This window comes from Malurus melanocephalus, unplaced genomic scaffold (genome assembly GCF_030028575.1).
Source record: "Malurus melanocephalus ecotype Western Australia unplaced genomic scaffold, MMel_1.1 scaffold_299, whole genome shotgun sequence".
NCBI classification, from domain to species: domain Eukaryota; kingdom Metazoa; phylum Chordata; class Aves; order Passeriformes; family Maluridae; genus Malurus; species Malurus melanocephalus.
This window is the reverse complement of record NW_026623531.1, coordinates 537289-681467: the sequence shown is the minus strand read 5'-3', so window position 1 is coordinate 681467 and position 144179 is coordinate 537289. Positions and strand designations below refer to the sequence as shown.

General features: G+C 39.0%; 4 protein-coding genes across 12 annotated transcripts in view; 2 read left to right on the top strand and 2 right to left on the bottom strand.

Annotated features, from left to right (window-relative positions):
• Window positions 1-19603, bottom strand: part of SORBS1 (sorbin and SH3 domain containing 1) — a 158892-nt gene extending 139289 nt beyond the window's left edge. The window contains exon 1 of the mRNA XM_057377070.1: window positions 19517-19603. The gene's annotated coding sequence lies outside the window, so the exon portion shown is untranslated. The remainder of the gene's footprint in view (window positions 1-19516) is intronic.
• A 56092-nt stretch (window positions 19604-75695) lies between these two features.
• On the top strand, window positions 75696-80382 carry EIF3F (eukaryotic translation initiation factor 3 subunit F). The gene is made up of 8 exons (XM_057377035.1): window positions 75696-75998; window positions 76116-76186; window positions 76327-76406; window positions 77471-77608; window positions 78667-78758; window positions 78966-79102; window positions 79240-79353; window positions 80120-80382. Exons 1-8 carry the CDS (start codon window positions 75719-75721, stop codon window positions 80195-80197), a joined length of 990 nt encoding a protein of 329 aa, XP_057233018.1. The 5' UTR covers window positions 75696-75718; the 3' UTR covers window positions 80198-80382.
• Window positions 80383-86290: 5908 nt separating this feature from the next.
• Window positions 86291-101018, top strand: ANXA7 (annexin A7). Its single transcript, XM_057377045.1, has 13 exons — window positions 86291-86368; window positions 87868-87925; window positions 90756-90972; window positions 91296-91394; window positions 92439-92479; window positions 92748-92850; window positions 93132-93226; window positions 93905-94018; window positions 95287-95457; window positions 96961-97131; window positions 97240-97315; window positions 98510-98622; window positions 99119-101018. Exons 2-13 carry the CDS (start codon window positions 87869-87871, stop codon window positions 99239-99241), a joined length of 1380 nt encoding a protein of 459 aa, XP_057233028.1. The 5' UTR covers window positions 86291-86368; window position 87868; the 3' UTR covers window positions 99242-101018.
• PPP3CB (protein phosphatase 3 catalytic subunit beta) lies at window positions 96220-142662 on the bottom strand. 9 transcript variants are annotated; one of them, XR_008966062.1, is made up of 15 exons: window positions 142476-142659; window positions 131730-131930; window positions 129589-129713; window positions 127443-127554; window positions 126441-126586; window positions 121145-121284; window positions 120967-121044; window positions 120773-120867; window positions 119195-119320; window positions 117227-117304; window positions 112698-112782; window positions 111747-111844; window positions 102435-102493; window positions 101731-101802; window positions 96220-96605 (listed from the first exon to the last, which is right to left on the bottom strand). XR_008966062.1 is itself a non-coding variant. In XM_057377043.1 (14 exons), the coding sequence occupies exons 1-13, from the start codon at window positions 142543-142545 to the stop codon at window positions 102483-102485; spliced, it is 1365 nt and encodes a 454-aa protein (XP_057233026.1). In that variant the 5' UTR covers window positions 142546-142659; the 3' UTR covers window positions 96221-96605; window positions 102435-102482. The 9 variants fall into 9 exon arrangements, 7 of the variants coding, with proteins under 7 accessions (XP_057233026.1, XP_057233020.1, XP_057233021.1 ...); XR_008966063.1 differs by lacking the exon at window positions 96220-96605 and adding an exon at window positions 97312-97372; XM_057377043.1 differs by lacking the exon at window positions 101731-101802 and having other exon boundaries at window positions 96221-96605.
• Between the last annotated feature and the right edge of the window lie 1517 nt (window positions 142663-144179).

Sequence of the window (144179 nt, the reverse complement as noted above, 5' to 3'; positions counted from 1 at the left end):
ATACATAATTTCCTTCCCAYCCTTTGGGGATCCTTCCCTTGGGAAGCTGTCCTGAGAGCAAACACCCAGCTGCCACGCCTAGAGTTGCACATTTGTATSCCATATCCTTACAGCAGATTTTTGCACAATGGCCATGATATAGTCCAAAGGATGAAAGCTTAGGGAGTGGTTTTTRAGTCCACCGTAGAACCAGCAGATCTTTACCTTCCTGTCACCATGCTCTAACAAGAGAAATTAATTTTATCTGAAGGCTGAGACGTGAAAGCTGGAATCAATGCCTGCAATGCTTTTAAAATGGCTTGGTTCTATTAAAGGCAATGTTGATTAACATCAACTGGGGATGTAATTTTTTTAACAGAGCCTCTTCTAGACACAGAARGGTGTAATTCTTCAGTAGTTAAACTGAGAATACAGTGATTTCAAGATGTGGTTTTAAAAAAAGCAGTTAAAAACACATAACTCCAGCCGGCACCTGAAAATTCCTGTCTTTTCTCTGAAACAATGCAGAGCAGAATTGCAGAGCAGTGTAGCTCCCTCATTAAATTGGCCAGTGCCCGTAAACACAAATGAAATCATGCCTCACTAAAAAATATTTTCTAGCTACTCACTAAAATAGCTTTGAGAGACCAGGTCCATACATGGAATAAAATTGCTTTCTCTTCAGTCCTAAGCCAAACTCTTCTCTGGAATGACATTTTAAGTAACATAAACAGTTTAAAGGCAAATGTAGAACAGAGCAGTGTAGTTTTATACAATCACAGCAACAAAACTGAGATTTACTCTGTGCTGAAATAAGCTCTTTATATTGTTTCTACTTAAAAAGGAAAAGTACCAAATACAACAATTCCTACAAATTTATCTTTCACAACAAACATTTTCATATTCTATTTGCAATTTCACCAAACAAAAGTAGGCCCAAGTCAAGTGGCAGAATTTTGGCTGTACTCATCTAAAACCACTGTAAGCTTTGCCCTYTCCACCATTCACGCAATTTAAATGGGGGCAGGAGTCCTCCCACTACTTTTCCAATAAACTTTGCAACAATAGCCACATAAAACTCTTGGAATACATTACTTCAATACAAAGAGATGCTTTTCAAAATACCTTCTTGAACCCTTCAATTTATATCGAAATTTACCCTATCAATTACCCTATCAATTACCCTATCAATTACCCTATCAATTTATATAGAAACGCAGAATCTTTATGTAGAGACAAAAATCCCTTCCAAAGACTCTGTCATGCTCAGAGCAGGGTGGGATGAGTCATTAACCCTCACAACTTCCTGGTACACTGTGTACAACATTCTCATTTTATCTGGGAACACAGGGGAGAAACAAGAGAAAAAGCCTCAGCAGCAGCACGCAGCATTATGACAAACTGTAAATAAGATTTTCATCTTTTAGTTCCATCTCACAAGTGGTTCTCARTGTTTGTAAATAAAGCCTAATGTGGATTTACACAGAAACTGAAGGACAAAAATTACCAAGTGGAAAGTGTTACAAAGCCCTTGGCAGGGGCTCTTCCCTGTACCTGACTCCCTTCCCAGGACCCAGCACATCTCTCTCCCCACAGTGTCCTGGTGCAGCATCTCATAGCTGAAGACTCTGAAGCACATCAGAAACATTTGTCAAATTGTGTTTCAATCCATGATACATGTGGATAATTAGCAGTGATAACCATTCCTCCCCCTTTCACACATGAATTAATGAAGGTGTAAAGTGGTGTGTGGACACGCAGGAGTGTGGGGTTAGCAAGGGGTGACAGCCAGGCCAGGCAAGCTGGGGTGATGCYACTTAATAACCTCTCACGTGCATCAGAGTAACTGCTAAGAGAATGAAAAACCTGAGTGAAAAAGAGAAAAACAGGCATATTGCTTAATGTCAAACTAGAAAAGTGTTTAGGCAAACCTGAATGCCTAGGTTTAGCTGGGACAATAGCAAAACCAGCAAGAGASAGTTGCTAAGTGTTACTTCAGAAGAAATTTCAGAATAGCAGCACCACCAATAAAGAATTACGGAGCAGGGAGTTTTGACTCTAAGCCCATGGACGAGGAAATACAACTGTAATAGTTTAAAGGAGAAATTTCACACAGAACATTTGGAGACAGAAACTGCAATCGCRCATCCTGACCAGCCTGGGTCTGACACACATTTTTATCATTTTCATCAGAGAATTTTAACGGATGATTTTTGTGCCTCATAACAACCACGCAGAGCACTATTTGCTTTCAGGACGTGCACTACAGCTTATTAGAGATACAAGAATTGCAACAATGAGCTCTGAACTAAGGGTTTTGTGGCACAAGTCATTCTGGGCAGACTTTGGCTATCTTAGAATATGCAGRATTTGGCTATCTTAAAATATGACCACTTTGAAACCAGGGCTATGGCTAAACATTCACAAAYCAGGGCAGCTGCCTTTCTCCTCTCAAGAATTTTGTTTTAATCAATATTTTGCTTTGTTTCTCRGATAACCTCATATATTAGACATTTTGAATCTTTATTATATTTTGTTTTTTCTTGTTCAGCTCAGAACTTTTAGAAATCCCATTTTGATGCTTTGCTCTGGAAAYTTCTTCTATTGTTTTCCAGAGAAACAACAATCCTGCACTAGGATACCTCAGTATTGTAATGAAAATAATTCTTCATTTTTCCTTTTCCAAGCAKGTTAAGGAGGTTAGAAAGGAGGGAAGAGCTCATATTTAATCATCTGAAGTACTTAATAAATAATTTTAAGTGTCTGAAAAGCATCAATAACTAATTAACTAATTTAAATCTGAGCCTGAGACATCCAATTTTTATCTCAATTTTAAAATACCAGATATATATAACCTTAAAGGATGCTCAGATGAGGGATTCTGGGTTCAGAACTTACCAGTGAAAGAAAAAGAAAACAAAAAGGAATTCTGAGAGCACACACAGATATGCTATTTTGGGGAGAGGAGGGATCAGCTGCAAAGTTATCCACATATGAAAGTCACAGAACTTTTGTAGATGCCTTTGTCTGTCATTAAACAATTTCTTATTGGCACTGGCTTCTCTACTGGTAACCATCATGTTGCTTAGGAGAGGAAATAAAAAGACCRGTGTCTAATATTCCAGACAGAAACCACAATATATTAAAAAATGTTGAATTTAAATTCTAGTACAGACTGATTAGATTGAAAGGCATGTTAGACTGAAATAGTGTCAGGTTCAGTGAACCMAGTATAAAGGTCTTTATGATTACATTGGCATTTTCACCTCAGTTGCAGGCATCAGTGACTATATTGGATTAGGTCACCTGAGAATTTAAATACAATCACACATTTCTAATGAAAAAACAGCCCATGTGAGTAATATAGCTCCATATCACCTCAATTACACATTGCAATTACAATTACAGCAGCACTGCTACTGGGATGTAATTACTGTGACTGAGCTTCTCCATGCAGGTATTTTCATGGGAGCCTCATGCAGCATCACCTGAACTTGCACTAGAAAATCAGCTGACAAGTATCAGAATGTGAGCTCTGTCCAGGCACAAGGATGAGGTTTTTGCTGCTCAGAGTTGACTCAGAAATAGAAAGAACAAAATTCAATTTCTTTTTGTAGAATAGTGAGGKTCTTTGAAGCAGGAGCTAAAAGTAAGTGAAGGCATTTTCCCTCAGAGAAAATGGACAGTCACTGTACTCTACGGAAAATACACTTCAGTGATCATTCCAAACTCATGATGATGATGGCCCTTAAGGCCTAAAAGGGCAACTAAACTAAGCCCACAGTATTCTTCTGCTGTTCCTGTGCTTCTTAAAAAGAAGGATCTCCAATTCTGGGCTAYCTTGTACATAGAAAGACAGTTTTCTAGTTACCAGATTAAGAGAACCCAAAAACATGGTACACACCACAGGGTTTGCTTCGGGGAATGCTGGTATGATGAACTTCACACAGAGAAGGCATTACAGTCCTTTTAGATTAACTTTGTGGGGTTGTTTTCCCCAATTTAGTGTCAGTGTCCACCAGAATCAYAGGTCTGAAAGGTTGCACTGGGGTAATCAAACACAGCTCTAGAGASAGCAGTTTGCTGAAATCTAAATTAAAACTCTACTTCTAATCTTGCCTGAACTTAAGTCTGAATAAAGTAAACCAGTACAGAAAAAATGTGTCACCCCCTCATCCATTTCCTAAGAATGGCAGCAACAATGTGAGGAAGAGCTGAGGCTGTAAAGATTCGCAATTCTCTTCTACTCTTGCATTCTCCTCAATGCCTTCTTRTGGCTGTTCTCTCTGTCATGAAGCAGCACTTGAGAGAGATAKTCCCCATGGTATTTATATGACATTTATAAACCAGCAGCTCATGCAAAGGAGCACCTTACTGCACTAAGGCTGTGTAAAGTTCTTAACTACAGAAACRACATGTGAGTTACATCAATGGTTTCACTGATGACACAGCACCACATCAWTTGCAGTTCCTCAGCAAGGACAGCAGGCATATGCTCTTGCTCTAAAAGCACAAATCCCGTAAAAAGGAAATGACGATTTCCAATACTCTCCAATAGCTACTCCAAAGGCAGCAGAGAACTTAGGATAATTCTCACARTTTAAACAGTTCCCATTTATCCTGCAGAGCATTGAGTACACAGACGTACAAATCAACCAAAAACCTGCCCATCACAAAGCACCAGTAGAATATTTCATAATCCYTAAAAACATCTAATGGAAAATGCTTTCTGGTCTATAAATTAGTTTAAGAAAAAGAAAATCTAATTTTTATACTGCTCTAAACTTCTCAGGGAATCAATTAAATTGGCTAGCTATGCTGAGGCAATTGAGAAACAGCTCCCAGAAGATATTCCATATCTACAAACACAGAATCAACCAGATACAGACTTAAACAGGATAGAAGCAGGAGTCTAGAGTTTGTTTTCTGTCTGGAACTGAAGGACAGAGTGTGTTTATGAGCTACCTTTGTTCCTAGGGAAGGAGAACAATCCTGGTCTGTATTGCCAGACAGATTTCACCCAGCATCATTCTCAGTCCTTCCCTTCACTTCAGCCCTGTGCATCTGTATCACACTCAGTCACACACTCACATAAACACTGACCCTTTACCAAAGTCAGCMTTCATACAGTGAGACACAGTGGCATGATTAGGGCCTGATGAAATGAAAACCAAAATCCTCTGGCAGAAAGAAATGGAATTATTCCCTGAAGCCAGAATAATTACTAATCATCAAYAAAAACAACAAAAAAAGTTTTCTAAATTCCTCCAAGTTCTGTAGAACAGAAGTTATGAAGATATCAGTACAACTGGTGAGGGAAAAACAGTTGCAACTCAGCAACTTCTAGCAAAGAGTGGCTGCCTGGCCAATTTCACACAGAGAGATGTGTTCAACAAATTAGTATTTACTATCATAAATGCTATCTTGCTTATCAATCTAATATATATAACATAGAGTTCCAAGGTAATAGACATAAAAGATTGTGCCCTTATTTTTTTTTTTTTATGCCTAAAGGCCTGAAATTTTTTAAATGAGAGGGAGAGGTATTTGAATTTTTTTTTTTTTGGCCACTTGCTCTTTTCATTTAAAATACCACTTTTCTTATTCTGTGGTCTCCTCAGACATAGACTTAAAGCTCCTTCAGCATCTATCTGAGCAAGCTGTTACATTCTGGCAAAGAGCAACTTTTCTCCCAAATATTTATTCAGGTGTTCAAAAGCTTGGAGATTTTATTTGTTTATTTTAAACTTTTAAGCCATCAAAATAAAAATATTTCTTCCTTGGACAGTTAGTCAGCTTCAATTCTCATAATATTCCTGAAATAATTCTACCAGACCATCAATTATGCATATACTTTGAAAGAAATTATTTTTWAAAAATAGGAAAATAAAAGGAAACAGCACATGCTTTTCGCTATAAGAAAACCAGAGGTACAAAACAGAGGGACCCCTGGGGCCTTTTTTACATAAAACAGGGAAAAACCTCTACACTAAATCACAAGCATATTTTTTATCTTTCAAAGATGASTTAATGATAGTTCACAGTAGTCTCCAGAAGGACATTAAATATTTYATATTTTTAGCATATCTACTAAATATCAGGGGGTTATGGAAATTAACAGCCCTCTGATAGTGGACAGCCATCTAGCAGGCAGCTAGTTGCTCTGCAAGCATATCATAAACACAATTTTTACATTCAAAATTAAATTTTCTTATGAAATATTAAAGTGGCAGAAAGGGCATCACAAGAATTTCTTTGGATTAAAAAACCCCTAAAATCTAAGAAGGATTTTCAAGATAAAGGCAGAAAAACAGTTGCTCTTAAGAGTCCAGCTGAAAGAAGTATGTGTGCTGAATCTCTTCCTTTGGCTATCTGTATGCGTTTTCTTTTTCCTTGTGCTCCTTTGCTTTTGTGCTTCCATCTTTCCTAATTTTGACATCCAAAGCTTAACCAAGGACTAATCACACAGAARCTTTCCATAGTAAATGGAGCTGGATAACTAATGGCTCAGAGTAACTAGAGAAGGGTACAATAAGAAATAAGAAGAAACCTGCACAATTTATTATTCCTTGTTTGTGCCCTCTGATTCTGCCTAGGACAGCACAGAGCACAAAAGTCTCCATGTCCACACTTGGGAGCCCAAAGCACAGCAGGGAGATTGGACACCTTATTTTGATAGTTGCAGCGAGCTTTGTGCACAACCCTTCTTCCAGCATAAGCCCACATCTGTGATACGTGCTAGGCCAGCTGTCACAACAAAAAAAGCTAATTATGCCATATCCACATCCCTGCTGGATTCAGAGTTGGCCTTCACCAAAAAGTAAAAAAAGAGCTAGATACAAACTGATGGACCCGAAACCTCTCTAAGTCACAGGCTGGTCATCCTTAATAATGCTAAATGGAGTAAAYTTACAGAAGTATTTTAAGAGGGCTTGAGCATGTAATTCACACTCAAGCATGTGAATACTGTGGCATACTGAGTGAATCCAGGATCATCCTGCCCGGAATCCAGAAAACAGTGGTCCTTCTTYAGGAACCATTAGGGGCCTAGGGAAGATTCATAGCACTTGTTAAATTTACCTTCACATGCAAGCCAAGTGTTTGAGGTGTAGAATGATTGGAGGGAAATGACAGTCTTATTTTAGTTATTTTATTGCCTGGGCTATACAGTGAATTGAATTTTGTGTGATTAGTGATTGAATAGCTGCTCCTCTCTTACACTGTCTGTCTGGCTCAGAAAGACAGGCAGTGCCATCACTGTTCCGTAAGCATAAAAAACAGTCTTCTACTCTTGACCACACCAGGACACTTTTTGCACATGTTCTCTGTTGCATACAACTAAAAAAGAACTTTTTCTCACCCACACGCAGATCTGGCATCAAATTAAGCTCCAAGTACTCAAGCTCTGCCTTGGGTTCAGGTCTCAGCACCAGGCATCAGCATCGTACCCAGCTGGGTTACAAGGCGGTTCTTCAACTCAGTGTGTGTTAAAGCACATAGCACGCACATAGAATGGCTTAATGGAAACAGAAGACCTCAGTGGGAAATTACAGCTTTTACAGGAACATATGGTCCACAACAACTCAGTGTCTAGAAAAGTGTTTATCTCAACATTTCACGGAGGGGAAAGCAAAACAGAAAGATAATATACACTGCTTCTGAAAATCTTGCGACTAACAGACTTGCACAAAACACTGACCAAACAAAAGAAAATGTAATAAGTTCCAGCATTTAGGTGGAATTTTATGGAAGGGAAGATGATTAAATCAACTCCAGCAATGACTTCTTTTTTCCCACAAAGATAGCATCTCACAGCTCTATTTTACTTTCCACTGACAATGACTCAAAAGTCACTCCTATAAACCACACGTGGTGAAAGTTCTTCTACTCACTACAGGGAGCACAGATGCTTCTGGGGTAGATTACAGCAGATGCTTGGAACTGTGACTCTGTGGCATATCCAAAATCAGTGGATATTGCCAGAGTTCATGTCTCTCTACATTTAAAAATGCCCCATCTCTTGCTCACATTTTTTCTTATGAATTCACCAACTACTCGCCATGGATGGTACCACAATCAGCATGCACCTAGCAGGTACAGCCTTGCACTGAGCCAGCAGCATTGCTTCCTGCAGAATTTATGTTTTCATGTAAATTCACGTGTTAGCTGTGGGCAGAACACCYCTCTCCTGTCACAAAATCATCTTGGACATTAGCACAAATAAATCAGGATTCCTACTGTACAGTAGAAGGTTACTCTGACTGGGCTGGATCCTTCAGCCACATCAGAGATGAGAGARTGGAAGCATCAAAGAACATTGTGTAATTTACCCGTCCCCCTGCACTATATCAGTAACAGAGCTGGAAATAGAAACGTCGCCTCTTAGGCACCACTTCAAGAGGCGTGACAGGTGCCTGACAGAGCCCTGTTCCAAAGCACGTGTCAACTAGAACATGGGCATAACATTGCAGGGAGGCAAGGATGTGTGCTAAGACAGGCTCAGCTGCGCTTGCTGGTGAACACTTTCCCCTGCATCTACCCTCTATTCAGTCACCAGCCTGCAGCAGGTGAATTTTTATCACCGTCCACCTATGCACATATGAGGAGGCACAAGAGGAAGCAACATGACAGTGACTCACTTCTAATAGAGCCTTAATAATGACAAACAGGGATCCCAATGCTCCTTATTCAAGCAAAATGGTCTTAATTTCAGTGGTAGCCTTCCCAAATTCAAAATTAATTGCATTCTCAGACTTGGCTTTAGTTTATTAAGCCATTAGAAACAGAATTAATTAAATCTGAATTAATATAAGGACAGACCATGGCTTGGCAAAACACCATGTAAAGCACTTCTCACAGGATTAAGCTCTGCCTGAGGAGCTGTCAACCAAAGGCTAGTTCAGTATGAAGGAGCCACCCAAGACAAGGAGCTCTGTGACATCTAGCAGCTCAAGCAGCAAGGATTTCTTGTTACTCAGTATTACAAGGCAAACAGAGACTTTGGGGTATCCTTGTACTMAGGACTCACGAATTTCTTCTGTTGCCAGGTGACTGAATTCTTATCTTAGGTGATGTGCCAGAAAAGCAGCATGATATTTTTGAAGGTCGTGAGTCTATATACAATTATTATGGTTGATTTTTWAAAAAATTCAGCAGTAGATTTCACTTCAAAAAGCTTCACCAAAYTGACTCATATRAGTGCATAACCTGGATGGGATCCAATTGCTGAGCACTGAGGTAGTATCCACCAACAGTGATTTTGCTTTAGCTCATGTAGCAGGGAATATACTAGAGCATATGGGTCTTAAAGCCTGTAATCAGCCTGAAATGCCAACACACTTCTCCAATCTTCATCAGAAGGGTGAGAGACCTTGTAGTCTTTGTGCTGCTACTGTACTGCAAAATTCTAGTAGAGGCATAAAATTTATCATAGGCATGAAATAATTCATCATAAAATTTTAGTTTTCCTGTAAAAGAAATGAAACTGTCTATGAAATATCCATCATATATCTTAGCCAAAGTCTTGTAAACTTTTATAACAGAATAAGRACATATCATGAATTAGTTGCAGGATTCCACAGGGCTGAAATATAAGCCTTTTTCAATACCAGACTCTGCAAATTAGATTATATTGTTTTTAAAACAAAAGCAAACAACAAAACACAGTACCTCACCTAAAAAGGCAGGAAGGCAATGTTCGAGTAACAGGAGGAGAAATGTCATATTCAAATTAAAAAAATAAAACATCTATCTCCATTGACAACCAACAAGTAAATTAAAATGTTCATCTCAACACATTAAGATCGGGGAATTTTCTATGTTGGGAGGGAGAGAGAGATGCCYACATTGTCTTTTCTTACTGGACTGTGAGCTGGTAATATCTATGGCACTCTCCAGAGCTCTCTTTGAGGAATCTGCACAAGCCCTAGACCCAGAGGGAACACCAGGTCACTTATGGGAACACTCATGACTGGACCTTCCCCTTMGGCTGGCCTCTGGCAATTGCAAGCATCTTCTCTTCACAGCAGGGAATCTCTGCAGTGGTGGGTAGAAACACAGGGCAAACAATCCCGTGTAAAGAGGAGCTTTTGGCATTGCTATGAAACATGTCAACTGTGGCAGTGATGGGCTATTCCATCCACTGAGCCTCAAGTGTTGCTCCCAAGTAACTACAATGCCATTACAGTATTTCCACAGTCTCCCTCACTCTCTATTAATTCCAGACCAATGTACTGAAATATAAAAATTAAAAGTGAAAAATTATTCAACATCCTATCCTGACAAGTCAGCCCRTAATCTTTGTGGATGAATCTAGCTGATTGAAGGCAATGAGATTGTTTCCATCAAGTTCAATAAGCTTGGATCAGATATTGGGTCCTTTGCACTGGTAAAGGCTAGAACACAGCTAACAGTTACAGCTTGATGAAGCATGAGTCACAAAATACCACAGCTCACACTGTGTCTGAGCTCGAGTGAGTGCAGTATCAGCAGCAGAACATTTGTTCACATCAACACAATGAGCGCATGCCTGGCATGCTGGTTTTCACTGGGCACAAATAACGCACATCTGAGTGCGCTCATAGCTTGTTTGTTCTAGTAAAAAACAATGCAAGACAGCAAGAAAGAACAAAAGTGAAGGCTGTGAGATGGCAAAGGGTTGTTGTTCTCTCTTTAATGAGGCTTCAGGACATAGCAGGTGATTCTCCAGATGCCATCTCCCAATCTTACAAATGCACACATTAGGACTCTGTAAAACCCCCTGCAAAAGGGAGAATTTGAAACAGCCAAGGTGAGATGTTGAGGTGCTTCAACTCCTGCCAGCTGATTTTAAAACAAGAGACTTGGATTATTTTTAATCAAAATTCCACCCAAAGAGAAACAGCCACACAAAACATGTACAATGAGGAAAAAGACTTATTGGCATGAGTGCCATGAGTTAAAGCCARCTGCAGGGAGAAGGAACACCTCTGCCTCCTTCATTTCCTGCACTAAACAGACTGATTTTATGTGGAACGTCTGACTGCTAAGTCAATTCCACTTTCCACCCTTCAGAGCTAGGTAACAGTATTCCCTTCTGTCCCTCCATGGCTGCTAACCTAAGGATCTCCACCTAATTTACTTGATGAATCTTTTCTTTCGGAGTTCTTACTGCTTGGTTTTAGCACCAATACCGATACTACCAAGTGTTCTTACAGAAGACCATAACAATCATGTAAAGATGCACACATCACATTTCTTAGCTAATTAGAAATAAAACATGAACAGCATGATTTAAGTCTAATAATCACTCATTCAATACCAGAAACATAAAGACCAACGACTAGTCATTTGCCCTATTCATATCCATTTGTTATACAATGGGGTGCAGCGACCCAGAAATCGTAATAGGAAATGGTCTTTGAGGGCTTTGTTTCCTTTTCTAAAGTACAAATAATTTTTAAGAAAACAAACACAGCCTTGTGATTAAAATATAGGTATTTTTTAGAACAGTGTTCTACAGGCCATGTAGAAAACTAAAGCAATAACTGATACATATTTTAAGAACACTTTCATTAAAAACATACCCRTTTTTGTACTTACTTAGTAAGTATACCCAGGCTTGAAGAGCTTTCTGTCATGAGTATCAGCCATACATCCAGTAAGACAGCAACCTCTCTGTGAAGTTCCTTTTCTTTCCAAATACTTTCAGGCATTTTTTCACAGGTAATATATCTCATGATTGAACAARCAGAGTATTACTTAGGAAAGTCCTCACAAAAGAAGTGTCGCAAAACAATGTGGACTGCTAGGAAAGAGACATCAGAATGTCTGTGAGGTTTGTTCTGCTAGCTTTGTCTCATGCCTGTCTGAGGCAGGAAAGGACTCACTACCAAATATGCAAACTCCCCAATACTGCCAGATCACAGACCAAAGCTGAACCTCCAAAGGAAAGGAAAAGGTGGAGCCCACCAGGCCCCATCTCATTCCTCATGCAAGTGTCCATGTCAACAGCACGATGCCCCATTACCTTTTCATCCTCCTCTCTGTCCTCCCTRTCCCAGTCTTCTCACTTGCTTAGCCCAAGAGCATTCTGGGTCGATGCTGTTCTCTGATATATTTGCACAAGCCTGWTCTTAGGAGGACTTTGATCTTAGTTGGTGCCAGTGTTCTTTGAATCCAGGCAATAAAATGGAAAAAAAGGTCAAGAATGATAATACACTATGTGCACATATGTGCACTGCCATACATGTAAGTAAACACCACTTTTAGGAGAACCACAACATAACTTGTACAGGTATTTGAAACACCTAGATGTTAGAATAGCAAGCAAAGTGTTTTGTTGCCTTTCTCAAGACATTAAATTCAAATCCAAGTATCTTCAGTGTCTGAGGAAATTGATTTCCGGGTTTGGAGTGTCTGATTCTGTGATTTTTTTTTTTGTACACTTGTACAGTTGGCTGTAAAGACTCACAGCTCACAGATATGCTAAGAGATGGTGCCTTRTAATATAGAAAGGTAGGACACAAACCATGTGTTCTTCATGACTGTGGATCTACCCCAGTCTTACAGCTCCACACTACTTGTACCTTCTAGAAAGCAAACTTTCTGCCACACAGATTTGCTTTTATTGTAAATTTGTATTTCATCTTACATGAGGGGAGAACACATCTGCTGGACATATAAATTCTCAAAAAAGAAAAATTTCTTTGGTTTCTTACCAAACAAAAATGTTTCAGAGAGGTACTATAGAGAAAGAGAGAAGAAACTGAAGCAAAGAATGACGAAACCAGTATTTACACAACCTTCGCACTTTTTAATCTTTYATAGGAGTAATATAAATTCTTAGCATATATTGTGGTAAATTTTTCCTCTGGTATTGTAATCTCTTAGAACAAAAGTATCAATAAATAAGATTAAAAAAATGTGTAAAATATTTAGTGGGTTGTTTTAATAATTAATCAGCCTAAGAGCTTTCAGTCTAGTTGTACTGACAGCACAGCCAGAATTATCAAGACAAGAAACAAAACTAAATATCTAGTCACCTATAAAAATGTGTTATATGAGTACTATTTCTAGCTCTTCAAATGTTACACTGCATCAGGAGAAATTGCAACACTTATGATTTTTTCCAGAAGTTGTAACTCTGGGGCATATATAGCTTTTAACTCCCCCCCAACACATTAGTGTATGTGATGTATTCTCCAGTTCTGATGTATTCTCCAAGACTTGTGCTCAACAAGTTTCTGAAAAGATACCTTCTTGAAACATATTATACTGGCACTGGGCACTGAGCAGAAATTCATTTTTGCAACAAAAGACTTGACTGGTAACTCTAAGTTGATACACTGAATACCACRTGCCATATCTCTCACACTATATGATGGAGGGGACACAAAGGTCTTCTCTATGGCTTCTGGAGACAGAGGCTGTATCCTGATAACTGCCTAGAGCACTGACCACACTTTCCTTCCTAGAAGGAACGTCAGGATGGCGTGACCTTGCTGGTATTGCTAGAGAAAAGCTTAGACACCGCTAGCATTGTGAGGAGACTCTACACAGGTCAGCCTCTAGTCTAGTATTCTACCCTTACAGTAACCATTTCATATGGGCAACATGAGGTGGGAATCATCTGAAAATAGCCCACAGTCTCACAATATCTGCTGCAAGGACCTGTAGCCTTTTCGGGCAGCCTCAACTCAGTTCAGATTCTTCTAGGGACAGCATGATGATAGACTCAGGATGCATTACCCAGCATCTAGGACCTGGGTCATCCTCCAAGGCACAATGTAGACACCAACAGGTCACATAAATCTTSCTGGGGTTTTCTCCCCTGCCAAACACTGGCTCGGTTTCTCCTGTCATGACAATACAAAACTCAGATCRGAGTTAAGCAAAGGACTGCCAACCACACTTCAATATCCAACAAGCATCTGTRGAGCTCAGTGCTGCATGACTGGCTACTCTCTCAGTACAGCTTATATTTTGTGGTTGGCTTGTCCCCAAAACACAAGAATGGCTTTCCATGAGGACTAGAGGTACTTCACAGGCAAATATTTTCAGCCAAATTTTCAGAAAAATAGCCATTTCTAAAACCAACACTTTATTCCATAAAATTCTACAAAATTGGCCAGAAGAAGYAAGTTACAAGTACCACCACTTCAAAGACAAGTCTTATTTGAACAGTTTTTCCCAGTATTTAAAGAGCCCAGTCAGAGCACATCACAACAGAACAGACAGTAGGAAACAGATMCAATTCAATCTCGTACTATCTCTTGCTTAAGTAACACCAATGACAAAAGGATAAATATCTAAAAATTCACMTAGGCTGTTTTTGTCATTATATCATAATCTACCATAAATGCTGTACAAACCTCCAGATGAACGGACGTATTTTTAAGATAACACCAGCTATAACTCCAGATTCTGTTAAACAAGATTCTGTGCTGATGCAGGGCTCTTTGCTTTTTGTTAGCTCTTCAAACTGYGGGCGTGATCCAAGTGAGGGCTCACACTACCTCACATGTCATCACTGCTGTTGATGCTGCTGGGCAAAAATCTAACTGCACAGTCCCTGAATCTGGCCATTCTTTCTTCAGGCCTCACACAACTAACTTGCCCTGCCTGACTSAGAAAAACCCTGCCTGTGATTATARAAAGGCATTTGACTGCAAGGACCATTAGACTTTGCCTTCCTGGCACCACTGGTCTCCTGAAATGGCAACACTGCAGACTCTGGAGTGTGGTCTGCAACTCACAAAGCTCATAATAATAACTCACCAACCACTGCATTTGAATCTTAAATACTAGGATCAATACAGACATAAAAACAAAGGAAAACGATATTCTGATATTCTGGTATCAGCCTCCTTTTCCAAACAGTCACCTTCATTCTARTTATGTTCATTCTGCTCCAAGAAAAATATAACTTCTGCTCCATATGAGAATGAGTGTTGCAGTTTATTCAAAACCAGAAGCGCCTTCTGGTCTTGGGGCTGACTTCATTCATATTGTTATTATACGCAAATAATCGATTCATTGAAAGACCATTGTAACTATAAATCAAATCTGTAGGCAAACTACACTTTCATGCATGCTGCCGTTTCCTATTTTCCCAATTTTAATGGAGGCATTGAAAACCCCCAGCTGTTACAGTACCAAATATACTTCTCTTAGTTCTCAGGATAAGAGGAAGTAGAATTATTTCAGAGGTTTTCATAKCAAAGAATAATTTTAGCAACAGTTTGCTTTCTAAGATAAGGTCACTCACTTCAAAGTTTTTACTGTTTATGAAGAGGGCAACCATCAAWAAACTGTTACAAGATTGCCTATGGATATAAAAGATAATTTTTTTTAGAAATTGCTTTACCTATCCACATCTCATTTCCTTCAACTGGAAAGTGATAGAAGAGTTGCCTGCCTATGCTGGCATCTGTAGATAAGAAACAGATTGAGTGCTACAACGTAATTCTGTGGCTAGAGAGACTTCACAGAGGATACGAAACAAACTTGTCCCAAAATCAATCCAGATCATCTCCTTTTACTGCGAATAGGGAAGAAACCCAAACACCCAGGCTTACACTGCACACATTAGACAGATGTCAACATGTAAAGGAAGTAAGAGAGAACACAATAGTGACTGAYATGCAGGCATTCACACACCCAAATTCCAATACGAATTGTCTGATCTGAGAAGCACATCACAAACCAGTTTTGCTACCTCATTATTCTCATCTAATACTATTTGTTGTCCTAAACACATTCCAATGAACAGCATCCATGACACAGGAATCCAAAATTACTTAATCTTGCTTTGTTATACCTTAGTGAAATAATGAAAAAGTACATACAGAAGTGCTATTCCTTCCAGTATTTAAACAGCATTTCTCTCTGGGATGGCACATAGCATCAGTTTTAGTAGCCCTAGCGTGAATGAAGCATGACTGTATCTGGTTGGCAGAGTTACAACAAAGTGGCTGACCACCACTGTTCAAGCAGTTTGGCATGGATAAATTTTCATGCAAAAAGAACTCTGAAGTCCTGACAAACCCGAACTCTGGCATCAGTATGACACCTTTGAAAGACACCTACAGTAGCACATTTGCCTTCACTGTCATGCTTGGGTAAGCACTCTCTTGGCTGAGTGTGAAGACATGACATCATCACTTCCCAAACCYTCTCCTCTAAGTGATCCAAATACCAAGTCCAAAACTTGCTTTTATTGTGACATGCAGAATGGTCACAGTACAGTCTGTGAAGGAACAGAGGCTGAAATCATACTAAAGGCAAAGATTAGGTTCATAAAGCCTTATTTARATACACAAAGTGTCAATCATCAAAGGAAAAGAAAAAGTGAAGGAAAGCACCTGGATATCCAGCACTGTTGAGAACCCAAGCTTTTGTTATGCTCCTACTTCAGAGAGCCTAAGCAGCAAGTAAAAGCCCTAGCTTATTCTTTTATACAATATTCTTATTTATACAATAAGAGCAAAGACTAAAACAACCTACCCATGATTGAGAACTTCAAAGGCCTGAAGTAAAAACAATTTTCAAAGAACACTGAACTTTATCCATGCTGCCAGTGAATTTCCCAATGCTGAATAAATCCAAATCAAATATCTCACAAAAAAAAAAAAGAAAAAAGAAAAAAAAAGCAAGCTTCTCAGCTAAAAATGTCTGCTCTTAAAGGCACAGCAGTTTCGATAATCCTATAGGTAGCTTCTGCTCTGATATAAATTACACTAAGCAATGAAAGTGCTGACCCTGTCTTAACTTGCACTACAAACAACACACACTGTACAACCTAATTCCTTAATGCTCATTCACATATATAGCACCACAGAAGATAAYAGGATTATGGAAGAGATTGAAGACTTCAGGATCAGACCAAGAGAACGTCTGGCTCATAGCAAAGGACTCAGCAGAGAGAAAAAACACTGTGATTCTTTGTCCATCTTAGGAGATACATATTACTGTTTTTGCTTAAAGCAAACAAAACCAGCAAAGTGTTTTGGTCTCCCCATCTGCACTGTGCTGTCATAAGATCAAAGCAGCATTTAGCAAAGTCAAGGTACAGAAAACTGAAAAATAATACCAAAATAACATAGAGGAACAGAGAATTAACCAGAGTAGCCCTCTGCTGCAGAATACCACTGAGACAAAGTGTTCATCAATTAATTAGCACATTGTATACAGTAACACATCAGTATAAATTCTGTGAACATCTGCTGCCATATCTTAATAGTGACCTGGGTGTGTGCACACATATGCTGCACCCACATACACAGAGCACATTCTTCAAAATACAACATACAATTTTCACAAAGGTTTAACATTCCTGTTTTTTTYCCCAGATTCAACCTTTGCAAAAACAGTAAACTTGTAATTCAACATTTGCAGAGTGCTTCAAAGTTTCTCTTGAGTTTTCCTTTCCCCCTACTCCAAATATTTTCCCTCCCCTGCAAAGAAGAAAACACAAGAAGAGACCTGTTTATCACATGACCTTCCTTTGGAGGAATCCTTACATTTGTACTCTTCGAATCAGTTATGTATCAAAGAAAAAGGAAGCTGCAAATAATATTCACATGGAGCACATAATTCTTACCTTCTGACATTTAGATTAGCCTCCTGGGCATGTGAAATTTATTAGGCATTGTTTCTTTCTTCTTCTAGATAGCTTAGGTGTGAGCTTGTGTGTATGTATGTTTCTGTGTCTGTTTACAAAATATCTGATGTATTCCCAAAAAAGGCATACTTGCTGTGCTTTAAGTCTATAAATATCACTACTTATATATTTTTATATCAYTATGAATCTATATTGGCTTTACAGAACAGGATTATCTTTAGAAATAACAACTCCCAATTAAAGATAATAAGCATGCCTACTGAACAAGAAAAAAAGGAGTGCAAAAGAAATGGAATTCATTAGAGACACCCACGTGATACATACATGTTTTTTGTATATCTATGCATGCAGCAGAACCAATGTGGTCCAGCCTTTAGAAGTAAAGAGATATCAATCTGCTACTAACCTTCAGCAAGCTAAACCACCCCTTGCCTTGCCAGATGTCCTAGGCAGAGAAGCGTTTGGGACAGACAGAGTTTCTTTTTATGACAAGGTAGCAATACATGCAAGAGAGAACAATCTTCAAGGAACATAATCTATAAAAATGAAACACTAGCATAAACAAGTACTTCCAGCAGCACTAGTAACAGCAATATGATGCAGAATAAAAAACAAACCACTACAACTAAGGAAACACTGATCCTTGGGCAGAAGAGTGAATAGATTCTACTTAGAATAAATCCCACTATCACCCATCTGGGTTCCACTCTGGTGCCCTTGATTTGAGGGCTCTTTTATTGAACCCCTACATAAAAGAGTAACAGCCACAGCACTGACACGAGCACAGGCCACTTACTGGTTAAAAATCAAACAAGGGTAACAGCAGGAGCCCAGGCAGTTTTGCTGAAATGAGATATGCACAGCAGGGCAGGCATGCCTTTTCTTCATTACCCTAATAGCCTAATAAATAAATAAGGAATAGTTGTGTCCATGGTAATCACACTGGTGATTTTTTTCCCTTTCCTTTCCAAGACACCTCAGGAGTGAGGTAGYCATACCCCAGCTGCAGAATCTGATCTGTAAATAAAAAACTGAGAGCTAAATGAAGCCCTTTCTATGATAGGATTTAACTAAAACTACTGCGTAGTCTCAGACATTTAAACCACCTACCATTCATCAGGCACCGGTGATACCTGAAGCTGCTGCCAATTACTTTTCACTCCTGAATTCCTTATGAACTGATTGCAAAAGGTATTTATACCTCTGCAGAGAAGCACACAAAATACAAATCTTCAGAAAGAGGAGAGTGAGACTAACCAGTAGCCTCCTTTCCTCTTAAAGACACAATGGTTTCATACCCTGCCATTCCCAGCTTCTGTTTTATCCAAACTACAGCAAGTGCTGGCTTCCTAAAGTACAGTATTCTCAGAATGTCGCACGCAGGGCAGCATCCATGCGCCGCTGACTTAGTAATTGCATTATCTGCAGCCGCTGATGAATGAACAACCGTAATGCATACATCCTGGCTTTAGCTCTCTCGGGACAAGCAGACACAGACTCCCCACCAGATTGACTCAGTTTGCTGAGTCCGAAGGTATACAGAAAATGCCCGTGCGCATTCCCTCTCATTTTAAAAGCAACGTTGTAATCTGCTCCCCCTTCCCCCTGACAGAAATACAGCACTTCTATTTACAAGCACCAGAAGCTCATACTTCTCTGCATCTGCAATCTATTCTACTTGCAAATAACAGGCTTGAATAAAGGCTTGCAAAAATTGTGGTGTAACACCGACACCGTCTCTGGATAATAGGAAAAACAAGAGAGGCGCTAATATCCCACACCATAATGGCCCTTTAAAGAACGACTAGTCCTTACGTGTAAAAATAATCTCAAGAATAAAATGGAGCCAAGGCGATTTCCATTGCAGACGCAGGGCAGTGACCAGCTGCCATAGCTGCGAAAGCCCCGCAAAGTTACCCGCGCAGAGGAGCTTACCTCGGAGCGCCGCGGCAGCCGCCGTGCCCGCCCAGACGGGACGCCGCAGCCGCGCTCGCTCGAGTCGAGCCGAGCCGAGCCGAGCCGAGCCGAGCCTAGCAGAGCCGCCGCGGCTCCGCGGCTCCCCAGCAGGCGGCGGCCGCGATGGGCGCCGCCCCCCGCCCGCCCGGCGGCAGCGGCGCGGGAACACCCGCTTGGCGCCGGCACGGAGCGAGCCCCGGCCAGGGACAAGGAGCAAAGAGGGCCTGCGCTTCCCAGTCGGGAAAGCGAACCCAAGCCTATGCGGAGAAAGGCGGGAGCAGCGCGTCGGACGCCGGGCTGGCAGCTCGGGAAGGGGGTGCGGCGGCCCCTGGCCGACCTGTTGCGTGTGTCGGTCTCTGGGAGCTCCCGGGGTGGTGAAATTAGCTGAGGACTGAGCACTGGGAAAGCCGTGCACCGCTGCGGGAAAAAAAAGATCAAATAGAGGAGAGGAGAAATCACTGTCTCGTTCAYCCTGCTTTTCACTGGATTAATATTACTATTAATATTACTGCTTTGGTTTCATTAATGCTTAGGGCCCAACTCTCAGATCAGCTTTGGTATTCCATAAAAGTGAAGCAAAGGCAGCCCAAACTCAAGAACATACCGACAAAACACATGAAGGTACTAATCCACAGATGGCCTGACTGTGCTGCCTCTGTGTTAAGAGGAAACACCATGGACAAAGAGGGAATTTCATCCTTCTCAGGCTACCATGGTACATCATGTGCATTTTTTTAATATTCAGAGGTGATCATTGTGTTTTCATTCTTTTTGCCCTTCACAGTTCTTGTTGTCTTTAATATACTGACAAGCATAATAATTTAGTTTGTCTTTAATTCAATACTATGCCTGAATCAAAAATATCACCATATAATTCAAACCAATTGCCAAAAGAAATTAATTAAATCTCAATCTGTAAATTTGAGTAAAGATCAAAACATGTTTTGTCTTCAATTGCTAGAAGGCACAAAGGAAGTTTAAACCCAAACTTTGCTCCCTCTAAAAGCACACTAAGCTCTCAAGGGCAGCTGGAGAAACCTCCTTCATTTCAGAGAGATGAATAAATACAAAAGGCAGGCTAGCTGCCTTCCAGATGGGGACAGGAAGTTTGCAGTGATGATCCTGAGCAGCCCTCTGCTTCTTGAAATTCCCAGGAGAGAGGAACGTGACCATCATCTCAGAGCAGAATGGACAGCCGGGAAATCTCAAATCTGAAATCCAGCTAGCACAGAAAATAGATGTCTGTTTCTCTCTCACTCAATGGAGAGAAGGGTGATAAAATTTGTGGCATCCTGCCAAAGCCATTGAACCCATGTAGTCACAAAACCTCATGTTACCCAGGCTGAATAGCATCAAGAAAGGGGGAAAAAAAAGAAATTTTATTCACTGGTATTCCTATCCCCCAAAAAAAAAAAAAAAAACCAACCAAAAACCCACAAACCCCCATCATAAGAATAGCCATCAGGAGAAAACAAGGCCTGGGATTCACCTAATAGCTGAAATGCTAATTTTTAATTTAGAGACTTACTGAAGTGCCAAATGTGTGCAAGTGTATATGTACATCTCCATGCAAAAGAGGCAGAACCCAGGAGCAATGTAGGTAGACAGACAATTAAACACTATAACCTTCTTCTCTCCTGGTCTGTTCAGGGTCTGCAAGCACTGCTTGCCTGTCTCTGCTCCTGAAACAGTGCTTCTAAAAACCAGTTCAAGTACCTTTGAGTAGATTGGGGATTTGCTTGTTCATCTCTGAACCCAGGAATGTCAATCTGCCAATCTAGAAGAGCTATTCTGTTCCAGGTTTTTATGTGGGGAAGGCACATAAGTGCTTAGCAGGACAGGTTCATCCATCAGGCCARTCCATCAGCAGCACAAAGTAAACCTGGTTTTGCCCTTCTACTGCATTAGTGCTTCTCAGTGCAAGAAGTTGTGGACCAAATCTTTTATCTGCACTGTTGATTTACCACTCCCACTATCCTTAGAAAGATCATAGAGTTACTTGTGGGCACTGTGGAACAGTAAAAATGAGYTGACAAGATCACAGGGAATGCACAAATGTAGGCCTTTTCTGCTTGTAAGAGAACAATCTGGTCTGTTGCAATATAAACTTAGCACTGGCATGGCCACCACACTAGTCCCATCCACAGCAGCAGGCAATTGCAAGTTCAAACCATGGAGGAATTATGATTTTTAGTGAAAGCACAATTGCATACTGGAAAGCTGTTGAGCTTCTCTGAAAATTCACCTATATAAAAGCAGATACCTTTCAAAATACACTCAAACCCCAAGCCTGCYCCGTGTAGCTGAAGGAGATGAAAACCCTTCAAACCTTACTTGGGCTATCTGTGAGAAACCAGCATTTCCTCTGTAACAGGAGAGGGCTTTGTACCTCACTGCTGTCAGCAGGTGACTTTACAGCTGCCCATCTGCTATGCATTTTATAAATATCAAACATTTGTCTCCTGAAATGCCCCATCTTCCTGCTCCTCTCAAAAGCAGGAAGTTTGCCTTCCTGCTTGTGTCCCAGCTGTATTTAAAATAGGCTTGTAATGGACTGTTATCTTACTCGCAGCCAAACTAATAACAGCAGTCAGTCTAAGATGACATGTGAACACGAGAGCTTAAAGTGTGTAGCAGGGCCAGTGGTTTCATCAGGAAGTGAACTCAGCCCTWCTTGAAAAGAACTATGTTACCAGAGGGAGCAAATCTTTCATCACAGTTACTGCTTTGAATCTAATGCTGAGACATCTCAGGCTGAATGAATGAACTAATGAGTGAATATTCCCCACTTCTACTGCATCCTCAGCAAACTGCCCCAGAGAGCCAGGACTGAACTCTGTTTTTCTCTTGAACAGCGTCTCTTAAGGACAAGTACAAGGAGGAAACTAACAGTGCTGATACTTCAGGTAGAGCCCCATAAGAGCAACTAACAGCCTGCACAGGAACATCAATTGACAGGCATCCCTCTCTTTAAAGGGTTTGTCCTGTGTGCGCATACAAAGACTGCATCACACTTACAGCCCTGAGACATTACCCAGGTGCATTGGAATTTTAATGCTAATCTAAGTACCCTCACTGAAAACAAGATAAATGTAATGGCTGGTATGAGAAAACAGAGATAAATGGATTATGGGGCAACAGAGACAAAAAGCACTCAAACATACATCAGAATCCTTCTTAGTAGGAAGACTTTAGCTATACTGCAAATTTGCTCCCCACYCCCATCCCCTCCCATGGAAACTTTGAGCTTGAGTTTAAAAGAGAAATGACCCTGCATTAGATAGGGAGTATTTGAGTCTACATGCTGGACCCAGAAGCTGTGACAACTCTCTTGAAATTTTTCTGTGCTCCCAYAAACCATGTAACTTTTTAGATTCTTAATGACAAATGTTCATAGCTAATTAGTACATGGGCACAAATACTCCTAACTTACTGAAGTTTGTGGGACTTCTGTGACCATCTTCCCTGATGATGAGCATTTATCACCATTGACCATGAAATTCCAAAACTGTGCCTATAGAACATGTTAAATGAGGCACATATTTAGTGCTGGAATGACATTGTCCTGCCTGAGGTGACACAGAAACTGGATGGGAGCTCCTTAACAGCCTGCTGGCAGCAATGTGAGATGAAAAAAATCCCTGCTTGACCCAAACCAGATAAACTTTACAGAGCACTAAAGCACTCATTTGTAAAACAGAGATGTCTTTAAAATAGAATCTGTGACATCACTGATCCCAAATCCTGCCATAGCCATAGCCTGAACAGAAGTGCACTTCAAGCTTGAACTATTCTACTTCATAAGACAGCAGCTTAAACAAGCAAATCAAGTGTGTCTCAGGTCAGYCCCCCAGTGTCTCTGACTCCATGCAGGTATACTGACTCCAGGCCTYTCCTCTGGGCTTCCCACCATTCTTCATCACACTATTTAAACCAGACAYAAAGTCATGCTGATTCTGTGAAGGCATCCAGACAGAGCAACTGCAACATTTTCCAAAGGCAAAATCATAGAGTGTAGTGAAAGGGAAATTGTATTGACCTTTTGCTTTGCTAACAAGGGATTTGCAAGCACACAGGCTATGTTTGTTCAACCAGAGTTGAAAAGAAAACCAGAATCATATGAAACATCCCTCTAATCCATGAACCSAGTGAACAGGATGGCCCTAGCTATTGTGTCAGGACATACAGCTTGGGGTCCTTAATCCTTCAAATTATTGGCATGGTGCACTTGTTCTGTGACAGCTCTTTCAGATCTTTTCCCATCTCTATTGTTTTGTTTTCTGCTTGAGTAAATAGGAGGGCAAAAGTGAGACACATTTGTTTCTGCTGTCATCTTTCAGAATGAATGGCCTGGACCTTCACCTCCCTGCTTTTTCCGTCAACTTGTATTTTGACTACTGCATGTGGGCTATCATCAAGGAAAGAGTCCTCTCCCGTTTAGTCTTGTATGAAAAATGCAGAGTGGAAATGACGGCACAAAGTACAAAGCTGTCAAGGATGAGGGCCAAAAATGCAGAAAAATAATTAAAATCCAGAACCCACCTAATTCACATCACAGACCACCATTCATATCCATGGTGGGCAAATGCTAAGTGAACAAATTGCCTCCCATTGACAACAGGAGAACACTGAGTCAAGGAATGGCAATCTAACCATGGTCACCCCACAAATCAGTGGCATATTAGAGATCTCAGATCTTCTTAGTTCTAATTTTGTCACCTATCCACTAGGCAGCATGGCCTTGTTTTTCATTTTCATCAGAATGAATACAAATTATTTAACCAGGATTATGGTGATTTATACCAAGCTGGCACAGACAAACAAGGGAAGCAGAGAAACTACAGTGTGRAAAAATTCAGCTATGAGGGGATCTTGAACAGGTCAGAGATTTTATGTCATGGTTTTCAACCTTAGTTGTGGTAAATGCTGCACACTCCCAGCTGATGTAAGAGGGGTCAGAACAGTATTGTCTTCTGGAAATCCTTTTAAAAAAAGATATTAACTCAGTGAGCAGTCTTCATTTGTTCTCAAAAGACTCTGAGTTACTTTTAAACTAGACAGCCCTAAACTTTACAATTTAAATTAAATAATTGTAAAAATCTGTGCTTATTGTTGGTATCGATAGTAGGAAGGGATTTCATATGATTCTGTTTGTGCTTGCACAAGAGCCTCACTGGAGAGATAGGACAAAGATAACCTTGGCATCTGCTGTTACCTTCCAAATCCCAGAAGGAATAAGGACTCTGAATGCTGGTTTAACACTTCTCTTGCTGGAAATTATGTAAAGGGAACAAGCAGATTCTGCAAACGAAGACAGGTTTTTTTTTTTCTGAGCAGAGATAAAGTTTGACTTTTCCTTCTCTGCCTTCTACCACAGCTTATTCCTTCTCTCTGTCTGGTAGACAGAGTAGTATGGAGGAGGATGAAATCATTCAGAGACCAGGCTTTGGTTCCACCTACTGCATGTAGTCTTGCACAAAACACTTGTCCACTCTATTGCATTGCCTGTATTTCCAGCCCTTTCAATTCAAGAAGCAGCTGCCACACATACCCGTGTCCAGATATGTTTTCTGTCCCTAACGTAGAAAGTCAAGGAAGTTTTGATTTGTCTAAGCCTATTGCAGACCATATGTGCAAGAAGCCCACGCTTCCTCGAAGGGAATGTCTTGCTGGGCAGTTGTGACAGGGTGTGTGGGCCTATGTTTCTGCCTGGCCTAAYGAATCATTAAATGATTTCAGTAACCGATTCTCCTTTGGCACACTATGCAGGTTAATTCACATATGTTAATATATATGTGCACATATACACCGGTTCACACAGAAAACATACATTTTTGTTAGTTTAAGTTAATATTATTGTTAGTTTAAACACAGCTCATCATTTCAACAGGCATTACTGTGTTCCCTAATACGATACAGATAATGCATAGAATAAGATTTTCCATAAAAATAGTAATGATTTATGAACCTGAAATTCCATAAATGCATTATAATGCTACTTCAACTTTTTGTTGAGATTAATGGTACTTACATCAGACTAGAATGCTTATGAGCAAATAAGAACATTAAAAGGGTATGAGCACGGTCCAAGCACAGGTTTTGGTTTGAGCAACTCTCAACATATGTTTACTTTCACTGATGAGTTCTCATCTCTAACCAGAATTCTTATGGACATACCATCCTAAAAAGGGATCAAATCTGACATAGGGAACAAGAAGCTTCAGCATTAGCGAGACTTTTTCCTTCTATCTTTACAGGTAGAAAAATACCTTTATCTAGCTGGAAAGGGAACATAAGCCAGCGAAATGCATGAAGTGTGCCAGGTCTCAAAAGTAAATAGCAAGGAAAATGCTAAGCAATTGCTAAGAGTATGCAATGTGCATGGCTAGCTGTAAAAATATATTCCTGAGATTGGCTGCCATTTTCAAGGTTTTATATTATTTCTACATTAAAAGAGCAGAAATAATGTGTGGCTCAGGGCATTTTCTTCCATTCCATTCATAAAAGAATTGAGTGGGCTCTTTTGCCCATCCTTCCCCAACCATCCCAGAAAACGAGAGTGAAGAAAGGAACAAACAATTTGAAAACTGTAGGAGAAGGTGATCTGTGTTGTTGGGGACAGATTTTAGAAAGTAAAATTGCTCAAAGAATATAGGGTTAGAGACAGATTTAACMGTTTACACAGACAAATGGGAGACCAAAAGTACAGGTAATGATAGATTTCTTTTTTCCCTTCATGTAGAACTACCTAAAGCCGACTGCTTTGGATGAAATAACAATACACCTTCCTTAGCCTAGTTTTTAATTTATAACGCAAATTGAACTGAGCAGGGCTGGAAAAGTTCTGAAATTTCTTCTTTGCATTGCTTTCTGCCTGTTTTTACCCAAAAGATAAAGAGACAACCCAGAGATCTTCTAAATCTAAAATTATTTGGAAATAGGGAACAAGAAGTTTAGGTGATAAAGGGAACATAAAGCAAGAGAAGCTTGTGATACTTTAGACCAAGACCTGTCATGAAATCTCTGACCTGTGGATTCTTACTCAGCACCACTGCCAGTGAAGTTTATTTCTCAGTATTTTCACTTTTAAGACTGAAGCCTTGAAAGCAATTTGGGAGAGGAGCAAAGCACTTATTCTCTGCTGGGATTTAATTTGCTTTCTGTCTTTATTTCTGTCAACTAAAGGGGAATCTTTATCTACCCACAGCAAGCCTAAAACATTTTCAGTGTGAATGATCTGAGCACAGCAACATTAAACAGAAACAAACAGAAACAGAATCAGAAACAAAACAAAGATTGATTTAAAAACAGTTCCTTCATCTCTCCTGCATCAAGGAGATTTAAGCTTGTACAGAATGTTAGATCTAAGCTCAGACCAATCTTGCATAAAGAATCATAGTAAATAGGGGTAAACTTAACACCCAGATTTTCAAATAATAAGAGTCATCATCATCATAATCTTCATTTTCATTAAAGGCTCAGAAGGTATTTTGGAACTATTAGTGGACCAATATTCCCAGTTCAGCCATTGCACAGAATGGCAAAAAACAGACCAAGTTTTTTTTCAAATTTCTTTTTTTTCAAAGGATTAAGTAATATCATCTCCAATCCCTGTCTCAGCCTTAAAAATTAAACTAAAATAATCTGGAAGGCTTCACTCAATAACCCAACTCAAAATATCATCCAGGTGACCTGTTTAAAGCTGCAGAATCTTTCTTTATTTACAAGCTGCCAAAATCTCCATTTCCAATCAGTGCAGTCTCTTATCCTAATGGGTGGGCATTTAACACAAAACTTGTATAATGGCAGGGACAGAGTAGAGTAGTAGGTCCCAGGTATTTGTCCTTTGACCAATCTACTTTGCACTGGGAAWATTAGCTCCTGCTGAGTCCCACCCTGTCAGGGGTAGCCTGCTTTCAGTACCCAGATTGGTTCTAGGCCTCAGTATTCTTCATGGCAAATTCAAGTGTAATGTCTTGCTGATTCATCCCCCATCTCTTTCAAATACCCAATTTACCAATGTAATCCACACTCTGAAAATTAGGATTTTCTAGTCATCTAAGAAGCCACTATCTCACAGTGGTAAATTAAGTGCTGTGCACAAACTTTAGACATARACTTGCTTCCCAACAATCTACCAAGTAGCTTAAGTAAAAATACCAGTATTAAGTCCTAGGACAGAGCACAAATCTTGCTGCCCCTTTGACAGGATGTTTAATTTTAATAAAGGAGCAAAAAGGAAAACTGAGGGTAGTACTGTTTAAAAGTCATCACAACTAGTCAACCAAAACCCTTGACTCCTTGCATTTATATTTTGCTACATAGTCTATGTCTGCCTCGGTCTGAGGCTTAAAACTGATGAGGGAGAAGTAGGCTGTATTTACAGAATCCCTAACATTCTGAAATGTTAGATAATATCAAGTMATTTTCTACTATTTGTTTGAAATAAACACACAAATTACAGAGAAGTACTGAAAGATGCATCTTGAGTCACCTGGCTTTTGCTGTCACTTGTCTACTGAATAAACCACTGCACTCTGGGAATGTCAGTGCTTTATGTTGAAAACACATAATATCAACAAGTCATATCTTTATGACACACAGGCATATAGAAATACTGCTGCTTAATTCAAGATGCCCTTAATGAGCAAGCTAGGTGTCAAGTTTCCTCTGCAGCTTTCAACATGGTTTCAGATAGAAAGCAAAGCTCAATAATTTTTGAGACTCTGAAAATTAAATGAGTTTCACAGTCTAACACCAAGCTGTGACTCTGGGACAGAAGTCCTGCTGCTATGACTCCCACCTGAGGTCCTGTGCACCAAACATTCCCATCTCAGCACACTGGCTGCAAGACGTAATCATTTCTCTTAACACAAATTAAGAAATCTGTCCTTTCATACCCATGAATTACCCTGAAAAGTCCCTTCATTATCTCCAAGCCATGAAAACAGTCAGTTTTACTCTGTAATCGCAGCATTTCTATTAATTGTTAAACTAGTGCTTTCCTCTGGGATTGCACAGTATTTTAGGAAACCCATCTGTACAAAAGCTTTTGACTGAGAATGTTTATCAACAGAACCATATCTATAAAAAATAAATCAATAAACATTTAAACAGGTAATATGGCGCAGCTGAAGTAGGGAGATAAGAGCTTCCACCTAAGGATTATGAATGTGAAACCCCATTGTGTTAAATAGTGACTTAGGTTGTGACTACTGGGTATTTAAATACTGTCTGTATGCTTAGAGTGGTAAGAAACCATTTCTAAGAAACAAGCACCTTTCTTGTTTAGCTAGTACCTTGCTTGACTGACCCTGACAGGGTGGACAAAGGAAAAGAGACTGAGTATCATTTTTCACATAGATTTCAGAGTGATGAGATGACATCAACAGTAGGGACCTACTAGGCAAAACCTGGGAGTACTGATTTAGATGGGAGTACTGGACTGCAATGATGAATCTCCTGTGCCAAATCAGTCTGATTGCTATTATTACCCAGAAGCCTGGGGACAGATCTTTCTCCTCTGCATATTAACTAAGGGAATATATGCAAATGTAGCAAGCCTTGAAACTATCAGTCATACAGCTTGACTTAATAAATAAATGTGGATATTGAATCAAGACCATTCCAGCTTTATTGGCTGTAGCAACCATTTTAACACGCTGCATACAAGAAGTGCACTCTGTATTTTTCTTCCAACAAGAACTTCACTGTGATTGATTTAACAACACATTGCACTAGTAATTTTGACAGTCAGACACAATCACACTCCAAGGTATGTACATATAATCCTGCCAGGTTTCTTGTTTGAAAACCTATGTATGTATGTATGTATGTACATATGTATATTCTTGTTCCCATGCCACACAATGCATTATGTGAAAATTGCTGCACTTTGTAGCATCATCTTCTGGTGATGCTTGAAGCTGGACAGATTGAAAAAATTGCTCTGCTTTCCTCTAAGCATTTGATTTGCCTAAATGTTAGCTGTTATAATAAATAGTTTGTAACAAATGTTGTATTGGAAAATTTAATCCATTCCTCTGTTATTTCATTACAGCTTGAACCTGTAAAAGGAGCTTGGTGGCTATGGAAAATTAATTGCATATAGTAGAGCAAGACTATTAATAGCTGCCCAATGCAWCAAAATAATAGACACACATCCTTTCAAGAGTTGGGTACATCAGAATAGTCAATCTATGCTTCTGTGTCCCATACAAATACATGAATCCCTCTGCACCCCATGCAAATACAGTCTCTGGCAGGACAACACTCCAATAAAGACTACTGCAGTAGAATCAGAAGAGAAATTCTACATGGTTTGCAGAAAATGTCATATGTCAATTTGAATGCACTTTTCATACACACAAATTACTAGACTAGATGGTAATGGCCCAGAGAAAGATGTTTCAAAAGAGCTACTGTCARTGACAGAAATCATGCTACATTGGGTTGGTGATCTGATGGCTACTGTCGAGACCAACCTTCAGCCTCAAGGTACAACTCCTGCCATTGTTGCCAGCATTTCTGGTGGAGCAATATTTATTAACATGTTGAAATCTGATTCTAGCAACACATTTAATGACTTGGCTCTGAAAAGTTTTGTCATACCTTACAGCCAGGCCTGTAAGCTAAGCTGTTTGTSCTGACAGAAATCTCAAGTCTCAGATGAGAAGCAGGAACAGAAAGGGAACCAAAAGATTTTCCAAATGTCTAGCACCAAGCCAGCAACAGCTCTGGGGCAATACACCACAGGATTTACGTGCTGAACAAGGCCCTGATGATTTTATGCAYGTGATACTGGCAGTTGAGTTTCCTTCACTCTCAGAACTTGAAYGGATTGAGAGGACACTGAGAGGAATCTCTCCAAAAGTAAGCATTTGACAACACTGAATTGCATCCCCTGGGGCCCTAATAGGACATACAAAATGTGCTGAAATGAGGGAAGATTCTATTGTTTTTTTTATTCATTTTATGGTGTCCACTTATTTAAATTTCTTTTTCAATCATTTATAAATGTTTATAWAGTCGTGTATATTCCTAGAACACAGCAATATGTAATAAGTACACATACACCAATCTGAGTTACTACTATTAGTAGTAGCCAGCTTGCCATTTTTTAGCAAAAAATACATTGATGACATGCTCCACAACACATCATGTTAAGTCTAGATTTTTTGCACAAACTTATTCCAGTGCAATTCATTGCCTTAGATTTCAGGAACCCTTACACAGGAACATAAGCGTATTAAAAAAAAAAAAATAACAAGAATGTGTTAACAGGATAAATAGTACTGAGACAACATCAGGACTCAGACTTTAGGCAAACCACCACCAGCATCATGTAAAGGTCAAGCAGAAATTTCAGATTTTAGTGTCTTTACTAGCTGACATCCTAAAACTGTTGCAAATTTCAGGCTTCATTATGAAATCAAGAATATTTCATAAGTTATGGGGTTTTTTCTTTATTGCACTTAGGCAGAGCAATCATATCAGAGCCTGTAAAGATCCAGTGTCACTTCAAATCTTGCTAAGCCCTTAGCCTCACTGACGTGCATCAACAGTAGCCTCTACTCCCTAATTGTATTAATTAATGCTGCGTGAAAAAGTATTTAATTTATAGCTACATCAGCATGCTTCTCTGTGTTTTGTTGTTGTTGTTGCTCCATCTTTGYTGCAGCAGCCATACACATTACATACCCTAAGGAACTAAGTAGCTTGGATGCTTGAACCAGCTGAACAGCTCAAAGCAACTACAAGTCCTGGAACATGCAAATAGATTTATATTATCTATATGAAGTGTATTTCATTTAATGAACAATAGACCAAATCTCTGTCTTGTGAACTCCAATTAAACTCATGATCTTAACCTCAAGCTGCATGCATATTAAAATAAATTCCTAGGGATGTATTATCAACAGAAATCTGACCTGATCTCCCTTTAAAATAATCTCCATGTAATCAGTTTCTKTGCAAAAACAGAAGTCAGTGTTTGCCCCTCTCTCTCTCTGGCTGTAAAAAGCTGGTCCATAYTAAGTTAATGTGTGCCTTCTCTTCTCAGTCTTTGGAGGTTGTRTCTGTGTGTGGTCTGTTCTCTCTGTAAAATATGACCAGCAACTCAYGTGTGTCTTCCACATTTGTTCTGGGCCATGAGTGGCCCAGAGTATCTCTGCAAAGTGAGGCACATATGGCAATGATTAATGGGGGTTGAGAAGTAAATGGACTGCCCAAGTTGTGAGGGGGACTTTGAAAGGGGCACAGAACGGAGGAGAACAAAGCATCCCTTGAGTCTGATAATGCATTCATAACCAACTGTAAGAGCAAATAAGAGATAGTGCCTACACCTAGAAGCAAGAGAAAACAAATTAGGCAGACACATTATGAACTAGGATTTATAACACTAAAAATTAAGAATATCATATCCGGAAAGATCATCATAAAAGCGCCAACTTACTGACAGCTCTCAAACAGGCAGCAGGGCTACTGGGCTATTAGAGATAGCTTCAAACAGCAGCTGATAAATCCAAGGGGAGAGCAAAAAAAATAGTATCCCTTATATTAACTTGTAGAGTTCTGTGTTGTTACTCGGCAGATTGAACCTTTCATCTATAAATAACTACAAATTGTATGTGAAATACATGTACAAGAACACAGAGCTGCACACAGAAATATCCACAGTGATATGAATGTCACAGCTGACCACATAAATAGGATTCAGGCTTACTTTTGTGTTGATACTAGAGGAACTGGCCCTTTCTGCAGGCTTAGACTAGAAGGATCCGAAGTTACACATGATGCCAGCAGCCTTGCGAGAAAAATATTGGACAAAAGAATATATTGGCCTAGGCCAAAAGGCTGGGKATCAGGAGTCTTCAAGTTGTCTTGACCACCGTTTTTTTCTTCCTACCCCTTTTCCATTTCTTGGCAGATGTTATTTTTATCTGTGCATATGAATGGGGGAAAAGATGAAATTTGACACCTGCTGGGTTTACTTGCCATGCTGCTAATAATGCAGTGCAGCCCTGCCCTATGGCACTACCATCCCACACAACCACCTCAAGTCTAAAGAAAAAAAAAMCATGGCAACTGTAAAGCAGCAATCAATCCTAAGGCCTCCACTCCAGGGACCACTGAGTGCTGCTGGCCGGTCTCTGGGCTCCCTCAAAACAGAAGGAAATACTCCTGAAATACCTCTCCTTTCTATGGATATCAGACTATGATCTATGCCTGACTGGACCAAGAAAAAAACTGGTAATTTCCTGCTGATTCCACAATTTCCTGCTGATTTCACAATTTTCATGGGAGCACATGGCACCATTCAAGCACTCRTGCAATGCATGATGGGTCTCAGGAGAGATGGAATCATAAACCTCTCTCAAGCAGGCTATTCTTAAGAAATRAAACTTCAACAAACCTGAAACAAGCAAGCTTTCACACAATTTGGCTTTCTACATTTTTTTTTTCTGCTGAAAAATCTCTATACAGCTATGTCTATGAGTTATATTTATTACAGGTAAGGTTCTTGATATATCACAGCCTACACCACTTCACCATCTCTGCTGCTGGCTGTGATATGAAGGATGGGGCTATCCAGTTCCAGGATTTGAGGCATTCAATTTGAGTTTGAGTGTATTTCRTCCATCCTGTGCAGCTTTCCTAATGCTTAGCTGAGAAGGAAACTATCATTCATCTGACCATGTGCATTGGTCAATTCAGATAGGGAAGAATATAAAAGCCAAAGGAAATGGTCGGGGTAATAGCTGTTTTCTAGGTTTGTTTTTCTTTTTTTCTATTAACATTTTTCAATTAGCAATATGTTTTTACATCTTTGGCTCCTTTGGTTAAATCAGAGTATGATGCCACAGAAACAATGTCTTAATGCATAGGACAATAAAGAGAAGAGCAATATATTCTACATGCTTGTATATATATATATATATATATATATATATATATATATTCTGAGGTCACTGCTAGGCTGATAAAACACTCATATGCTGCTTTCTGGTTCTGTGACATGAGCAGAGAACCTTTACTGAATTATGATATTCCATTAATTCATTCCAGGTCCAGCTGTTAGGCAGAACAGCTACAGTCTCRTTTTGATGTTCTGAGCTTTTCACATGTAATAAATCACAGTGGCAGCACAGGGATTTATGTGAACAATTCCTCATACATTTATACAAATTCATACACCTATCAAAGGCTGTCTTGTTTTGCAGCTCACTTCAGACACCACCTGCAAAAGCCTGCTACGTTTCAGAATCTGACATGTTTATTGAGTCAATTTATGCAAKGAGAGATTCAGTAGGACCAAAGACTCACAGGACCTTTTGGAGAAATGCTTGACATGGAGATTCGTTACTTCCTTGTTCATCCTTTAGAGTCCCAAACACATTCTGTACATTCATGTATTGAAATCAAAGTTAGAAGAAGCTATGCATCTTAACTGTCCCCACATTTTAGGGCACTCACCATGTCCCAATTACACCAGCTTGGCAGTTTCAAGCAAGCAGAAGGACCAAATACATATTTAGCAAAGCTGATACCCAGAAGAAAGAGATACCTCCTGGCCCAGAGTTATGCTGAACAAAAGGGATAGGTCAGGTTTTTTAGAGTCAGGGCACTGGACACACAAATCCCAAAAATTGGCTAAGTGACTTCATGGTGTTTTTTTTTTTTTTTTTTTTTTTTTTTTAAATACTAGCTGCAGTTATTCAAAGAACACACCAGTTAATATATTTGGATATCATCACTCTGGTTAATAAAAATAGGAGCCTAAATCAGGCTCCTGAACCCATACTGAGGCATTGAAGTAAGCGTCCTGATTTGCAAAAGTGCTGAACACCAGCCACTCCCACTGACTCGATGAATGTGCTCAGCACCTTGCTAGCAAATCAAGCTTMAATTAGAGCACTGACATGAAGCTATTAATCAGCCAAGTCTCAAACCAAAACCAGTTCATTAGGGAAAGCAAGGAATATAGAAAAATTAACACTACAGGGGAGAGTGAAGAGATTGCTCTGCAAAGTCAACTTTAGATTGTTGCAAGAGATTTTTCTTCAGAAGTTTGACATTTTTAATGTATGTAACATAAAACAGTTCCACAAACAGAAGCTCTTTGCTTGAGCCTGTTTCAACAACAGTAATACTACTTTCATACAATGCACAATTCATCCCCAGAGATTTGCACTAAATCAAGTTGACAAGAAAGTCAAGACAGAAACCATGCAGAAGAGCTTTGAAAAATAAATCAAAAAGGCTATGCTGATTCTGCAGCACAGCTCTGTGGGTAGATAAGCCAGCTTTCTCCAAAGTCATCTCAGATTGTTGCTAGGCATGTGAAAATGTAGAGAGGCAGGATAGGAGCAATGTAGAGATTACATGTTACCCATGGACATGGAAAAGAAATTACCTTCACCTACATGAATTCTGTTGTAACTATTTCAGCACTATTACTTCAGTGCAGACAGGATTGGGCCCCTATTGTTGAATATAGCATGTTCCTCTAAAATGTTTTAACTACCACTAAATTAATTTTATGCTTACTTGATACAGGTTTTCCCAAACAATGTCTCTTCTGAGATTTTGCATCATTTTCTTTGCACAGATTTATATGCTTTCCACTTACATATTTTCCTATCTTGCCTTAATATGGTTTTATAAGAAGTAAACATTTGATCTCTTTCCAGAGACACAGGGCAGCCAAAAAGCTTTCCTCATGTGTCCCTTGAGAAGTCTCTGGGGCAGAGGAGTCCCACATGGGGCAGATCTTGCAGAAAATTCTCTGAGATATGACGCCTCAGTCTCTGCCACCAGTGCTGAGGATTTAGCCATATGAAAGAGGGTATGTCCCAAACAAGTCAAAGCTCTGGTGCACCCTGAGAGGTGTGAAAGACACAAAAATTCAGAAAAAYTTCAAAGTTATTCTGAGTTAAATGGCAGCATGCTAAGGCCTGAAGTTTATGAGATGTTTACGTCACCAAAACCCTTCCAGTCTTTGGCTGAATCAGTGATTCTGGCCTGCATATTTTGGTAGACATATCCTCCTCCGTAATAATTTGATATAATCTTGTTTTGACAAATATACACTTCAAACATATTATTAATTCCTGACATATTTTTCACAAAGCTCTACATCTATTTTGTACCTTACATCCATTGTTGTAGGCAGTTCCCACCCCAGAGTCCTTGCACTCCATGTTCCCAAGACAAGAAATTGAATGACTAAGGGAAAAATGTATGAAAGAAGGTGGTGTGAATAACAATGAAGATGGGTGTGCACACATAAATCAGCAGTCACCATGGTCACAGATGGCCTCCAGCTTCAAGACTGCCAGGTGACAGTGATTTGTAGGCAGTGCAGCAAACACAGGCCTTGAAGGGGGTTTTAGAAGACAGTCAGGGGGTAGCTGAAGTTTGGCAGAACAGAAGGTATCTAAATGGAAAAATGCAGACCAATACAGAGATAAATGTTAGTGGAATAAAGCAAAGGCATAGAAAGCCAGGTATTGCATTAAATAGCCAATGAAGTCTTAGCTGTGAAACAGAAAGTGCTCCTTTTAATTTATTATAAATGCCAAAGCTGGATTTTTTGMAAGGAAACATGATTTTTGGTTTGATTGTAATCGTCCAGCTTACATTACAAACTTATATTAACAAGCTTGTTGGGTCTTTTTCTACTTGGAAAAAATAGTGAACATCCATGTTCTGAAAGATTAATTTTTTTCAGTGGAAATCTGGTGAAAGTCAATTATTATATTGTGTAGAAACAAGGTGCATACAAAATCAATCTGATATTACAGACACGACTTTGTATCATTGCTTAAACTGCTCAYCTGTACCATATTTTGGTAGTTCTTATTGAATCATAACTTGTCATGTTACAGTAAAATSTTTGAGGGCAAATTTTATTAGCAAAGGTAATAGTTCTTCCTAAATGAACTGATTCAGTTGAGAAAAAACAAACAAGCATCTGGTACTGCCARTTTCCAAAGCCTTTGACAGAAACAGTCCATCATTCCCAGTAGATTTATCTTCTCTGACCCTCTGACACAAACATCTGAATATGCCATTTAACTTATTAGTAACATAACTGTAGAGGATAACACACTCTTGAGCAAGATGTGGACATGTTCAGACAAGGAACAAACTGAGGAGCCTAAATTTGGTGTTCCAAATAAGCATAATTCTAGAACAAATTTGCAAGTCTGGATCCCACCCTGTTTAGGTCCTGACAGAGCCCATGGATTTCACTGGCATCTGGGAGTGATCAAAAGGAGGGAGCACTTGCAAAGACCATTCAATTACTGGAGATCATGAAAACCATTATTCAATTTCTCTGTCTATCAGCAGAGAAAGAGGAGGGCAAAAAAAMCCCAAACCCAAAACTATTCATTAATATCCTTAAATTTCTAGGAAAGCAAAGAAAAATTTCACACCTTCCTAGTGACATGTTTTGAGGGCAAATATTCAAACAGAACATTACAGTTTTAGGAGCCACTCACTGTCTCATTGACTTCTRTCAATATTAATTATGCTAATATACAGAACCAACTCTTCATTTGCAAGACAAACATTCTGGACATATATCTGACTTGGGAAGGTGGTTGTTTAGAGCCTGAGTGGAGTGCTACTATTCAAAGAGAAACTTCAAACAAGCTCCCTGTACTTGAAACGTATACAATGTACAGCATTACTAAAAAAAAAAAAACCCAACAAACTTAATCTAAGAGGAGAAAGTGCCTAACCATTAGTTTCTTGCTTAGAAGGACTCTTCCATTAACAGGTATCTGGGGTTTTTACTTAATGATCAAGCCTAACTTCCACACTTTTAATGTGGGAGATGGGCTACAGATCATTGTATTGGTCTGTTGCAAGTGAGAGGAGGCGGGAGCTCCCCAGGAGAGTACCAAGTCACAGGCTGCTCTCCCATATCCGGGGGACAGAGCAGGAAGGTAGGGGAACACGAGAGGCCTCTGTTSCACTTGGTGTGTCCAAATTGATGCTGAGCACCGCACAAATGCTGTGCAAGGTTCATAGACAAGCTGGAACAAGACCAAAACTTCTAATGAAATCCACCTCCCTCAGCTATTTTGAGTTCATGTCAGAAAGAAGTTTGGACACGGCTAATGCTTTTTCCAATTGTAGACTATAAAATAATCCAGGAATCATTTGAGAGCAGGTTCCTTTTGTTGGGATCAAAAAGCAGCGAATGTCACAGTTCATAATGTCTACAAAATCCTGACCCAAATCTCACCTTACAAAAAAGCTTACAAAATTTAAATGTCACTTTCTTGGTCTATCCCTGATAGACACAAGGAAACTAAAGCCATCTAAACCACGTGAAGAGTCTTGGCAAACCAGTTCTGTTACTTAATGGAAAGGTCAGGACATAGTTACAGAAAGTGTGTTTATCCAAAGCTACTAGGCCATGAAAAGATGGGGCTGTCACTAGCAGAAGTACATTTAGTGGGAGGTGATATGCAGCATGGTGACAGTATCATTTAATATACTATTACTATTAATATTTTTAWATTATTATTTAATGTTTTCAGCAACATATAAGACTACACTAATAATTTTATTTCTGCTCTCTCCAACCTGTTAATGCTCATCAGCAAATTGGAAAATTATGATTAATTCTGAAAGTATTGCTGCTCTATTTCCTAAAAAGAATAGTTTTTACCAAATTCCCTGCACATCTTATATACCAGTGTTAATAGCTATCAGAAATATAAATAGAATGATCCACTAATAAAATAGTTGTGTTTTAAGATCTCTGATCATGAACCTCAAGAAATGCATGTTCTGGTTTGTCTGAGCTGTGGGCCAGCAAATGCAGGCAGAATGCAAACTGTAACCAAATGTGATTATAGCTTAGTTTTGCAAAAGGCATTACACATAATGGCCTCTTTCTCAAAAACTGCTTATCAGGATAATTCACTGGCTGTGTTTTTCAAAAACCAGTGTTGGTGACTAAGGTATTTTACAACACTTGCAGCTTTCCAMGAAATATTGAAATGAGAGATGTTTATATAAAGCTGACACTCTGAATGCATTAATCAAGTATCTCCGTGACATAAATGTCAGATAAATTAAATCTGGTGAGGTAGAAACATGTCCTGTAGCATTTTGACATTACATCAGGAATGCAGTAGCATGGTTTTTCAGAACAGAGTTGCACTATGTAAGGAAAAGAAGCAAGACTAGAGAGGATAGCAGCAAATAGAGTGAAAATTGTTTTAAGTGATTGCTGACTGCAGGTGCCAAATTTGAATTTTCTTGTCTCTGTACTTCCCTCACAAGTGCTGAGTGTCTGCAGTGTGCAGCATTTTTTAAAACAGTTTTTAAGTTACATGGATTTCAATTTAAATATATCACGGATGAGGATTCATTCAAATATTAGCTTTCTTTTTTCCAACTCTAACATCAGTGGAGCCATTTTCAGCAATTTCTTTCAATTCTTTCATTTTTCTGAACAAAGAATCACTTAGGAGGAGCTCAACAATATTCTAGTTTCCCTGATTATGTAACTAAGTAGTCATAAAGCAAACCAAAGATGAGTTCAGCACAGCTACATGGAATGGGGAAATGAAGCTGATCTGTCACTGCCTTCTGGGCGACAATAGAAAAGGCCCTTCTCTGACTCAGCTCCTGCTTCTGCATAGTGCTGATTCAATTTTTTTCCTCATTTGTAAAAATYGGGTGGACACTTTTTCTTCCCTCCACCCCTCCATGGCTAAAGCTTCATCTCACACAGTATTCTGTTGACAGATTCTTCTATTTCAAGCTGCTAAAACATACTTCAGGAATTAATTTCTCTTAGCATCAAGAGCCGTGGCTGGTGGTGTCAGAGTGCAGTATTTCCTTGTCACAGCCTTCAGGTCACTTTATATAAAGCTGTAGCAGAGAATATTGAAGTTTCCCCAGAGGTGCCATTTGATCACAAAGCAGAGTGCATGTCACAGAGAACCATCTTTGTATTTACAGTAAATGCTGAGAAAAATCTAGAAAAAGCGGTGCTAACCTATTTTCATCTACTTATGTTTAAAATTAATGTTAAATTTATATACCAAAGGCGAAGCCATCCAGTAGCATATTACCACATCCCCTTATCTCCCAGATGCACACCTTGTTTTCACTCAGATAATTGCTACACAAAGACTGTAAGTCTGACAAATATAATAGGAGTGGGAAAGGGGGCTGTTATGCAATGTTTTTATAATCCAAATACAACCTAAAGACGGAACTGTACATGTGAAAGAGTAATTGTTTTTAGCTGTCATATTTTGCACATTGCTTCTCACAATAAGTACAAACTTCCTTTACAGATAATTGCAACAAAGAGCATATGAAGGACAAATCTATTCGCTTTGTGCTGACCCACACTTAGCACAGCATCTAACAAAAAATGCACTCTCCACTGCTGGTTGTGTGCAAACTTACATTTGTTACAAGCTTATATGTGAATTTCCCAACCTGAATGAGAGCAGTAGGACTTGAATGAACTTTCACAATCTCTGTCAGAAGCAGCAGTGGAAGGAGACTTGTCTCCCAAGTCAGTGCATCACTGGCGTGATGTTGATGTTGCAGTACCAGTTTTGGAGGGGAGGCTGCACAGTGGAGATTCAAGTGCATGGTGGATGGTACTGGCCTGGCAAACTCAAGGATTTCTCTTAGTGAATGCTTTTTGCAGCTGCTCAAGGGTCTGCTAGGTGCCTCAGCCTCCAGTGCTCCAGCCAAGACAGGTGCCAGAGATCTCCTCTCCAACAGAAATGTCACAGCCTAGTGCCTTCCAGACAAAAACAAGCAAATCCTAGGGACTTTAAATCAGCTCTATCCCATTGAGAGCTGTACTATTTATAGATCCTCTAGCAATCAGTCCACACATAAGCAACTTCAGCATTAATTAAAGTCATAGCATAGATGCCATGAATTTTTCCACCACAATTTATATCATTTTGCCAATTAATACATACAATTTCAGCTTAAAATCATCTGAATGTTTCAAAGCAGTAAATCACTGCAGCATGAGAGTGACAGCATTGATGAAGAGATGTCAGCMAAATATCTTTTATGGGAATTCCAGAGACCAAATCTCTTCCTATTGCAGCATGTCCCAGGAGGCTGCAGAGAATGGCTTTCCCCAGCAAAGATGACCCTGGGTCTGCTCAACAATGATAAGGGTTCAAACTGCTGGCAATTTGTCCTGTGTTGCYTTTAGCAACACTGAGATGAAAATAATGTTAGATACCCTGGTGATAACAACTGCTGGCGTCCTAGCTGGGCTATTTTAAAAGAGAAACAGGGCTTTCTCTTTTGCTAGCACAGACACAGCTCAAAATAAAGGTTGCAAAAGTAATACCTGCCTGCCTTTAAAATGGGCTTGTCTGTACTGTTGGTGTGTGCTCCTGCAGCAGCATTGGCCAAATGTTGCCTCATTCTGCTTCAGCTGCCTGGCTCTGGGAATGGGRCAGTGTTTTTGCAGCAATGCCATCTGCTCCTTTATAGTCATGAAGGATCTTGAGGACAAGGTAGCAGGAGAGGTGATTCATTGCATTCCTCCCACCACTATGTACTGTTTGTCACTGACTTGCCTTGTAGTTACTTAGGCAAGTCACTCTGCTCATTTCTCTTCCACAGTTTACAGGAAGCAGAATGGGATGAAAATTACTGTCCTAAAGACCTTCAAGCTGGACCTGGCCTGGCACAGCATCTCTCAAATGAAGCCACCAGAAACATTGTGCAAGGCCAGTAGTTTCAAGTAACTGCTAGGACTCCAGCCACTTTCTATAGCCACATGTGCTGTCACTGGCACAGATTGATCTATATTAAAAAGTGTTTCATAACAATAGTTTACAGGAATCAAATACCAGAAAATGTCTGAGCATCATATTACAGTTTACTGCCACAGYAATTTTGTGGCTTGCGCTGAGGTTTTACTACTGCTTTCCAAGCAAACTATCCGGAAACACAAAAGAATTTTCTATGCTTAAGTAAATGCTGTTCAAGGAACAAGACAACCTCCAGCAGGAAAAGGAAACTCCTGCAGTATTGGCTGGGAGACATGCCTCTCTATTTTATTAAAAGGAACAGAAAACTGATGATCGTTTCTATCTACATGGTGTGAACTCAAACACTCATTAAAGTGTTCATTGTTCAAACCACACAGTAAAATCACAACACTTAGCACAATACATTTCATTCGCTCTGACCAGTCTTCTTCCTATTTTTATTACAATCATTGTTAACCTAGTATCAAGCCACTGCTAAACATTTCTAAGCCCAAAGATCTGYACCCAAAGAGCAAGGATGTAGGAGTACTGCTAGAAGCTTCTAGTCAAATTGACCTCTTGMAGAAACAGCAACTACTTCTGCATCTAATTTTTGCACTAGTCTTTCTAATTCTTTCTGAAACAGACTGAGTCAATATTAACTGTTTTTAATAAGAGATCATTCAGATTGATGGAAGGAGAGACTAAGGTGAAATACCGAAGTAGTGCACATGGATATCTACTTGTGTCACTGTTAGGAATGAGACAGTCACACAGGATCTAGAGAAGGCAGAGGCAGTACTTTGGGTTATGGAATGAGATTGTTTACATATAGATAAACAACTTCAGCAAGAGGCTACAGATTCATACAGTACTCAGGAGGATAAATCCTGRCTGGAGGATAGTAGAGCATTACTGTCAGAGATGGTACTATTTACAAGACAAAGAAGTCTCACAGTTAAGGGTTAACTTGAGAGAGCTGCAAGCCACATGGATAGTGCTTAACAGAACACACAAGGGTATGTACTGAAATCCATGAGAAGGGAACATCAGAAAAGGTATCCTAACACCTCTTCTCAGAAGTCATCTGTTCTATATCTACCGTTATCTTTGAAAGACTGAATTCTGTAGCTGTTACAGCTGCCCTGAGTGTGACACTGCACTAAGCAGGCTCAAAACCTAGTGAATCCACCCAGCAGGGGATTTCTCCTGTGAGAGGGAATCCTTTTGTAGCACAAGACAATTGTAGCTGTTCCTTCCTCAGCTCCTGCTATAGGAAATGCAGCTGGGAAACTTAGCAAGGCCTGAACAGCAACAGTTCCTCTATTCCCAGCTTCTGGAATAACAGATTGGCCCCTCTTTTGCATAACTTTTAGAACAAGGTATGAACTGACAAATTTTGCTTTGACAAGTTTAGCAGTTTGCCATGAAAGTATGAGAAATTTGTGTGTTCTCTGCACCCCTAACCTTGTCTCCAACTCTGTTTCCATCTGCATTCAGCACTTAATAGATTTGAGAAAACAAGTCTTGCAGGAAGCTGGTGTTTCCAATTAATTCAGAACCTTGCTAATCTGCTCACTGTTACAAGGGCTGGCACAGAACTCTTTTCTCAACTACCACTTGAGATGCATGTGCCAAGATCTCCTACAGAAGGGAAGCAAACATGATTTAAATTCATGATTTTCTTCTAAAATTGGAAAATCCACTTCAAACCCTGTAGATAAGTATTTGTAGCATCCTGTACAAAGAGGAACCATGTTACCTTTAGGCTGGATTACACTTCACAAAAAGGCTTGTCCTACTACTATTAATTAATCAAAGTGATAGGGAATTTTAGCAATGTTTYTAAAGATGCATTTAAGCAATACACTACAGTCTTCTGTACTCTTTGTCTCATGCCCATCACTTAAATATGARCATTCAACTCCTCCCCTTAACCAAGTCTGGTTGGGAGGCTTTGCTCAGTTTGAGTTTTCTTAGTAGTCTTGACTTGGATGCCACTGCCTTGGAAGTACTGGAGTAGTCAGACACCAATTCAAGCAGGACACTTGAGAAGAAAGGCCTCATGTCTCATTAAAGTCAAAAGATCTAAGCACAYGGGCTGCTGCAGCTTTGCTTATCAGCATTCAGTCAAGCAACTATACAAGTAATGCATTTAGGCACATCAGAGTYCCTTCTGCAGCAGTCTAGTCATGCACCTGGAACACTTAACTGGAAGTCTAGCAAAATTATCCTTCTCAGACAGCTAAATTAGATTATTTGTAACTCCAAGACTCTGCAAATTMRGATTGCTGGTTTCCATCCATCTATYTTAGACAAGCCTCTMAAGTAATAATTTTSCCTCTGCTTYCTTGTCTTACATTGCCTGCAATGCAGAAAAAGCCCTGTGCAGGACTCTTTCAAGACCACAAGCAAAACAGGACAAGATACATAAGACAAAAAAAAATTAGGAATTTGACTTTCTAAACAGTGTTTTCACTTGTATTAGCCATTCTTGACTTAATCAGCCTTTCCATASTGGCTGTGGCAGTTGTGTTCCAGCAGATTTAAGATAACGCATGGGGAAAAGAGAACAAATTCACTTGTAAAGGAACTCCACTTGTGTGTGAGGTTATTCTAGGTGTGAATTTGCCTAAGTAGTCTATCTCCAAGCAATTTTCAAACTCCTGTACTAACTAACATTTTGCCAAAAGCACAAAACTCACTGCCAAATCTTACCTTGTAGTTCAGCACAGTGCTGGAYCTTGAAGACCCATTTTGGGAGAAGGGCTGAGCTTGGAGGTGATAAACAGGATAGGAGAGTTCAATGTTATGTGGCCACTCCTCAGAGTTCCTTCCAAAAATAAACCACTACACCCTTTAAAACAAAACCTTGATCATGCAAGACATTRAAGTCCTCAACTCAAGCACTCTTTGTACACAGCAGGAGGAGATGTTATCGGGAGTAGCCCTGTCAACAGAAAAAACTGCTAAAGCAAAATCCTTTTGTGACTGGTCCATTGTTTCTGAACATCCAGCAAGAAGCAAAGGGTGTCCCTCACTGGAATGGAACAAACCTGTGTAACASCAAGAAGCTTTGCAAATATCATTAGCAGCTATTCAAAACAGCAAGACRGTGGAAAAACAATGTGAGGGCTTACATATGCTTTATCACTTCTTTCCCTCTCCCTACGAACAACTGTCCCAAACAATAAAAGGGTGGGAGGTTGCTGCCTAGTGAATGGACAGGATATTGTAAGGCTGGACCTCCTGAAGCTAGGCTCATTAAGTGCAAGCTGTAAATGTGCAGCGGAAACCTGCCGTCAGACTGAAGTTCGGGAGCAAGGACAGGGGACATTTACACCAGGGAGCAAGGACATCCTGGGACATTTATCACACCTTGCACAGATAATCTGAGTTTGGAGCAGCACTGCCTCTCTATGCATCTGAGCACAGATAGACTTTGGCCTATGCAGGYGCATTAATACAGTGTCAAAAGCCATCTGTGCCATTTGGAGATTATTGTTTCCTCACTGAGGTACCAGAGACACCCAAGTGTCATATTTGGTGACAGGTCTTTGGCTCATCATCCACAGAACAACCCTTATTCAAAGTACATGAAAAAGTCACACAGAGGACAAACAACAATTATGTTGTTATAGCTGATACAGCCAGAACAACATATAAAACAGAAGAAGTAGCTGGTAGGAAAATGTAAGAAGATCCGAGATAGAGCAGTCCCACCCGAAGATGTGCTGCCAATATTTTAAAATAACAGCTCCCAGAAGCATTTCCCTGTCATGTGATGGATCCCACACAGGAGGAGTGGCTGTGCTGCAGAGAGAAGCGATGGGTGGGTCAAGGAATCTGTTTGCTCTTCTCTTGTTTTCCCCATTTAAACAATGTTTTCATAAACACAGCCAAGGAGGGAGGTGGCTCCACTTGGCAGACAGGCTCCTCCTGGGTAAATTTGCTGAAAGTGATTATTCTCTGTTCCTGAGAACTGTACTGAGCATACTCAATAGCTGTGCACAGAGCACAGCAGGTACAACCCAAAGCAGTGCTAAAGGATTTATGCAGGGAATTAGATTGATCCTTCCCCCAGTATTCTTCTTTCAGCATTCCAAAAGTAACTGCTCTTCCAGTATAAGAAGATGCATTTYAAAAGTTACTTAGTTCTATTCCCAAACTTGTTCCCATGAACCTCAAACAGGATTGAATGAGTAACAACCAGAAAATGTAATTTGGCATAAAACAGCACTTTCTTTTTCAACAAGGGCTGGTTCCTAAAATTCCAGTGACCTTCCTCCCAACACACAGTTGTCCCAAACTTTACAGACTGACACAGATGTACTGAGCAAGATAAATATGCTCTAGATCCTTTCCCTGTAAACACCTTACTTTAGGCATTCATTTGTTTCCTGAACACTTTTTGGCTTCTCAGAAACAGAGATGTAAAAAGTGCTGCAGTGCAGCAAGGCTCACTCCTKTTCCCACTAGGAGATGCAGTGTAGGAGGAACTTGCTCTTAATCACCCATTTCAGTCCTCTTCCCCCACACGCATATAGATGATGCTTAATTATAACTGACACGTATTTCTGCTACAGGGACTGCTTTATTTATTTCAGTCACCTAAAGCTAAAAAAGCCCAATCTTATTTTAGTCCTGGACCAGGTTCTCAAAAATCAGAGCCAGCCAGGTCATTTTATGCTCAATAAGAGAAAGACAATGGTATCTACCTTATATACTTTTATTTTTTCATAATCAATAACCAGGTGTTGAATTGTCATCTGGGGAAAAGTCCTACAAAGGCTGAGAGATTGAGGCATTACAACGCTGCTTACTTCAAGGCCACTCATGATTTACGCACTATATGATTAGCCAGAAGCTGCCTCTAGGGTCAAGCTTGCAGATACTAGTTTGCAATAGACAAAAATAGTAAGTGACCTAATCAAGTATTTTGCTACTTAATACATAGCTTAATTCACATACTATAATATTCAGGAAGTAACATAAGGTCCATGTCCTGTAAGAGATTTCTTGTAATATGAGACAATCATATTTGTGTAGGTTTAGAATAATTAATGAGAAGAAACTGGCATTAGAAAAATAAATTAATAAGAACCAGAAACATGTAGGAATGTTGGCAAAGAAATACAGAGGCCCATCAGCAAATCAAAGCAGCACTGTGATCTACGCTGAAAATAGTTCCTCAAGTAAATTTAGCATCTTTGATACATTAATAAAGACATGTGCACAGCATGTAGAGAGAATGGTACACAGTACTAAACATGCTGAAAATAAGTGTAATGGAAACAGTCTGTGTTACCATCAGGTATTTAAARGAGCCAGGTTCTTCACCCTAGGGTGAAACAAAGGTAATCTTGTGTCAGAGAAGACCAAAGRCAAATTTGTGCTTGGATTTATGCTCCATGCAGGACAAAATTCAGGGTAGTCAAAACATAGTGACAATGAAGCCCTTACTTTCAGTAGCCTAAGTGTAATCTCCTGTTTCAACAGCTAAACTTGTCAAAAAGGTCTGMATGAGGGTTAGAGTCAGAATCCACTGTTTGAGAAGGCTAAAAGTCAGCTCAACATCCTTATCAGATGGCTGGATCCTACTGGAGGCAGGAAAAAGAAACCTATAACATACTGCTTTCTATCCATAATGCATGTCTAAATYAAATTACAGTGCAGTCTGAGGTTGGCACCGAGTTTACCTTGCTAGACAGCCTCCCCCCCAAGCAAGAGCTCACATCAGACTATRACATTCCTCATTTTAGGACTCTGATCCCTCTGATCTGTGTTTTGGTTACAAATCACTATTGACAGCTGGCAGCCAAGATTCCCAGAGTGCATGTAAGTCACACAAAACCACTAAACACTCCCACAAAGGATGTGTTAAATTAGACTGCTTCAAACTGCAGGACATCTATACCTGCAGGTGGTCACATGCGAGGTAGCTGGGACAAACAACACGGCTGAATGAGAARACTAATGCAGTTTTCTTTGGCTAGCATCAACTCAGGTAAACAAAATATTACCAGAGGCAAGTCACAACATTGCTTTGGTATACTGTAATCCAATATTTAATCTTTCAAGGATTCACCTTCCTCCACTCCCTTAATGCTGATAGTATCACTGTTTTCCAGGGGTCAGTGTTCCGTGACTGGAACACAAGAACACGCACTTCCTGTAAGAAGAAGACAGTAACTTTGGAAAACTTTAGCATGAAAACCAGTCTTGGTATAAGGATGTCAAACTACCTGAAGCCCACTGCATTCTAGGCACATTTTGCAATTATTCATTTATCCACAGCATTAACAGTTCACCTATCATTTCTAGCTTAAATTTGCCAACTTTCTTTTACCACAACTAACTCTCTGTGCTTTAATCTCAACCACCTATGTTCCTTTTCCTTTGTGAGATATTTYCCTATGCTAACTTTAGCTAGAACCATGAACCCCAAGCATATTTCATTATGCAAATTGCATCAGATTTCAGATCCTTACTGAGAAAGACATGTTCAGTTCATTATATTTATAACAGCAATTGCTAGGAAGCCCAACAGATAGCTGAAAAGAAATTGTGGGGTTTTGTTATCAGGGGAAAATTCAGCTGCATGAACAAGATAGAAGCCAAGTTCTGGCTTATTTCAGAGAATCCACCTTCGTAATTCCCCCTGAAGGATATGGAATGGCTACAAACAGGACAAATTCATTTCTGTTAAGAGCATTAGATTAGAAAACTTTATTGACTACATAAYCCCATGCACAGTGTAGTGTTATAGTTGGGGGGTGTGGCTAATATGGTGACCTTGTCTAGTATCATTTACCCTTAAAACTTTCTACTTAAAGAATCACCAGTTATATCTTCATCATACCAGTAAGAGGCTTTTGAATCACCAGTTATATCTTCATCATACCRGTAAGAGGCTTTCATTTGATCTGCATTTTTCTTAAAGTAATCAGCTTGGGCAACTTTGAAGCTTTACCCGAAGTGCAGCCTAACGCAGTTACACATAACTTGCCAGGTCTTAAAAACTCAGTGAAAGCTAAATGTTTAAGTCAATTTTCTTACTGAGAGATAGTTTTTGAGTACATGGCGATTAACACAGTTTRTTAGACAAAAGGAACCTGTTTTTCTAAGCTGCTTTATATTTAGGATTTTACTCTTGGACCATTTTTCAATTTCAGTTTCAAATGCACAGAAACACATATAATAGGCAACGAAATTGTAGTTTTAAACATTACACAAAATAAGAAAAGTTTTCATCTATTGCACTGTGTGATTTCTAGGAGACTGCAGTGGAACATTCACATTCATAGTGCTGATGCAACATCTCTCATAAATAAAAGGTAAAATTAAAAATGGACATCATTTTTACCTTACTACAGAYCATGATGTAGTGACTGTTGGTGTTTAGCCAGTCTGAGGGGCATATTGTAGGTACTCAGGTCAATCTCAGTGTTCTCAACATCTCAGTATTACCTCACATTAGACATTAAGATAGGAATAAACATGTAAATGTAGTCACATATTTTTAAAATATGCATTTTAAGTGTTCCCTGAATCTTGTAGGCCTTAAGCAAGTATTCCCTGTGGAGAATATTCTGATAGTTATTTTGTGCATTGATGTTGCTAGGCAACATACATATCATCCTACACAGTTGGCCATACTTGTCCAAGATCATGCAAAGAAGGATGACATTGCAAAACCATAAGCAGAGCTGGATGAATACATTTTGAAGACGTTGGAGCAATGCAACAACATGACTGTGAAAGTGTTTTRTCACTACCAGTTTGTGTGTGTTAGGTAGAACTATAGGAAGCCTATGGACTTTTTAGTCTCCCACATCAATTCTTCTGGTAAACTTACACCTACTTGTGCAAGGAAGACTGCTTTTTTCACAGGATGTCTCTTGTGAAGTAATTTTTGCCTCTGCAGTTGAGCACACAACTGTTTTTAGGCTTCCTATTCATAGCTGCAAAATGTTGCTAACAAATGACATTTAGGGAATCTCAATGAAGCAGGTAAGAAAGATTTTTTTCTTAGAACTTTTACATCGCTCTTGGACACACATTATTTAAGTTTAAGACAGACATCTGTGCTCCTTAATATTCAGCTTTAGAGAAAATAATGTCAATTCGTAAATTTGAGAAGCAACATCCTAAGGCAAAGTAGCARCAAGTCTGTAATCTAAGGAGATTTATGTGAAAAGCATGCACAGGACCGGAAGAGTTTATAATAAATTGTATTAAGTATAGAGGATGCAGTGATCACAGCAGATGCACACTCCTTCATGTCTGCAACACTTGTCTCAACCTGATGTTGCACACCTGTTTTTAGCTATAGCATTGGAAACAAATTTTTACTGAAGTCTCAGAATTATGCCTTATATTCATTATTCCATAAATGATCCTGCTGAATTCAAAGGAACCATTCCTGAAAGCAAAGTCAACCATGTTGGGAACATTAATTAAGTAAAACTCTATCTGCAAAAGTTGTTTTGATCCAGATTTTCAGCTGTGTTCTTCTACAAAGTCATGAYTCTAACAAATTTTGCAAAACAATTACATAATTGCTCATGAAAACAGAAATATTCAACCAATATTTACTCTTTTTTTGGTAGAAAAATATTTGATCAAACTTTAAATTCAGAATTAGGCTCCTTAGTCATTGTTTGAAGTCCTAAAAGCGTGAGTAAATTGACAGTTTTATGCCAGTTATCTCAGGGCTGTTTCACACCAATCACCCACCATTCCTGTTCATTCCCTTATCCTACATGGTATCAATTTGTGGCTCACTGCATGACTCAAATCACAGTCACTACACAAAATCATGCATGAGTACTGGTGTGAGCACTTCTTGCAAAGATTTTAGYCTTCTCTTTCTAGGAATGTTCTTGTAAGCAAAAGTTTGCATGGATAAATACTAACAGAAAATGGCAGAATTCAAGGGGGATTTGATTGGCAGGTGTTTGCCAGCCTTTATTCTTGAAGAAGAAAAGATTGTAGCATTTTCCTGTTTCTGCCATGCATATGTTGATGTCCTACTCCAACATACGTATTATCAGGTGCGCAAGTGCAAGCTGGAAGTCAGCTGGGCTGTGTCAAACCCTAAACTGGCAATCAGTGCAGCTCTTTTGTCTCAGCTGAGGGATAACTAACACCAAACTGAGGATCTGGCCCTTTACATGCTGTCCAAAGAGGAAGGCTGGAGAAAGGGACTTCCATAGAATCAGGTTTTGTCTATCTTTAGTTTTTCATTGGCCTATTGCAAAATTTTATGACATGTCACTCCAATTATATTTGGGTTTGCAGTTATRTAATTCCCCAGACCCTCCTCTAGCCCAAATTCCACTACTGCTAAAGATTCAACTATAAACAGACTTTATGAACTCTAGAAGCAATTCTCTAGCTTTCTAGAATTACATTCCCTTGGATTGCATGGTAAATAGCTGGGCTGTCCATTGAACATCTTAAAAAACAAACAAAACCCAATTGCAGACAAATAAAGGGTTTTGAATCTTCTGCTGTTGATACAGCAGCACTATGATAAAACAACAGTAACTAGTCCAGACTTGCTAACTCCAGCAGCAGAAGTGCTCACTGTTATTGCTATCCAGATTATCAGAACCATGAAAATAGTACAATGCCATGTCCTACTCCTGCAAACTGCATGACTTCGGCAAGGCTCCATAAAGAATCAAAAACTCAACAGCATCAACTATTAATATAGCACAGCCCATTTTTTTGGTTCATGTTCTAGATGGAACTATGTCCTCAAAAAAGATTGACATCTCTGTCCACTATATCCATTAACTACAGCTTCAATGACTTTTTAAATTATTCTTATTTTACTCTTTTGTAAAGACGATGCTATAACTGCATTCATTTTAGGAGTCTTTAGGATTTCCCTTWAAATGCACAAATAAGTTTTCAAATTTTCTGACTTAGTCAACTAACATTATTAATCCACAGACTTTAGAGAAATAGGAAACAAGACACATTGGAAAAAGATTAAAAATCCACATGATGTTCAGAAGGGCTGCAAAACTAAGTTCTAGATTGAAGAGAAGTGGCAACTACTTCATGCCAAATTCATCACTAGATTACATAGATGTGATTTCCAAATTTATGCCAAGCTGCAACCRCTTCTTATGAGAACATGACCTTTTCATTCCTGTTACTCCTACCTCCCCCTGCCTCCAATCCCATATTTATTTTGGCATACAGCCCAAGACTGTGTGCACCAGTTATGTTTTTATAATACTCCAGTCTCAGTTTCCACTAAGAGGTAAGAATAGCCAAAATGCACATTGCAGGGCTCTTATAAAAAGTTAGCATCTAAACAACATTCCTACAAGACRAACAGGTTGAAAATGGCAGCAAGATGCTAGATCTTACAGCTGTAAGTCTCACAGCTGTGCAGAAAAAAGGCTGAAAACATAGCAATAAAATGGAATTTGGTTGAAGAATCAGGGTGCACAAGACAGTACTCTTTCAAATATGATTCTGCATTAATTAATAGCAATGAGTACATGTATCACATTTTGCTCAATCAGAAAGCACTGAGAACTTGTAAATAAATGTTAAACAGCAGACAAAAGTTAGAGTTCAGTTCAATTAGCAGTTACTRCACAGAGACTTCAATAATCCATGGATGCCTCCTCCAGATATCTAGGTACTCAAAGACCTTAAGTGTAAGCAAACCAATAGGTCAACAATGTAGGCTTTTCTATTATCTAATAGGGGCTTTAAAAGCTAGCTGCAGTAGACAGGCCTATCTGTCTTGCCATCATTTAAAGACTTTTGTGGTCTCTTGTCACACCAAGCCCCAGCTTTCTCCAGGACAAAAGTGCTGAATATAAACTTGAACAAGGTTATAGCTAAGGACGTCTGTTGCTTGATTTTTAACCTACTTAAAAGGCTGTATCAAAACACTTGTCTTTTATCCCTTCACTTTCAGTTGAATGAGRACTTGACATTTTCTCTTGCAATAAGTAATTTCAAAGATCGTTATTTCAAGTTATTTTAGCACAAGAAGTATTGGACTAACAGCTCTAAGGACAAAAGACCAGGCAACAGAGAGCATATAACAGACTGGTAGAGCAGCTTTTCATTCACCTAACCATGATCCAACTGGTGGTTATAAATGTGGATGATATAAATCCTGTCTGCCACTTCACCAACATGTTTCTCTGCAGACTATAATAGTAGTCTCTCTCAAAAGCCACAGATGTCTGATTTGCAGGTGCACTGAGCTAAGCAAACCCAGGGCTGAGAGCAATGAGAGGACAGCAAGATTTCAAATACRGTCCTAGAAATGGGAGGCCCACCTGCTGTTAACTATCCTTTGAATAAGCTGAGTATCATTGCATAGAGGGTCATTCTAGATCCAGTCTAGGAGCTGGGTGGTGGAAGCTGGTGAATGCAGCCATATATAGCTTTTAAAGAGCAAACAGTATATATAGGAGTATAACTGCTAGGTATATGCACATTCTTGGAATTGGTGTGTGACCACCAAAGTCACCTGGATGCAAACACTAAATATATAATTGCAGCCCATTATTCTCTACATAATACCTGCAACACAGGAGATGGAGTGATCACCTACACAGAGTGATCCCTACAATCAAGAACAACCATAGCAACTGCACARTTAACCATAAAGAACCCATTTCCAGTGTCCATGGGAGTTAGGAGGCCAAAAAAAGAAACCACGCACATAGCTATTGTTACAGCTGATATTACATACAAAGGCTTAGAGGTACCAAAATGTCATGAGCTGCATTCTTCAGCAAGTTTCAGTTCCAGTTTCAGAAGTTTCTATGGCAACTGAATTGTTAATCCACATGGTTTTTATTCCAATTCATGCTACAGATCACATTTGGCTAATGCCATAAGCTCTCAATTTATGGCTAATCGCTTCTGCATTTGGGGATATAAAGTCCCATTTGCTGGGTTGCAGTGATTACGTTGGTTTTGTATTTTTTATGCACTGCTTCTTTTAATCACAAACATGAAAACCCAAATATTTTAAACAGAACTCTAATAATGCATTGATGTACTATTTAAAAGAAGCAAACAGGCTCAATGTTTGTGATACTGAGTGCCTAGAATGTCTCTTGTGYTACTTTCCCCACACATTTCTTCTTGCATAGGCATTAGTGGGCAGGACTTGCCTGCACCTCACAAAACCCTCTGAGGCTCCAGCTCACAGCCACCAATGCCATGGGTTATAGAAGTGTGGGACAACCAATGCCATGGGTTATAGAAGTGTGGGACAGAGAACAGAACAGTAAAGGATGCACAGACCTCACTGAGGCATGGCTCCATACCATGGTCAGTCACTAGAAGTTTCTAGTACAAAAATGTTTCTTGTATCAGCTGAAAGATTCAAGACATATCAGTGTGTCTGATATTTACACTCTATTTACATACTCATGGAGGAGCCTTTTTAGAAGTTTGTACATAGTATGTGGTTTTTTTTGTCTGTGTCACAAGTACAAGACATGATATTGCCCTGGCCTGTAATTTCAACAGAAAAGTCTCAATTATATCCATGATTTATTACCCACACACAATTTCTACTATTTTAGGTGTAATCTTCAGACAAGATAAGAGGAATACTTGAACCTAGCACAATTCTGTTAAGATCAAACATAAGCTTTTTCAGGTGGAAATCCACGCCAAGGAGAGAGTGGATTCAATAATTGCATTTCGTAGCTTGCCGAATGCAAGCAACTGAACATCTAATTAATTAATTTAGTGTATAAATAAGAAATATCCCTTAAAATCCAGGCCTTTTCATGCAGGCAAACTAAATGCTATCGGGATGCATTGTGAAGTCTGTTCAAAACAGTAGTTCAGTCTCTGGGAYAGTTCTATTTTCATGGAGTGGAAATCACATTAACAAATCCAAGCTTCAGTACTTCTGTTCCTTCCTAGCYTGCCATAGCACTTTTAGCTCAATGATTCTCCAATTTCAATTATAATATCCTTCCAAAAGCAACATTTCTGTGCTCAGACTTTTTYATGAAATATCAGTCCTTTAAATACCAAAACCTAGTCACACTGCAGAAATGGAGAAAATGTTCGGGAGAACTGGAGAGGAAAAAAAAAAGAAAGAAGATTCCACAAATTGCTTTCCAGCAGAGCTATAGAATTTGCAAATCAATTTTGTGCCAGCCCCTAATCTGTGCTTTTGTATTGTGATATTATTCCACAGTTGCCAGCAGACACAGCAAGACAATGCTTTAGCACCCAATCAATTGCATTAGAAAAATAATGGTGTTTGTAATTGAAAATGGACAGTAGATTACTGAATCTTGGTATAATTTTGGATGTTTCACAGCAAATATTTTCAGTTTACATTCCACCTCCTTTCCCCTTCAGTTTTCTTCTTGACATACAATTACCCATTGTGTACAAGCATTTGATCTTTGAATGAAAAAGAAAACTGGTAATTTAGTGCTCTGTAGACTCTCTCCTCAATCTGTGAAAAGTACTTGAAGCTCTAGTAACTGTAAACATCACCAAATAGAAGGTATTCTCTGTTACAGGGCAACCAGRCAACTTTGTGCTCACCAGCAGATGAAATACATGCTGCATAACAAGTTAGGAAGCATCATTTCTGGGAACTGGAGATTTTAAATACCAGTAATTAAATATAGTAAGTGTTCCTGGTATTCCCAAATACTCTCCCTTTTCTAAAAAAGGGAAAGGCAGAGGATTTACAAAAAAAACCCACAAGTGGTGTGATTTTTTTCTAAAAGAATTCAGTTTCTAAAAGAATTCAATAAACTTCTGGGAAGTGTTAAATAGAAAAAAGACAAACTTGTATGACCCTGGTAGTTTACAAGTAGAATCATCACTCTACCAGAGTTTCCTTGAATTGTAATACCTGCATGTCATGTTCTGTACAACCAATSTTATGCAAGGTGTAACATAACCACTTCCCCCCTCCTCAAACTACAAAGAACACGGCATGCTTCCAAATTTCAGCATATGCTAAGCAAGCACAGATAACTGTATGGCAATGCAATTCAGCATTCAGTGCCTAGCTTCTGTGTTTCCTTCTCTTTTCTTTCCATTGCTCTCTTGGGATGAGGTCAATGAGGGAAACTATAAMGGTAAAGGAGATAAAAAGAAAAAGAAAGAACAAAACACCACTTAAGCTACTTCAGCAGTACATCTTGGCAACTCAAGATCTTTCCTAAGATTGTGCCATTATCAGCCACCGCAGATAACCACCTTCTTCACACWGGGCCTGCAGGACAGTGCAGATAAGTACTGCTGTCAAATGGCTTCCAGCTCCTTTTATGCAGCACATGCAGGTCACTGAAACTGCCTTCCAAGTACTTCCTTAGAAAAATCTGGAGAACACTTAGTGAATATGCTACTCTGGGTTTGCTGTGATGYTTCCTGAAGTCTTCTGTTGAAGTCTTTCTTCATTTCCATAAAGGCAGCTCCATCCAACAGCACACATACTACTTCCTCAAAAAACCCATCACCTGATACGTAACTGAGGTCATAGTGTCTGCTGCCGTACTTTTTGATACGACTGTAAAAATGCATGGAGGGGAAGCACTTTCAGATCTTTAGCTACTGCCCTTTGACTTCAGTTATAACRACTGTTGTGCAGTCCCAGGAATGCCCATCAGAGCAGCCTGGCCTGAGCCAGCATTCCTGGCACACTAGCCAAAACCACAATATTTACAGATTATGCTCTCAACTGCCTGGAGGAACATATCATCTTCTGGCAGAATTCAAATGAATTAACGGTTTAGAAAACTCAGCATGGTACAGAAGGAATCAAGAACTAGAAAGTTAACAGTATAGGCTATCAGGTTTCCAGGAAGCAGCATAAAACATTCTGGTTTGGTGCCCTCTAACACACTGTGCTACTAGAACAAACTGCTTAGTGACATAGAGCAGCAAATAATAGACATGGGGCAACATGAGGAACCCAAGTCAGTTGTGAGAGTTTTCCACACTGTCCATTGCAAATTGTGAATGTCAGAGTGACACTGACACAAASACAAGCTCACAGATGATGGAACTACTGAGGCTTTGCTTCTAATGGCCAGGTCACTCATATAATTCATGACACCAGCAAAAATTTGMTAACACTGTGCTACTACAAAAATACTTGCTGTAAATGGTAGAACAGTCCTGCAACTGCAAACTTGATTATTTCTATTTGCTCATTAAGTGCCTTTGGACGAAATTCTGCTAAGTAACAACGTTTGTTTGAGGGTAATTGCTACACTAATCATTTCTCTAAGAATAAGCAGTCTTCAGAGTCAATCCAGCAAATAGGGATCATAGGAGCCAAGCTAGACATTTTCCACTTATATTTCGTAGGACTTCACAGCATGGATTATTTTATTTGACAAGCAGGTGAGTATCATTGCCATTATTTCACAATAACTACCAGCCACCAAAAGAATGGATTGGGGTTTTTTTATCAGGCATAGTCTCCAGTCCTGAATCAAAGTTCCCATTAAACAGTGGCTAATGGATACCACATTTACAAGAACATTAGGCTGTGAACTATGCATTTAGACTGGCATTTATGTCATGCTGTCCACCACAGCTGTGGGGCAAAAAAAGTCAGGTTCAAGGACTAAACATGYACAGAGAACAATCAGAAAAAGACTGAACTTGGCTAACAGGGGAAAGTTCCCTTATATGTTGTCCTCTCACTTCCTCCATTCACAACAAAAGTTTTCTTGCTTTCTGAAAGTTAACACATACAACTCTATCAGCTAAAAGATTGTGCATGCTTTTAAAAGGTGAATAAACACTGAAAACCATATTTTTCCTGCTTCTATGTTTTCTCATGAAAGTGCATAGGTCTTCCACATCATAGGAAGCATTAAACTACTGCTTCTCTGGGTAATGTTACATTTTCTGCAAATGAAACATGCAAAAGCTTAGAGAAACACAGGTTCAAAKGTTGGAAAACACTTCTAAGATCATCTAGTCCAACCAGCACCAATATGTTCAGTACTAAACCACATCCCCAGCCACCAGACCCACACGTGTTTTGAACAGTTCCTGGTGATTCCACCACTTCCCAGGACAGCATGTTCCAATGCTTGACCACCTTTTAAGTGAAGAAATTTTTCCTAATATTTAATCTAAACCTACAGTGGGGCAACTTGAGGCCATTTTCTCTTGCCACATGGGAGAAGAGACTGACTCTCACTTCACTACAGCCTCCTTTCATGCAGTTGTAGAGAACAAACAGGCTCTCCTCTGAGCCTCCTCTTCTCCAGGCTAAACAACCCCAGCTCYCTCAGCTGCTCCTTATAAGGCTTGTGCTCTAGATCCTTCACCAGCACAGCACAATCTTCTTCAGAAACAGAGAGATTGCCACCATGTGGATCTCCAGCCCCACTGGTTGTCAGTTAATTCAACAAAGTTAATTCCTGGTCCTACTGTAAGCCAGGGTACCAAAATGTCATTTTCTAAGTCTCAAACACGCAAGATGTTTGCTAAAGCCACTGCATTTCATGTTTTAGCAGTGTAATCAGCTATATTTAGTGTTTGCAGATTCATACYTAGAGAGGTTTTAGGCAAATAATGATTAAAATAAAATGTGAATGYCTGTGGGAGGAAAATGGGATGGTAACTGGGGAGGAAAGAAAAAGATAATTTATTAAATTAGCAATAATTTTCAGAACTCAAAAAAATAAAATATATAAAATAGCATTCTGTCCAGATCATGTCCCATCAGTATTTGTGTGGGAAGAATAAGGAGTTGCATCTCAAGACAATTTAAAGTTGGATGCTTTAAATCCTAACCCTTGGTAGGAATGGATTCACAGTTCAGAGAGCTTTCAATTCAGAACTTACTGGTTTGTGCCTCTTTTAGAAAATATTCTGCACTGCCAAAAGAGAAAGCACTGTTCAAATGCCATGAACTGCATGACAATATTACACAGTATGATCTCTTGCTTGCCCGTCACAAACCATCTTCTCTGTCTTCCCGTGACCTGTATTTAGTGAACAAATATTCAAGTACTTTTGACAAATTTGGGATTCATTACTTAAACTGATCTTTACTGGTACTTAMCGTAAGTGAAGATTAAATGAGGAGTGAAGGGAAGGACTAGATTTTGAGCTATAGCCTTATGTGTTCTGCAGTGCACTTACTTAGTAGCTTTCCATTCTGTGGCTGTTGCCTCGGTTCTCTGAAGATTTTTGTGTTCACCAATACACATCTAACTGTGCAGCTCCTGGCACTTTGCCCAACCAGCTTTGCAATGTCTACTGGTATTTATACTGGAGATACTCCACATCTCACCACAATGTCTATGGCCTCCTTCAGACAGGTATCAGGATGGACAACACTTACCCAATTCCCTCTCCAGGCAGTTGCTTTAGCACACAGACAATTGAGTGGAAATTAATCTCTAGGGACACATAAGGGGTTAGTTACTACAGAATCACTCATGCATATTCTCATTGCATAACGTTCTATTAACATATATTGTTATTTTCCAAAAATTATACTGAACTGMTTCTTAGAAGAACTCCTGCCAATATATTCTGAACCAGCAGACACAGGGAACCTACATGCCAAATTCGCCCTTTTATCATATGTTAAACTTATAAAAGAGGATCCAATATTCAAAAGTCATCTCCAGCTCTYTTGAAAAGCAATTTTATCCAAAAGACACAAAACAAAGCTTCCCAAAGGTTCTCTGTAAAAATGCTGTGTTTTTTCAGCTGGAGATGGTTTAGAGCTACTTTATCAGTTATCTTTTAGATAAATATATAATGCTAGATATATACAATGTCAAAACAGAAGTGTATATTCCATGTAATAGTTATCTKTTGGAAACCTGTTAACTCATGCCATTGAAAATTGTGTTTTCAGAGTATTACATTTGACCTACATATTTAAACCAAAAATTGTTTATATTATTTTGCTGTACTTTTCCCTTCTCCAGTCTAACAGTACTTGRTAGCAGAACAACCTGCAGACAAATTCAGCAGTTCATGTACATGGTTAACTAGTAATGAGCACCAGAACCATAATTTGAAGGAATTGAGAGATGATTCAGCCTAAGTTAAAGCTTTCAAAACTTTCAAACTTTTTCTCGAAAACATAAGATTGAAGGACATAAACAGCTGGTTTACAAACCTGCAGAATTTTCTGAGGAGCAGCAAGAATTCTAATRGAGGATTTAGCAAATAGATACACTAACACCAACTTCATGTTTCTAAACTATGTCAAGGATTCTCATATACCTCCATCTTGTAGCTTTGTACATTTCCTTCTTCACAGATTTATCTTCTTGCTGTTTAAAAATTCCCAACAGCAGTGAAAACTGGATCTTGCTCTTCATCCAGAATCCAACACAAGCAATCTTGCTTGCAAGTCATTCCATCTCTTTTCTTAGTTCTCTTGCTTTTTCCTCAGCATCTGGGTCTCCACTGAAACCAARAAGAAAGCTTTCTCACCGATATATTCAGACCTTTCACAGCCAAATCCCCAGAATTTTGGTGTCTTTACGCCAGTACCACCACAGCTACCTCAGTTATTCATTATACTGGATACACTCCAAATCCCAGCTTATTCCTATCCCCCAGCTCTCAAGGAAACCATTTTGTTCCTTCTCCATATTAAGAAGAGAAATGGCCTTCTAGGAATCAAAATTAAAATAYACCTCTTCAAATCAATGGCACTGTATATGTGAAGTCAACAGACTGCAACATCCTACCTTTCTATTGTACAGCTKTATCCTCTGCTGTAAAAGCCCTCGTATTTTGATTTTTCTTAGTATCAATTACCATCTCAACAAAACTGAGGCCATCTCAAACATCTGATGMAGCTTTAAAGATATGTCTAATATTGCTAACAGTGCTTGCTATACCCCATAAAATGTGGATGGCACAGCTCACTTACCCTGATACTGTATTCATCTAGCCAGGTGGAGCTACAACAACTTTTCATGGAAACACTCTTGTAATATTACATAGAAGAACACTTGTACACTTTAGACTAAACTAGCGCTCAAGGAATATACTGAAGAGCTGACACCAATGCTTTAGAAGATTCAGATGAATGAACCCAAGCCTTCAAAAATCCTTATATTGGAACATGATACTTCAGAAGTAAGGTTTAGGAGACCTAATCATGACTAGTTTTCATAGAACACTCAAGTCTTAGTTCAACCAAAAGCAGTTGAATCTTGACTGGACCAGAAACACCTGGCAGTGCACCAAGGATTTCACTACCCTAAAACATASTGTCCTATTCACAATACAACAGCTAACCTTATGCAGGTATCTCCCACTTAGAGACATAAACTGCATGAATACAGTCAGAAAAAAATACTTATAGGCACTTTAATTATTAGCTTCTCTTTAACTGGAAAACAAATYGGTTTCTGTCATACTAGACATTTTAAGTACACACTGCCTCACTTAGAGTTGCAATAGCAAAGCAACCCTTATATTTGTTTATGTATCTGTGTCCTCACCTTCCTCACTCCTAACCCACAGACCAAAAATTGAGAATAGAGTAAGATCACAGATTCCCAGTGCATGCATCCCAAGCCAGGGGCATTGCTGTTTTTAATTCTTCTCTGATTCCCAAGGCACCTTTCTGTGCTAAATTTCAACCTAGTCTCAGGACTGAGAAACCCAAGTACCTCCTCAGGAAAAACATCCTGCTACAGTTCTGCATACACAATTCTTCTCTTTTGCCAGTTGCTAGAAAACTACAAGCAGGTAGGACCTCACTGGTAGATCCGATCAAAAAAAAATTAAAAAGATATCAAGTTTTCTCAAGCCCTATCTACTCTAATTTCTAGTCTGGTCTGATTAATTCAGTAATTTAGTGCACTATCCAGAACTACAGGCAGTAAAGGTCCTTAGGCTTCTTTTCCAAGAAAACCTAGAACCTAGGGAACTCAAGGCAAAGCACAGATCTTCTGGGCTTCCAGTACTTCTCCTTACAAAGCGAAGCTCTGGGCTGGAAATCTCAAAGCTCCCCAATTCTGATCAGCTGTTCTGGCTTGCTCAACCCTTCACTGTGTAATAAGCAAACACATGATTTCATACAGCAATTGCTATTTCAAAGGGGTTATGTAAAACCTTCTGATTTGCAGATTACTRCAAACACTGGTTTTGTTCTGAATTGGGACAGACTTGAGTTAGGATTTCCTATAGAAGCCAGAAATACTTCAAGTTAATAATGCTCAGGAATAAACACTGCTTGTAATTTAGTTTTTTAGAGCATCAGTAAGTGTTTGGGGCATTGCAAATAGCTACTTAAGGGTAATACATAAACGCCATACAACTACACTGAAGAGGTTGACCTCAGCAAGTAGTTTTGTTAAATTAAAATGTTTCACAATGCCAGAGAAGCAGAGAAAAACTGTGATAAGTGATACAGGTATTACTTAAAAGATGGTGTCCTGGGCTTACAGATCACCAACTCTGATAAGAAAATGAACAAYACAATTTGAGGTCAAACCGGACTGGAAAAGAAATTCCTTCGCTACAGAGAACAACATGCCTGCTCCTTGAGCCACCAAACTTTTCCTGGCATTTTCTAACCAGTGATCAGTGTGTCTTGCTTGCTGTGATTTTGTCTATGCCTATAGAGCAACAACKGGTTTCAGATTAGTTTCAGATGCTTAGTCCCTCTGTGAAGACACAGTTCCTTTATGTTTACATTAAAGCAAGCAGCTCTAGCTTCAGCTAGATGAAACCTCAACAACTTAGACCCCTCACTATTAAATGCAGAGTCTTAAACAAACTTGTAGGAGTTCTTCAGGTGTTGGAGGGTTACTCTCACTTTCACAGAGACTGAACYACTTTTAATACATAGCCCATGAACTGCTGCATCCCACAGCACGTTGCTATGGTTTCATTAACTTGAAGCTGAAGCCAATGCCCCAGTTCTTTACAGCAACCCACTGAGGCTTCTTTAAATATAGGATGAAGAAAGCCTCCTCTTCCACCAGACCTCACAGGGTCTAGAGCAGTGAGCAAATTAAAGCTCAAATGCCTCCCAAAGCCAGCTCAAGCCAAGCCATACAAACCAAGCAGTTGGCAGGGATCTTGTTCAAAATGCGGCCAAACTGAAACCTATGAAATACTGGGAAAGAGATTTTTGTGGCAGTGCTCTTTCCCAGGATGCATTCTTGGTAACACAGTGCGGGCACACATTTAGTAAAATGTCAGACTTATAGAGAGAATCAGATGTTCTTTGTCAAGTTTTTCAAAGGCTTCTCCTGGCTCCTAGCTTCCCAATAGCTTTGTCTGCTATCACCAYGCTCACACCACCTCATTAGAGTAATATCAGGATAGTAATTTACCTTCTTGGTAAATTGTGACAAGGATTGTGACAAGCCCAGGTCAGTGCTTTTGGAACTCCCAAGAGAAGATATCGAAAAAATGGTGAACAAACACCTTTCAAAGGATATCTCCTGTTCATTGTGAGTGCTCTGTGGCCACTAACATTAACTTAGTTTAATATCACACCACAGCATGCTTCTGAGAAAGCATATACTGGACATCTTTAAGTGCAAAATACTCTTCTTTTTCAGGAATCTTTCTCCACAATTATTCTCTACTGGGATCTTGGATTTCAGATGACAACAGTTATGGAATGAGATTTCCTGTTCCTTGGATTCAGCCACACTGAGTTTAAGCAAAGGAGATCAATTGTATTGTGTTATTTCCATGGGAACCAGCTTTATTGGAGCAGTTAAGGCAGAACATTGCTGAGGGAAGAAACCCAGTGTCAGAGCCACTCCAAGTAAATAAAGCCACATACACAAACACCTGCTTCTTTGAATTTAGCAATATATAAACAGGGTTGGTATCCTTGCCACTTGCTCTTCTCTTTACCTCAAGCTCTAGAAAATGTAAWTTTCACAAGATACCCTGGTATCAATTACACTGGATAGAAGGCCTACCCAAGCATGCATCACAGTCAATGAGATAAGAATCTGTCCCAACCTCTACTGCAGCACAACCAGCATTTATTTAGCTTTTCTCTTGAGCACTTGTACTTGGTATTTCTTGACTTGAACAAAGCTATCCAGACTGATCAAGTGTTTTCAGAAAAGCACCAAATAGCTGCTTATATCCTAGTGATATCTGTGATTACACTCTGACTGAGAAACCCATTCCCTCAGTTCTAGTTATGGATCAGGCATCTTTGTGCCCCAGGAAAGCTGGGTTTAGTTTCTTTGTCCTCACCTTCTCTCACTGTCAGGATCTGGAGAATGACCAAGTGTTAAGCTGCAGTTTCACAGAAAGTGTCATAGAACAGTATCATCAGGCTGTACTGATCCAAACTACTGGCCAGCACAGTCCTGCTCTGCCCTTGCCTCAGAATTCCATACCCATTCTTTGCACTCACAGAATTGATACCAAGGAAGTTATTAACCTTCTCACCAGATCTGAGAGCAAAGATGGCATTATATGAGAACAGAAAAAGGCCAGAACCAGCAAATGGAAAGGCAAGGAGAAATRTGTGGCCAATTACATCAACTTCCGACACCATAGGAGGACAGATTTTGTAATTCTCAAATYTTATGAGCATCTGAAACATTTTTTCAAACGCAAGTATTAGATACAGTATGGAAAGTGTGAATGGAAGGCCAGAGCAAAGGCTCTGAAAGAGTTCTCACTATTCAAGCTAAATAGAGTCTATTGGAGAAGGACAAAATTAGGCTTCTCTGCTATTATRAAGCTCTGTTGTTGACTACAGCAGCCCTCACAGCAAGAAATGGATTAACGCCCAGAAGCTGAAGTGAGGTGGCAGACAGATGAGACAGGTCCTCTAGTTGGCAGAGCACTAGAACAGAAGGGGTGCAGCTTGGCCACACAGCAAGTCAGAAGCAGAACTAGATAGCTGTCCTTCCCTTTTCCTATATACTCTTTAACAATTTTAGCCATCCAGAATAGTTCTTTCTAGGCTAAGCATCTGTTAGAGCTTATTTTGGCTCGGCTTCAGGTCACAGTCTTGTTTTTGGGAAGGTATTCTGCCAAATGAAATAGCAACCTTTTGGCTCCAGTGCTTGTGAGCAGATATTTAAAATATTGTTTTTGTCAAGGACAACTACTTTTGATGGACTGCAAAAGAGCCAAATTCAACTTGATACATTATTACAATGCCTGGAAGTTCTGGTTTGTATTTGATTAAAGAKCATGGAAACCAAAGATTTCATTTTAATGGAGCAATCTTCGAGCCTTTGCAGAGGTTCTACGCCAAGTCCAGAACTTGCAGTGACACAAACTGGACKTAACATTTAAAACAATTAAGCACCACGTTCTCTTTGCATAGTATGTGTCCTATAATTTGACTTCAGCTGACAAAACAGATGTGTTTAGCAACAAGTAAGACACATAAAAATCAGTACTGCTATGAACTCACAGTCAGAATGATGTTTAAGGAAAAGCTTGATATTGCAGAGGAAATAGAGTTCTAGTTGCCATGCTGAACAAAGATGATAAAGACTGAACAYTACCTTACACAAATCATATTAAATACCGGACTGTGCTCCAAGTCACCTCACAGCCAGTCGTATCTACTCGAGTACCTCAGCTGCAACAGAATAAATACTCTTTCCCATGATACTGACATACAACACAACAGCAAAGAGAGCTGCCATGAGAAAGCAGACTGAAGAAAAGCATACAAAAACTTTCAAGGAAAATGAATAAAAAGAGAACCAAGAAGTGTTCCAGCTTAAAATAGATTTCTGCAGAACTGGCTAGCATGCACTGTCATCACCTTTGGAGAGTTCTGTTACAGGACCCACAGTCACCCAAGGGTAAGAAGCCCACCAAGATGAARTTTTGCTAACTTGCTGCAGCCAAACATCAGCAGCTCTACAGTTCTTAACCAACAACTCATACATTTCTGTGAGTCTTTATATACCTGTAAAAAAGTACAAGGCTCCCACAGAAATGAGAAGTATGTTCCACACATTACTTTTTTTCCCCATAGTCCTCAGATTCACTGCAGACGGTGGCATGACTGATCATCTGACTACCATCTGTCCAACATCTGCTTTTTAGGGAAACAACCCTGCAAATATAATTAGCTGGCTCTAGGCTACCATTACTCATAATGAATACCTTGTTCGTATATCGAAGCTATCACTAATGCTATTCCTAATGSTATTCCCATAAAAAGATTCAGCATACTGACTCAGAGCCTGAGATCTCTGATGGGGGTGTGTTTGTTCCCATGTACTTGYACTTCGGGGACACTACATGCCTGCATTACAAACTTGGCCATTCAGCAACAACTGTGGTACCTGAGCAGGTTAGCTTGGGATGGGAAACAATATCTGAATGAGCACAAGAATCAAGTAAATCCACTGTGAAGGGTGTATTAGCTCAGGGAGGCTGCTGCACTAACATAGCCTWAGAGATTCTATTACCTAAACCATTTTGAGTGTGTCTGCATTGCAATGTATTTGCCAAAGTATTGATTCTAACATATATAATACAACTATYGGTATGTTTGTGTTTCAATTGTTATTTTTTTTTCTTGAAAGGGATGCTATATTGYCATCAGCTTTCAACAGTCAAATAYCCTAACAATCTCCAAAACTGTGAAAGTAAACCACAGTAGCTTGTCTTAAAAGCCAAAAAAAGGCCAGAAAAAAAAAGAGAAACAAAAGCCAAACCCAGCAATTATTGCAAGATTTTCAACAAAATTATGTGTTTGGCATCATACTTCTGATGRCAACACAGAAGCATGGCACCTTACACAAGAGAAAGAGTTCAGGGCTCAGAACAGCCATGAACAAAGCTGCAAGTACTTCAGTCATTTTAATGCCCAGAGTTTGCTACAAACTTTTGTYCCCTAAAGGCATAGGTAAGCTGAGCCAAACCACTGACAATTCCTGATTTCTATCTGAACTGTAAACCTTTGGAAGTTTTATATCCTTTTGTGCCTCTATAGCTCTAGCTGAACAGAAATAATATTAGAGTCTGCCAGAAATCYAGATCCCAGACTCAAGAAAGCTACTGAAGCTTTAAGGTGCCATGACCCAAATTCTGCTTGCAAAGTAAGTTTCATGCAAACTCCCTCTAGACTTATAAATATAGCTCTGTTTCCAATAACATGATTCTATTTAATGCCTTCTACATTTAAACCCATAATCCTTTAATAACTTTGGGAATATCTGAAGATATTAAAAAGAAAAACACAAACCAACCAGAAAGCAGTTGGGCATCCCTGAAGTTGATTGTTTATATGAGTAAGCTATAGGACAATAAAAGGCTAGACTGACCACAGYAATAACTCCCAATGCTGATTTGAAGAAATTAAAAGCAGGCCAGGAAGCTTAATTCTAAATGTGTTTTCAATTGATCTTTGTCCCTGACTGTGTTTAATGGTTAGCTGTTTGAGAAACCCTCTGGGSTTCTGCTAGTTGATTTCAAACTGGGAAACAGCAAGCAGTACCACTTGAGAGAGATGCTTTTCTTTTCAAGAGAGTGAATTTAAACACTGCTGAAAGGTCGCATACTAGCAGTCTCAGAAATGTATTAGCAAAGAAATATGGAGAAGCATTTTTCACTCAATTTCTCTACTGTGCTCATACATTTCCCAGAACAGCGTATCTGAAATTCTCACAAACTAAAATACTTGGCCTCATAATTACCTTACAAAGCAAAGTAGCATCATTATCCTTGTCTTACTCCAATGCAGAAAGACTCTAGGCTGTATTCAGATGACCAGTATTCCATCTGTGCCCTTGAGTTTAGTGTTTCCTACAGGTCATTAGCCAACATGAGACTCAGTGCAGGAACTGAGGTAAAATTTGCCTTTGTCCACTGTACACAATGTACATCAAACCCCTACCATTCTGAGCACATCCAACACTCTAGACATTCATTTTGCTGGAGTGAGGCTGTGCTGCTCCCAAAACGAGACTTTAGCTTCTGTTCTTCTGTTCCTAATTACTTACTCAATTCTTAAAATCAGAAGTATTTTTTAAAAAGAAATAAAATTTTTAAAGGGCAGAGACAAACAAAGCCATTCCTTTAAAACCAGATCCTTGACAGAGATGAAACTTTATTTTAGCTGTAAAGACAAGAGATATTTGAAGCCACAAGGGCAGTTATGGTCAGCATAAAATAAAATGCCTTAATGAACTAGAACACAGTGATTAGTGTAGCAGCAAGAACAGAAAAGCAACCTGCCATCCCTTTCATTCCCAAATACATGGGGTTCAGCTACCCCACTGCTGGTCAGCACTATCACAAGCTGATGCCATCCTGTTTTCACAGGTCAGAGCTGCCTTCAGATGGTTTGCATTAGGTAGGTAAATYAGATGCCTATGTTAGACATCCAGGCTCTGTCGACTCTGTACAAACAATACTCAGAGTGGCTTAAGAGAGCAACCATGAGCACCTAAATCAGACCTCAGCAAGATGAATGAATTGCCTTCTGGGGGTACTTCTCTTGTCAGTGACCAGGGAGAGAACATAGAGAGTCTGCGCTCCAAACACAGGCCATTACCCAAGAGAAAAGATAGACTGGAAATACTATCTGTCATTCTGTCCCTGGGCCAGACATTATTGGAGAAGTATCACCCAGTCCTTTTTTGGCTACCTAATTTTTACAACAAATAAGGTACAAGCAAACTGAATAGGAAGGCTGCAACACCTACACATTCTGATCTTTTAAATCCATTGGGAGACTTCTTACCAGGAAGTCGAAGCAATTTCTTTTCCTGCTTCTCCTACCAGTCAAAAATTTTTCAGAAATGAGTAAAGGCTTTTCTTYTCATATTTGCCAATCTGTGACAAGACATAAAAATGCAAAAGGTTGTGATTTCCACTGTCTTTAAGGTAAAATGTATATTCTGAACCTGACCATTTTGTTAATGAGCTCTAGAGAACATTCTAAGTTGTATACAGGCAAAGTGTAACATACTGTCACATGCAAAAATAAGGCTATATATATATATATGTAGTGAAAAAAATGCCTCACAGCACAAGAATCTGTGAGAAAAGTTTTACAGTATTTTCAGAAAAAAAAGGCAGAATTCACTGTGGACTTCAGAGGGCAGAAAATGAAAAAGAAAGATTTCTAGGCAGAGCTAGAGATAAGGGAAGATGACAGGGCATAGTGAGGGATATCTCCCATAAATTTGCCATTGACAGAAGTCAGCCTTGCTGGCAGYTACAGAAACAAATGACTGGGATGATATTTCAGTGATGGATCAGCTTGTTTTTTATTCCAATGTAAAAAAAAAGATATGCAAAGTGATGTCATTCAGAATAGCAAATGGCAAATCCCAAATACTTTAGAAAAGTAGAACRAAAAATCCACAGAAAATCTAAAAACAACTGTGGAAGTTCTGAACTTTTCATGTCAGATTGCACTGCAAAAGCTGTGAAGTTGTAGCTGCAAATAGAAATTTGACTTTTCAAAATGGGCCTGGAAATCAAACCTGAACAATCTAACTAACAATGTTTGTATACTCCCCTCTCTGCCACAATAACTTGAGTTGAGCAGTGATGCAAAGGCCTGTGATTCAGCTGGAGTACTGGGCAGCTGGAATCAACCCTTTATTTGCACAGACCAATCCAACCAGCCCAATGCAGTTCACTCAGCCAATGCTGTATCACGCTTTCTGATGTGGAAAGACAAATTGGCAACCACAATATAGAAGATGAGTTCATATGTGCTCATGGTATCTAGACAGACTGGTTAGGACAGCATTTAGCAAAGACCATCCCTTGCAAGGTTTGAAAGATGAAATCAAATTTTGCTACTACACCTGAGATCTCGGCAGCATGAACTCATCTCAGTTGAAGAATTATTTATTATTGGGAAACAGTATGGAGACAGTTACTATTCTCTTCCTGCTTAGGTTAGTTGAAGACTTCCTCCCTTTCCAAAGTGCAGTCTCTGACTCAGGAAATGCCCTCTTCAGCTTCTTCTCAAAGCTGTTTCCTCAAAGGGTAAGGTTTTTCCTGCCTTTCCTCAGTAAACTGTCTGTGCATATCCTACATACAAACCTATCCTCTACAGTATCACTAGTCATCTTTTGCAGAAGTAGAAAACGGAGATCTAAATGTTGAACAACTTCCCCAAAGTCAATGGCACAGACAGGAGGATAATACTATTCTAGTTATTATCAAACACTTCACATTGTAAGAGCKAAAGCACTACCCAAAACATGTCTCTGTCATTTTTTCAGTTATATGGATGCCTTGTCTTAACATCACCCAAATGCCAGTAAGAGAAATACAKTGGGCCCTCAGGTCTCCCAGGCTCSTACACAGAAACTATGCCCTAGATTTTATTACCACTGTTCCTTTTTAGCTCCCATTTCTATATGTGAATCAGTAYCTTCTTACCTTCTCTCTCATTGGTTCCCTTATTTATCCAACACATCATGATGCAKCTGCCTCAAACTGGAAAAAACACACAGAGCTGTAAAGGGACAGAAAACTGTCAGATTCTGGTGATAYAAAAATCATATAATTCTTGGAGTACACAAAACAACAACATTTTTGCCATTCCATATCTTGGCAGATCTCCCTGCACCATCAAATGAAACATGTATTTTCCAGTCTAATTACTTCATTTCTGCATGCAGATTTTGTCTCAAGACACGAAAGCAAATGTTTGTGCTGAATGACACAGCAAACATTGCCAGTCTCACAGGTCTTGTTCAACACTTTTGAGGACATATGTAATTTTGGTCTGTGCTGAAATGTACAGAAAATGGTGACTTTGACCCATGCTGTAAAGGACACCAAGGAAAGGACATGCTTACTGATAAGGGAAGTACAGCTGTAGTAAAGTGATTGTATCAGAACAAGGGACTGGAAAAAGAGATTATCTTCCCAACAAATAGCACAYTGACACATTAGCCGTTAAAAGAGTTAAAATTTGTTAATAATTGAAATCTGTCTGCACAAGAACTTTCACACTTATCTGCTATCACTGGCATTACACTTACTTTTATTTGGATGTCAGGTATTCAAGGACACAGCTCTTCTGTGTTACAAATGCTTTTAAGTCCAACACAGTAGCAGCAAGTTACCAGACAAAGGGACACTGTGTTTAAGGCTGCCTGCCAGAGATTATTTATTCAAGTTGATTACATGGAAAGGACAGTAGTGCTGCCATACATCTACCCCATATTCCCTAGGGAAGAAAAAAAAAGCCAAGGGTCATATCTAGGTTTTCTTCAGTTCTCAATGCCTGGGGCAGAAAAAACTCAATATAAAGGCACAAGGTTTGACACACCTTGCAGGGTAGTGCACCTAACTGCTTTGCTAGATCAGTGCAAGCACATTCTATCTTAGTGTTAAGTACAAATAGTATATAAAATGCCYCTCATTTGAAAGCGGACTGTCCATGATTTSAGTCAAAAGCAGAAAAGAATTATTWTTGTAGATCATCAAGAAGCAGGAATGTCTTGAGAGAYTGGAGAGTTCACACTCATCAAAGACCCAAAACACCTTTCATTTCCACATATTTCAGTAAAATTTGGGGCTGTRCATCACATCTTAAGGTTACACAGCCTTAACATCAATAAGTAAATCTCTCTGTGACATTTTCWTGGGAAATTAAGGTAGGACTCTATTAATTATGAGGAATTATGGTAGAATTACAGTAAAATTAACAAATGCCACCTCACTGATTCAACCTTAATGTTACTAACTGAAGAAATAAACTGCTCAGTGAAATACACGTAATAAACACTGGTGGGAAAAGCCCTGTGCACTAATTCCCGCTTATGTTACCTACTTCAAAGCCGGCAGAGTGAAGCTACCAGTKAATTAGCACTAAGTGGTGACAAGGCTGCGATGTGTGTTGGCGGCTCTSAGACGCTGCGCTGTCGGAGGCGACCGAGCCCGCAGCCCCAGCGACGGCCCCGAGCTCCAGCGCTGGCCCCGCTGGGCCCGGCGGGGGACGCGCGCCCTCTGGCGGCAGCGCCGTGCATCCCCCGGGAATGGGGAGCCGGGAATGGGGGGACGGCGGTCACAGCCGCCCCGAGGAAGGACCTTTCCTCTGGCTGGCACGGGGGGCAGCACCCTCGGGAAGACATATCGGGATCTTCACCAGAAAATACACTGATGCATTTATCTAGAATATTAGGAGTACCTTTTTCAGTCAGGTAACCCACTTAGGAAAACAAGATACGAGGGAAAACAGGTACATGAGTGTACATACTAGGGGAGAGGCATGGTATGAGACARCAGAAGACACTTTAAAAATATCATAGAATCATAGATTCATTTACATTGGAAAAGACCTCTATGAGGATCAAGTTCAACTGCTAACCTGTGACTACCAGCTCCACCACTAAGCCATTTTCCCAACTTCTCTGGGCAGTGTGTTCCAATGCTTGACAACCCTTGCATAYGAAATATTTTCCTAATATTCATCCAAGCTAAGCCTTTCCTGATKCAATTTGAGGTAATTTCCTCTTTTGGAATAAAAGCAATTAGCCATGGATCCCAACTATATGCAGTGATTTACAAAATTACAACAAAAAAGGCACACCACCAAACCCACCTTCTCTATAGGAAGAGCCTCTTCCAGGTTACTATTGATACATTCCCACTGAAGCCTAAAACGTTGTGGTGCCTTTTGAAAAAAAAAAAAAAAAAGCCTTTTACTGTGGTTTTTAAATGTAGTTCACCGATTTTTTTTGATAGATTTCTCACTGGTCATTGGAAGCAATGGAACTCTACATACACAAAATTAATAAAAGCAGATAAATAAACATGTTTGGGGACATATTTCAACAATTTAAAGTTTTCAGCACTTCTGAGCCAAACATAAGTACCATTTGGGGTTTGCCAGGGGCTTAGGATACTTTTTTTATTTCYGCAGCCATCCCTTATTCAGTACGTTTCCATTTTTCCTTCCTCAATGAGTCTAAAACTCTGACCATGAAAGAATCTGTTGCCCTAAGTATGCCAGTCTGTGGGCATTGTTCTCTGTTAGTTTTCACTGCAAGTTTTATTGTGTGCTTTAACTTGGATCTCTGTATTTCCATATATTGACTAAAAAGTACCAGGCAGCTCCCAATGTGCTATTTTTGATCACCTAATGATAACTTCCRTAACTTCTGCAATGGTATATTCTTTTATCAACATGGTATGCAAGTAACACTACGCCTCTATTTTTAGGTGGTATTTGGATTTTCACTCAAAGTATTACCTCAGTAGTCCTACGTCTCAGTGTTTATTTTTTAATAGGAAAAAAAAATCAAAACAACCCCAAAGAAACAAACCAACCAGCCCCTCACAAACCAAACCCTGGAATCATTGCCCATAGTTGCATCATATAAAAGTCCTGCGTAGAAGGAAGAATGAATGGATCCTTTAATGGTTTAAYCCCAGGCAGCAGCCAAACACAGCACAGCTGCTCGCTCACAGCTCCACCAGCAGGATCAGGGAGACAATCAGTAGGGTAAAAGCTGGAAAACTCATGGGTTGAGATACAGTTTAACAGGGAAAGCAAAAGCCACACACACAAGCAAAACAAAACAAGGAATGAATTCACTGCTTCCCTTGGACAGGCAGGTGTTCARCCATCTCCAGGAGAGCAGGACCTTGYCATGTAACCATTACTTGCGAAGATAAAAAACATCACTCCAAATATCTCCCACTCCTTCCTTCGTCCCATTTTATATATTAACCATGAGGCCATATGCTCTGGAATATCCCTGTGGTCAGTTTGGGTCACCTGTCTTCACTGTGTCTTCTTCCAGCTTAGAAGACAGAATGTACMAAGGGAAACTTTTCTTATAATAATGGAATAAAAGTATCAGATTTAATCCCATGAAACTAACCAGATAAAACTACATCCTGATAATGATGAAAGAAATAAGCTRTAGATATTTTATTTTACCTGTAATGCAATGTATGAAATATTTTCCCCTAGARCAAGAGATGATGTTACTTCCAGTAATACAAGCAAGAAAAGAAGATGGCTACTGATAAAGAAATTAAACATCAGTGAAAATGAAGCTGACATGACAGCAAATGCAATAATAATGACTCAATCACAATAAAGGACTATAAAGAGAAATCATACAAGWACTTGGAGATAACTATATTCACCACTGAAATCAGATGCAGGGAAACCAAGCAACGGAAGCTAAAATCAGAAGGCCCTAAGTTACCGTACTAATCCATGTACACATGTGAATACATTTTTTTTTCTCTAGGCAGACAGATTCCACTGTAGTGGGGTAGTATCTGAACATCTTAATCATATCACTAGATGGATGTCAAGCTTTCATCAATAGGCACCATTGATAATCCTCCTCTAAAAGTAACTGACACTTTGTAAAACAATATTAATTATAAAGTTCTTCATTTTTCAGCAGTCATTTGGCAAGGAAAAAAAACTTATATCTTGGACACATCTGCTCCAAGCACAATCACATGATTGATTTTCTTATCATTAGATTTACAAAGTCTTCGTATTAMTTTGGCTTTGTGTGAGCCAAACACTGATCTTTAACTTTTGATATAATAGGCTATCCGTCTTCACTCACTACATAYACTCTTCAGCACCCTGTGCAACAACTTATCATCAACATATTACAAGAAGGTTATCACACTTGCCAGTTTTGAAGCACAACCATGACTCTGTATCAAGCTGCCCAATTTTTAAGGTGGCAACATAAAAGCATAATGGCCTCTTGCAGAGCCTTGCTTGCTCCATATGACTCTGCAGCTATGTCAAATTAAGCACCAAGCCCAGTTTGATGCAAACAGGAATGAGATCAAACAGCTGCTCTCTAACAAGAACACCTCACTCCTCAATAACACATCAAAGCTCTGGGAAGAGAAATGTTTTAAAGCTTTATGCAATTTGACCCAAGCACACCTACAAGAAATAAAGGCTGCACTGAGAAAGTCTAAGACTAAGAGATCTAGCACACAGACCTGGAAGTGCTTTTATGAAGAGATAAAATCTGTTAATGCTCCCATGCATTAGCTCTCCTTTGTAGCTTCACCAGGTGTTCCCCATTTATGTTAGAGAAGCAGACTGCTTGCAGATGGGCAGAATGTGTGATCTTTTTATTGAGGTGCTCCTTTTATACTCAAGAGCCTATCTTCAATGACATAGTTGARCCCATTAACTAATTACGTTCAGGCCTCAACTAATGAAGCAGAGAAAACTCCAAAAGCCATCATGGTAAAGTAGCTAACAAAGAGAAAACAAAGCTCTGAAAGTATCCAGTCCTTTTAGCAACTGTTGAAAGCACACCCGTTTTATTTCACAGAAGATCCTCATGTGGAAGGGACCCTCAAGTCCAGCTCCCGGTCCTGCACAGGACATCCCCAAGATTCACACCATGTGCCTGTGCGCATCGTCCAAACACCTTTTGTACTGTCTGGCTGGGTGCTGACTTCCCTGGGGAATCTGTTTCAGTGCCTGACCATCCTCTGGGTGAAGAACGTTTTTCGAATGTCCAACCTAAATCTCCCATGACACATATTCTGCTCATTCCCYGGGGTCCCGTCACTGCCACCATAGACATCAGTGTCGGCCCCTCCGCCCCCCCTCACGAGGAGGCGACAGACTGCGATGAGCTTTCACTGCCTCAGAGATACCTGCCCCACCCGCACAGCTTCGTTGCTCGAGAGTGAACACAAATAACAGGCAAATGTCACCCAGTAAGCGAATTTACTCGGTAGTCACTAAACCTTGGAGATAGAGGTGACCTGCATTTGCTCTCTATGTAATACTTTGACAACCACTTACTCTTCCATTGAGGCAATAAAGACTTGGCGAACAGGACTAACAGCACTTGCCGGTTTCACAGGGCCAGAACCCTAAGGGCTGTATAGCCCCACATACAGCACTGCTGGAGCACCTTCCCCGGGAGCCGCGCCCGCCCTGTTGTGTTTGCCGCTCCACCGACGCCCGGACGTGAGGCAGCACCGACTGCCCGCGTCCGCACGAGCCGCGCCCTCAGCCTCGRGACACTGCCGTGCCCAGCCCGCCCACACGAGGGCGCTCAGCCCCGCCCCGCCAGGTGAGCGTCCGCCCAAGCAGAGCCTCGCAGGGGCTCTCCCCAGGCAGGGGTGAGCGGAATCTCCGCAGCCAATAAATGGCCTCTGTGCCTGACAGACGGGCGGGGAGGGCGGTGCTGGCCAACAGAAGAGCGGACAGCAGGGAGGCGGGGAATGCGAGAGCCCAATTGAGAAGCTTTTCGGCYCCGGGAGGGTGGGAACAAGAGTAGGGTTCAGTCACTGACGGTGCGCGGTTCCTCCAATCAGAGCGTCTCCCCGCATCGCGCRCCTCGGACTGGCTAACAAGTGGCGTTAGCACGCCTGTTTCACCAATAGGGAGGCAGCACTGCATGACAGACGTTCGGTTCAGCCAATCACTGTCGGTACGGGGGACCCTGCCTCTCTCTCTTGCAAAATGGCGGCCACCGCTCCCGCTGCGGCCCCTCCAGCGGCCGCCCCGCCGCAGAGCCCGACGGCGGCTCCCGCCACCCCGGCGGGGAGCGTTCCCCCTGCGGCCGCGCCGACTCCGCCCGCTGCGCCGGCTCCGCCGCCGGCCACGCCGCTGTCAGCAGCGCTCTCGGGCCCCTTCCCCGGCGGCCGCGTGGTGCGGCTGCACCCCGTCGTGCTCGCCTCCATCGTGGATAGCTTCGAGCGACGCAACGAGGGCGCGGCGCGGGTCATCGGGACGCTGCTGGGTAAGAGCCACCGTCCTGCCCGGTCCGCCGCAGCCTCCGGGCGAGCGCCCGCCGGCCCTCCCCCGCGGCGCCCCCCTAACCCGCTGCTCTCCCTTCCTCCCGCTCTCCCTCCCGCAGGGACCGTGGACAAGCACTCGGTGGAGGTCACCAACTGCTTCTCCGTCCCGCACAACGAGTCCGAGGATGAGGTACGGAGGCGGCCCGGGCGGAGCGGGGATTCTCGAGGCGGAGCGCGACCCCCGCGCTCCCCTGCTGGCGACCTGTGCCCGTGTTGCCCTCGGGCTAAGCACCCTGTAACCAGCTGTCTCGGCACTGTCCCGTTTCTCAGGTGGCTGTGGATATGGAATTTGCCAAAAACATGTATGAGTTGCACAAGAAGGTGTCTCCTAGCGAGATCATCTTGGGCTGGTAAGTTTTTCTACAAGAATATGCAAGTAATTGTGTTGATTCCTTAAACGACTTAAAATATGTAATTTGCTTTGTTGGAGATGGAGAAGCAGAAGTGCCAATGCCTGCGGATCATGCAACTCTTGTTACACAGCCAGCGGTAAAGCCCTTGTAGTTCATAAAAGGAACAGACGGTATTGGAGACTTACAGGATTTGGTTTTGTTTATGTTTAGCATAAGGTATCACAGAGGTATCACAAAGGAGTGATGCGTTAGAGAATGTGTGCACAGCTTTGTTAGAGGAACTTACCCCCTGWAATACAACCTGTATCATGGAAGTTAACCAGTTAGAAATAAGGGAAAAAACAAGAGTKGTTTCAAGTACCAAAGGCGTCAGGAGGAATCGCTGATACTAGCTCGAGTAGTTAGTTCTCTGCTGGAAGAACCTGTGTGTGGAATGCCACRCAAGATCAGTACAGTGTTACGGGAACAGAGTTTGTGTCTGAGTGGCACAGTGTATTTTTCATGCCTCTCTGATCCTACATGCCTCCTCTGATCCTTTGTTTTCTTCCTCTGGAGCAAACGTCCTTAAACAGCCTTCAATGGCACAGCAAAGCGCAGTTCCAATGCAGGTGTTCTCCTGTGGATATGAGATGCTAATTGCAGGGCAGCTCAAGGAGCTAGATGAACGAGTTAGACCTCCTGCAGAGAGATGAGTGATTTGTGGAAGACARAGCTGGTCCGAATTTGGTATGCTTGGACTTACATAAATGGAAGAAGCTGGTCTAGAACACAGCGACAGATAGCTGAATATTGGGTRTCTGATGTCAGTTGTATTGACCTTTTACAGCTGGTACTTCAACATTAGCCATGTGCATGTATTGGGCATAGGTGTGCGCAGCCTGTGATTCCTACAATTTTAGGGACAGGTGGTCAAGTTAAAACACTTGTATTWAGTAATGCTGCTACAGCTCAGTGTTTGAAAATCAGTGTTTTAGGACACAAACCTGTTCAATACCAACAACACAAAACACCGGGCACTTGAATGTTGGAAGAATGGCTCTTCAATTTGTGTTCTTTTGAAGGTATGCAACAGGTCATGACATCACGGAACACTCGGTCCTGATCCATGAGTATTACAGCCGGGAAGCACACAATCCAATCCACCTGACTGTGGACACAAGTCTCCAGAACTCACGCATGAGCATTAAAGCCTATGTCAGGTACTCTGGGAGGTGGTATTTATGGGAAGGGGGTGATCAGAACTACTGAGAGATGCCCCATTAGGGCAACAAGAAACGTGGTGGGGTGCAGTGTCCTTTTTTGGACAATATTGTGCAGTAGTTAAACATAGCGGTGAGGCAGGGATCATGACTTACTTCTTATTAGAATGTCTTGACCAGKATATATAGGCTGAAAGACTTCATTAACTGGAACCTCATTGAGGTGGGAAATTGTGACTTAATTAMCAATTTTCAGAACATCTTTGGGACATTTCACAGGACTCACACAGCTAGCAGTAATGTTACTAACTTCTATCACACTGACTGAATGCTAGCCTGTAGCCATAGGGCTTTATTGCTCAGCAGTGCATTTATATAAGTTGGAGGATTAGTGTGGTAAAAACAATTCAAATAGCATATTCTTGATGAGTCTGTCTTTTCCTTAAGCCCTTCATTCTTGTCAATTAACAATAGAGATTAAATATTGATAAATTAAACTTACACCTCACTGAGTTCTTTCCAGTATTGGCTGAAGAGCYCTTCTCTCTAAGGAAAAATATCCCTTTCTTTGTAGAGAAAGTACTGCTTGACTGTGCATCTTTAAAATGGGAGCTGTTCCATGACATCTTACTTAAAGTGTAAATGGTTTTCTAATAATTTGAATAATAAGTATAATGAAGGTGTTATGAGTGCTTTGTACTTGAATTTTGTTATATTGGTTGTTCCTTCAGTCGTTCCTCAAAGCAGGAGGTATTTCAAGATAGAAGAGAACTTTAGCTAAGATGGTAGTACTTAGCTCTTCATGCATTCATGCTGACGAATGTCAAACCAGCTAGGAATATTCTTGGATGAAAAAGAGCTATTAATAGCATGCCAGGACTGATTTCCTGTCCTCAGTTATCYTTGGTCTTGAAATTGCTGATTTTGGTGAGAATGAGTAACCTACTCATGTTCACGCTTTAGTGCTAACAGAGATTATTGAGATGGAAATCTATTTCTTCCTCCCTTATATATGTCCATGCTGAAAACTTTTTGTTGTTCTCTTTTTTTTTTTCTAGTGCCCCAATGGGAGTCCCTGGTAAAACTATGGGCGTGATGTTTACACCCCTAACAGTGAAATATGTTTATTATGATACAGAGCGGATAGGAGGTGAATGCTTTCTTCCTGTTTTGGTTATAACCATTGTTGTGACACTGTTCAAATGCTTTTTTTACCCTGGTAAAATTGGCATTCTGGGAATTTTACTGGTAATCGACTGTCTTGCTGAAGTTGTCCTAAAAAAACTTCAACAAGTTAAGGATTTAAACTGGTTTCTGTGGCAGTCAGTTTTTTCACTGATCCTCCTTTTGCTTTCAGTGGATCTGATCATGAAGACCTGYTTTAGCCCGAATCGAGTGATTGGCTTGTCCAGTGACTTGCAGCAAGTGGGCTCAGCCTCAGCCAGGATCCAGGACACCCTGACCATGGTGCTGCAGTACGCTGAGGATGTGCTGGTAAGGCCAGCTTTTTGTCAGCCAGAAAATAAGTTTGATGTAAACTTGAGCATCTTGGTTTTTTGTTTATTGTTTCTCTTTCTGGGCCATTAACTTTGAGTCTCACTTATGCTGAAGTGTGTGTTTCTTATGCTTAGTCTGGCAAAGTGGCTGCTGACAACACTGTTGGGCGCTTCCTGATGGATCTTATTAACCAGGTGCCAAAGATTTCACCAGAGGACTTTGAGACCATGTTGAACAGCAATATCAATGTAAGTTCATAAGTAAATTCTTTCTGTGCCTTGCAAGCAAATTTGAGAATTTGTGATTTGTCTTTTCATAAAAAAGACATTTCATTTGTTATTAATTAATAACAAATACAGCCTTTTATTGTCAGTAATTTGGTGCTTTAAGCACTAAAGCTTAAAAAGCTTAAAGGTTTTTAAGCTTTAAAGAAACCATAATCTTGCAAGCAACTGCAGATAAAGTAATTAGTTTTTAAGTACTTAGGAATTTTGCAAGTGATCTGAAAAAAAGATTCTTCTTTCATATTGATTGAACAAGATCAATTACCAAACCTAAATAATTTTTATTTCAGTAGTAACTGGTAACTTGCCCGATTCCTTTGCCTGAGCTAAGTTCAGTCTTTTGCGTAACACTTAGGACATGAGGTTTAGCATGGTTTTAGCATGTTTTCTCATTTTTGTAACAGATTGTTAGAAAACCTAAGTTTCTGAATGTGTTGYTCATCCACAATCTGTAAGACCAGAACTAATTTTTAATTTTACCTATACCCTTTGACTTGCCTGGTTAACATCAGTGAACTCAGAGTTAAAATTTCACAAGCAGTGTTTTCATATTCCAGGAAGACCAAAAGCTTCCTGCAAGGGAAGCATTTCTCAGGGTAGGACTTTCAGGACTAATAATATTTCTTGTAGCTAATTGCAATATGCTTTACAGATGTTAAAAATTCAGCTCTATAATACGCTATGATTCCTTAATATTTCTGATCACTTTTTTTTCCCCTCTCCCTTTCAGGACTTACTGATGGTAACCTACTTGGCAAATCTCACCCAGTCACAGATTGCTCTCAACGAAAAGCTTCTGAGCTTATAAAGGAACTTTTGCTACCGTACACTTAAAGAACCCTGAAGAATGAGCAGATACACTTTTCTGTCATGTTAGAAATTTCCTCGGACTGTAATTTAATTACCTACATGACTTGGTTTACATCGTTATTTCCATTGCTCTCAAAAAACCCTAAAATGTTTTAGAAAATAAATGGGAACAGCTGCASTTCAGCTGTGTTGAGCCTGACATTTTAAAATGGAATATGAGAATCTTTTGTCTCCTGGGTTTATCTACTTGTATGACAAAATACAGCTTTATTGTAAGAATGTATTTGGAATAAAAGTTCCATTGCAGTGGCAACAATGGCTTCTGTCCAGAAAAAAAAAMCAACTTTCTCATTTACTGTGTAATGAATCCACTTTTGAAAGAGGGTGGRGGGTAACATGGCATCAGGAAAAAGAGTGGATGCAAGGAATTCCAGTTCTGCAGACTTCTTTGTAGTTTTTCTTTCCAACTGTTAAAGCACACTGAAAGTGTGGGGTTTTGTGTTGCATATAATAACATTTTACTGTAAAGGACTGGAGAATGGTCTCTGGTTTATTAGAGGTGCTGTGTATATTCCTTCAGCAGGGTACTGATGATAGACTGTAAGACAGTAAATTCAGTTTATGGTATAATTTCTATGCATCTAATTATTTTCTGTTTGTTTTGGAAGGAAGTCAGGGTCAATAGCATTAGCCCCTTATACAGGGGGAGTTCAGAGAATTAAAGCCAGCAACTGAGTTCAAGGTAAAAGTGTGTGAAAAGTATTTGTGGCTAACAAGTGTAGTTACTGGAGCTTCCATCTTTGCCAAAGAAGGAAAGGACAGCAAAATGACAATTTGTGAAACTTGAGGTTAAAAGTTGGGTGTTGTTAAATAGGAATTTTCCATTTTATAAGCCTGTACTGCTGCTAAAATGTGAAGAAAAACCCCATTTTCTCCCCAAGACATGTTGCAAGTTAACTGAGTTTTAGCTGAAAGCAAGCCAGTACAAATACCAGCTGCAACTCTGCAGTCTCTGCCAATAGCATTACCTTTAGAAGGCTGTCTACAGTTCAGCTGTCTTGAGGGGGTGCTCTGCTTTAAGAGTTACAGCATCCCACTTCTACATCAAAATTGTTCACATCTTACTAATGGCTGTATCTGGTTTGGTGAATGAATTTCAAATTGGAGTATGCAAAGAAGAGCGTTCCCCAAAATAATTTTTCCACTGCTTTGCGAGATGAATCAAAGAATAAGACTCAGGTTACAAGTCTATAGATCCTGTATTGGTTCCAATCTATAGAGCTACCCCAGTGACTCGATGCCAAATTCTAAGTTCTAATTGCAAGGTCAATGTACATGAAAAATGAAGGTGCAGCAAAGATTCTCATTGAAAATGTTACTTGGGAGCATTAAATAAGTATTAGGACTCATGTTTTTTATTAGTCCGAATATAAATGTTTTGCTTTCTCTTCTTTAAATTTAGTATTTTTAACTTTAGCCATTTAATGCTTCAGAATTTTCAGGTCAARACGTTCTTTTGAAATAAGTTGACATGGATGGAGGAAAAGAGGAAGCAGCAAAACTGGATAAGTCTCTCAATTACTGCAAAGAAGTTGCAGGGAGGGAAGCACAGTATTCTTTACCTGATCTCTGCAGGAAACTCTTTACCATCCCATAAGGAAAAGTGAGAAAACATTAAATGCAAGCTATTCAACTTACAGTGTTAAAAATCTATGCTGTTTTATAAGCTGGTGTGCACAAAACGGAAAGTTCCAAGAAAAACAATTTGTGATCATTGTGGAATAAGTACCTGAAAACTAATGAAGATATGTGATAAAGGACTGAGGTTATGCCTTCCTAAGTAGAAAGATTCACTGCAAAGCAGAAGTGTSTGAAGAAAGCAAAGTCTATGAGTTAAGGCCTATGCAAAACAGGACAGTGCCAAATGCTTGGAAATGGAGTAGGAAGGATTACCTTTTAAAAACTGTCTGATCCCATCCATTCTGTCCTTGTGAATGGACACATGGTGATCCTTACTTTGACTGGAGTTTTGAATGCCTGATTTCAAATTTCAGTGGCCACTGTTATGAAGGACAACACTGTAAACACACATGTTGTAAACATACATTTTGTTTAATTGTAAAACCTGAGCTGGGCTATTACACAGAAGGCATTCATTCTCTAGAGTTGTGAAATGTTGACAGGAATTACAAAGGTATTCTATTAGAATTGTTCCACTCTACASGAATCTCTCCAAAAACTTGAAGTTCTATAAAAAATCTGGTGAGAAGCTTGGGAGTCAAGAAATATCACCAAGGATTTCAAGCTTTAACTCTGTATTGATTTGTAAACCRCATGAATTTATTAGTGGACTTCCTTTTTCGTTTTTTAGTTTCTTTAGAATGTGTTGCTCCAGATAATTGAAAGTTGGTCTTACATAGTCCAGATAGACAGTTCTCTGGTATTCTGTGTATTATATTTAATCATATTAGCAACCTCACTAATACAATAAAAAACTTCTATCCTCTGTGACATGTTCAGCATTTTCTTTTCCTAGATGACTTCTCTGAATAAGTGTGAATTCCAGGACACTACTGTATTACATGTTTATTTGTGGCAGTGTGCATGTTTTCCTGGTAAATATTAGGCTTTAAAATACCTTGTTTAAACAATTCTTTTACCAGCTCTGAGCACTCAAGTATTTCATGGCTCAAATTATGTAAATTATTAAGAATGTTAAAATGTCTAACGTATTAATATTTTTTTTTCCTGGCTTAGTTGAGCTCATCTTGGGTTTTTACCTCAGCATGAAGTGTTCAAGAACCTTTTCCTCAATATACTTAACATTCAGAACAAAGTTCAAATTGTTCCACTCTACAGGAATCTGTCCAAACACTTGAAGTTCMATAAAAAATCTGGTGAGAAGATTGGAAATTGTTCTCCTTTGGTATAACTTGGAGGAATGTATAAAATCCACCCATCTTGTTGCCTTGGGCATTTCTCAGACACATAATTCAGGCAGCTTCAACAAAGGAACAAGGTTTTAGCAAGGCACCTCTGGGCTGTASAGAGGCAATGAAACTATTGGTTTTGCAATGAGAATGGTGACTTTGGACAACCTGCAGTTTAATTAGCATGCAGACATCATTCCTCACTCTGACATCTTCACAGCACAGTAAGACTGCTTGTTCACAACTCTGGAAAGTACATGTAAAACATGCAAGCACATGAAAGTATGCTCTGTTTCTTATCAAAATCATGCAGGATGAACTACGTTATTTATCATTTATATTTATGAAATGGTTTCATAAAAATTCAGGAGGAAGTGGTAATAGTCCACTATTTTTTAACTGATGAGTCTCAGCAGAAAAAAAGCTATAACAAACCTTACTCTCTTACTGCAATTTGAAACTTAAATCCTTGCTGCCAGAATCACAATTTCATTTTGTGATTAATTTCAAAGTACTGGGATTAAGATCACTAAATTTAATTTTAGTTGAGTCACTTCAGTTTCTTGGCAGAATATTTAAGTCTGCTGCAAGGAGGAGGTAGTATATGGGTGTGTAATTTTGTGAACCTGTGGACATATGGCACCTTTACCTGAAACGCATGGGTTTGATGGTGAAAAATGAGACACACTACTCTTCTAGAKCAGTTAAGCAGAACAAGCTGCTGTTCTGTGCTTTGAGGAAGGGCAAAGCTTCAATTTCCACACAACGGAACTAGAGACAGGTTGGCAAATCAGTTGTAAGGGTTGAGTGAAACCCTGATGTTCAGAGCTCAGCGGGTGGAACACTGCCATGACTCACTGTGCAGCAACTCCCTTGAGCAGCTCACCAAACACAGGGCTCTTCCTCAAGTGAGCTGAACTTGCTTTGCTCCCTGCACACGGGGAAGGTTAACTCAACAACTTACTAGGACTGTGTATTTTAATGACTGCAGTCACAAGGCGGTCTAACAGGAGAAGTATTTTTAGTTCATAATGTAGACTCGGACCACTGCAGTATCCTGTGAGTTTGTTATACTTTGACCTATGGTTCAAAGCTGGCCAGATCTTTTTCACAACAAACTTAGCTTTTTTAGGAAAGCTTTTGTTTTTACTTTTAACTATATTTTACTTTTTACTTTTTAACTTTATTTTACTTTTTACTTTTAACTATATTGGCTGGAGTAGAACATCAAAAGTAATGCTTTATATCACTTAAGTGGGAAATAATGTTCCGACCGGGATACATTATTACAGAGAAGCAACAATGCTTTAGCCACCTATGCCACTACCAATAAATTCCTCTGGATAAAAGGTTTGGTTTAAGCTCTTTTGACAGCACACAGCACAACTACGTAGTTGAGCCAAGTCACTGCAGACCAGAATTCTGTCCAGTATCATGTCTTAGGAGCAGATGCAAAATATTACAAAAGAGAAGAACAAGAGTTTGTCTCTCCACTAAACTTGAATTTTCTAGCAGCGCAGCTGCCTTGACTCTGCACGGGGTTTTAGAAGCTTTCCTAAATGTATGGGCTCTAGCTACAGGAAGAAGCCAARGGATTTCTTTAAATATAGAGAGTGAAATTAGATGACCACAATGGCTCCATTTGATGCTTCAAAAAGTCATTCCAAACATTCTCATTGATACACAAACATTCAATGCATTTAGCAGCCTCCTCAGATACATGTAATTTTGTTTGAAATATTCTCTTCTTCCTTTTACTTGTTTTTAAAATAAATTGCTCTTTTCCTGAATAGCTCAAATTAAAACAGTTCACTAAATGAAAAAGATAAAGAATTGCGTATTTTATAAAGGTACTTGGTTCCCATGGAAACAAGGGTTTAAATATATACCTGTCCTGAAAGAAATGTGCTTAGCAGGTGAAATAAAGTAGACATACRCTTGGAGTGCCAGCTGAAGAATGATGTGAGGGTTAAATTCTTAAAGCCACTCCCAATGTGTTCTGGGCAAACAAGAGARAACAAGCCCAATTTTCCTGGATAGGCAATGCATGACATTCTTTACGTGGCTTTAGGTGCTCTTCATTTAAAGTAAGCAAGCATGGTAAATTATTACCCACCTATTTTCTGCTGTCTGCACTTCATGCTTTTTTACAAAAAAAAAAATAGAACAGTGGCTGTTATTTCTATSTAGAGCTGAAGTGCTGCACCAGGTTACAAGGAAGAAAACCAATACTGTTTGCATTGAAATCATCTCTGAACTGCTAACACGTTTGTCATTAAAAACAGGGGATATTCTGAATGACCTCAAGTAACTGGTACACAATATCGTAAGTGAATCCTTCATAAATTGTATCTTGGTTGTCAGAATGTCTTATGAACAATTAACCATCAGGAAAAGAAAGGACTATGCGTGTGCAATGTCTATTCAAAGTAAAATATGAATAAACATTACAACAAACAGAAAAAAAAACACTTAGCGCACTCTGCATAATTACATACAAATAACTATAATTAAGACTTCTTTCTAGAAGAATATATGTAGTAGTCACGACAATCTTTACCTTTATGTCCTATTGTAACCGAGATCCTGATCTCCAGTAACAACATCAAAAGGAGCAACTCCTCCAGCTCCAGGCACGTATGTCTTTKATATAATTTGCCTGTTATATGCAGTTCTGGTGGCCTGGGTGACTTGAGGGACTTCCTAACAGCTACTGAACAATGATCTTGTTCTAAAGACTCACGTGTTACTGGATTACAGACTCGATTTAGAACTACACGGATTAGCGCTGAACTCCGTTGTCGTGGTGCTATAGGGAAACGGCAGTATGGCATTTTCTCTCCCTTTTCTAGCGGGTGGCAAAGGACTCCCGTGGGATGGCATCGCCTGGCGCTTCCTGTGTGAACGCTCCCYCTAATAGCTCCACTGGAGAATGGCTCTGCGATTGTGGCACTTGAGCCTGCGAACTTACCTCTTGTCCGTCCCGAGGGACAGCTGGACATCTCACAGCTTTCCTTCAGCGTGACGGGACGMACCTGCACAGACAGCAAAAGGTTCTGTGTTGGCACGGCCATCAGCGCCGGCATCGGGTGCGGTGCCCTGCCCGCGGGGAGMGCGGCCCGTGGGCCGGGCCGGGGCGGGCTCGGTGCCGGGGGCGGGGCGGGCATCGCCGGCCGCACAGGCTCCATTTTGCGGTGTGGCTGCGGAGAGAGGCCGGAGGCTCCGCAAGTTCCCCTCAGGTGAGGCGGCTGGCGGGGGGAGTGAGGGAGGAGCCGGCGGGCCGCCACTGGCGTGCCCCTCACCCCAGCCCCCGGCCTGGCCTGGCCTGGGGGCTCGGGCTTAGCCCGGCTCTGCTCGTATATCACCCGGGGGGCTCGGGCCCAGCCCCAGGGCACGGCCGGAGTGGATGGAGCCCCGGGCAGCGCTCCCGGAGCAGCGGCCGCCCCGGCTCGGGGCTCGGCAGGTGTCCGCCCGAGGGAGGCACCGCCCGCCCCACAGAGCCGCACCCCCGGCGGGGCCGCYCTGCTGCTGCGAAGCGGGGACGAAGTCAGGTGTACTCGGGAGAAGTAGATACCGGGACACCGGGATACTTGCCTCCTCCCGCAGCTCCACCTCACCGGAGGATTCGCCGGGCCGGCCCGGGGCTGGCGGCTGAGGGAGCGGGAGGAGCCCGGGGCGATGCGTGACTGTCCCGAGSAGAGCGGGCGGCGGCGGGCGGGGCCCTTAAAGGCGGGGGCGGGTGCGGTGCTCGCGGGGAATGCGGGGCGGGCCCGGCTCGGCTCGGCTCGGGCGGTGCCTCCTCGGCTCCCGGCGGGGCTGCAGCGGARCAGCAGGGACACTTCTCTGTGTTTAGTGGCCGAGCTGCCACCCAATGCACCGAGCGCGGCGCGCCCGCTGATGCTTCACCGCTGGCCGCTGACTCACACCCGGCCCCCAGCTTGACCCGCCCCGTGCGCCCGGAGACAGCGGGGGAAAGCTACAGTCTGACGGGAAAATCTGTTGTTGTTTTGGTTATAAAAGTAGTTRTGTCGGAGATGCTGCAACTCGAGGATGTTTGTGCCAAATTTAAAGCCCATTTTTTCCTCTGCCATTTAATGTTTCATAAGCTGGCTAATGGTCTCGAATCTCCTTGCCCATCTGGCTGTCAACATGCGGGGTGAGGTGATCTCTACCCCTGCTCCCCAAGTCCCTCTGTTAAAAATAAGACTAAAATAAAGTTAGTGTCAGGAAACACAGATTTGTTCCACAAATGAAGTAATGCTGAGGGATTACATCTGTTCCTATAAAARTTACCGTTTTACACGGAATACACAGGGTACTGCTCTTCTGCCAGGAACTACCCCTGTGAGCAGGGTGCTTGGTGCAGTGGAGGACTGACGCCTACACTGTTTCCATCCTGGCAAACAGTTAGATCCCTCCTGCTGAYACCTCGAAGTGTATTCTGTATTTCAGAGCTTTCTAGAGCTTTGTGCCTCTTACCAWGCCTAAATGTGTGTCTGACCCTAAATGAGAGTGATAGTTAATTATGAGGTTGAAGATGCTCCTCTTCGATTTCTGATTGCTATGGTCAGATGTATGAGAGGAAAAAAGTTAGGGTTAATAGCTGTTCAGTACTCGCAAGCAATTCTAAACCTCCTAAACATATTATTCATGTCATTTAACAGATAATTAGCAAATACCTACTAAACTCATATGTGCTGCTTCACAGTGAAAATATACTTTTCCTTTTCTTCCCCAGAATGTCATACCCAGGTTATCCCCCTTCTGATGGTTACCCTGCTTTCCCAGGTTAYCCTGTAAGTATGGCTCCTGAATGTGTTGCATKCCTAATGCATTTATATTCTGTGAATACACCTTGTTACTCTGCTCTGTGTATCTGTAAATGGTAGCTGTTAATTAATGTACCATGTTCTGCAGTGATTATGGTCTTTGTTTCCATCTTTATATCTCTGAAAATTCCAAGAAGGAAGCTTAGTTTTTAAATGCCTGTTGTTTCAGAAAGGTCTTTGATCTTGTTTTATCTTTTTCTTGGGAGTTCATTTTTTTCAAATATAGCTGTCTCAGCAATTTTTATATTTTTTAAAGTTTCTTCTCTAAATATGAGGCACTTTATATAAAGTGGGGTTAGAGATCTGTACCAGTCTGTACCAAATACTCACGTAGCTGTAACCCAGGATTTACAGAGATGCTGAGCAAGCTTCAGTGGTCACAGCTGTCAGGAAGAGCTTGAAACACTGCCCAAGTAGCCCAGCTTTCATATGACACCAAGTAAATATTTTTCTGAGGAYAGAGGACACTGAATCTTGACTTGGACCCCCTGTCCTATCCACAGGACTGTTCCACCTTCAGCTCACAACTGAATGGACTAAAAATTTATAAGAAACTTAATGGAAGGCTGAAATGTATCAGGTATGGCTGATACTGCGGTCCTTTTGATATGCCTGCAATATTTTTCAAAGCTACATTCACCTCTGTGCTTTTATGGAACTGATCATGGCACTCATGGCACTTTCATGGCACTGATCATACTGCAATTATGGGAATTTTATCTGTGTTTTATGTAGTATAGAACTAAAGCACAGAACTCAGCCTGAATGCCATTAAGATACTGAAGAGCTATAAATAGATATAAATACATGCAATAAATTCTCTGATGATTTTGCTTTACAATCTACCCTTATTTCCTCTGAAAYGTTAAAGTCAGCCAAACTGAAGACAAACATGTTAGAAACAAGACTATTAACKCCACGATTTCTTTTCTCCCCTCAAGGTTCTACTGAACCCTCATGATTTTAGCTGTAGTTTATTTTTAACTACATCTGAAAATATCTTTTTTTTTTCTTAGCTAGCATCTAAAAAGTAGCAAGCTTCAATTAATTAATTTAAAAGATGTTTTAGACTTGTTATCAATGATTTCCTAGTCTCGATGATACCCAATATGGTGTGGTAACCAATGGTAACCAATTWAAAAAATGTTTGTGAAATATTTCTTTTTCTGCAGTACTGGTAGTTATCTGAGCAGACCCTTTGAGTATCCTAATTTTGGACTTGTGACTCTAAATTCCAATAAAATCTTTTTGTTGAATCTGGCAGAGAAATGTTAGACTGTGCCTCTGGGGCAAAGAGTATTATATAGCCTCGGCACAGAAATTTGGGAGTAGAAAGTTTGGGGCAGCCAAACCCAAGGGGAACATTTGAGCCAGGCTTTCCTCCTTTGGACTTTATTTCTGTTTTCTGGGGTCAAGAAGGAAAGTGTGCTCTATGTAATGTGTGACCCTGTTTCTAAAGCTAATCAGGAAAGATGATTCCCAGCAAGTGAGTAATGGGTCCATAGATTGTGCTTCATTATGAAGCTGATTTTACATACCTGATTTCTAAGATCATGTATAATGACTTTTAYCTTAGAGGGCTTTCCCTTAGTGATCCAGATCATTCAAGTAATTATTTCCAATATATGTTAATGCTAATAGAAACCTTTGTGGTATGGCTGGTAAATCATACATGTAGCAAAACAAATATATATGTGTTAGACTTGTTCTTTTTATTTAAAACCAGTAATAGGTGTTTGGTCTGACTCAGTGATCCAGATTTAGTCACTGAATGTCCATGCTTTATCACCTGGATTCCAAGGAAATGGGGGGRAAAAACCCCAACAAGTTCTTACGCAGTAACATTTGAAAATACTGGTCGTGCAAGAGAGGCAGAAGTTTCAAAGCTACTATGCTCTTTAAAGTCTTGTAACAGGGGAGAGCTCTTAATGATTCATAGAGAGAAAGCTGAGCTGAGCACACCTCTTCCTTGTGTGGAATAGAAAGAGCAGCTTTCCAGTAAAGGACCAGGTGTCCCATTGCTGACACATTGAGTGTGGCTCAGCTTTGTGAGTCCTCAGGGAGGAAGGCTAATGACACACCAAGCTTTAGCAAGAGCATTGGCGATCAAGGGAAATGGTTATTCCTCTGTGCTTATTGCTCACAAGACCACCTCAGGAATACTGTGTCTGGTTGTGGCCTCCCAGTACAACAGAGCCATGGACAAAGAGGAGCATATCTGGGGAATTCTGTCTGCTTACCTGAAAAACAGGCTAAGCACAGATCTGTTCAGTCTTCTGCTGGGTGAGAAGGAGCAGCAGAGACATTGGAGCCAACTCTTGTCAGAGGTACACAGTACAGTGAAAGGGCAGCTGGCAAATACAGGCTGCAATTGCAATTTGGTTTGGGGAAAACATTTTTCACTATGAGAATAATCAAACATTGGAACAAGGACACAGAGAGCCTGTGAATTTGCCATTCCCTATGTATACTGAAAGCTAGACTATCAGGCCTTGTATGAGCTCATCCAACTCCAAAGCTGGACCTGCGTTGGAGGTGGATGGGATCACAGCCCATCCAGAGGTGACTTGCATCCTGCAGYACTCTCAGATCCTGTGTCAACGTAGGAGATGCCTCAGAAAACCCATTCAGGAGGACCCCATCCAGGCTTCAGGAATTCCACTGCTGCTGCTTCAAGCACTACATTTAATTATATAATTCTTGTTGTTATTATGCCTGTGGACATTTTGGCAGCTTGAGAGTTTTTACTCTAATGTCCTGTTAACAGGCACACAGATATCCCATTTTTGTGTTTCAGCCGACAGGACAAGAGTCTGTCTATCCACCAGCTGGTCAGTACTCCTATCCTGCCGTTCCTGGAGGATTCCCTCCATCAGGAGGAGGAACCTATCCTGCAGCACCACCGAATGCTGGGTTTCCAGGGGCAGCAGGATATCCTGCCCTGGGGGGCTACCCTGCTTCAGGGGGCTTCCCTGGAGCTCCCCAGGCTGGAGGAATGCCTCCTTATCCTGGAGGTAAGATCCTTTGTTAGAGTACCAGTCAGGAGGGATTACCAATGTAACCACTCCCTGTGCTCCTTAGAAATAGYGAAGAAAAGCAGCTTTGTTCAGTGATCAGTTAAGGCAGCAGCACGCAGGCAGCCAGCCAGGTTGCCATCCAGCAGTAAATACCTGCATGCTGATGGCAGGGCCTTGGTGGTTCTGGATCACTGCACAGAYATGGAGAAATTGGCCTCTCACATAGCTCTGCTCAATAACCTGGTGCATGGTGTGTCCAGAACTCAAGTACAAAATACTAAGCGTGCTGAAGTCTGGGTTTTTTTCCCTGGCTCCTCCAGGCCCTGGCTTTGCTGCGTCTCCCACTGGCCCTGGTTTTGGTGGCTATCCACAATCTCCTGCCCAAAGCTATACTGGAGGTGGACCTGCACAAATTCCAGGTATGTCGTATGTAAGAAACTTCAAGCATTCAGGCTTAAACTAAGAGACCCCAGGATAAGTAGTACCAAGTTAGACTCTTACCTTCATTACTTGTAGCTGTTGAGGTTTGTATGYTGTGCACCTCCTGCCGCCTTTCTTGACCAGGCCACTGAAGGGCTCATGAGAACCAGCTCCGTAGGTGCTACATCCAAAAGGGATAGCTATCCCTGGTTAATAATCATGATGTAGTGGTTTAGGTGCCTATCCTCTTTTACACCTCAAGTATCTGATGAGAGCTGTGAAATCCAGAGTCCATGTTTGATGAGTAACTAGCAGTTCTGTTAATCTCAATTGCATTTTTCAGATTTGTGTGTTCACAGTGATCTCAGGCATACTGGAGAAAGAGGAAAGGAGAATGCACACATTTGCTTAAAAGCAGTGCAGTGTTTGTAATGCTTTGAGAGGTCACTTACTATAGAGATGATTTTTGTCCTGGAATGTATCCATTGTATTTTAAAGAAATTCAAAGTAGCAAAACCTTTCTGTTTTATGATTGCTTTGTTGGCTCAGTATGATAAATATAAAATTCCAGTACAAAAAAAAATTGTTTCAGCTTTTGTATTCACAGAGCTTTTGCTCACAAAATGGGATTCCTTTAATCCTTTTTGCAGCAATGAGTTCTGAATATTTATAGTTTACAGGCATTTTAAAGTATATATAGCGGCTTTTAAAGAGAGCATGGACACACATTCTTCATTCATGTAGGCTATCTTGACTTCTGTCAAAAATAGCAGAATTTAAGGAGAGATCCTTCCAGTCTCCACAGCACCAGTAAATTTAGTATTTTTAGAATTGCCTTGCTAGAGTAGGTACCAAAATGCATCTGTGTTTCTTCCCATTATTCCCAAGGGAARGAATTCAGGTCCTGATCATGGTAGGTATCGTTACTTAGGAAAGATGCTGTATGCAGTGTTGGTTCTGGCTTTATATTCAGATTAGATGGCATTTCCATAGTGAGAGAAGACTCAATTAACTTCTTTTACCTTGTTCTTTATTTTCACTAGGATTTCCTGGAGGACAAGTACCATCCCCAATGCCTGGTCYGGTATGTGCTGGTTTATTTTCTATAATTAATCTTACGTGGCTTCTGTAGTKTTAATGTTTTTACAGCTGATTTCCAGTGGTTTGCACTGTGTTCTGCATTACGAGTTTCCATCTATCCTCAGAGCAAYGTTGCCCTGATTCTGTGTTAAGGGGAAGAAGTGGAGAACTAACGGAAAACTCCTTCTGAAGTTTGAACTCTGAAGAGTTGTGATTTTAATTTGAATTTATATTGTGCAGGATGTTTAATTACATGTGACTCTTATTTTCAGCCTGCTGCAGTGGTTGAGTATACCCAGGGTACAATTCAAGCTGCTCCAAATTTCGATGCTGCAAGGGATGCAGAAATTCTCCGTAAAGCTATGAAGGGTTTTGGTAAGTAAGCAATAGATGCTTTAGTTCCTTTTGATCTAACTTCTTAATGCCATTTTGTTTTCTTCAGTTTTTATTTAACTRTACTTCTCCCCCAAGCTTTCAAAAGTTACACTTTCAAAATGGCTTAGACTATTTAGCTGGTGGAGTTACATAGAAAATTTGTTAAGACTTCAATTGATGCCACTTTTTATGTAACTATGCCCAGATGCAACTGTACAAAATGCACAGTCTCCAAGAGACTGTTTTGCATTATAACAYGACATTGCCCTTCTATTTTCAAGGAACTGATGAGCAGGCCATCATAAATGTTGTTGCTAACCGCTCCAATGATCAAAGGCAAAAAATCAAGGCAGCTTTCAAGACTATGTATGGCAAGGTATGTTCACTAGTTCTTTGAATTATGGCTGCTGCTTTGACTGCCTGGTTGCATTTTAGTCCTGGGGAGTGATCTGGGCATTTTTAAAAAGGCACTTCTTTTGGTTATATTCCTTGTGTATTGGGAGRCATCTGGTATTTGACAGTGTTGTCCTGATACCATATATCTGGAGCCTGTCCCTATCCTTAACCACACAAGAAGCTTCTCTGCTTCTCTAAAGCTTGATAGAAAATAAACAAGCTTAAGCTGTCCTTGTATTAATGTCTGAAACAACTGAGTTCTTTATACACATAAACCAGCACCAAAATCTTCTTTTGCCCAAGAAACAAACTGAGAAACTGACTGAGGATTGGATAATAAACAAAAGTCCAGGTTAATTTAATTTCTTTCCTCTATCATTTTTGCAACTTAAAATTAAATTTGGTAATGGCATTGAAATTTGGTTGTGGCATTTTTCAGGACCTAACTACGTCTTAGTGAGGAGATAATGGGGAAGAGCTGAGCTGTCAGAGTTTTAGACAGAGGGAAGTTCCTTGTAAGAAATAAAGCTTTACAGGAAAAACAGCACAAAAGTAGAAATAAGTCATAAAAGTAAATTCTAGTTTGATCTTTCATCGGTATATAATCTGTATATGCTTAACACTCTGCAAAGTCYATTTTGTGTTTATGATTGAACAGGATTTAATTAAAGATCTGAAGTCTGAGTTAAGCGGTAACGTGGAAGAACTGATTCTAGCACTCTTCATGCCTAGTACCTACTATGATGCCTGGAGTTTACGTCATGCAATGAAGGTACAGTATTCTGTGAAGAGTTTAAAACTATGTTAAAATGCTCACCTAAGAATACCTGGTCCCAGCATTGTTGAAAAATCCTAGGATTTTTCAACAAGCTAGTGTCAAACAAGTCCTGGGATTGCAGGACTTAAAATTCTTTTCTGCTGCATCCCTCAGTTCCRGATGACTTCTCCAGGATAAGCCAATTCAGAGCAGATGTCCATTCAGTATAGGATGAAATACTGCAGGACAGAACCTTGTTCTCTATCACTTGGGCATAATTTTTGCTAGAACCTAGAAAGGGCCAGGSTGCTGTTAAAACCATAACCATTGTTTAAAGTAAAGGTACGTACCTCTCCTTACTAGGAACAAAACCTTGTTAATGAAAGGTATTTTTGTATTATCCCTTTCTCCCCCCCCCCCCCCCCCAAAGGACAATGAAAAAATAATTTCTGATGGTCAGATGATGGATATTCAAGAATAAAGACAGCATTTAGAGATTAGGTGAGCTAGTTGGTTTAAACTTTTAACTCAGGTAAACTGGTACATCCAGTTTCCTGGAATGCCCTACTTGTTTGAGCTGCAGCAGCTAGCAGGTGGCTGGTAGTGGAAATGAGTAACTCAACCCATGTATGAATGCACACCTTCTAGAGAATGTGGAGCTCAAATGAAGACCTGTCTTTAATGGGGAATAGCTACTCGATCATTTTCAAAAATTCATAATGTAAGATTACACAGAAGTCTCACATCCCCTCTCCTGTCTAATCCTTGCTTGAACTGAGATGGCCATGGCAGTAAGATCCCCCTGCACACAGAGATCTCAATTACCTTTTATTCGGGGGGGAGGGGAGCATCTATGAAAAGTTCCATGTTGAAGAAGYGGCCACATTTGGATAGGGAACACATCCGTGTACTAACCAAAATGGAATTTACATGTGTACTTTTGATTTTAATAATTATGATAATGCTCTACCTTCCTTCAGTAAGTTTCCAGATTAAGGCTGCCAAAGAATTTCCTTCCTAAGCCATTTTCCAGCGAGCTTCGGCCAATGTCACTGTGTATAGTTTTGGGGTGTTTTTCTGAATGGTGAAGAATGGCATGTTTAAGGGATCTTCATTGCATTTTAAGTATACAGTCGATTTGGTTCTTTCACACTGCAAGATGTTATTCTTACAAACTAGACTGTATTAAGTTTTGAAATACCAGATGACTGCCTTACTTCACAGTTGAAGAAAACTGTATAGGTAGTGTACTGTAGTAATGCTTTTGTTTTCTCTGCCTACAGGGAGCAGGCACTCAGGAGAGTGTGTTGATTGAGATCCTTTGCACAAGGACAAACCAGGAAATTCGTGAAATAGTGAACTGCTATCAATCAGAATTTGGAAGGGACATTGAACAAGACATCAGATCAGACACTTCAGGACACTTTGAACGATTACTTATATCTATGTGCCAAGTGAGCTTTAATTTTTTTTTATTTTTACTAAGATAACAGTGTACAGTCTGATGTGTGTAGTCACCATGGCTCCATAAATAGCCTGTGTATGCTTAGCAACAGGCACGTTCTTAAGAAATTATCACTGGGTCATTAATTTATTCCCTAAGATATGACACTTCAGTCCCTCCTCAGGAGATTCTTCTTATCTACAAATCCACGATGGATTGTTTGACCTAATTTAGCAACCTCGATTAATACCAGAACTTATGTAGAAATACAATGCAGATGCAACCAAGTGGTTCTCTAAAGCAGTCCTCTACACTGCTGTTAGAGCAAGACGCTTTTTATTTTTTCCATATGTTAACAGTAATCTGGGTAAAGCTAATTGGGTAACCTCTGTGGTATGTACACTGCCTGTAAGAATCCCTACCAACAAGATAAGACATGCCACAGGACAAAACTTACCTCCCAAGTTACTCCATAGCCTGCCTTCCCTTCGCATCACCAGAATTAGGGAGGTGCTGCTGTTGAACTCGGGTGACCGCTGGAGCTTGTTTATCCCATATCATTTACTAGGGCTTATTTTGTGTTGAAGGATGGTAACTTGCGGTTACTCGTATTTAGGAAGAAATATGTAACTAATGCAGCTTCCCACAGTTCTCTGATAAATTTGCCTATTTCTGTTAGAATTTCTATGAAACTTCTCTATCTTACTGACTTCCACCTTTGTGAGAGTTCATCTATGCTCTATATTTGGCTGATAGTCAAAATCCACAAGAAAGCAAACCTGGAGAAGCTCATGCTGCTAATTTTTATTTTGGTAAATCCAGTAGTTTACAGTAACTGACAACCACATCATTTAAATAGTATATTAACCACTATAGATACAACAGTATTTGAGAKCATGTATTCAGCCTACTCAGCCAGYATGTTTAGCWGTATCCATCCATGCACTGGGCAGCAAAAAACCAAAACAATCACCAAAGCACATAAAATGTCATATAAGCCCTAATGACACAAATGTAGTAAGTGCTTTCTGGAGACATTCTTACTTAAAATAAGCAACTTCTAAATAAAATAGGAGGGAGACCTGAGATACTTCAGGTGTGCATATTCAGTAAGATAATTCATTAGTTCGTTTGGGAAGAGTCTTTGCAAGTTGAAGCCTAGAAACAAACAAATCAAGAGAAAGCTTACATTACTAAGTAAAACAGAGAATTAAGTACAGTACTTAATTAGAACTATGGGATGGTTTTTAGGGATGAATTTATCTGTGTCAGTRTATSTGCAGTTTAAAGCATGTCCTACAGATACAGTTCTGAGCCACTTTTGTATTTGTTTCCAGTAAGGAATATTAAACCAAAGAAGAAGTTTTAAGAAAATCTACTGTATTTCAAACTGCTATTTTTCTTTCTGCTTCAAGCTTTGAAGATACATGCTTGGGGAGCTATGTACACTGCAAGCAATTAAAGTATAGCCACCACTGAAATTTCATTTGAAATCTGTTGTCTTTGCATTAAGGGTAATCGTGATGAGAATCAAACTGTGGATTATCAAAAAGCTCAAGAAGATGCTCAGCGTCTTTACCAAGCAGGTGAAGGAAAACTTGGGACTGACGAATCTTGCTTTAATATGGTTCTGGCAAGCAGAAGTTTTCCCCAACTGAAAGCAACAGTGGAGGCATACTCCAGGGTAGGACTTCTTCACTGATTTCAAATAAGCTTGGTCAATGTATTTTAAATTAAGGTTCCAGATGTAACTGCATTTCATCATTCACRTATTAATCTCATTTATTTGTAGATTGCTAATCGTGATTTATTAAGCAGCATTGACCGAGAATTTTCTGGAAACGTGGAACGTGGTTTGAAGACAATTGGTAAGTTATATATTCTCCTCTTCCCCCTTTTTCTTTAGGAATTAAACCTAAAAGTAACTGAAGAAGAATCCAATTCAGCACTAGCCATATGGCAGATGATCACACAGTCAGAGACTCTGCTAGCACAGAAGTAACTTCAGTTATGCAAAYGATTCATCTTCCATTTGAATGAAGAAAATAAGCATCCACCATGAAGAAGTGAGTTTCAATAAAGAAAGGCCACGTAGAAACTACTTGTCACTTGTCTGGGAAGGCAGGAAAGTGCATGGAACTAAGGGTTACTGGTTAGTGCTTGTAGCTGTATAATTCAGTTTTGCAAAAGGAGGTGCCAGTTTCACAGAGCTGTGATTGGGTGTGCAGCTTCTCAGCAGAGATAACTGTGCCACCCACAGATAACCTCAGAGCCAACATGAACCTACTGAAGGCACAGTTTGCTTCCCACCCCCTTCCGCACTACCAGCTACCCAAAAAATCTCAGCTATGGCTAAGGACAAGCTTAGCAAAATAGAAGACCTATTCTGAATTCACTTTTTCCTACTGACTTGTTATAGTAAAGCAGTTCAACACAGTTCAGCCCAAYTAACTGACAGTGAAAATCAGTAATATTTAGCAGTTAATCTGGAGACAGGACTCATATCAGTGCTTACCCAAATGACAGCAATTCTGTAGCCATAATGGATAGGCAAAAACTTCCCTTTGACAGTTTAGTGTGGAAAATTTAGATCTSAGAATCAGGGAGGTAGAAGAATAATGGCTGGTGTCTGAGTGTGACTGTAACTACTGTAACTACCATTCTGTAACTACKACAGTGAGAACCTTCTACATCTGCACTTTCCTTAGTGAGATTCTAGCAATGGAACATGAGTAAAATACCTTGTGTCCAGTATCAGCTATACAAGGAGAAAAACTGTTTTTTAATTACCTGTTTGAGAATTAAGATTTCAGAGAGCTTTGAAAAGCACTTCCAGAGGAGTTAACTGCCAATAACCGTAAGTTTTTGTGTGAAAGAATAACTCATTTGGTCAACTTGAAAATAAGCTTAGCTCTATAAACAGGTCCCCTTATGCACAGTAACTGGATTTTCACTGAGACCAACCTCTAGCTGTCTACAGCAAAAATCCCGAGTTGATCCTGCCAGGTATCACTGTGTAGGATAAAATACTGGAACTAATCCTAACACTATCTTTATTGCAGTGCAATGTGCTTTAAATCGCCCAGCCTTTTTTGCAGAAAGACTCTATTATTCTATGAAAGGAGCAGGCACAGATGATTCTACTCTCATCAGAATTGTAGTCACTCGCAGTGAGGTAAGAAATCCTCTCCTGTGTACAAGTCACATGCAGCAGAAAGCCATCTACCCAAATCAGCTTGTCACTTAGTCCTCCTTTCACAGCTGTAAAATCATGTACTGCATGATGCTTTTATGGGGCTCACATTTAGAAATCCAGCTTTCATGCAGTAATTTAATTAACTCTGGCTAGATAGTAATAACTGCTTGTTTYCCTTTTTAACTGTTGTTGCCTGTCTACGCAGCAAGTGAGCACCCCCAGGTGACAAGTTCACCTGTTCAGAGTTAGGAGAGCACAATCCTAACAAAGCATGGAACAATGGCTGGCCTCAGCTTTGGGARCTGCTCCTCTGTCCTTGGAGGGACCAGCTGGCTTGTCCACTGTAYAGGGTTAATCATTGCACATCTCACCCTTGGCATGTATTCTCTAGTTTGCAAGGGAGATGTGGGGTGACTGTCTAGGATTGAAATCAAACACTATGCTTAATTTTCTGCCTTCTTTTGTCTTTGCACAGATTGACCTTGTGCAAATTAAACAGATGTTCACACAGATGTATCAGAAGACTTTGGCTACAATGATAGCAAGTGATACAAGCGGTGATTACCGGAGGTTGCTGTTGGCAATTGTTGGGCAATAGAAGAGGATTATCTGGTTTTTTTTAGTTTGGTTTTTTTTTTTGAAACAAACTGAAGGACATAAAACATGCTTTAAGTAGATACTAACTATCCCTGTAAAAGAATAATTTTAAAGGTTGCATAATCAAAAAGGTTGCCTTCTTGATGATTCAGTAAGCTTTTTGCACTTAAAATGCCTTAATTTACAGCACATAATATTCTTTATTGTATAATAAAAGATATATCTTGTCTATTAGACCCTAGGCCTTATACTTTTTGACCCAGACAAAACCACTTCCCCTCTACTGGATTCCTGCAGGAGTCTCTGCAGGAGTCAACTGTTTCAGCCAAATGAATCTCCAGGATTCAGCAAGTTTCCTGAAATGCCTAAACTGCTGAGCTTACTGTGGAAGACAAAAAAAAGCCTGAGGCTGTAATGTAAAGCATTTTACACCCTCTCCTCCTAACGTCTTTCCTTCATAATGTTGAAAAACATGCAAGTGCTCCCTTTAAGTCACAATACACTGACAGTTAGGGGCCTTGGCAGAATCTGACTGTACACCCCCTACTAAATTCCTTAAATTAGTGGTTAGTTACCATTATGCTTTAGGCAGCAATGGAAAGGAGAAATCATCCTGGATCTGATTTTGAAGTCTCTCCTCATGGAGTGGGTTATACAGCAACTGACTGAGCAGTGAAAAGCCTTTATTTAGTGCTAACCTGTAAATCCAAAGCAGTTGTGACCTACACAGTATAAATAACTGAATGTTTTAAAAGGATTTAAAGAGAACAACTTTTGACAGCACGTTTGKTTTTTTTTGGAAAGCTGCAGTGAATCTGTCCCCAGATGTAAATTTAAGAGAAGCTTCAAGTCGAGCAGTACTAAGCAGTGTGTTCCTTCRGCAATGCTTTAACAAATAACAACTGTATAATAGGATACCCTCACACAAACAGCAAAAACCTATTTCTTTTATCTCTCAGACATAAATTGCTACAACTGGTAGAGCTGGTTCCAATATGACAAATCTTTCATGCTCCACAGCATGTACATAGCGGTTTTGGCACAGGAACAACAGATTATCAAGTGTATCATACCAGAAAAAGCTAATGTATTTTACTTATATCAGTGGTCTGCAACCTAAATCTGATTTTAGACTAGTAAACTTTTTCTGATGCTAAACTGAGAAATACAGTTCAGCTGGGTCAGATTAAAATTATTTCAAATACAAAATAGATGGAGGTTGATTTGGGGAGACTAAAAGACATTCTACTCTGCTCTACTTTGGTCATCCTTGGTGCAAGTGTCCACTGATACATGTGTGTATATAGGTRTCTATCTGGCAATAGCTTTCCAAGCTTAACCAAGATTCTTAAAAGCTTTTGTTCACGTCTTTCTTCTTGAACTAATTTCCTTACAAGTGAAGCACCTTAATAATAATTAAAGCCTATTAGTGCATATATATCTTTCTCTATGACTGAAAAAATCCCTATCACTTCACCTGTCATTCAAAGCAGAATGTTTATTAAATCTGGCTCATACATACTATCACAAGAAAATGAACAGATGAAAAGGGTCTTGTGTTCTGCTAACAKTCACCTGTTCTATGCCAAAAGTATTTTCATTACATGCTAGTAAAGAATTGTTAAATGGGTAGCAAGAACTGAAAGATTGACAATGAAATTGTAGCAAAAAATAGGCAAGACTGAACAGATACTGTCTATCCTGCCTGTCCTGCCTCTGAAAACGCCTCATTTTTTAATGTAACTTACGTAATAGTGCTTTCAGAATAAACATTAGAAAAAAAAMCAAGCTGTTATGAGTCTTCCCTCCAAAAACATTCAGGCTCACACCAGAAGAGACCTCCCTCTTTCCAAGAGAAAAACAGCATCAATCCCAACAACTTTGCTTTTTTTGCAAGGGGTCCAGTCTTCACAATTCATGAGCTATGACTACAGCAACTTTTCCATTTCACAACTGAATTTAATAAGCTTTGAAAGGAAAGCTGTTGTTTGACACTGTAACTTTGGGAGATGAAAGCATTTGTTTGCCATTAAACTGAATACAGAYAGGTTGCGAACTCAGCTGCTCTTCCCTATTTGGCTCAGCAAATAGCAGCACATTTCCTGACTGCACAAGGCCCTAGTGGAGAAAAAGCCCCCAAAACCTGACCCAGCACAGTCTGTACTTGTGCTTAGTCCCACCAAAACACAGTTACACTCCTTGGGGCAGTCCYCAGCCCACCTCTGGACACTCACTGCCGGTGCCCTCCAGGTGAGCACAGCACAGATGAGGGTCCCACCCATCAGCTCAGGGAAGCAGTGATGTSTGGGTCATGCCTCTTGCAGCTTTTGCTGCCTGTCTCCTTTGGCTGTCAAAACTATTTCCAAGCCTTCTCCCCTCCCTACCCAAGAACAGACTAYGGACACACAGATGATTTCTTTTTTTCTTCCCCTCCTTAAAATGCTGAAAGCACAATACACATGTGCAAAATGAGTAATGCAAACTACTTACAGTTTTCTGGGAGTAAGGATATAATTTCTTCTCCCAAACAATATAAGAATTAGAGACAGCTCCAGACTCCACCTTTCAGAAACACAGTAGTAAAAAATGAGTGCCTACTTTATAAAYAGGAACATCCCCAGACACAACCCTGTTATCTGACTACTTGCCTAAAGGGTGACAGGAGAAACACAGCATGAGAAATCAGGCCAACAACTACCCAGTGAATTTTCCTTTACTGCAGATCTGCCTTTGTATCTGATAAGAAGTACTACAGACAGATACTGCATGGGAGTCCTTAAAGTAGTAAAATGGATACTGCAAGGGAATCCTCACAGAAGTGAGTATCATCRCTGCTGGGTACTTACTGCCATACAAGTGTCAGAACCAGTTCTCTCCAACTGCAATGAGGTCTTTCCACACCAAGACTGTATCTGTATTTTCTTCATATACACAATTCTAGCTACTCAGAATCCTCATCACAACCAAGATTTGAGTATCAAATCAGGACAAATACTGTCTTTACAGTACAAATACAGCTTGAGGTTGAGACATTTTCCACTAGCACAAGGAGAAAGGTACCATCATCATGTTCACCACATAAAATTTCAGTCGTACTTTGTAAGAGGTTTTTGTTCTGCTCTATTACAACACCATATGCAGACTGTACAGTTCAAAGCTATGGGAGTGCTTAATACAAAAGCCAAAAAACTTACCATTTTTAACTTGATCTTCTGCACTCAAACTCTGAGAAGAATTTCCAATTAGAATGCATCTGCAATAAAGTAAAATCAAATATTAAAACTCGCTTACCAACGGTGTGTCACTTATCTTAATTCTTGTCCTGTTCAGCAACTTGTCCTTAGTTTAAAAAGAATATGCCAAAAGACTATCTCATGTGTCTGTACTGACTGTCAAAACAAACAATTCTCCCCCTTTGCCCAAAGAGCTGTCCCAACACAATTCAGTAGTCAAATGTTTAGTTTGAACCAACATATGAAATACAGCTATGCTTAAGAGTGTTTCTAGAGTCCACTAACCCTGTTCTGACAAGCTTGTACAAACAAAAAGTGGATATCTGGTTTACCAGACACAAAATATCTCTGAGAAAGAACTCAAAAGCAAAAAAAAAAAGCAGCAGGAATAAAATTTAAATTAAATAGTGTTTACATTCAACTAGTTCTCTGCAAGCTAAATCTGACCTTTTATGCTATTTTTTTAATAGCTTAAATATTGAAGACTTTTTCTAAACAATTTTCAAGGTCAAATTAGACCTAAGTATGCCAAATAAAACCAATACACAGTGATAGGAGCCGCAGCCCATGCACAAAATTTATTGTGTGCTACTGTTTATAAAATACTTGAATAGTTCAGAACATGCATAAAATTTCCAACTTAGGGGTATGTACAGATTGTACTTTATGGCAAACAAAGAAAAAAAAAGGGAGATGAACTCTAGTGACATAAGTTTCAAGTTGTGTTCCAGGGGATGAGAGGACATGTAGCAAATGTCAAAATATATAACAAAGTACACTGGCAATCAGTACAGTCCATTATTTGTGAACAAATTAGCACAGGGCTTCAATTTTTATTTTAACCAAGCAGTCCTGTAGATACCAAAATACATGCAGTCTCAAGTTTACACTTTCACTAATGCCTTAGCAGTTGAACAGAGCAATTGCTTACGCGCTGCTTTGCTTAAACAAAAGTATGTCCGATACAGGTTCAGTTTCCTTTACAGATTTCAAAATAATAGAAAGCTTGCAGCTATTCAGCTCAGTGATTATTAGCTATTTATGCAACCGTAATACTCACAAGAAACTAAAAGTACCTATAACATCTAGGTAACCTATAGATGTACATCATAGGTCTATATATTAAATATTTGCAAAATGAAAACATGCATACACAAAATACAATGCCAAGCTTTACAGACTTGATATGAATCAAAATTTACTTAAACCATGTACAAAGTTCAATTAAAAGTACCTTAAAATTAACACTTCCATATTTTTCTTACTTTTAAAATTAGTATATATAATTTTTTTTTAATTCAAGGTGGGGAAAAGTCTTGAAAAAGCTGGGCAAAAAAGTTTCTAAATTAAATATTTTTTTTAAATCTGTGTTCAAGTAATAAACATTCCTACATAGAAATCTTCTGATAAGCTGTAACTAAAAAATACAGTGAATACAATATAGAATTAGCAACATCTAAGGAGTAAACCTGAGGTCAGCATTTTACAGAATGACCAACTGAGTTTTTTTTGGCATTTTTTCTGTTATTTAAAATACAGTTTTTGCAGCCTCAGATATTTTAAGACCATTCTAACATATCATTTTAAAGACATTATCATGAAACYGATGTCCATTAATAAATAGTTAGCTCTTAGGGTTGTATTTGAAAGTCTGATTTAAAAAACCAAACAAACAAACTACCTCTACTGAAAGAAAAATCCCATTTGTAAACTTAAAAGTGTTGACAACRATAAGCATAAGATGCTAGTCTAGGTGTGCTTTACTGAGAACAGCCCRATTCTTCCCCCAGATCTCTTCTGAAGTTCCAGCAGCCAGTGATGGATGTTTGTGTAAAAGGGTGAGGCACASGCTCCCAGGAGGTTGGGTCACTGTGTAAGAGAGGGGCTGTTGTCTCAAAAGCATGACGGGTGTGTCTTCAGTGGGATCAAGTCAGATGGTATTCCACCTCATATTAAGTAGTCACTTCAAGTGATCCCCCCATTTCATTTGTTGTCACATCAAAAAGCAGTAATCTAGGAATTCTCAGGCAGGACATGARTGAGTAAACCAGAAGCTGATGTGGTCACTGTGCATTGTTGTTGCCAGTTCCATTGTTTCCATTGGCATTTGTTGTGTTTATAGTATTAATACCATCTTGCTGAAGAGCATCTTTTCTTGGTGGCATTCTCTCATTGATCCTATCCAAACCTTTTGCTTCTTCAAAACTGCAGATTTTATGTTGCGGAGAGAATCCTCGTATTGCTTAACAAAATGCAAATTTGATATGTCAGTAATGGAAAAATAAGTTGAAAGCATATACTTTTTCTAACAAATGATGTTTAAAAAAGGGTAAAAAAACAGCCAAAGAAACTTATGGACCTGCAACTGTATTGCTAAAAGGCTTCTCTAACCTGCTTTCCTRAAATGTTCATGGCAATCATGATTTCCATTCATTACAAAAAGAACAAAGTATGGCAAATATTCTGATGGAATCAAGGGGCTTAAGCCCACTTGATTGCTTCTGCGTGTCCCTGGTGGGGCCAGCTATCACCACTGTGCTTTTGCTGCCCAGCTCATCGGGCTAATCTTAACATCCCCCTTCTCTTCAGGGCAATGTTAGTAAGATCTAAGCAGCACAGCAAGTGCAGTGGAGGCAAAGCAGCAAAGGGTTACAAAAGTAGTAGCAGATTTACATCCTGCACACGCACCRATGGCCTGATCCTGCAGTTTTCATGCAGGTAAAACTGCAGGATGTGGTTCACACTGTGCTAATCATGTGGATGATGGAAATGGACACAACCACAACCACCGAGTTAGCACTGTGATTCAACAATGGTACCATTTAAATACAAATGTATTTAAAGTAAGTATAGAAAATAGGTATTATTTTGCTACAGATTATTTTGATGAATGAGGTCTGTAGTTGAATTTACACCTGAAAATGGCCGACCAGATAATAAGACTGAAGTCTTTGGGATGAAGCAATTCTTTGGAGATTTAAGTACAGCTTTCCAGTCTCAATAACAGGACCTCTTGCAGGTGTGTGTGAGAACAGAATATGGCAATTTTTTATATTAYTGGAGATCTGACTTCCTTAATTAAAAAAACAAAGAATAGTCATTAAATGGTGCTTTGCAATTAAAGCTGAAAAACCCCAAAAGCAGCTCTCTCAACTGCTATGCTCTTTGTCATTCACTTCACTGAATTCTGATTAAGAAGAAACTAGTCTCTGAAAATAAACAATCTGAAGTTGAATACCCTGAACGAAGTAATTTGATGGCATTTTGCTTAATACCACTAACAGGGGATGCATATAATGTATATACAACTTACTTAGCACAGAAGCACTCATAATCTATTGAATTTAATATGTTTCATAATACTGGAAATAAATTTGAACAATAAATTATGTTCAAAATCTATAGGAAAAACAATTATACTTGCACTACCAGATATCACACAAAATTAGAAAAAAATGTTCAAAGCCATTAAATAGATCTTATGAGAAAAGGCATGCATAAACAATACTCCTTCCACATTTAACATCCCCTCCCCACAATCAAACAAAACCTTCAGTTGAATGCAGAAAAAAAATATTAAAGATTTCTATTTTTAAGGACTTCAAGACAACATCACATGTCACAACATGCTAATATACAAAAACCTACAGTAAATTTTATTWAAAAAAAAAAAAAAGAGACCAAAAAACCCCAAGAATTTCCCTAAAATATTAAAGATAATTGTCATCCTAAAGCCAGAAATGAATGTTATATGTAAAATGGATGAATCAATGCAGTTGATTCATCTCTGCTTGTGCAAGTTGAAAATAAAACACACCCACACAGAGTACTTTTGAATTCCCTCCCAGACACCACAGATCTCTGCCAAGGGCAAAGACTCTGATCATACCTTTTTCAGCCTCAATTGCCTCTACAGTGGCTGTACAGAAGTGAGCAGATGCATGCAAAATGAATGAGAAAGATGAAGAGTGTAATATCGCATAGCAGAAAAGGCAATGATCAATTTAATATATTATGCTACGCCAGATTAGATTACAGTTAGTTAAAATGACAATTAAGTTTTTTGGGGATTGTTTTTAAGTCTMAGTGAAACTTCTCCCAAATTTTAACTATTACAATTTATCAATTAAAACTCTATCAAAGTAAGACTAATTAACTCATATAAATAACTATACATTTATSTAAGTTTTGGTTGTGGTTTTTTGTTTTGGCTTTTTTTGAGACAGCAACCRAAAACTTCAATGGATGTTGAAGTTGTGGTATGGTTTAAAAAATTACTAAAAATCTTTTTGAGACTATTTTTCAAGATTAAAATGCATTAGCAATCTTCATTAAATTACCAGAAGGACACTGTAAAAATAACACTAGCAGCATTCTAACAATAAAATTATTTTTCTCTTTAGCTTTCCGAAGTTTAACTAGTACTYCAATTTCTCATAGTATTTTAAGTTAAAATAGGCATCTCTGAGAACTGAATAATTAAATTTAAGCCATAAAAGACAAATCTAGCAAGTCATATTTATAAAGTCTTGTAAATTGTTTAGTTGAATCAACAACAAAGTCTACAGCAGGAAGAGGTCTGGATTTAATAGTCTTAGTGGGTGAATTCATGTGAATATGAAAAAAATCCTAGCTCACTAGCTGTTCTTCTAACTAAATTATGATATCCACTGTCATTTCTTATGTGGAAGATCTTTCCTTATAGTTTTAGCTCTAGAAAGCTTTAACATAAGGTTGTTATTATTATTACAACCTGAACTGCAGCTAAGTCAATCATGATAACAACTTTTTACCTCCCCTACTACTTGCCATGCCTCTAATATCAAARTTTCAGAAATATTAGCAAAAAGTAGCTTACATAAGGGTAAACCTACTTGTATAGTGCTTCATACATACTGTTAACAACAAATACCATACCAGAGTATTCAAGCAAGTGCTGGGGAAAATAGCTCTATAAAAAATTTGGCATTAGGTCAGAATAAAATTCTTTAAAAGARATTTACTACTTCTCATTTCCTATCCAACAAAACCAATCACCTACTCTATGCCTACACTGTTATGTATGAATTGCCTACACTATGCTTTAAGCTCACTGTTGCATAAGATTGTAATTTTCACTGAGATCGTCTAGCTGGATACTTGCATTAAGCACTACTAAAATATGAAATACTTAAGGGAAATGCAGCATTTTGAACTTCATACACTGCACTTTCCATGGAACAAAAAATTTAAAAAATTGAAAACATTTCTGCACTTAAATCTACAGAGACAAGGGCAATTCCAGAATTAAATTAAGAAGCCACTTGAATAGATTTTTTTTTAAGTTTAAAACTTTCTCTATTTCTAAAAATAAATTTAAGAGTTGTTTTAGAAAGTCACTAAATACATACTTTCATACTATAATCAATTTGCCATACAAATACAAAACTATGTAAAAAAACCACCTCTTTCCACCATTTCCTGTTACCTGTGAAGTCTTTGTTTTCAATCTTTTCCTGAAAAGATCACGAATACTGATTTATCTCTGCAAATTATGTAGCTTGGTCATAAATACAAATTTCAAAATTCACTCCTCGTTCACTCTACTTGTAGTGCTACTATTCCAAAAAGGCCTTGGAATACACATAATAGTTTAAAAAAAGGTAATTTTCAACTTGACATAAAAGAACAAACTGACTGGAAAATACAAGCACTTGAAAAACCTGTACCAACTCAATCTAGAAAATCATTTTGTTGGACTCTCTTTGGCAGGTACATCTAATTTAAAACTTTATTCTTTGTAGACTTTGATAAACCTCAAATAAATACTAGATCATATTAACAGTTAATTCTGAAGTCTTTGCTCTGAAAATTCTCAATTGAAAGCAGATGTTAAGCTACAGGTTTCAACTCCCCTTGTTTTAATTAATGGATGGATGTGATGGAAAATCCTTGCCAATTTTCAACATARCCCAAAAAAACTATCTTAACTACTTTCTGACCAATAGGAGGGGCATAAATAAAAGGTAAGTATTTGGGTGGTTCAACTGATGTCCATGGAAGTACTTAAAATTCTTAATTTAGACTTGTGTTCAGTATGTTGCTGAATAAAGCTTTATGTGTTTGCTGAAATGTTGGCTCAGTTTGGAAGCTAATTTTATGTAATTCAGTTCACAGAATAAGTCGTTAGGAAATGTTACTTTAAATAACTTAATATGGTCTTAAATATTTTAGCTACTATAATGCAAGCAACAAAAATAATAAACCAAATTTATATTTAAAAAAATTTAGAAATATATGAAGGCCACGAATCCAAAAAATCTATTTTTATCCTAACACATTAAATCTATCCAAAAGTAACCTATGATTAGTTTYTAAAAAATATATCCATATATTAATTAAAAAAATTTCATTAATTACTTCTCCCATAGGATGTAGGTTTGCATTTCTTTTCCCAGAATTATCTTTTTGAGCTGACTTGTCTTTGTTTAAAGCCTTTGCTACAGTCTGCATTTGCCATTCCTCCTTGGGCTGCCCTATGCTGCAGTGAGGATCTGTCCAGGCATTGCCRGGAGGGATGGCAAAGCCCAGGCACTGCTCCTCCAAGGAGGAGGAGGAGAAAAGCCAGCAGCTCACAAAACACAGCAGCTGGGCTGAACAAAGTCCTGCCAGAGCAGGAGCATTTGCTAAGACCCAGTATGAAATACGTTACTGACATTRAGAGCTATAGTAGGTATATATGCAAAAATTGCATATATGTGTATATACCTAGATATATGTAAYGCATATATCTATTTCCCCTGGTAAAACAATTTTAGCCCAGCTCTCTAGAGAAATGTAGATCTACACTCCAGTTTCTTGTAACTTTAAAAGCTGCTCGCAGGTTTAATAGCAACCAACGTAACTAACTTTCCTCATTGTGCAAGTGAAAAATGAGCATTTGTAAGASTGAAACCAGGAAAACCCAAGCAATATTGGCAAATTCTGTATATTTTTAAGCAAACAAAAGAACAATAAAAAATTAATATTATGTTCTTTTATTTTTGCAAGCCTAGACTAGTTTGAATTATTGATAGTATGCTGATCAACAAAGTACAGAAAACTCCCAAGAGTAATTAAATATTTGTAGTTAGAAATCCTGCTGTATTACCAGCCACCGTATTTTTGTCAAGAATCAATTAGCAATTCTCCGATATTACAATGGTTTAGAAAATGGTCAGTTAGCTAAGTTTGGTTTCATTTTTGGTTTAATTCTTTCTACCTTTGCCTTTGCATTATAATTTGAAAACTGCTCTTTTAAGACTGAAACAGTAATATGCTTATCAGAAAAAGAAGTTACTTCAGTTGAAGAACTGAGTTGGCCATGATTTATATTGAACAATCCACGTGACTACAACAAATAAGGTATATTAATGGTGCAACGAGGAATATTGCCATCGAAATTTCTACTAGAGGAAAAACCCACACCCATAAAAATCCAAAACACATTTTGCATACTTCCCAAATGCCCCACATTTTCAGTAATGGTGGAAAGTCATATGCTTTATGTAAAAAAATTTTCTAGTCAGTTTGATCCTCTCTGGTATTTGTAATGTAACATGAATAAAAATTGGTTAAATAAGTGAGAGGAATGCACTCATTTTTTCAGCATAATAAAGTTTCTTACTAAACAGTGAAAATTAAAGCTAGAACATATGCTTTTGGAATAGYTGAATGGATTAGGAAACATACACCATTTCTTGTTATAGACATTCACAAAACAATCACATACATACACTGGACATATAAACTTACTTGTAGACATTATATGTCCACTGGAAAATGATTTTAAATGTGACATTTGTGTTTCAAAGCTATTGAAACAGCTTTGAGAGTTTAAYAGAAAATGTAGCAAAAGGTTTTTAAAAAACTACATAGAAAATACAAGGAATTCAAATAAACAGTCAAAATCATGAAATAAGCAGCTTCTCTTGGAAAACAGATTGTGTAAAAGTGGTATTCATATATCACAATCTTTCAATAGTTATAAAATTCAGTGGTCCCACACAAAAACTTTATACTTTCTAGTAAAGCCTGAAGGTGGCCAATAAAAAGTCCTTGCATTATGTTAAGAGTGCTGCTGATATGAAGTCCAGTTTCAGATTGGTAAATTTTAGATAGTCACCACTGTGAACAGAAACATGGACTTCATTCTTTTAATAAATTTGGTACAAGCTCATARCATTCTCCCTAATCCTAGTTAATCATTTATGGGCCTTGTGAAAAATATGTTCCAATGACTCAACAAACTAAAAAAAAGAATAAAAACATTTTACAAAATATTCAATGAGCCAGATTACAGGTATATTTTGTATAGAGTTCTTTTTATTTTCATGCAAAAAAAAAATATATGCACACTTAGTAACACCCTTTTATTTTGATTTATTTACAGGTTTTAAATTCAATCCCTTTATTCTCAACTGATTTTATAACAAATGATTGAATATTTTTCAAGTACATTATTGTTCAAAATGCACAGACAATGTGCAGCAGCAAATGCAGCAAACCTCAAAAACAAGGTGCTACAACATTGCTTCTACATCAAGAGACAGACAAGTGTCTGGGATAGTGGTTTAATTTTAACACTTATACAGACATACATCTATACCTAGAGAGAGACAGACAGATCTAAGAAAGCAGCTACATCTGCAGAGGAAGGAAACAGCATGTTACAAGGACAATTCAGGGAGGTCAATTATACATAGAACATTTGACAAACAACATAGAGAACAAACTTTGGCATTAATTACCAGGGTACAAAACATAGCACATTCCAATCTGTCAATGGAGTGTAATATGGAACTATGCAGTCTGTAGCTGTTTGTTAATATTAATATCAACAAGTATTTGACACCATCAATGAAAATACTTACACAGCTATAATAAAACCATTTAAATGGAGAACAGACAAGTAAYGATGCAAAATTACACTGCCATTTTTGTATCTGTAATGATCAAATGCCTCAATACAAGATCTGTATGGTCACCCCACCTGAAAAATTGTGAACTAAGGAAGCTCRGAGTCTGAAAAACATAGCCTGACAGTGCTGAACTAATTGGCTTTTAGTTTTATACCCTGGTTAAGTATCCATTTCACATTGCCTGATTAACACATAACACTATGCTTGTATCAGCCGCTAAGACAAGAACTGAAAAGCATAAGAAATTCCCTGCATGCATTATGTGTGGTGTTAGCAAAAGAGTGAGATGTGCCCCAGTCCATCTGAGGCACAGCAAGTTGCATAACATCATTACCACTTTGCAGGGTCTGTCGTCCTCCAGCCAACACTCCACTAGGTAACATTCCCGTGGGAGTCAAACCCTTGAGTGTCAGCACACTTTCACTCTCCTCCCTGGTGGGAAAAAGAACAGTAACAAAAACTTAAATATCTGTGCTTGAAAACCTGAAGTAAAATAATGGCCGGGGAAAGGGAGAGCCTAGTTTTGCTGTGCTTTAGGCATGTCAACACTGAAGCTAAATTCAAATTCAAACAATTTAAAAGGGAAAATAATTCTATTCCATATCAGTCTTTCCTTTGCCTAGGAGTTATAAATGTTGGCTACTTCTGAATCAAATTCTGAACAGTTATTCATGGGCAGGCTCATTAGCTTTGAAATGAGCACTGAATGCCTCATGAGGTACTGAACATATCTTAGTACAATAAAAAAAAAAACAATTTTGTTTTAAATATCTCAACTTTGGGAAATATCTTAAAAAATTATTCGTATTTGAGAAATTTTGATCTGTGGAAAAATGATACGTTTTGGCTAAATATGATGATGAAATCTCTAGATTTAAAGAGGATGGGATATTTTTTGAATAGCTGAAAAAAAGCAAAGAAAAACTGGAAACAAAACCTCTCTACTCCTCTAAGTTCTGGTATGTCAGAAGTTTTAGGAGCCAGTCCTGACCTCTTCCACCTTCCACCTTTAATTTCAGTCTTTCCAACACTCTTAGTTAACAGCTGGACAAAGAACATGTAAACTAGAGATCACATTCTCTGATTTCTTGAAACATGTCTCAAAAATAATTTCAAAACTATTGTTTAACCAAGAATTCCAACAWCAACAGGGCGCACCAACAGCCAAACAAGATTCTGATGCACAATGACCTCCCTGAAAAATGCTTGGCATTCGTTATCCTGAAAGAGAGATGTTTATTGTACATATATAACAGGTTTAGCAATGCTGAAATCATGCAAGTACCTGAGAACAGAGAAGACTCTTGCCATCTTGCCAATTGCCCGAATTTTGTTTCTGATAATTTCTTTCCGTGCGGCCGCTGTACCTACTTTCAATAGAATAAGAAACAATCTCAAGCTCTTGAGTATTTAGAAGGTCATAATTTTAAAGTGCATCAAATCTAACACAACTGTTTAAGTTCAGTACTCTTCACAGGAGGTCAGTACCTAAACACTTAAGGGCACAATGTTATCAAATTAGAGCTTCACAATGCCCTCAAAAYCATCATCACCTCTTTGTCCACAGAACACACACGAGAAAGTTTMAATTGTTCACAGTGATTTCACAGAGCTAGTAAACATCTCAACTACCACCACWACAGTGTAGTAACTATCACAACTCATTTGCCTAAATTTTACACTTTAAATCCTTTGTACTGAYATATGTGTATATCAAGATGTGGGCAAGCAGCCCAATATAGAAGCCAAAGARATACTAAAGCAACAAAAAGTTAAGATTTTCTAATTGTTACACGGCTGTTCGCAAGAAAACAGTGGTTTCCTGATTTTTATGTCAGCCACCCAAAMCCGCCCAGAAAACAAAAAAAGAAAAAAATTGCAGTGGTACTTTTCTTACCACTTAAGTCTGYGTTCCACATGATCTTAAGTTTGCATCATTTGCAGAAATCACAAATACCAAAGATCTGGAGTAAATATTGCATAATCCACATGGTAGAGTGATATCACTTGTGACCGACCATAGTGAAGACAAAACTCTGAAAGGACGCTTGTGACTGGGAAGGAGACCCACCTTTGTCTGCCTTGACATGAAAACAGAMATACCTTTCTCCAACACTAAGTGCTGTTGGTTTGCTTCAATATATAAAAAMCATCCTTCCCTTCATATTACTTTCCCTTTGCCAACTCCTCAATCCCATTAAAACAGCAGAAACAAATGAGGAGGTATTAAAACCAAAATGCTTACTTCTCCTCAGCCTTTGGGAAGGAGAGCATTAATCACAACAAGGTAAGAGTAACTCAGTCATACTGGGAATTGAACCACAGGGGACTAAGAGTAAAGAAGCTCAGACATCTCTATCAGGTATTCCAGAACTTCCATGTACCAATGTTGTTCAGTCTTGGGAGAAAGGTACACGATAAGAAGTTGTCAGCTAAATTGCAAGAATGTAGAAGAGAGGACCACAGAAGTGAGCAGAGGAATGCCACATGTCCACCAATTCGCCTACTTGCATTCAAAAAGGGAGCTGTGGAAGAAGCAGTTTTCCATCCCTGCTCACTAGCATGGGGTTTCCGCCTGAGGGTACAGACACTCAGGCACAACAGCCCCACTTCTCAGACCGCAGCTGCAAGAACATAAGGCCTTCTGTGACMTAAGAACAGGGAGACTTCCCACCCTGAACACCAAACCAAAGAAAATACAGAAGATAAAGCATATAAGGGCAAACAACAACAAAACCACGAAAGACGGAAAAGKTGTCATGACAAAGATAAAGGGGCAAGAGACAACCTTTGTATGAACACAATGAAAGAATCTTAGGGTATGACAAGTACCTGCCAGTCATTGAAACAAAATGAAAAAGCCAGGAACTGCTGAGTAAAGTTTTTCTTAGACAAAGTTACAATTTTAATAGACATCAAACTAAAAAAGTGACAAAAAAGGCGACTCAAGAAAAACTTGGAAGAGTATGAAACATTCAGTTTTTACTGAAAATAATTATCTTGAAATTTTAACTTTTGAAGTTCAACAAGTTTTTACGTTCTCTCTTTGAACACTATTTAGTAGCTGCTTGAAAATCCAGAATGAGAAGGGGACTTTTTCAGCATTTTTGAAAAGGTCAAAGCTAAGGGGGCCATCAAATATTTTTCTATACATTCCTCAGTTTTCCTTCTGCCTACACCTACCTGTAGACCTCACTGATGCCAAGCTGTAACATGCCAGCTGGAAAGATTTCGGGAAGTGCCAGGTGCCTGTGCCTTAAAAGTAAGAAAGGTTGCTTTGGGGCAGTTTTGGTGTTTGGTTGGTTGGCTGGGGAGGGGGTGTTTGTTTGCTGGGTTTTTGGTTTTGTTTTTTTTTCCTAAGATGATCTCTCATTACCCTGGTCCTCCAGAGGCAGCACAGCCAAGGCAAACGGCCAAATGCATTACTCCAGACTGCAGCACTGCACTAATGTGGCCATTGAATCCTGGTTACTTAGAGAAGACAGTAAGATGCCATCTGCTTGCAGAAGATAGTCTTGATTACACCCTGAATTTTGGAGATATGACAAAGAACTTTCCCATTCCCAATGCCTGCACAAGAAACAAATTCTGAAATGCAGACATCGTGATGTCCCAAACAAACCTTTTGGAAATATTTCCATAATCTAATGCATTCCCAAGTATTAGAAATATTCTCTGGAACCAACAAATTTATACAGAGAGCAAAATGATTACTAGGCATGTGGTAGCCAGAAGAATTTCTCTGTTAACAACTATGTACCCTGGGACTTCTGAAGAACAGGTGACAGACCATGAATTTAAGTTAGTGAGTAGGCTTCTTTTTACAATTTGTATCCAGATATCTTCAAAATAGCACAGAGAATCAAAAAGTACTTTTTTTGACATCTCAGTTAAGAAGACTAAATGTACTACACAAACCAGGTTTTGGAACATTGTATAAACACATTCCATGCACAACCTTAAAAAAAACAGCTCATGAGGAAAGTATTAAAGAGCAAGACAGACAACTGAAAGCTCCCTACACATGCAGGACCAAAGATAAAATCTTAGAAGTAGGTAAAAGAATGAAATTCTACAAAAAAAGGAATGAAGAAAGGAGGAAAAAAATTCATGCACAGAAAGACAGATGTCTTGAAATATGACTTCTGACAACAAAATACACACGTCTTCATAAAATTCCCATTTAAATGGGTAATAATCATAAAATACTACATAATATCTCTCAATAAAAAGTTATTTTCTCATTAATACTTTATACTGCCAGGTTCTGTGAAGTCATATTTCAAAACATTCCTACTCTGTCTGGTCTGTACCTTTTTTATTGCCATATATGAGTCGCTCTTCAGATGGAGAGTCCAGAAAAAAAGGAAGTGAACGATGAAGAAAAGGGTGAGTGAGACAAAAAAAAAGATATTTAACTTGGCAGTGGTAATAAAGAAAGAATGGAGAAGAAATGTGAAAAAAATAAATGGAAAATTGCAACACTTAAAAAYGCATTCATCAAACAAGAAGTGGGATTGTTGAGTATATTTTAAAATTTGATGATAAACAAGTAAAAGCTTGAAAGTCAACAGTTAAAAATAAAATTCAACCACATAGAAAGATAAAGCATAGACAGTACTTAGGTGGCATAAGAGATGAATCAAGCAAAGAAATTGTTAAAGGAGACAGAAGAATAAAATAATTCAAATTAGGAAACTACAGACATGGCATATGCAATCAACTGATGACTGCAACTAATCTGGCAAACATAAATCCTAACGCCTCAGAATACCACCTAAATCTGCCTGATGAAATTGCTTTATGTTCARTTTAGTCGGATCACTTGAATAAAAACCAGGAATTGATAGTTTGAAAGATCACTTTTGAGACTTCTTCCATGTTTTCACATTTCTGACAACCATCTAAACGGCAGCAAAGTTGAAGTGGCTGAGAATCAGTGCACTCCAAAGTAAAACACACAGCTGCTTAGCACAACACTATTCCACTATGGAATTTGAAGACAGTAGTTATCAAATGTTAAGAAAGGGGTCATGTCTGTAATGTCTTTATAAATTATCCTTTTGTGTTCTGCAAAGGCTGCAGAAAGTTTCCTTCCTTCTCCCCCATCAACAACAATTCACCAGATCAGTTCTGTTATTGGGTAAAATTAGGCAAGTCTGAAAAGAGTTTAGGTGTGACATTGAGCAYTTCTGTAAAAAGCCCAACACAACAAAATATGATATGCTAAGACTCCATGTTAATGCTGCTTCCTAATCCTCATGCTACAAACATCTCTTCACAATCTACTGTATCATAGTTTAAGAGACAGAAAGATGTTAGAATTCATTACATGAATACACAATACAACATACATATGCAAGCTGTCCTTTACATTCAAACAGACTAAACTTGCATTTCAGATTTTATGGTACTTTGCCATAAAAATTACTGTATCTGACTTTCCCCTACATCAACTCATATTAAAGAGCAATCACTAAGAAATCTAATATCTTGTAATACATTTATTCTAAATATTAGCAAAGGAAGTCAGTATGTTTCAAATTTTAAGTGCCAAGACATTTGGAGAATTTCTCACTAAAAAGTTGTTTTAAACAGAAATCACATACAAAAGTTTGCAGTTACCATTACTGTTTCTTCATTACTAACACAAATACAATTCCCTTCTCTGCCCTGCCAAAAGCATTGTTTTCCACAGAAATATCTGAATGCAATTTCCTTCAAATGCCAGGCAATATTACGCCAGTCTAAGTTAACTATTGTTCACGAGTTATTACCATTAAGAAGACTTATGTATCTTAAAGTAATCCCTACCGTCAAATTGATCTTCTCCCTCTGTCATCAGCTCATCATCAGAGCAAATGCTCAAAACATTCACCAACATTTCTGTTACTGTATAGAAAAAAATAAACCTTAATTCATTCTGTGTAGAATTTGAAGTATTTCCATGCACACAAGACACAGCTAGTCACCAGCAACTCTAGGAAATGAACTCACACCATAGCCATTGCTCAGTAACATGGTTTCAAAGTGTTTTTCTTGATCTGTGGCATCACAGAATTTAAAAAGCTCAGAAAAATAAGCAGCTAAAAATTAAACAATCAATCAGTTATTTTAGATAAAAAGACTTTTCTTGTAAAGAGTTGTTTTACATTAAGTATTTGAACGAGTTTTTATGCAAACTTTACTTAAATATGAAAAATTTTGATTTCTTATAATCAGGCTTAAACTGAAAAGCTATTCTGACACCTACAGGCAAGTAGCAGAAGCACTCAAGCAGAAAAATATTAGAATATAAATATGGGAGTTTGTCTTTTCAAACTCTCCTTAMATATATCAACACAGTAGATACAAGCTTTCTGAGACAAGTTTGTGTATTTTTTTTCTCCATGAATATGCTTATTCTACCACTCAATCTTTCCTATATGTATCAGACTCATTTTTAAAATRTTCAAACTTTGCTCTACACAGAGTATTCAGAAACCTATAAAAAARCCAGTTGGTTAAAAACCCTGTAAATTATTGCCATTTATTCATGACTAATTCATACAACCCCTGTGTTATCTGCTATGGTTGTATTCTTCATTCTTGGGGAAGTTACCCTCTACTCTAAAAAAAACCAAACAACCAAATTATTATGATTTTGATCTGATCAGTGCAGACCAGACAATACTGACATTGAATCCTTCAGCAGAGTGGAAACRTGCATTTCTACAATGGCAAGTCTATCTACAAGGGCCATGACTCCAGCACAGGGCAGGGCACTATCAAATAAGCTACTGGATGTCATTACCAGCAAGACAACAAAAGCAAAATACAAGAATCAACCCTTTACTGTTGAAAATATTATCTACTGCATCATCAGGTAAGACATATATAAACAAAACCTCCTTTCAAAGGTCAGATCCTTTCATTTAAATATAAAAAAATTGTTGAGGGGTTAACCACAATAAGAAGTATCCAACTATTTGCATTTAACTACTTACTAAAGACAACATAAGCAAATCTAAAATCCTAGGGGTTTATGTCTGTAAATATAAACGGCAAGAAATTTACATTTAATTTAMATTTATTTAAATTTATTTTATTTGAATTWAATTTAAACTACATTGAAAAGAAATTTTCAAATAAATTTAAAAAGGTCTCCAGATCTCCCTTTATGAAAAGAGCAGTCTCTGTCATGGAAGGATTTTAAACAGACCCAAATAGCCTCTAACCTCGTTGCTTGTCAACTGAGGACTACTTGGGGCCCCAGTGTCCTAGATTCAGAGTTATCATCTCTAGAGGGAAAAGAAAAAAAAAAGAAAAAAAGGCAAAAGGAAAAAAAAAGGAGAATCTGTGCTAAATTCTCTTTTTGTAACTGAAAAATTGYAACTGAAAAAGTTATCTTTAATGAAGGTCAATCTGTTTTATCTGTATAGCAAAGTTAACATTTTACATGAACATCGCAATATAAATTTATACCTATAACTATACAGGATTAATAATGTGTATAACTTAGCATTTTGTAGAATATGAACAATTTAAATATTAACTTCAAATGGCAGCTCAAAGATACAATTTAACAATGCAGGTGTACACCCTCAATGGGAATTATAATTTCTGTTGACATCTTAGCTATATTAGTTCTTACTACCTTGACTTAAACAAGTGAAGAAAACAACACAAAAATAATGCAATTCACCTCTCACTGGTAAATATAATTAAAAAAATAAGAATCTTCCCAAACATCAGTCTGGGAGAAATAAGAAAGATATTAGTTGATGCATAATGTATACTAACCTTTTTCTCCAACAAATGGCAAAGACCATGTGAAAACATCCATAAAATTTGGTAGCCAGTAAGGATGAGGAGAACAGTTGAACTGACGAATATTCATCACATTGTTTTCATATTTTAATACAGCAGCTAAAATGAAATTCAGACATTTTGAAAAGAATGTTTTAAACCTATGAGTATCATAAACGTGAAGTCACAGGCTTGGTTTAGGTTCTATTTATACTATAGACTAAATAATCCCAGAGGTATTCCATTCTCTTTCTTTCACAGTATTTACAGACAAGACAACTAATTGTGAACTTTGGATTTTTACTGTGTATGTTACACTTTAAGGTTTTGTTACATGCCAATATAAATTGTACTGTACTATTTTAGGTCTACAACGAACAAAGATTTCAAAAATKCCTGAAAAGGAATAATTTCAAAAAATCCTGTAAAGAAATAACAAAACTTTGACTCAGAACTGCAATATATTCAGTGTATGCAAATGAAGGTTTTGTTCTCCGTATGTGTCTTCCCATGCTATAAGCCTGAAATAAAACCATGGATGCCTTGAAGATGAGGGAAAAGAGGAAGCATAAAGAAAAAAGAAAGAAAAACAGAAGCATTCTAAAGTTAAACAAGCAGTTGACTACATTTTTCCACACTTGCATTAGACTGGGAATAGCTCATGTGAAAAAGGGTTCTATGAACACAGTATCCATAGAGATAGTGAAAAAATGTAAAAAGCCAGTTGAAGATATTTTTAATTCCCCTTTACTTTGCAATCAGAGCAAGTAGCAACAGCTCATCTTTTCCTGTATACATTTATTCACCCTACAGAAGTGGTATGGGCTGGGGGTGGTTCTTTGAAAGTGGGTGGAAGAAAATGCACATTTAATAGAAGAAAGGTGTTGATTTCAAAGGAACATTTGGAGATCATTCATTCAYCATTGACTTGAAATGCCTTACTTTAATATCATACTTGAATTTCAGCAGGATTTGTTTTTCATTTCTGTTGTTGRAGTTTATTCTCATCTAGGAATAATACTAATTCACAGCTAAGCTCTTCTCTGTAATTCTGACTTATAAATCTTTATCCAGACTATTAAATTTGCTCCTCCTGCTCAACTCTGTCTTAGCAGAGGATGGATAAAAATGGATTCCTTGTTTTGTATCTCCTTAAAAATATTTCCAATGGTGATCTTGATTTCCCATATATGGCCATTGTGGGAATTATCATCACAATTAAGACTCTCAGATGCCACAACAGACAATGCAAGCCACCTTCCTTGCCCACTAAAGACAACCAGAGGAGTGAAAGATCATAGCACAGGGAAACCTTGCCTGACTGRCTATCACCAGCTGATATGTTCCTAAGTACTAAACAGCAACAACTTTCCCAAAGGAAACCTCTGCCCACACTTAYGCTTCAAGGTACWCCTCTTACAGGAGATTGYCATTTATATATCTTCTTTATAACTTTCATTAATGGATTTTTTTTTTWRKTTYYTKRMYKGKMAAAARSYKRWKGKWWTMRRWTYYYYTAATTAGACAATTTCATTTTATTATTACATACAAGTACTAATAACAAGTTCTTACCTTTATTATTGTAGACATCCAGGTAATTAGGTGCTGAAAAAATTGTTATTAATGATGGGAACCCTGTAGTTTGACTTTTCCTGTACATTCTATAACTGCAAAACCAAACAAATTATATTACAACTTACAGCAAATAAGCAATTGATTTTTATTTTACACTGTGAATACTTTATTGAAAGACACAAAGTACTTACCCTGCATCTTGTGCTTCATGGGCTCTAATGATTGACAACAAATTATTATTTTGCAAAAATTCACAAACTGCTGGATAGCTGTGAAATGAAAACAATTATGAGTAAAAGATATTCTCTTTAAAAATGCAGGAAGGATCAATACTAAAACATCCAACTAGATCATAGCATATACTCTCACCTATAAAAGTATGAGCATCCTCTGACTGTATTATGACTGAAATGCTCTGGTGAACTTTCATTTCCAAAATCTTCTGAAGGATCTGACCACAGTAAGTCACACATTGGTCCAAATGCTGGAGGCTCTTTGAATCTATCTAACTGTTTAGAAAGAAAAAGCAACAGCACAAAGACTCTTTAAATATTAAATYAGTACATTTTACACACTTCTTAACCTACATATCCATCAATACTAAGCTTTTTTAGGAAAAAACCCAACCATATTAAAGAGAAGTAGTTTCTGCATAGTTTTTCCTCTCCTCCTCATGAAATAAGGCAGAGGCATGCCCAAAGAACCAAACCTGTTAAGAGCAATAAGATTTATTAGCTGTAAAATGATGGGAGATAACTTCCAGACTGATGGATATGTGCAGTACAGGGTCAAGATACAGACAAGGAACAAAATGGTCCTTTTTCATGCACATGCCACATCTACCAATCTGAAGACATTACTTTGAATTAGCGAAGAGAAACAGTACTGAAAACAGGAATTATAAAAGAAAAGCATGAGTGATTAGCACCAACTAAAAGAGACTAAATATACAGAAAACCCCTAAAAATCCAAACAAACAAAAGAAAAACCGCCCTGAAACACCCATCTCCGTAACAGATCATTTCATAATGCAATGAAGATGTGACTGGCACAGCTGTCTTAGATGTAAGGGACCATAAGCACTTTGGGAGATGTCTGTTGTCTGCTTCTTTACTGATTTTCACTGGAAACACCTGTTTTACCAGCCTGCAGCTCTCCTAGTAACCACAGTCAAAAGGGGCAGAAGTAAGGAGGACAGCGCATTTGTTAACGTAAAAGAAAAATACCCTGCTTAAGTAAGTTACAGGAAATCAATCTCAGAGGTCCCACAAATGGAAGCAAATATCCCAGATTCAATGTAAAGTTTATTTGGTCTTTATGTAGCTGGAGTTTGTTCACAAGATGATTTTATCCAAGAAATGTAGGAACAGTTCTTTGATGGACAGTGCACTTCCATACTTCTCACTTCACTTCCCATACCAAAGAAGATGACTTTGATGGTACTAGAGAACACTTAACTCTTCATGACAGGCTCGAAGGGAGGTTTGGTGAGCACCTGGTGAATTTGATTCTAACGGTCCATAGGAATCCATTCAAATATGGAACCAGCAGTAGTGCCAAGCTCTCTCATGCCCTGGAAAATCAGAGCTCCCGAGGCTGCCACCTGTAACATAAGTGGAGAGGTCCAGATCTTTACAAATTCCTGCCAGATAATGGTAAGGCAGGTATTAACGGAAGTTGTTGTTGGAATTTATTCAATATTAAAAATCCTGTGGTTTAGCATTTCCCACACTGGATGATAAACCTGGTATGGAGTATTTCTTCCAGATTGAAGAAGTCAGTCCATCAACTTCTGCAAGTACCTGAATTTCTGTAGATTAAACCATCAAGTTTCTAAACCTCCAGCAATAAATTTGGGTCCAGGAGCTAACAGAGGCATTCACACAAGGAAGTTTCAACTGTTTGCTGATTGATGTTTCCTGAAATATAGAAGGCTGAAAGTCTAGAAAACATTTTTAAGAATTTTTCTTTAGTCTTCCAGGATTTTCCTTATGACTATGGCCAAATGGATAGAGACATTATAAATAAAGTTTTGGCTGCCTGCAATTAACCCACCTTTCTCCTAAACTGATTTCTTATAGCATTGAAACAATAATGCAGCCATTTCCTGAAGTAAGCTGCTTGCAAAAAATAAATATACTTACATACACACCAAATCAGTTTCTCCTTCACTAGAAAGTCTAACTGGCATGGTTCTCAAGACATCTCAAAATGTAAGGAAATGTCACTGCAAGCTACTCAACCCAGACTGCATATATCAAATCAGAATAATCAGCTTAAGGCCTTCGCTATACTGGCACAGCAAGAAAGTTAAAGGACATGAGTCAATTCAAAACACTTGTTACTGATTAACTATTCCTGAATGTGCTTTGACTACAGCAAAACAGAATCTCAAWACAAACTGGCTTAACATTTTTCTAAATATAATTAAGGTAACCAARAAAGACAATTTTGTTCAAGAATAAGAATCACTACACCTGGTGTTGGAACTAGTAATAGTATACTGGTAGCATATTTTTTAATATACTAAATATAAATAAATATTTATAAATTATAATATTTCCTAAATATTTAAATCTGAATTATTTTCTAGGTACTCTGCAATCAGGACAACTAAACTGAAGTGCATTATACCTTCACATGAATGTTCCAATTCAGAAGTACCAAAACCTGAGCAGCAGATTAAGGTACAGCAAATTAAAACCATTTTATTTTTGAGGCAAAAGACCTTCACAGAAGTTTCACACAAGACACCAGTTTTAATTAATCTGCCCTAATTTTCCTGAGAATTATCACCTAATAAAGCCTAAAGAACAACGTGAAGGCYATTGAAGAGTGGCAGTGATCTTACATATTACTGAACAAAAGGAAATTTCAGCAGGCCACAGAAAGAAAGCACGGCATTACAAAGACAGATTCCCATTAGTGCCACCACRTATTTCAAGGCAATTTGCTGACCAAGTCTTAGTATCACCAGAGCTAAACAAAAAAATGACCATCTGTTGTAAATGAGGAAGAAAATTATATGTCTCTCTTTTTTAGTCACCATAATCTTACCTTCTTTGTCAAACGCTAGTCTTAAGAATCACAATTCCTGACATTTTGTTTCAGAAGAAGTCTTGGTATTGTAAACTAAATCAACTAAACAGCATCTCTAAGTTGATGGACATGTGTCTGAAAGAGACACTCTTTACCAAGACAATCAGAACATTTGTGGAACTGATGTTCAGAGAATGAAAATCAGAGCACGGCAAGTTGCACAAGCTTCCATTTTGCTAGAACTAAGAAGCACCTACAAAAACCTTTCTGGTTATGATTCTCTGTTGTGGCTAGAATGATAGCTGTCCTCTTCTGGAAGTAAATTTATGACAGGAAAAATAATAATTTAAATTCTGTAGTTTAATTACCTTCCTGCATGTTAATACTGATGAAAGACTTCATGCAGAATGAAGTTGCACCCTGCACAGAATTTTTCTTTTTTTCTTAGGTGACTCCTGAACTATTTATAGAGCTGTGATTTCCCTTTTATGCCAGATGATGACAAGCTTTCAGCAAAGACCTCTCCTTAATAAGAACAGCAAACAAATCAGAAGGCTTGGAATATTATATAATTGTATTGATTGTTTAGAGAGGTAACTTCACCCACCACACTTGTACTCCAATTATATGATTTTTTCCTAGATATAAGATGAGCATTTCACCCATTTAATTTAAATACATTTAAAACATCAGTGCATGCCAAGCTCTAATGCAACTATTGAAGCTACTGCAAATCCGTGAACAGTGCCTTTTTCAAGTTATCAGACGATTCTTTAAAAGCAAAAAAGGAGCAAGGAGCAGTTCTAATAACATGGTCTTACATTTATAAATGTGTTTTTCATCAGAACAAAATGCAATGCAGATTTTTATATATGCATATAAACATTTCACCCTAATGTAGCCTTGAACTTYACACAAGCACATCTGCAAGTACAGGCCAAGACAACAGAATTACCTTTTAATTAAATTTACTTGACACACTGAAACCTGATTAGCTGCAAGACTGAGGCTAACAGAAAAATKAATCACAATCCTGCTATGACAGTGGCTTTCCAAAGTGTTTTTTCAGAACATGTTTTCTGTACATTACTTTCTAAAAAGCTTTGACCATGCTTCTTTTCATCTATATGGTGAGAAGTGTTAAGGCATTATCAGAATGGCATTGTTTAGCCTCTTTGCTTCCTTCCTTCTCTTTCTCTGCACAATGCATATGGATTTCTGTACATAGTAGTATTTGCTCTGACAATGCAATGTGCCTCAGAACATTTTCCCACTTGCACCACTGATCTTGTAAATACACTTCCTCTCTGGTTCTACCATTTTTCGCTCCTCTCACATCACTCTGCTTGGCAGTGTAACATCTGTAGGTGAAATAAACTGACATTTGAGGTTCTGAAATGGTCCAGTCAGTACAAAAAAAAAACTAATGAAGAAATATGGTGAATTCAGAAATGAGATTTATCTGGACAGACTATAAATTTGASGGAACGGGGAGGTAAAAAAGAAAAATGATGCACAAATAAAGGAGAAAATGCTAAGAAAATGAAAAATGTAATTAATGAATATAAAAAGACAAAATAGGTGGTCAATATTAATATACTATAAAAGCAGTTTAGAAACATGTTCTTACTTTCTCTCGACATTTAGATTTTTTTACAAATAGACCCCCCCAAAGACCTTCTTCATTATGTGGATAAACCACGTTTTTCGTCCACCCTTACCTAAAAACCCAAAGCTTTCTTACAACCACCTATTTATCTTTTMAACTGAAATCAACTGTATTTTAGCTGTTCCTAATCCTAACAAGAATGGTTTTGATTTCCAAATGCAGCAGTCAAGATGTCAGCTAGATTAASTTAAGTCAAAATGAACTATGCAAAAAGGAAAGCAAAAGATTTTGAAAATTCCCATCCGATACAATCTCTACCTGACAACAGTCATCCATGCAAATAGAAACCTCACGTCATCACAATCTTCTTCCCTCTAAATTGCCCATCACTGTTTAGCGTTTCCATTGTTTAATCTTAAAAAACCTTACCACAGTGAGTACTCCTCAACTGTTACTCAAACGCCGACCAAATTTGCCATTTGAAATGGCAATTTGAATTTCTATTAAATACTGCAACATCTCACTCTGTCAAAACTAAAATCCACATGTTTAAGATGGTAAAAAAATTCAAAGAAAGTTGAGAATAACTGAAATATGATGTCAGATATAGTAAACAATTTTAAGACTACAATTATTTCTACAATTTTCTCCTGGAAGCCATGAGAACACTAGCTCTTATCTAGAAAGAAATACAACATACTATTTTGATTGGATATGAAACTCTTTACATGTACTATCTGTCTCAGGAAACTATGTGGAGATTTTGAGGGTTCTTTTTTGTGCATGTTTTGTAACAGTCCCTGCTGTCCCAATGAAGCCTACTAATGCAAAATGCACTAGCTAATCCATGAGTTTTTAATCATGATACTGCTTACCCTACATTTCAGTTCCTGATTTACACTTCAACAACAGACAAGAACAGAAAACAATATAGAGACAACTTCATAAAGATGACTTAGTATAGCATCATATAAATATCTCTCTTTGCATTTAATTTCAAACACACAAAATACTCACTCTCCTAATGTCATCTAGTGTATTAATTTCTGGTGAAAGTCCACCATGAACACAGAGAAACTGTTGATTTAAGAGAGCAGCAAGAGGGAGACAATCAAAAGCTTCCATACAAGCATCATAGACTCTTTCAGAGTACTTTATTTTACCTGCAGGAAAGAAAATAGAAATAATTAAAAAAACCATAATAGATGGATGAAGTAATCCAATGTATCACAGTTGTAAGAACATATATCAAAGTGAATGCTTAAAAAACCCCAAAACAATGAGTATTTTGGGGTTTAAATGAGCACTTCCAAGACAAATGAGCAAATCTAAGACATGTTTTCTCTCAGAACTATAAACTGTTCTCACTTCTTCTGTTATCTCAGGTGTGGAGAAACTATTTTTGTTTAAAAAAATAATCACGGCACTATTTAATACTTTAATACAATTATACAGCATACTTCAGTGCAAAATACTACTCAGAAACTTGTGAATTCTCATTTACAGTAAAAAGCTAAGAACTGATTATAGTTTATATCATTTTTACCTACATCAAAGAGGATTTTACCAGAACAAAGGATCCATTTATCACTGGTTCAATACTTACACAAGCCTTGAAATGGAGAGGAAGCTTATATCACCAAAGAGTTATCTTACTAGTGCCGCTGAAATCAATTCTCCAAATGAAAAAATTACCCCACAACAGGGAKTTTTTGCTAGCTTCAGTGCTCAGTAAGTTACTCTGCATTCCTGACTATAGCCAAGACAGCACAATTATCTTCCTCGCCAGGATTTTAAAATCAAGACGGTTATATCAAAATGTACACAATGTATATTTACAGYCAGCTGTCTTCTTGCAGTCCAAGGCCACACTGAACTGCTACAAATTCTACAGAAATCAATGGGGCCTCTAGATGCTTGCAAGACCTTAATTAAACCAAGAGACAAACAYGTCTCAAGCACAATGACAGATCAGCAGGTTGGAAATAAGTTAATTTTACATTTTTAGACAGTACTTACATTCTTGCTTAAAGGTAAAATACTCTGTTAGGTGTCTGCATTCATGGTTGCCTCTCAAAAGAAACAATGTGCTTGGGTAAAGAATTTTCAGGACCCATAAGTACAGCACACACTGTTGAAAAAACAGGATATCCAGTAAAATACACTAGTTTATAAGAACTTTAAAAAAATTATTGAGAAACACCGAATAAGTACGTTAACAGYTTCAAAAAGCACGTAATGCTTAATTTTCCATTTTAAAACACAGCACTACTTCTCCAAGTCCAGTTCTGCACATGAGTTACACAAAATTCTTATTACTTTTCCTAATAACAGCCACACAGAATGCTGAAAAAGTATTTATATTTACCGAATGCTCAGTAATAAATTCAGCAGAATTAAGCTGTAAAACACTTTCATACCTGGACAAATACTGTATGTGTTTGTGCCTAAAATCTGATTTTATATGTGATTCTAAACACCAGCATAAGAAGAAAAGCAGACATTTATTAAGAGAGACTGAAGAAAAAAAAAAAAAACAACCTGAAAAAATAATTTCCCTTAAGATTAGCTACATCATTTGGAGACCACTTTAAACTAAGAATGGACAGAGTAAATCATCCTTTCCCCAAACACTGGGTAAGCGGTTTTTTTCAGTGTCCAGGGAGCAAAATCAAAGAATTACAGTAATTTTCCATCTATCATTATTACTGCAACATCAGCAGCAAACCCTCAAAAAGACACAGCTAAGAAAATGCACAATTATTTCAGTTTAGAGTCTGTTACCACCCAGCAGTCCTGAATGCCCCATATGTATTTAATAAATTTCTAATCTAATTCCTGTATTTTTAACTGAGCACAGAAATCTCAAAACTCCACAAGTTTTGGACTTCACCTACAAGTTGTAATTATTGTTGTTCTTAATCAACCCTGAAGCTACCACTCTTCAAAGTTATTTTGCATACAATAGCAGAGTACATGAAGGAAGAAAGAAAACAAATGGACTCCTTAAAAAAAACACTGCAAACATTGAGAAACACATCAAAGACTTATATTGCAAAGTGTAGCTAATTAGTGAATTCTTATCTTCTTAGTAAAAATATGCAAAACAAATAATTGTCCAGAAGTTAGTTTCTAAGTGTAATGGTTGAAAAGCTTTCATACCATGTTTTGATTTATTAACATACAGTTGCTATGTAAATGACTTTTTCAAGGACAATTACATTATTTGTCAACATCAAGAACTGTCCAAGAAGATCAAATTAGTAAAGAGGGAATGTCTATTGAAATTCATCCTTAAAGATGACTTGAGGCAACCACTCTTTCTGCATCTTCTGTTTGTCCACTATCTCTAACAACCCCAAAATGCACTGTGCACACCTTTCACAACACATAGACCACGTTATTAGAACTGCAACATTTTAACAAGAAATGAAAGAACATACACCGTGACACTATTTCAAATGGTATCTATGAAGAGATTAGATTTGGTATCTATGAAGAGATCCCAAGCTGAGTCACTTCCCAGGCTGGTTCCAGAACAACAGTTAACTTAGAAACCATGCATTGAAACTAATTTATGTGGATAAGTGAATATCTTTGAAATGTTGCATACTAAATGAACATGCTGAAAATTTAAATATTATTTGAATTCAAAGTAACTGAAAAATTAATGGCAGAAACACAGGTCATCCTTAGGGAATATCTGCATTTGCTCTATGAATTTTAGTAAAGAAAAGTGTTAATCATTATTAAAAAACATGATATAAGTAAAATTAATTTATTTTATAAAAATAAGCAGCTAACAATATTAAACAAATAGTAACATTACAAATAATAAATAAGACCTTGTAGTCATGACTCACCTGTTCTATGAAAACATACAGACATATTACCAAAGAAGCAGCACTGTGTACAATAATGCTATAGAATTCAACTTTTAAAAAATTAGGTAAAGAAAGAGGAGAAAAAAGGAGTGAGTCTGGCGATTTCAACAGGACAGTTCGAATGACTGGTCAACATCCTCCTGTAAATAGGCCTTTGTCACAGGAGAAGGCACAGCAAGGAAGAACACATTCACATGTTAAAGCAGACCTAAAATTTCATTTGAAAACCTAAGTGTGCTTATAAAAAACTTAGGACAAAACAGATTAATGTATTCAGTTACCTCTATACTAAAATAACCTCTGTCTACATAGTCACCGAGGAAGAGGTATCTTGTGTTAGCAGGTGATCCTCCCACTTCAAACAGCTTCATTAGATCAAAGAACTGGCCATGAATATCACCACACACTGCAAGCAAAAATTTTGTTCAAATTAATTTAAAAAAAAAACTAACAGAAAAGTTATTAAATTATAGTTAACAGCCACAAGTACTTCTAATTAAGAGGAAAGGCAGGTATAAAGCAAGAGTAACAGAAATTTTTGAAGGTTGCCCCTTTGCTTTTGATTAAAACCTGTGACAATGCTGATGATAGCTCTATTTGAATCCAGGAGATTGGGGAGTATTTTTCCAACATATTTAATGCACTGAGGTCTTGAAAGCTGTCAGCAGCTCCTTACTGTCCTCCCCAGCTCCTCAGGTATCTGTAAATTCTTCTTGGTATATGAATTTGAGAATGACTRCTGCTTTGCAACAATTTGCTGAGTCCATGTGAACTTGAAAAAAGTAGGGAGGTGTTTTGTTTCTGAGTCAGACTAACATAGCTTTTAATAACATCGTATCTTCTCCTCATTCAGTTACTTTTCTCCTTCAAATAACCATGTTCACTATTTCTACAATGGATTTTTCTTATGTTTTTAGAATATGAGACAGGATAAGACCTGTAGTCAGCAACTGAAGGCAGAAGTGCCAAAGAGAGCAGCAGATAGGAAGTCTTTAAGCAGCGTGCAGCAAAGCCAGATTATCCCACAATTCTAAAAAAAGTAATTTAAAAATGCACAGGAAAGACAACTGGTCCTATCTCCTCTTTCCCACAGGAGTTCCCAGTTCAATGAAGTTAGGAGCTGCATAAGGTGCCATTGGTAACAATTAACAGTAATTTGGAAGACCATGGCTTTGATTGAGGCAAAATGTCACTGATCAACTGACAAACAGCATCTTCTGACTTCTTAAGTTTATCAGTAAAGTATTGGGGGAAAAAAGTCCTAATTTTGGAACGAAATACTGGATGTGGCACACCACATTGTGAAGGYTGTTATTCCCTTAGGAATGACCATTTGCCATCACAACTTACAAAATATGAGACTAAATAGAATATGCACTTTTTTGTGTCTCTTTCTTTAAGATTTCTACTCAAACACTGAAAGAACTTCCCTCCCTTTTAAGYTGCCATTATATCAATTACCTGTATAAACAGAAATATAAAAACACTAAATAAACTTTAGTTTTGAGCTTTATCTGGAACTTCAAAAGACTCTGAGCTCAGTCAGGCACTTCAGTAGTKTCCATATTTCAATAATTATTTTTTTTAAATGTCAACAATAATAATGATGTACTGATGTAAATACTAACAAGYAACAAGCTGATCCATTCAAAGCAGCTTTCAGACACTAATTTTATGTAAGTCCACTTAGAAGAAAACACATTCAGATTAAAGAAAATACAATTTGAATGTAAAAAGCAAATCTACTTTTCATTGTCATAAATAACAGACATGTTATTTTCTACGAGTCCAGATTGTTTATAAATAGAAGTATTAAAGGACACCAATTCYACCTTTCACCAAGTCAAACAGAAACAGAACTGTTCAAACTATGAAAACATYAAAGAAAACCCTAAAAGTCAGTTTTGTATCTCAGTGTATCTGGCCCAATRTTAAAGATGCTGAAACAATCTTTATCAGCACCACTACTCTCACAATATCATGGTTTTACATGTAATCACCAGGCTCACAGATTAATATAAAGGTGTRTTTTTCACTAAGAATCCCAGTTCACAGTACTTACTTGAAACCACAATAATTAGCTTCTCTTCATGTATTTAGATTTCAGGATTTTCCTGAGTTCAGGACTGCTAGTTATAATATTGCACTARTTACAAATTCATATGCAACAGCATTTAACTACTTTCTTCTTTTTTTCCAATTTTAATACCAATCCTACTAGCTTTTCCAATCGGTTTAATGCCTTCATTTTGCAAAACAATGTGCAGACTRTTAAGCAAATACAGTTAGGAGGAATACTTCAGTCGGACTACTACAGAAATTTTATTTTAGCAATTTTAAGACAAATTCTGATATTTAATACTACTGAAAGTATYGGGCTTTTTYAAATTTAATCATATGTGAAATTACYTAGAAATATTACCTGTAATTGGAGCTTCAACTTCTATCATMGTTTTTTCCCTCCGTAATATTGCAGCACCCTCATTGATGATTCTAAGTGCAATTTCTTCATCCACTCGACCTTCCTTTATCAAGTGGTTCTTCAAAATGTCAACCCTTGGCCTTCCATCTGTGTCAAACACTTCTTCAGACGTCAAACGATGCGTTGGTGGAAAAGGGACAGCTAAAATKTAAAAAGAAAAAACAGTAGTCACGACAATGCTATTTTAAAAATATAGTMCATCTAGGAATGGATCTATCATGGAATAGCTGCTATCCAAAGTAGGGAACATGTCTTTCCACCAACCAGTTTTACAACATCATTTAAAGCTGGACAGAATAGTGCTATCTGTGTAAGTATTTTAAAAAATAAACATTTTAAAACATCTACACACGGTTGTAGAAACTATAAAATGGAGTTAGAAGGCATAGTAATATGTACAATATCTGGAAGAGTCAAAATTGACTTTGCAAAGGGAAATAATCTCTCTCTATCACCATTCCCTGAAGAATGTATTGGTGATGCAGGTTTATTCATTTAATAGCCACTCAGACTTGCAAAAGCATTAAAAATTGTCCTATCATCCAAGCCTCAGGGGAAAAAAAACACCAAAACCCCTCAACCAAACAAAAAAAAACACCAAACAAGTGCAAAGCTAGCAAGAAAAGGATACAATACTGTTCAAAAGACTAGAAATAAAAGTAAGCAGCRGTTGGGGACCAAAGCAGGCTCAGCAACAACCCAGACAGCGCATTTAGCAGTGGGCAGCAGTTCAGCTACTGCACAAGTGAAATGTGAGTGTGAGCCATGGAAAAGGAGGACACTTCAACATTGCCACTAAGCAATATCATGGCACCCATGCAGGATCTCACAGAAAATAGAACTAATCTGACCCTGTCYTCTCCTCAAGCATACTACTGTTGAAACAATGAACTAAAACAGAAGCAAAATCATTTTGTTTCTCTCCATTTAGACATTGTATGTCTAAAGAGAAAAACRGGAGGAGCACATCTATTCAAATGTAAGAACTAGTAGTATGAACACACTTGCAGACAGATTATTCATATTTATTTTCTTACTCTCTTAATTTAAATTTTTACCTTCCAAAATCAATACTTAGATACTGAAACATTCACTGACATAATTTGATTTCTAGATTACTAGTAACACATTGCTACTCTTCTGGTTTATGGAATAATAAAAATCTATCAATAGAATACCTGATACATATATCACATACATATATTCACTGAAATTAAATCAGTTTAAAAAATAAACTAGAGAATTGTCTATTATTCCTCTTACAAAAGTTTCTAAGCAGAAAGAAGCTGAAAAATGTGCCTTTACATAGTATAGAATGAATTCACCACTTTTGGGGGGACATAAAATATTTGATYAAAAAAAGAAAAATTACATGCCTTTCCTTCAGTCTCCTCTATTAGTAATTCAAGCTTCACCCAGAAATGCTAAGATTCTGTGTAGTCCAAATGTTAATAAACTTAACTTATTTAAGATATCAAAAGACAATCCCTTCTGTTTCGTGCACAATTGTTTAAAAACATAAATCTGTCTCTGAAAAGAGACATTAATTATTCCAATAAAATTATTTTATCTAATTTTTAGAAGCACTTATTTATGACCACGTAATCATCAATTCTAACATTCACTACTTTTCTGAACTTAATACATTCTCTTAATGTTATTTTTGTTATTATTTAGAAATTTATATCAAYGTGTACATAAATCAGTTTCAGGCTCTTTCTTGTCCCACTTTTTTAATACATTCATTTGTTGGCCCACAACTGTCTCCAGCAATTCCAAGTTGAGCTCATCCTTTTAAGAGAGACCAGACAAATCACAAAGATTTCTCCTGCTTTAATTGCTTCCAATGCATTAGAGATCACACACACCTTCCCAGAACCAGTATCAGTCAGCTCCAAGACACAGTTTTCTAAGAATTGTGCTTCATTAATCCTAGTATTATTCCCAGTATTATTAAGTGAAAGATGACTGTTCTGTTCTTTTTGGAGATTTTTTTGGGTAGAYGCAGGGTGTTCCAGAGAATGGACTGTTGAGGTGATCATCTGTTCTTCATTCTCTTAAGGGCAAATCATCACTGACTTATTATGACTATCAATGGCTRCAGAATTCAAACAGACTTCTTCCTAATGACAGTTCAGATATTTCAGGGGTTCTAAGTCCATGCTAAATGAAATTTTCTTCTCTTAATGAAGTTCTTAGATCTCTGTGTTTCAGATATGATCAGCACAAAAACTGTCTGTTTTAACAAACCACAGCTTTGAGTTTGTCTATCAAGTTGTATTTTCTGGGAAGCTAAAAAACCAGTTTTATTCCAGTGTCAAGATCTGTTTCAAATTATTTGAATTAATATACTTATGAAGACTCACATTTAAAACTCTGTATCCAGGGGTTCACTATCCATAATGCCCCAAACCCACAACTGTGGTATGAGAAGTAATCAAGCATCTCTAAAGTTATATCTGCCTCATGAAAAAATGAAGTCTTACAACTAGTTCCTCAAAGTTTAACAAAATCCTTTTCACACAATACAGGTATTTTCCCATTGCTCAAGAAGTATTTCTTAAGAACAATTTTCAGAGAAGGTAGAATAAAATATGGCTAAAGATGTCATTCACCTGGTTAATAAAAAGAAATACTTATTAGAAAAACTGTTTCTTTCCATYTGATACTTTAGTTTTTCTTCCAGCAATAGTTAGCACTGTATTAGAGTGCATATCTTTGAAAAATAGTACAAACAACTTCTTATAATAGGTTAAGGATGATGATTTTTGAAGCATGTAGACAATTTCTGCAAACTAATGGGTTTAATTAAAGCTTTGATGAAGCAGTCATAGAATGTTATAGCCTACGGAAAAAGAATTTCAGCATGATGTGTTCCAAGACAGAAATATAATCCATGTTTCAAAGTCTTTGTGCACAACCTGCACTCTCGGGACTGTAACGGAATGGTAATTAAGAGGAATTACCCTAAGGAAATAACATGGCRTTGGGCATTAAAGGATTCTCTTCTCCATTCCCAGCAAAGCTAAGCAACAGAAAAGTATCTAGAGATGAATCTCTAGAGTAATTCACACTGCAGTACAAAACAACAGGCTATATCTTATTAGTAAAAGTATAGATGTTAATAACAAATGTAACACATCATGATTTACAACAACAGACCAGATTTTCTAGAACAAATCATTGCTTACTAGTCAAAATTAGTCAATTTCACTTTAGAAATACATACAGATGATATGATTTTAATATATTGATCCTAAAAATAAACAGTAGTGCTGGGGAAAAGGTCCAGTAAATAGCTTTTTGGGATTTGTAAATGAAAATATTTTGATGGGTTTTTATTACTATTTATAGATGCATTAACCAAGAGAAAAAAAATCACCTTTCCTTTATATTGAAGTACTACTAAGAAATACAGAAAGCAAAACCGCTAAACCTAGCTCTACACTGACTTTCTACACACCTCTGGGTACACTGTTACCTTACCATAAAGCATGCTGTGGAGATTCAAAGGTTAGCACCAATCTAAACGGATAAACTCCCAGTATGCAGTAAGAAGTTCTAAGTAGAAAAACTACATTAGCGCGGCACTTTACCTCAATATCCCTGCTGAGAGGTGCAATATGGCAACTAACACAAACACGCTACTTCCAGACCCAAAGCAGATCTCACACTGCCTAGTAACTGAGTACAACAGTAGCTCCTAATAAAAACTTACATGAAGATACTGTAAATTTCAACCCACTGATATACATGCCCATTGTAATAACCTCAGTTAAATCTGGCTTTTATCAAAAGACACCCTGCTGGAACAGGCTCATGAAACAAGATGAAATCAAAGCCTCTAGACTAATGTAAGAAAAAGCATCAGGGATCAACCGTGAAAGGTACTGTACTTTCACAAGCAAAATTGTTTCTATTCTTATGACTGTAAAACTTAAATAATTATTTTTCTCTAACAGTGAAAGAAAATCAGCCATTTCCTCTATCACCAGGAATCCGTGGCAAGTTTCACGAATTTCGTTTTGGCTGTTAAAACCCGCTCAATATCCCAGATTGCATTTTCTGTTTCAAAAATGTTTTTGATTTCATAAAGTCTCACTTCACATTGCTAAGGTTACTAAACACAGACATTCTATTTGCAAGGAATTTGTTGCTTTGGTGATAAGTATACATGAAACAGTATATATAATGTTTGTCACCACCAAGCGTACCATATATCAATACAACCGCAGTGTTCTGTGAATAGAAAGGCCAGAATCCTTCATTTTGTCAGCAGGTTTGTTACCGTGATAGCAGACTGGTCTGTGGTTTTTCTGTTATTTATTCATGTTTTGAGGTCTTTTGGTTTTATAAATGCATTGCTGTCTATGCACTGTCACTCAGAAGAATCACAAAGCCCAACACCTACTACATCTTTCAGTCTGTCCCTGGAGTCTTCACACCTGTGCCAACATCTCTACAGAAGGAAAAGATGCAGCACCCATAACTACTATGAGGACAGAATATATCCAGTTATCCTTCTGCTTTGGTAGAACAGATTTGAAAAGAAACAACATAAAGACATCACAGATGGTCTGTGAACCAGCAACCTTGAAAATACTCGATAAGCACAAATACATAGCTGCATCTACTGGAATCAGAAAGATAAGATCAACAGCTGACAAAACCCACAGGTTGCCCTATACAAGAAAGCATAGATCCAGCAAAGTCAGTTTCTTGCAAATAGCAAAAACTATCCCAAAGTTTAACGAATGCAAGGTTCCCGCTACATTAGCAAGCATTCTAGAAGCAAGGAAAAACGGCCCTGGAAACCTTGAAAACCCTACAGCAGCACCGCAGGTACTATTTATTTCATCCTCACTTATCACGTATTTGAAGTCTTAAAAGTTTCATAGAATTTTATATCTCAAATGAAACAATGGATATATCTTGTATGTCATGGTGCGCTCATTCATCTTTTATACTGTCTGTGAATTTTTCAGTTAACTTGGGTAACATTTTTGGAAGTTCCTCACAGGGAAAATACAACTATTTGTTTGAAAAGTATTTAAAGATACTCTTGCCATTAAAATTGCCACTTGTGTTATGCCAAAACATTACTCAGTGCTTAAATGCATTTCTGGCAATTATGGATGCACAGATCTTTTCCTCCCCATACTCTGTTYTCCAAACAGGTGGTTTAAGGATTTTCCCTGGAGTTTCATCTAGACCTCATGCTTAAGACCACTGCTAGAACTGTTTTCCACTGTTTTGTCCAGATCCTAAATAGATACTTTCACCATTTTTGCCTCCACTGCACCTTATTGCTACAAATTGCACAATATGAATTACACATTGTATAAAAAAAAAAAAAAATCACCCTTTCTCTTTTGTTTGGTACTGCATTTCTCCTTTTCACAGGGAGACATAAATGACAGGTGTTTCCTATTCACCCTTACCATTAAATACCGTTCATAAGGTAAAAACCATCTAACTTTATCCCTTATTCAACCACTCCTTTTCTAAGTCAGAGACTTGTCATCTTTGTCATTACACCTTACCAAAAGCCACTCTGTGCCTCTGAACGTATCTTTAGATAACAAAAATACCAGGAAGATGGAATAAAATTACATGCTGTTGTTGAAGATGCACATGTAACACAAAATATATATAATGACATGATGGTGCAATCTTTTTTCTAAACTGATCATCTAATACTCCCTGAATTCTTACCAGACCATTTGACTGCCACTGCAATAACATTTTCAAATATTATCCATACAGACGCTAATATTTCTTTCCCAARTTCACTGCCTTCTACGTCTAAGCTAGAATTTTTTGTCCTTAGTAGAGTCTGCTCTTTTTTTATCTGAACAGCATCTCCTACAACTTCTCTACCAGACACTCAGTCTAACCAAAACTTCCTTAAGCATCTCTGAAAGTTCACTATCCTGGATAAGTGTTACTATTTGCAATTCACTCTGTTTACTAAAGAACTTGTCAACACATTTAAAGAGTACAGATGTTAACCTCCCTCCACCATAGGAGTTTATTACCTATTAACATCCTTTCTCTCCTAACCAATTTTGATCCAGAAGAGGAAATATCCTCTTTTGCTTAAAGACTTCAGTGAAGGAACCTAATGAATAGTTTTGCCTGGATCAACAAGCTCACTGACTCCTTCAAAACGTCATAACAGTTTCTCTTGATCTACGAAAACTGTACCAACTCCTCTTTAATACTGTATTTCCCCAGGGATATAGTTAGTTCACTCTTTCTTACAAGTGCGATGAATCTGTTTAAATTAAACTTATTGATCTACAGTTGTACAGTCCAATCCAGAATTCAAATAAAAATGCTGCTGTACTCCATCTGTCATACTCAGAAGATAAGTTACGCCACAGGCTATGGAAAATAAACCCACAATTTTGTACCCAAAATCCCTAAAGAATTCCTTTAGAGCCACCAGACAGGTATCTTCTGATCCTGGGATATCTTCTGGGAACATTTCTTTTGTTGATGTGTTTTGAAACCACTTACATGTCAATGAGAGAATCCTTYGGTCCCATTCAGCAGTAAGAACTGACTCATATGCAAAAGAGTCCTTAGTTCCTTACACAATAAACACACATGTAAATAGTTGCCAGATTTTGTGTTCTGGCCTTACCATCCCAACCCTCAATTGCCAATCTGCCCTACTGAAATTAAAGCACGCTTCCATTTTTGGGTGGTTTTTTTGGGTTTTGTTGTTATTTCAAGATTAATCCACTCTAACATCCCCTAAAACAAAAAGAGACTAGTCAAACACTTACTTGTCAGAATTCAGTTCCATTCCACTGTGTTTCTTCCAAAACAAAACTGATTTTTTTTTCTTTCTTTTTACTATAACCTTTTAATACTCTGTTTATACTGCTGCTTTTCTGGATCATCTTAGAATAATTTCTGGCCAGCAGTGTAAGTGCCTTGCAATATTTTTAAAACAAGCTTTATGCTGCCTGTCAACTTTTAGCCTTTTACTTTTCTTTAAAACCAGACTCTGAATTATAAATTTAAATACTGCAATGATTTATTTTTCTCCTTACATGGACATAATTGTTCAAAAGTAGCTGTTAGAGCCTTAATTTAGGAGCCTGCTCAAGGATGTGAGTTATATCTCTTCAGGTTTCTCTAAAGAGTTGTTTCAATATGCTTCCACTCAATATCTAAAAGGATTGCCTGCGAATCAGACTGTGCCATGACTTTTATCCAAAACAAAGGAATRCTGCATCCTTCCATTTCCAGAAGAACAGACACAATCTCCAAATTTAGCATTTAGGTCAGCAAGACAAGGTCGCATGGATTGCTTCCCAAGGCCTAGCAACAGCCGCAGTGGACAAAGTGTAATGCTGGGAGGACACAACCCTCCCAAGTACAACTTTGGGGTGTACCTACCCTCAAGTGAGTTAGAGAAGCCCTGATGCTTTGCTCTCAAAGAAAAGGCAATGAAGGCTCATCCCTGCCATGCCTGGGACCACTCTATCAGTGCGAGCTTACAAGCAATTCTTTCTCCCTACCAGTGAAAAGTACTTTACTACAAGGTAGTAAAACAGTTGTTTCAGTAAAAAACACACACTGACAAATTTAAAGCTTGAAAGTCACATGCGCCAAAAGGAGAGGTAAGCTGACTGAAGTCAGTCAATTGTCATCCAACAAGAAAGGCAAGCCCAAAGAACCAAACACAGTATTTAAGTATCAAGAGCAGCTCCGCAAAAAAAATATTTTGACAGAACATAACAGGGGGAACTGCTATGTTCCTCAAGACAGTAAAACACTAAGTATGCTTCAAAGATGGAGAAGGTGCCTTAGAAAACAGTGAACCAGAACGACAGGTTCAACCCTATTAAAAAAAAAAAGCAGCAGCAGCAACAAAAGCCTCATCACAAGACACCTTTTGGGAACCAAATGGCAAAAGCTGATTTTAGACATTTCAGTTCCATAGCTAACCATTAATTTACAGGAAACTCTGTAATTACAAGTTACTTGGGCAATTTCACTAAGCCATGTAAAAAGAAAAATTGAGCTTTTGATACACTTTGAAAGCAATCAATTAACTTTTTCCAAGACAATTCATACTTGGAAACATATGCTAGACCAATACAGCTAGACTGCATATTCAAAGCCATTATGTTTATTTCATATATAGCGATCTGATATGAACATAACACACCTGATTACCTTTCAGATACTTCTCTTGATGTTTGTACTTACCCTCAAGTGTTAAACATACAAGTCAAAATATGAAGGGGGGCACATCCTAATCATTATCCTACCTTATCAGAAGAGATTAGTTACTGATGATACAGTAATTCAATTGTTTCTTCTTGGGTGAGCATCTCTTGCCCGTTTCTGCTAACACGTATTATAAGCGGTAAARAGCTCAATTTCTCACGTCCTCTGAAACTTAGTGGATTCTGTTCTTTATCCTCCTCTTTCAGTGATACACAAGAAGAAAATAAAACTTACACAAAATCAAGATAAACTATGCAAATAACAGCAAGCTGTAAGTCCCGACTTCACACRTTCTCCCAAAAAGACACAGAGATATATGGAGAACATGAAAGCTGAAATGTGGACCAATATGCAGATACRTCAGGTAATATTGCTACATTTTTCTCTGTGGCTTTTCTCAAGAATCTGAGACATTATAAGAGACCTATTCATTGTATAACAGGAAAGGGTATGGTGAATCTTTCTTGGTATGCAAGAGGCAACACATCTGTTTGAGAACAGGGATAGGACACAGTTGTTACATTTTAGCATGGCTTCAACAAATTCCATATATACTCCCACTTAGGACTCATAGAGCCTACAATCTTGCACTTCTGGGGTCACTGTCTAAAAAAAGTATTTCTAGCTGCACTGCACCTAATGGGGGAGGTGGAACCAAACCACCCTGTCCTTTGTATCTATAGCACAGACAGCGTGGAACAACTGGCCAGGCTTTCTCCAGAAGCCAATGATTCAGCATGATAAGGACGGACAGGACAGGTCAACAGAAGGTACAGAAAAATGCTGCTATATGAACTGCTTGTGATTGTATCAGATGAAGCCATCAAAGACTGATTACCTTTACAATAGTTCTGCAGCCTACATATCCAGGTTCAAAGAAATACTGCAAACTCAGTAATTCTGCTTAGAAACAAGTCTTAACTACAATTTTAAACAACCAGATGCACAGGTCACATTTAACAAACTGAATTTTAAAGTGACTGGAAATTAGCAGGTTTTCCACTGCATTGTAAAGCATCTGACCACTTATTATTAATTCTTTTACATTGCTTAATGTAGAAGAATTTAACTCATTACCACAAATTGCAGTAAAGGTAAAAAAATTCAGCAGGTCTAAACACCACACATTAAAGTAGCACTAATGAGTACATGTTTCCAATAGATTGGTTTTAATATTTTTTTTACCCTTGCAATTTGTTCAAACAGATGAACAGTTTAAGCAATTCAAAATGAGTAACAGCTTATTGTGAGTAAAGCTTTTCAGTTTACCAGAAAGCATGCCAATGTCCAAAATATACAATGGGATTCCAAGGCTTTAATTAACACCTGCTGAAGACAAATACATCCTTTCCATTTCTCAAGGACCCCTGTTACATAAAAAGTTAAATCACCAGATCTGCATCCCTTCTAACTCAGTCAGACCCTGCATTCTTAGGAATGTCAATCTTAACAGCAAACTGCTTGTGTACACACGTGATTTCCAAAAGTCCAGGCCTGCTACAGCAATCGTCCACAGTGACACCACCACATACAGTTCAATATGAAAACCACTGGGACTAAAATAAAATTATATGCAGTTTGAATAAACATAACCTAGAAATTCTTTGAAGAACTGCCTATGCTATACATTTAACTATGAATTTAGGTCTAACAAATACATAATTTGGATACTCCGGTTGCAAAGCATTCTTCTCACAAAAACTAAAGTGACACGCTTCATAGGGTTCAGAGGAAAGAACTTAACATTTTACAGCATTTTGGTCACTAGAGCATCCTATTTTAAACAGATCTATCTATTTTAAAATGCTTTACTTTTTATCCCGAGAAGTAAACGTTTGACTTTTCACGCCTCCCCACGAGATTAACAAGKAGGGCCACAAAGAAATAGATCAAGGTGAATTTTCTCCGTCAGAACTGGAACCTGAGGACAGCAGCCAATAGAACGGGCGGCAGCACCTTCCCACTCGCTCTTCCCCGGCGCTGTCAGCGCCTGCAATTACAGGGCTCTCCCCTGCGCAGAGCGGGGGAGCGGAGGGGTCGGGGCGCGGCGGTGACCCCGGCCAGCCCGGCACACGCTCCGGGCAGAGCATCCGGGCGGGACGCGCCAGGCCCGCAGGCCTCGGCCACCGCTCCCACCCGCGGCCCCGAAGCCCTCACGGGCCCGCCCGCGTCCCGCTCGGTCCCTCCCCGCCACCACTCCAGAGCCGACCCCCGGTACTCCCACGCCCGTGCGGGCATCCCACGCTTCCCCACGGTGCCGGGCTGCGCTTCCGTCCCCACCTGCGGGCAGGGCAGCCCGGCCCGCRCACGGGGGGCATCACTCCCCACGGCCGAGCCGCCCCTCCGCCCGCGGGCGGCCCCAGGCACTCAGGCGAGGGTCACGGCCCCTCATGGCCGCGCAGCCATGTTCCCTCTGTGGGACAGCGGGACGCTCACCCTTGACGGCACGTTCGCTGGTGGCGTGGGGCGTCAGCAGCAGCACCTTGTTCCCCTCTTTGGCGGACATCGCTGGGCGCTGCCGGGCTCCGGCGGCGGCTGCTGGGCGCGGCAGCGCCTTCGTCCGCCCCTCCGCCGGCGGCTGGCGGGGCGCGGCGGGGCGGGCGGGGGCGGCTACAGGCGCCGGGCGGCGGCGGCCCGGCGGAACATGGCGGCGGGCGCGGCTCGCGGCTCCTGGCGCAGCGAGGGGACGGTCCGCCCCGGGCCCGGCATGCACCGCGCCGCCGCCCGCCGGGCACCGCGGGAGCGCGCGGAACTCCCGGCCCCGACCGGGACCGCGGCGAGACTCCCGCCCGACCCGGGGCGGGGCGGGGAATGCGGCCCGGCGCCTCCCGGACAGTCGGGGGAGGCGGGCGAGGCACCCGGCGCGCCCCCGCCCCGGGACGGGCGGTCGTCAGGCCGGGGCTGAGGGGGCGGTGCGGCGGGCGGCCCGGCCCATAGCGACCCCGCGCGGGAGAGGGCCGGCGGCCACCATGGAGAGCTCCGTGGGGCCGCCCCGGGAGCCGGGGGCGGCACAGCTGGGGGAACCATTTTGTGGAGTGCCGAAGCCCTCACTTGCCCCCCGGGACCCACCGCAGAGCGAGGGGCCGCGCCCGTGCCCGGCASTACGGCAGAAAGAGGCCCTAGAGCCGCACCGGGCCGGAGAGGGAGGAGGCAAGGGAAGTTCCCCCTCACCAGAGACAACCGGGGCATAGCTTGGGGCAAGCTGCCACTACCAGATCATTCAGCCAAACCTGTCTGCTCCCCCCGAGCTGAACAAGAATGGACCAAAGGACATCGAGGACCCTGGGTACGGCAGCAGGAGCGGCCTCCTCATCCCCGACACCCCAAAAGCTGCGCAGGCTGACGGGGGGACAGTCGCTGCATGAGGGCCCGCTCTGGAAAGGGCAGCAGCTCACAGCCCCCATGTTCTATWCAAACCGTGCTAATGTGGTGCAGAGCAATAGGTCCAGCCAGATGCAGGGTGTAAGACACAGCCTTTGCCTTGGCCAAAAGGTTAGCACAACTGTGCTAAATCTAAGGTAATCTGATAATTATGACTACTCCAGATTAAATTAATTTCACTGATGAAAAAAGCTAAGTAGTTCCTGCTCTCCTTTGGAGCAGCTGTTAGCCTCACCCTCTTCTCGTCTGATTTAGTGTTTTCTCAGTTGAACCGATGTAGGCTGCGGTAGGACTGGTGCTCTAATTGAGATCACAGAAGTGAGCTGTGTTTAAACCAAACACAATCCACAAAGCAAAACAAACCCAAACAATTATCAGCCAACTGAAAATTTTCAAATTTCCCATCATTTASATATCAGCTAACATATCAACCAGATTTGCAAACATCTAAACATGTACATACATACTGCATTTGATTACACATGGCTACCAAAAAGAGTTGCTGCTTTGCATCACAGCTAACAGTGAAGCTCTTATGCATTATCTGTACTGAGCTGTGCAATCTATTCCACACAATAAATCAGGAATTTAAGAAAGAAAAGCCATTCAGAACTACTAGTTTCCAGCAAGGTCTTGGTTCTTGCCCCCTTCAGGTCCAAGGGAAAAGGATGACACCTGAGGTGAGGATCTGCCATGCTGAGCATGAAACTCTTTGGCTWAAGCAAAAAGGCATTGAAATGGACAGGTTACACAAATGCT